Source organism: Sphaeramia orbicularis, chromosome 8, assembly GCF_902148855.1.
Source record: "Sphaeramia orbicularis chromosome 8, fSphaOr1.1, whole genome shotgun sequence".
NCBI lineage: Eukaryota > Metazoa > Chordata > Actinopteri > Kurtiformes > Apogonidae > Sphaeramia > Sphaeramia orbicularis.
The window spans coordinates 40,360,802-40,487,703 of NC_043964.1; the positions used below are offsets into that span (position 1 = coordinate 40,360,802).

Sequence of the window (126,902 nt, forward strand, 5' to 3'; positions counted from 1 at the left end):
CTGCACCAGGCTGGGAAGAGTGAATCTACAACAGGCAAGCAGGTTGGTGTGAGGAAATCAACTGTGGGAGCAATTGTAAGAAAATGGAAGACATACAAGACCATTGATAATCTCCCTCGTTCTGGGGCCCCATGCAAGATCTCATCCCGTGGGATCAAAATGATCATGAGAACGGTGAGCAAAAATCCCAGAACTACACAGAGGGACCTGATGAATGACCTGCAGAGAGCTGGGACCAAAGTAACAAAGGCTACCATCAGTAACACACTACACCGAGAGGGACTCAAATCCTGCAGCGCCAGGCGTGTCCCCCTGCTTAAGCCAGTACATGTCCAGGCCCGTCTGAAGTTTGCCAGAGAGCATATGGATGATCCAGAAGAGGATTGGGAGAATAACAAGTGGTCAGATGAAACCAAAATAGAACTTTTTGGTAAAAACTCAACTCGTCGTGTTTGGAGGAAGAAGAATGCTGAGTTGCATCCCCAGAACACCATACCTACTGTGAAGCATGGGGGTAGAAACCTTATGCTTTGGGGCTGTTTTTCTGCAAAGGGGACAGGACGACGGATCTGTGTTAAGGGAAGAATGAACGGGGCCATGTATCGTGAGATTTTCAGCCAAAACCTCCTTCCATCAGTGAGAGCATTGAAGATGGAACGTGGCTGGGTCTTCCAGCATGACAATGATCCCAAACACACCGGTCGGGCAACGAAGGAGTGGCTCTGTAAAAAGCATTTCAAGGTCCTGGAGTGGCCTAGCCAGTCTCCAGACCTCAACCCCATATAAAATTTGTGGAGGGAGTTGAAAGTCTGTGTTGTCCAGTGACAGCCACAAAACATCACTGCTCTAGAGGAGATCTACATGGAGGAATGGGCCAAAATACCAGCTCCAGTGTGTGCAAACCTGCTGAAGACTTACAGGAAACGGTTGACCTCTGTCATTGCCAACAAAGGTTATGTTACAAAGTACTGAGCTGAACTTTTGTTATTGACCAAATACTTATTTTCCACCATAATTTACACATAAATTCTTTAAAAATCCTACAATATGATTTCCTGGATTTTTTTTCTCATTTTGTCTCTCATAGTTGAAGTGTACCTCTGATGAAAATTACAGACCTCTCTCATCTTTCTAAGTAGGAGAACTTGCAAAATCAGTGGCTGACTAAATACTTTTTTGCCCCACTGTATAATGTTATGTTAAAATGTTAATGTTGAAAAATTTGGGATGCACTAGTCTACCTGTTTCAGCCGCATTGAAAATGAACACATTTTAGTCCAATGCAAATGTATTAAAGAACCATATATATGTACTACTGAGCATGAACATGTGTTTCTTTGAGCGGAAGATATGATGACTAGTTGGATATAAGTATTAGAATTGTGGCACTATGTGAGTAAAACATGCATTAAAATAGTTGCTCCCCATTTAATTTGTTAGGATGTAAGTAAAGCTACTGTTCTTGACTGTTTTGTTAGTGAAATGTGTGTTGTTAAATGTATACGGCCTGATCACAATCAAGGGTACTAGAAAGGGTGCACATATAGATAAAAAATAATAATGCTCTATCAAAAAATCAGACAGGCCATTTTATTTGTCTGATATTTCTCTTTTAAAGTCCAAAGTATTATGGTGTCTACTAAAAATTTCGCAGGCTTGTACCCCTGTCAAATCAGAAATTATTGGGTGTACGGACACTCCAGCCTAATAACCTCCATATTTAATGCCTACAAAGATATACAAATGTTTCAGCACTCAGGATAATCATGCATTTTTTATTGCATAGATGTCGTGTCCAAAGCATGTGTGCTGAAAAATTCCATATATTGACAGAAACAATAAATTAGACACACATATTTTGAATATGGTGTACGGACACTACTTGGTGTACGGACTCTACAAGATTGGAATGGAAATCTGGCTTACCACATGGTCGCATCTGTGTTGGATCTGTAACTAAGTCTTCCTGGTACAGGAGGAAAGAAACATTTGTGAACAAGTTATAACAATATATCTATAAGGCACATATGCGATATTATTGATGGAAGTATATTGGTGTACGGACACTACATGAATTTTGGCGAACAACACACCATTGAAAACATGCGGTTCAACGTAAACATCCGTTTGCCACATTGTTACCAAATTTTCTACAGCCAGGGAGCATACCAAAATCTGTCTAGTTGTGCATATTTAGTCATAATAATACTTAAATAACAGGTTCCCATTCTATTATTACAGTTAAAGGGCTGTAAAAGAAGGGTTTTCATAACAAAATGGTTGATTGTCTTATGACTGAAAATAAGAATTGATAATCAAACAGCTGTTCAACAAAAATGATCAATAAATGAAAAGCAATGTGATGTGTGTATTTTGTAATAAAAAAGACACAGGAGTTGAGAAGTAATTATTTATTGTGTTACAAAACATTATGTACAATAATTTTGCTCTCTTATAACAATAAAATTGTGCACGTTTTCATGCTCATTGCGTCGCCATTTTATCAGTTTTTATCCGATTTTCTTCAAATTTGGAGGATTGCAAGATCTAGTAATAAGATGGCCAAAGAAACATTTTGGGAATGGTTTTGGGGGATCTTTTTGCAATATTGATTAATAACTCAAGGGTTTTTCTGAACCGGGGAACAGGGGCGCTGTGCCCTCATACTTTCGGCTAGCGCCCCCTTACCGAAATTTACAACATTATTACACTTCTAACAGAAGAATAAGTTACTCTTTGATTGGTTGTAGGGGTGAAACGGTTCCTCAAGTAATTTGAGTTCCTCGATTACAAAAAATGATCGAGGAATATTCTCTGCCTCAAGCAATCGCTTATTTAATTGTAAGGCTCAAAGCACGGCATTTTGCACGGACTATTTAATGTGTCACAATGCTCTTACGTTACTCACGCAAAGGAAGATGACAGAGGATGCGGAAGTGTTTTGGTGAAGCAGCGGGAAGATGAAGAGGCGAGCATAGACAGGAGAGTGAATACAGCAATGATGACGAAAGACAAAAAACACAATAAAAAAAGACAGAAAATGTCATTAGTGTGGAAGCATTTCAGACTGAACAGCAAGGTGAACACCGTGTCATGTATCCGTTGTAACACAGCCTTTCCATAAAACAACATCACATCTCAGATGTAGCATCTTCTCATAAAACACTCAGAATGGAGCAGAGGACCCGAGATAAAATAGAATTAACGTAGCGCAAATCAATGAGATTAACGTCTATATACCTTACTAACATAACGTTAGCCCTGTGGAGGGCTAGGTTTCTGTTAATTATGGAACTGTCGAATGTGTGACTAGTTTATTATGATTTTCACAAGCATAGATTTATGCAGCGAGCCGTGATTTGCACAGTTAATTTCCCAAAAGCACGGCCAAAATGGTGCACAGCTTGCTGAAAGCTTTCTCTTACCTTGTCACGGCCAAATTTTGGCAAAATCCAACTACTTTTTGCTAAAATGAAGCAAATCATCCATTAACTGGACGCACACGCGTGTGTGTGTGGGGGGTTATAGGTTATGAGACAGACAGATAAGGTGGGGGGGCCATTGCCTTGATTCTCCTGAATATAGCAGAAATGTATAAAACTGTTCATGCATGGACTCGTTCACAGTTCCCATTCAAATGTTCTTGCCTTTTATATGCCACAACACAGTCCTGTTTTGTCTAAATTGTAAATTCTGAAACTTACAGCTGCCAAAGTTAAGTTGTACATCAAAAAGGCAATGTTTATGCCTTTAAAAAAAAAAAAAAAAAAAAAATTAATGCCCTATATGTATGATACTTACAAGAAATACTAAGTTGAAAGTAATTAAATTTTATTTATTTTTATTTTTATTTGTAATTGCCTCTCTGAAAATGTTTCTAGTCAAGAAAATACATTTTGTTGCGTATGCACAATATGAATGTAACAAATAAAACTGTTAATTATCAAAAAAGATAAAAATAAAAAGGAAACCAATTGGTCCTTCATTATCAAGTGAAATACCTTATTTCCTCTTGTGTGTTTATAATTGCTCTTTAACCAAGCAAAAATAAGTTTTATCCGATTACTCGATTAACTGAAGGCATTTTCAGTAGAATACTCAAATACTCAAATATTCAATAGCTGCAGCCTTAATTGGTTGCTTTAAAAAATTGCAGGAGGGTCACTAGAGTTACAATATCCCTCTCAGATAGCCTCAGAATATTCCATTTGTACCTCAGTTTTTCAACAGGAGAACACCCCCCCTTCCACACCATCCCTTCGCTCCCTCGCCTACCTGTGCTCCTCTTACTACTGTCTTGTAGAAAAACCTCTGATAACTGATGCAAATATACATGTACACTTTGATTGTGATCAGGGTGATATTTAGTTTGACCAGCAGAGGGCGCTTGGAGTCTCGTGCATCAGTAGCTGACTATAGTACATGGTTACAGTCAGTGCATGACGACCTGTGAACGTGACACCAAATCTGCTCCGGTTAATAACGGCATTTTGTGTTTTGCAGGTAAGCTGGTTGAATTTAACACACATATAACTGTAGTCATTCTTCTTAAGTACCGGGTACCTTTTGAGGATAACAGTCGTTAAGCTGAAGTAGAGTTTTATTAGCGTGTGAGCTAATATGGCGGACGTAGGTTAATGGCGCGGCCCACACATTAAAAACTAGCATGCTATGTGTGTCAGATAGAAACTAAAACGGACTAAAATATGTGTCACAAATGTACAAGAGTTATATGAAACAGAGATTGTGAAGAAGACATGTAAAATGGTCTTGGATGGTAATAGTTAAGTGTGATGAATGTTAATAGCTAAGTGCTACTACATGTGTGCACCTACACCCGTGCTAATTTAGTTGCTAAGCTAATGTGATAGTTCGTGTCCTTTGCATGTGGTATGTTGGTTAAAACTGTTTGAAGGAGCTGTGTTACTAGAGGGTAACTATCAGATCACAGTGTAAATAATGTGTCATCAATACATTAAAACACATTGGTATAATGTAACAGTTCATAGGGTTTAGTAGAGATTAAAAATGGTAATTAAAACAGGTAAAAGACTGGTTAACAGCAATAGTAAGTGATTTGTTAAGTTCATTAAGCATTTGTGTCAGAGTAAACTGCAGAGAAAGTGAATTTTGTCTATTTGCAAATCTTATGTTTTGTGTAGAAACTGCACTTCACCCTGTTGTAAGTGTCTGTTCACAAGGTATGTTTTATGTGTATTTGCCAGTACTAATAGTGTGTTGTGATGATAGTATATGGATATACAGAGCAAGTTCAGTCAGTATGTGATGAGCTGTGAACGTATCGCCAAGTCCGCTCCGGTTAATAAGGGTATTTTGTGTTTTGCAGCCTTTGCAAACAAAATAAATATGTTGCACGCAGAATGAGTTGGCCCATCATTCCTGTACGTGTTACAGAATGGTGCAAAAAGTCAAACTTTAGAGGGATGTTACCAATAACCTTTATTGGAATTAGGGATGCAAATTATCAATTAATTCATTAATCGTTAGTTGGTTGCCCTTATCAATCGATTAATGATTAATTGATAACAGCGATTTTCCTGAGAACCTAAATTTCTTTTTCAATATGGTTTATAAGAATCAAAGCTATACAATGTTTATACATATTGTTTATACACTTCATGAAAAAAGCATGTCATATTCCTTATTGATTGATTGATTTGAACCATTGGATACAGTCAGTGTTTCCTGTGGAATTCATCTGTTGGTGTGGTGGTATTTAATGGGGGGGGGGGGGGGGGGGTGCACGCGCGTGTGTTTCGTGTGTGTGTGTGTGTGTGTGTGTGTGGGTACTCGCATGTGCGCAGTACGGCCGGGGGATGCGTGTGTGTTGGTTGGTAACCGCGCGCGTGCTTGCGTCACTTTCTGTCCTACTTCTAATACTATGGGGGTATGGGGCAGTCCGTGCCCCCGCAGACGTGAAAATTAAACTTTTCACTCATTTACCTTTTCCCCACCTCCTGAAGCTTCTCAAATGCATTACATATGTGGCCCAAATCAGGAGCCTGGAGGATATTTTCAACTTCTGTCTCACTGACCGTGGACTAGACCAACCTCCAGGGAAAACGCTCCGATACCGAGCCCACATTTGTGCGTGTATTTAGTTGGGGTTGTACCGCTCTCACAAACAGACGGGCCGGTCTGTGTTTGGCTCCACCATATGTCCATAAAGACATTCTAACTCATCAACACCATGATGCGGTTTGATGACAGGATAAATCAGCTGCAGAGTTGCAGCACGGACAAACCAGCAGCCTTTGGACAGGTGTCCAAAGTGTCCAAAGGGCAATTAACCAACAATTAATAATTTAATCGAGCAAATTCTTATCAAAGATCATTAGTCGATTAATTGTTTATATTCCTAATTGGAATGTAAATGTACATCCAAGCTGAGCTGCCAGAATCTGTGAGGGCAACGGATGGAAGATAACAACTTAACATGCGCGCACTTGAAAACCCTCGGCCTGACTTATTATGTGCACTATCGCCACCCAGTGGCCTGACTTATCAGTACATGCCAAAGTTCTCGAACAGACGACTGGACAGACGACCAACTGATGACAATACTTTGTGGCCAGTGTGGCCAAAGGTAAAAACTGGACAAGAAAATTGGTGTACCCAGGGCAGGCTGAGTAATAATGACCTTAGTATGGTTGTCTATATACAGTGGAGTGACTGGGGCATTTGACTCCAGTTCTCTTGAGGCTCTACCATGAACATCTTCGTACTCATCTGCCTATGTCTACTCTGTCCTTACTGGAGTGTGACGTGATTTGTGTCATGTGTAGGTGCAATGGCTCATGTAAAAACCAATAGGATGGTGCATGTTTATACATGTTTATACTTCCACAACCAACCACAATCAAATTCACTCAGATGGTGTGATTTATCTGGATAGTTTTTTTTTTTTTTATTGGAACTAGGGATGCACTGATACCGATACCAGTATCGGTCCAATACTGAGTGTGTATACTAATACTCATAAAACTTGTAAAAGTGCTCTGATACAACCACATTGATACCACTTGACGGCAGCATGACATTCACCTCATAGTGCAGCAGGTATGTGGCCAAGGAGTAATGTCAGCAGTGTGGAGATTTTTCAAAATGAACAACAGTGACAAAAATAACGCTGACTGAAAGTTATGTTAAAGACACAGACGGATAAGGATGGAGCGTTCTGTCCATCTTCTGTGTACATTTCGTATGTACTTCTGTCCGTTTTCCAGGAGCTAGTGGATGCGTACCCTGAGCTATATAAAGATCATCATATTATCTTATAAGGCTCTGTGCGTACCCAGACGGAGAAGCAGTACCACCGGGAACCATGGAGGTTGCGGAACTTTTCGGAGAGCAACTGTGTGAGTTAGTGAAAAACTACTGACATATTTATGACAACTCATCAACAACATCAATATCAACATTAGCATCCACATTAGTATTACCTCCTCTGTTGTCGCCATGTTTGTTATTACTGACTCTCTGCTTCTTCTTCTCAAAAAAACTTGACTCTTCTTATTGGTATTTAGCCTGTATGGTTAATTAGAGCTCTGGTGGATTGATTGAGAAATGCTCATTCCAACGCATTAAATGTCAATAGCAGCACTTTGTTCCAGTCAGACTAATGACAATGACAATAAAGCACATTTTCAAAAGGAACTAAGTACTGTAATGGTATTATTAAGTACTCATATTGGTACTCGGTATCGGCAAGTAATCAAATGTAAGTACTTGTACTTGTACCCGGTCTGGAAAAAAGTGGTATCGGTGCATCCTTAATTTGAATGATGACAAGCTGGAATGAAATAGGTGTAACAAGGCTATTTTTTTTAAATGTAAGGAATAGAAAGTACAGATAATTGCATGAAAATGTAAGGAGTAAAAGTAAAAAGTCGGCTAAAAAATAATTACTTCAGTAAAGTATGGATAACCAAAAATTCTACTTAAGTAATGTAACAAAGTATTTGTACTTCGTTACCTAACACCTCTATTTCTTACTAACTAAAAGCCAATGATTCTCCAACATTTTCATTTTAAGACCCGAAGAGAATGAAAAATTTGGTGTCTTTTTGGGACCTAAACTTGGAAAATGTGTCATCAGTTACCACAGATATGTTTTTATTATTTTTTGTACTGACAAATCATTGTCTCTGAAAGCCTGTTCAACATCCAGTGTCTATCCTGTTACATCATTTTGTAGTCTTTTATCTTCCACCTTCAGTGTCCATCTTAAGTCTTTTACATCATGTCCATTCTTTTATATCTTGCCCATATTAATATGTCTTTCTAATGTTATATCCACCTTAGGTCTCTTATATCAAATCCATCTTAGTACGTCTTTTACATCATGTCCATTTTGTTACATCTTTATGTCATGTCCATGTTTTCTCATACATCTTATCCCTCTTGTTAGTCTTTTGTGTTGTGTCCATCTTGTGTCTTGTGCATCATGTCCATCTTGTTACACTTTTTTGTCGTGTCCATCTTCTGTTGCCATTTTGTTGGGTCTTTTACATAGTTTTTGTTTTATGTCTTTCACCTTCAGTGTCCATCTTCTGTCTTTTACATCATGTCCATCTTTTTCATATGTCCACCATATGTTTCTTATGTCAAGGATGTCAAACATGTGGCCTGTGGGCCAAAAACAGCCCACCAAAGGTTCCAATCCGGCCTGTGGGATGAATCTGCAAAGTGCAAAAATTACACAGAAGATGAACTGAACTCATTTTAGTTCAGACCAATAGTGATCTCAAGTAAAATATTGACATAATAACAAATAAATAATGACTCCAAATTTTTTTCTTGGTTTAATATGAAAAGTTAATATTATGTCTATAAATAATGACAACTCCAAATTTTTGTCTTTGTTTTAGTAGATAAAAATAACATTAAATCATGGAAATATTTATGTAAGGGTAGAGACTGCGATCTGGTAGGATCGGCGATTCTACCAGTAGAGACTCCGATTGTAGTCTCTACCATTAGAAACTCCGATCAGAGTCTCTACTGGTAGAAACTCCGATCCTGCCAGTAGAAGGGTTAGGGTTAGGGTTAGGGGTTAGGGGTTAGGGTTAGGGGTTAGGGTTAGGGTTAGGGTTAGGGTTAGGGTTAGGGTTCGGATCGGAGTTTCTACCAGTAGAGACTCTGATCGGAGTTTCTACTGGTAGAGACTACGATCGGAGTCTCTACTGGTAGTAGGGCTGCACGATTAATCGATTTTAAATCGAAATCGGATTTTTTAATTTGTACGATTTTTAAAAAAGGGAAATCGTAAAATCGATTTCATCTCTCTCCTACCTGCGGGCCGCGCGCTTGCGGACTCCCGTAGGCTCCTCCTCCTATCAGTGACAGCGGTCTGTCACAGAAGTCCGTGTAATGACTGGACTTTAAATGTGTTATTGAGCCCGCAGTACTTATAGCAATGTAAGCCGTGGCTTCACGCACGGATCCCGCAACTGAAATAGAACTGCATGCGGATCACTCATCTTCCGTTGTCCCGGATCCGTACCGTACTGTCTTCTTCCGAACCGGGTCCGAGTCTCGGGGTCATCAGCCTCAGCGGAGGAGCCCAGACAGCCCTGTGCCCACACACATCCACCAGCTCCACAGATAGAATCCCTCCAGCGTGTCCTGGGTCGGTCTGTTCCACGCACGGATCCCCCAGTTATCCCCCAGTTTAAATAGAACCGCATGTGGATCACTCATATTAACGTGGTCAACGCACGCACGCACGACTGATGCCTGTCACTGACTTACATTGGTATCACTTCTGTGGGCCCAGATACCCAGGAAAAAAAAAACAAAAACAAAAAAAACAAACAAACAAACAAACAAACAAAACAAAAAAAAAAAAATATATATATATATATATATATATATATATATATTTATAATTTAGTCCTCTTACTTGCTAAATTTTTCATTCACAAATGTAAGTTCTGTTACACAAAACCAAATATTATTTATTTTTTGAAAGATGTTGAACTTTATTTAAAGCTGTTAGATAAATGTGGAAACAAAAAGGCTATAAAAAACATAAGTATTTGTTCTGATTTGGACATTGTATTATATAGTGTATTCCCCCTGGCAAACTTATGTTATTTTCTTGTTGTATACATTGTTTGTATACTCTACTTCATTCAATAAAGATTTAATTAAGAATAAAACTTCTGTGGGTTCATCACGTGATCCCATCACAGATTTGAGGTCAGAGCAGTGCCTTGCATTGTTGGCTGCTCACGAAAATGGCATGCTGACTTCTGTTGTCTTTTGTAGTTTTACCCAAAAATCGAAATCAAAATCGAAAATCGAGTTTTTAGAGGAAAAAATCGGGATTTTTTTTTTGCCAAAATCGTGCAGCCCTAACTGGTAGAATCGCCGATCCTACCAGATCGCAGTCTCTACCCTGACATTTACATTAACAAACTATCCTTTAATAATAGAATGTGAATAACTGGAATAAATATGAGCAACTTCAAATGTAATTGTAATTTTTAACAATATTCTCCCTGTTGTTAAATGTTTTGTGCCTTTGTAGACCTGATCTGTTATGCATATGTGTAAATGATAAGTTGACACATAATATTGTTAAAATTGCACTTAATTTTTATTAAGAAAACTTGTTTCAGGTTATTCACTTTTTTATATGGATAGTTTGTAAAGAAGTAATTTTTCTGGCACTAAAATTAAGAGAAAATTTTGAAGTTGTCATTATTTATAAGATATTATGCTATTATTTTACTGGTCCAACCCACTTAAAATCCATTTGAACTGGATGTGGTCCCTGACCTAAAATGAGTTGCACACCCTGGTCTTACATCAAGTCCATCCTGGTACGTTTTTTTTCCTGTCATGTTGGTCCTCTTTAGGCATTTTGTTGCATCTTTTCCTTCATTTTTGTCTTATGTCTTTCATAATTGATTTTCTTCTTCTGCATTTCACAAAGAGAGCATTTTTTATTTTATGACAATCATTTCATGTATCATATTACTACCTCGCCCCTCGAAGGGAAGGCAAGGGGTATTGTTTTTTGGTTTGGTTTGTCTGTTTCTTTGTTAACATTCTAACAGCAAAACTATTGGCTGAATTTATACCAAACTGGGTTTATAGATTGGCAGTGACCCAGGAAAAACCTGATTACATTTTGGGAAAAGTAGGTCAAAGTTCAAATATTTTATGAACTTTTAAAATCAACCCCCCCCCCCCCCCCACATTCACTTATAAGAGGTGAAATTTCAAATGTCTGTAGCAGCAAAACTGTTGATTGAATTCATACCAAATTGGGATTATAGATTGCCCGTGACCCAGAATAGATGTGGTTTCATTCTGGGAAAAGTAGGTCAAAGTTAACATTTTTGATGAATTTTTTAAGTCTTTTTTCTCTAGTTACTTATAATGGCCAAAATTTCAAATGTCTATAAAAACATCAATTTTGTTTCAATTTACTTCAAACTTGGCACATATATAGAGGCAATTGATATGCTGACATCAGCACACACATAGACATGATGACATTGTGTCCTTGGGCAAGACACTTCACCCACCTTGCCTCCATTGTCACTCACACTGGTGTATGAATGCATACGACTGTTTGGTGGTGGGTGGGGGGGCGTTTGGCACAAATTAACAGCCAAGCTTCCATCAGCCTGCCCCAGGGCAGCTGTGGCTACAAATGTAGTTTACCACCACCAGAGTGTGAATGTGAGAGTGAATGAATAATGGATCAATAATGTAAAGCACTTTGGGTGCCTTGAAAAGTGCTATAGAAATTTAATTTATTATTATTAGTTATTATTATTATTATCAGCTGGATCGATGCCAAAATACACTACAACACATGCAAGGGGCGGGGTTTGTTGCACCTGGCACCACTTGTTGGCATATATTTTCCTCTGTTGATTGGCGACACAAGACAAACAGCTGTATGACTCATTTTGTGTCCCTGCCCTAACTTTTAGAAATACAAACTTTGTGTAAATTGCGAGTGAAATGGACTATAAAGTACTTAGACCAGAGTCCAACTGTGTCTAAGTGCCATAAAACCACTGCTGGTCAAACAGTGCAGAGCCCAGAGTGCACACTGACTCTGTTTTGCCTTTGCAGGCTGCCGTTGCTCCCTCTCTGTTTCCATCAACTTGGATGAAATAAATTACCCGTGGGCTAAAGTAGACAGGTCACTGTGGAATAATTTCCCCCTAAAATGAGAATGTAGTTATTAACTATCGATCAACATGTCAGTCAAACTGAAGCCTGCATGAAAACTGTTGACAGACTTAAGTTAGGTCATCTCAGTTTTCCGGCAAACTATTAAAAATAATGGGACCCAATTTGTCACAGACCCAAAAGAAGCAATAAATGTCCAAGTCTGTGGAAGGTGAGGAATTATCCATGTGTTTACCGTCTATAAAATTACATATGGGTCCCAGATATGAAGTGTTCTGATGAATGGTCCTGCAGGGGGATACAACTGGAATCTACAGTTTTGCTTAAGTTGCTGTTTCGCTTCTATTTCACCTACATGTGCTGAAAGGTGCAGATGACAGAGGTGAGATGAAACTGTATAAAGAGGAATTGTTGTGTTTGGCCTTTGAACATCAGCATTTTCTCAAATTAGACCAAGAAGCTGTTTTCATTTAAAGTCAACTCTTCCTCTGACCTTATATTCTATTTTTTCCTTCTCGGAACTCCTTCCTCCCCTCCCCCCCTACAGTTTTCCAAATTTCCTCAGCCAATATCTTTTCTTCACTTCACATTACTCCCCCCCGACCCCTCCTATGATATTACATCTCCCCTTCCTCTTAACCTCTGTACTCTTTCCCACTGGTTTAAATAGCAGGACCAGCTGGCCACACAGCTATATCCAGAAGCTCTTTATCAGTGCACAGTGGGGCTAAGGTTGCTCACAAATAGGTTCCCCTTACACACACACACACACACACACACACACGACACACAGCACTACAGTTATTCAGAGCTGATTAATGGGATTTTAAGGGTCTAAACCTGAGCATGAGTCCATCAGGTGTTCTCCTCTTCACTGACTGTCACACCAGATAGTTACACATGTGCCTCTTTTTTAACAGAAAAACTGGTTGTAGTACTTGTTTTGGCCACAAGATGGGAGACAAGTACCACCATTTCTGCTCTTACTGCAGAAGAAATAGCATACTGATATTGTAACTCTGAAACACATGCACCAACCATATGATTCCTCTGAATCATCTGTACACAGAAGAGAAGTGAGGAAATGAGGAAGATTTCTTGTGGATAAAACTTGATCCCCGCAGTGGAAAATGGTTTAGACTTAAGGCACCATGTCCTCAGTCCTTCTACTATGATTCATCTGCATCACACTGTGAAAATTTATCTAATATTTATCATATTAATATTTATTTCGGCTCCATATTTGACTATAATTGATAAAATGCTCTGCAAATATCACATCATAGATCTAAAGTTGGATCTATTGCAAATCAGCTTTTTCCATAATGGGTTGTCAACAAAACATTATTGATGGAAATCAAACTAATTACAAAGGTAAAATGCAGAACATTATTGACTTTAGGTATATGTGCTGTGTATTTTGTTCTAAATATTTCTTTGTACTGTAGTTTATTCATTCAATTTCCCCATGGGAATCAATAAAGTTCATCAGTATTTCTTTAGTGTACTGTGTTAATGAATGAGAGCTGTTTATTTTGATCATGCAACTATGTGTATATGGAGAATAAGTGATAATTAGCAAGCTACAAACCCTCAATAACTACATAATCACCACAATGTAATTGTTGAATCTATAACTGTCTCTATTCACCTGTATATAAGCTTGATGAAACACAAATGTCATATGTGATCAGAATTTTCAGTATCAATAATGGACTCATTCTTAAATAAGTATATATTGTATAAGTTTAAATATAAGTTTAAGTATGTATTGGTATTCAGTGCCAATAAATGGCTCCTCTTGTATTGTCAGGTTTACTCTATATTGATTTTACTACATACAGTCACGGAAATAATTATTAGACCATTAAAAGTCATCAAAACACTGGTTATGCAATCAAGAACTAACTCCTGTGTGTATTATGTAACTAAAACGGACAGAAAAGAAAACATGGAATGCCTAAAAGCTCTGTTTTTGGCAGTACAGTGCCATAGCTATTGATGTAAGAACTGAAGTGACTTTGGTTATTATCAAGAAAACATGGAAAATGAATAGATATCAGCTCTGAAATTAAACTCTTATGAGCTATTTTTGTTATCATTATATTTGTCCAAACAAATGTACCTTTAGTTGTACCAGGCATTAAAATGAACAAGAAATTGAAGAAAACAAGGGTGGTCTAATAATTTTTTCCGTGACTATTTCATTAGCTGCCGTCACCAGTTCATCACAGGGTTCACATAGAGACAAACAACAATTCACTCTTACATCCACACCTGTAGAAAAAGGCCAAATTACCTGGAGAAAACCCACACAGACACAGAGTGGACATGCAAACTCTCTGTCCCTAATAAATAAACTCAAACTCATTAAATGTTCCGATGAAAAAAGAGAAAAAGAACTAAAAACAATCATCATCAGTATCGCATTCTGTTTAAGTCAAATGGCATTTAGTTGGATGATGATGAAGTAAAACCTGACAGTGCAGGTGTAAAGGAATAGAGAGACAGTAACACAAACACAGCCACAGTCTGACTAAACATGAACATATGTACTGAATATATAAAATCAGACAAACACACAGAACAATTCAAGTAAAAATAGTCACAGAAACTAGACCAGATGTGCAACAATTGGTCTGGTACTTTTTAAAGTTCCAAAACTGCAACTAGAATTGTGAAATATTCACCAGTCACCTATTGAGAAAGACTTTATTCATGCATCCTCTGAACCACTTAGTCCTGGTGACACCGTGGACACACTACAAAAATCAAAATCTTACCAACTGTATTTTTCTCATTTCTTGTCAAAATATCGTCACACTTAAAATAAGACATAATCACCTAAAGAGTAACTTGCTTAATTCAAGCAAAAAAATCTGCCAATGGAACAAGTGAAAATTATCTTGGTAAGATTTCTTGAATTAAGATTTTCAAGATCTATTGTCTAAAAATAAGTTCTTATATATCACTGAAAAGTTACTCCTTAGGTGATTGTGTCTTATTTTAAGTGTGATGAGATATTTTGACAAGAAATGAGAAAAATACACTTGGTAAGTTTTTGATTTTTGCAGTGCATGTCACAAGTTCATCACAGGACTGACAGATACAGTCAAACAACCATAAATACATACATACATACATACATACAGTGATTTACAGTGACCAATGAATCTACAGAGGTGCAGGTCTTTGGATGGTGGGAGAAGACCAGACCACCTGGATTGAACCCACTCAGACCCACAGAAAGGTACTGGCCAGAGCGGAACCCAGGTCCTTCTTCTTACTGTGTGTCAACAGTACTAAACACTGCTCACAACGCAGGCCGAGAAAGTCTTTGTAAATCAGCACCATCACAGAGAACTGTGGTGTACAGGACATGATGTGCACTTTGAAAAGTTTCCACCAACAAGTGTTTGTGTGTCAAATTCACACACACACTTTAGTTGTGTTTAACTTTTTGTTTCATTTCACTGGTCTATGGTGAGTTTATAATATCTTCTTTGAGGGTGTGTGTATAATTAAACTCATGCCATAAGTTACAAAGTGCTTTCTGTGTACAATGAGTTACTTTGAAGGATGGAGCTAGTATGTCCTAAATGTAAACTCTGCAGCTCGCAGCTCCACAGACACTGGAAAAAAGCCTGACCCACAAACAATCTGTCGCCTTCTTGGATCATTTGCTTGACAAATCTTCACACAGTCAGTCAGTAGCGAGACAAAAAGCCCTTTACTTTTGCACGTAAAAGTTGCCACTTACCATTCTTCCTCTCTGTGATTGGCAGTGGGTTGTGGGAAGGCTGCAGAGTCAGCTCTTGCAGATCATTGGCCACAGCTTCGCTTTGAGGGCTGAGGATGAAGGCATCTGCATTTTGGCTTGCTCCATACTTGGTCTCCATGGTTACCAGTGAGTCAAGGTAAGATCTGAGAACAGATCATCCATAAAAAGTGAAAAAAAACCAAAACAAAACACATAAATGAACTCTTGAACTTAACTTTTTTGGGCTGCTACCTACAACTGTGCTGGAGTAATCTTAACATATTAGCTCCCCTCGCTCTCTTCCACTATCTCTGTCAAATCCACCGCTTCATACACGCCACCATAAATCTCTCCCTCTATCTCCCTTTCTGTCTTAATGACTCATTCCCAGCTACATGAGCCTGTAATTAATAGTGAAGACATAAGAGGTAATGTACACCCCGGTGTCTCTGACACTGACAATGACTCTGCCACGCTGTTGTTATGGCAACTCGCTGTAAACAAGCAGAGCTGCAGGAACGGTTTGACCAATGAGCTGCTGCATAAAAACAAAACACGCTGTGGGATGGGTTTCATTACATAATCTACACACTGGATACTCAGAAAAACAAATGGAACTCCTGATGTCCACATACATGAACACACAAGTATATGTGAAGTATTTATTTATTCAAATGACAGTGAAGTTGCACTGAGATTTTAGATTAAAAAACACCAATATTACAACAATAATAATACAAATACCATATAATAACTATGAACTCATATCTTTCTTCTTTTGTTAAATTTGTAAGTTTTATTTGTTTTCTTTTGCTTTATAGAAGAGGGTTATTCTGAATAATTTGAAGTGGGATTATATGAGGTATTTAGCCATAGTCTGTATTAATAGAATAGAATAGAATAGAATAGAATAGATGTTTTATTGTTATTGTCTAGTAAAAAATAATGATATACAGTTTAGCAGCAATAAAAACGAGCACAGAACACACACTCCACTTCTGTATTTATATATAATAAATATAAAACTATAAAAGGTCTATAGAAAAACAAAAATTTAGAAAAAGAGCACAAATAGAATTCAAACTAAAGTGTCAGTGGTGTATTATCTGCAGTAGCTGTTTGTGGGCCTGACCCTGGTTGAGCTAAACAATGCACTGTCGCCTGACAACTGCCTTAAACTATGCAATGTACTTATATTAATCAGTTAACTAATATTTTCACGGCTTTACGTTGTTATCAAACAGTTCTGTCCAATGGGGATGTGAAGCCCTGAAGGACTCGACAAAAACAACAATTTTATCTCACAGAAAAGTTGCAAGCTTCTGGCTGCTTGGAATGGTTAAGTTTGGATCTGAAATAAGATGTTATAATACCAAATTTGCACAACAACCCAAACAAGCAAATTGATCATGGATCTCCTGTGCTCTGTGAGGTAAAATTGGTATTTTTGTCAAAAGAGTCTGGTGGATGTGAAAAGAGCAAAACAGTGGATTCAGTCTCAGAACAGAACAGGCAACTCTAGCAGCAAAACTATTGGTTGAATTCATATCAAATTGGTTTATAGATTGCTAGTGACCTAAAATAGATCTGATTACATTTTGGGAACAGTAGGTCAAAGTTAAATTTTTTTATGAATTAAAAAAAAAAAAAAAAAATTCCCCATTTACTTATAATGGGTGAAATTTCACATGTCTGTAGCAGCAAAACTAGTGGTTGAATTCATACCAAAATGGGTTTATAGATTGCCAGTGACCCAGAATAGATATCATTACATTTTTGGAAAAGTTGGTCAAAGTTCAAATTTTTTTATGATTTTTTAATTTTTTTTTTCTCTCATTTACTTATAATAACAAAATTTCAAATGTCTATAAAAACATAAATTTTGTTCCAGTTTACTTCAAACTTGGTACATATATAGAGGCAAGTGATATGCTGACATCAGCACATGCATAGACATGAGGACAACAGCTAGACCAGGGGTCGGCAACCTTTAACACTCAAAGAGCCATTTTGACCCGGTTTCCACGGAAAAGACAACACTGGGAGCCGCAAACACTTTTTGACATCTGAAATGAAGATGTTAGTCTATATATACCGTAAATTCTGGACTATAAGCTGCTACTTTTTTCCCCACACTTTAAACACTGCGGCTTATACGCCGATGCGGCTTATACAACGATTTTGCCGGTACCACAGCTTGGTGCCGCCGCCGTGGCACCACCGCGGCGCACCTCGGTGCCAACGCTAGGTGCCGGTGCACCGCCATACCATGGCTCGGTGCCAGGTGCCGTGGCACCGCGGTGGTGCCTCGGCTCGAGGTGCCGGTGGTTCCGCGGCACCAGTAGCACCCAGTTGTGGCACTGCGGTGCCATGGCACCTGACACCGAGCAGTGGCACTGTGGTGCAACGGCATCCGGCACCGAGCCCTGGTACCGCGGTGCCACGGCACCTGGCACTGAGCCGTAGTACTGCAGTGCCACGGCACCTAGCGTTGGCCCCGAGGTGCCGCGGCACCTTGGTCGTGCCATGGCACCTGGCATCATTAAATGTTCTATTTTCTTCAGATATTTTTCTTTTCTTAGATTTCTCCATACTTGGCCTACCTGGGGTTGAAAGTCTCGATAAATGTACGGCGTTTTGGCGGGCTGTCAGAGAGTGTGACGCATATTTTGAGCGACGAAAAATAATACTATCTATCTATCTATCTATCTCTCTCTCTCTCTATATATATATATATATATATATATATATAAATTTATTTTAATATTTCGAGATCACAATAATTTTAACATTTACAACTACAATTAAATAAACGAACAAACACAAATAAAATACTTTGTTCAGATATTGTGCAGTTTTGGTGTCGCAGGGCATTCCGAGCATGCCGGCTGCCGGCTGACACGTCAAGTGCTGTCAAACGTCTCTGAAGAAGGTGAATGCTGATCATCGAAATTGCACAAGGTCTGAAGAAAGAAGTTCAAAACTTTGACTTAATAAGAAGACATGATACACGTTTTTGAGACAAATAACATACACTTCAATCGGACACTTATAATTTATTTTCCCAAGCCACACAGAGCTGCAACATAAGGATGAAAGAGCTGCATGCGGTGGAGCCGCGGGTTGCCGACCCCTAAGCTAGACTGATGCCAAAATAAGCTACAATATGTGCAAGGGGCAGGGTTTGTTGTGCCTGGTACCCAGGGGTGTAGAATTGCATAGGGACACTAGGGACATGCCCCTACCAATACCCAGCCACTATTGTGTTGTCCCTACCAATACAACTGCTGTCCATAGTGTTTAGTCAATGATTATGGCACACAAAAGGTTAATAGTAGGTCTATGCTTGAAGTCCCGCCTCTAAGCTAATTATCACTCTGTGATTGGCTCCGATCGGTTTTGCTATCGTGCATGTGATTGGCCGTCCCTGCTGTTACTTCATCTACTTGTAAAAGCTACAGTTACCCGCTAGTTGGACAGGACAGGAAACAAAAAAAAGTTGGACCGGACAGGAGGCAGTTCGTATCTCCAGCCGCTTAGCGTAAGTTGTCAACATGTATGCTTTTGTTCTGCCTGGGTCACGTCAGCTAGACAGATTTGATCAGAGGTGATGAGATATCAGAGGTGTCATTTACATTTACATTTGTACAGGTGTCTGTTTGCCTGCATACATGCGTGTGTATGCGTGTCCGTGCAGGGCCTGTTTGTGGCGTAGGTTGATAACTGATAACATGATAATTTTCATTAATTGTCTTAAAAATAAAGAAATGACAGAAAAAAACAAAACAAAAACCCCCCTGTAATTTGTCAGGTGAGCTCTCCCAGACCGGTGTTCACTGTGTGTGTGAGTGACAGAGACAGAGTGGAGCTGAATGACCGTGTCAGACAGGTGTAGAACTAAACATCCAGGTAAAGGCTGGAGAACGTATCACCATGAAAAGGCCTTCCAAAGCCTTAGCTGCACACTTCAGAAGAGGAGAGAAGAGGAGGCAGAAACATAATCCAGTTATAGAGGTATGTAACCTTTTATACTATTAAAAAATGTTTGATATTACTAGCAACAGCTAGCTGAATTGAAATGAATCAAAGTTGGTTAATAATGGAACTGTAGATGATTAGGATATGAGATATCTGCTAAGGTGTGTGGGTTACTGCTGCTGAACTGGGTTAAATATGTTTATATCTGGTTTACTGCTGCTGACTTGGTTTATATGTTATGTTTCTATCTGGTTTACTGCTGGTTGGCTGGTTTACATATGTTTCTTTTTGGTTTCTAGATGTTTCTATATGGTTTATATATGTTTCTATATGGTTTACTGCTGGTTGGCTGGTTTATAAACGTCTTTATGTGGTTTATATATGTTTCTATGTGGTTTTTAGATATTTCTGTGTGGCTTACATATGTTTCTATATGGTTAACTGCTGGTTGGCTGGTTTGTAAATGTCTTTATATGGTTTATGTATGTTTCTATGTTTTTTATAAATGTTTCTATGTGGTTTATATATGTTTCTATATGGTTAACTGCTGGTTGGCTGGTTTATATATTTTTCTACGTGGTTTCTCTGTGTTTCTGTGTGGTTTATATATGCTTCTATGTGGTTTATAAATGTTTATATGTGGTTTATATGTGTTTCTATATGGTTAACTGCTAGTTGGCTGTTTTATAAACGATTCTATGTGGTTTATAAACAGGGCTCTCGACTAACTTTTTGACTTAGGAGCACTGGTGCTCCCAACTCCAAAAAGTTGGGCACACCAGCAAAAATCTAGGAGCACCACTATAAAGTTGGGGCCAAAGCAAAACTCTTGTGGATATATCAAGTAATACCCTTACTAATCAATGTTAACAACCGGGAATAAGGTGTTTGAATAGATTGCAAAAGGAAAAACATAATTCTGCTGCATTAAAGTCCTATATTGATTGGTAGAAAAGGTCAGTGGTGATCTGATCCAGACTGGTCAGGGGTTCACTCCTGGTCAGTGACAGACAAATCCCAACAGTGTCATATGGTCCAGTTCCTCTGGAGGTCAGTCACTGGATTTACTGTTGAATGTCCTTCAGTTCATAAAACCTCCTCTCCTTTGGTTTTTACACATATCATGTGTCTTTGTACAGTTGAAGCTCACTCATTTGGGCTCATTTGAACTGACATGAGTTGGTCCTGAGTATCTGTATTCAGATGGTTTCAGTGTTGGGTGAGGATCTGAACCAGTGGGGGCTGGGGAGGGGTTAACACTAGACCGGGTCTGTCCGCTCGCTCGCTAGAATGGACTGAATCTGTGCGCGTGCTTGTTTGGACCGTCCTGCAGTCGGACGGACCGGGTCCGTGCGCCCATGCTGCGATGGACCTGCAGTTGGACGGACCGGGTCCGTGTGCGCACTCTGATGGACTGGGTCCGTGCGGGAGCCCCTGTCCCCGAATCTTTGGAGCTCTGTCCGTGCAGGTGCCTTCCACCATGTTTTCAGAGGGCAAACATTACAAACTGCGCACACACGCCTGGAGTGCCGCTGCTTCTTCAGGAAATGAACAATACCGTGAGTTTTCTAGGTGCGGTAATCGAACACGGTTATCATAATAATTAGAATGTAAATGGTAATACTGACTGTCGGACATTTTACTGCGGTTTATCATTATGCTGATTATCATTACATCCCTGGTCGCACCAGTGTGACCGTGATTTCATATTAAGTCGCACGTCCGAAATTATTGGCGCATATGCGCCCATTTCGGTCGCATTCAAGAACCCTGATAAATGTTTCTATGTAGTTTATATATGTTTCTATGTGGTTTGTAAATGTTTCTATGTGGTTTGTAAATGTTTCTATGTGGTTTATGTATGTTTCTATATGGTTTACTGCTGGTTGGCTGGTTTCTATATGTTTCTATGTGGTTTATATATGTTTCTATGTGGTTTGTAAATGTTGCTATGTGGTTTATATATGTTTCTATATGGTTTACTGTTAGTTGGCTGGTTTATATATGTTTCTATCTGATTTATTTATGTTTCTATATGGTTTACTGCCAGTTGGCTGTATGATATATGTTTCTATGTGGTTTACTGCTGGCTGCTTTGTGCATCTCCTCTCATGCTTCATGTATCTCCTCTTTGTGCCCCCCCCCCCCCCCCACACCACCACCATATGTATGTGTGTTGTTTGTGTGCATGTGTGTTTTCTAAGGGGGGGGGGGGACCAAATTCATATCTTGGCTAGGGTGCCAAAATGGCTAGAACCAACTGACTATGGTTGTTTGCTTGTTTGATCAGCTCTACATGACGTGAAATTATGATCGCAAATGCAAAAAAACATCAACTCTCAGGAATGCTGCCCTGGAGCACTTTTGTGTCCCCACCAATGTCAGAATCAAACCTACTCCCTTGCTGGTACCACTTGTTTACCCATTTGTCTGAGGATTCAGTCACCTTTTACTGCATATATTTCAAGAAAGGATCATGTGTGTTTTGTCTTTTGTTGCAACATTTATAAAGTCTGTTCTATAGGGACTGACCTATTTACAATGTTGTGCTAACAGCAAAACAAAACTCTTAAGTGATTGGTACAGCTTAAAAGTGGCATTGAGCTATATTTAGGCTGCCTATACTTTTGAAATATTATTAAAAAGAGACTGAACTTTGTTTTCCTGAAGAAGCCGTGAACAGGTTTGGATACTATCTGCTCTGGGTAAACAAAGGTGTCCTCATCCTCCTTTTTCTCTTTCCACAAAGTCACTGCTGCTGTGAAGACGTGCCAGATTTCTGCAAACTTCTCAAAGGTTCACAGTGTCAGGGTGAAGGAAAAACTCCCATAGCTGTTGTGGAGCCCAAACTGTGCTAATATCATTTCAACATAACCTTTGACTATATATTATCATTGCCTGTGAAAAATACAGTTTACTGGAGTCGAGAGTGAGACAGTTAGCTGGAGATGTGAGATAAACCTGTTATTGTGCAGGTCTGTTTTCAGGTTCTTCTCCATAGTAACAAAACACAGCCACAACATGACCACATGTGTCTAATAATAAAAACACACACTGGCATAAACAAGGATTTGTCACAAAGAACTAATAAACCCTCTGAGCTTTGGTATATGAGACATAGGAGGCACTGGCTTCATTTGGTTACATGTTTGTTTGACCATATTAACAATGTATTAAATGCCAGTTGTGTCAGTTCAAAGAGGAAAACCGTCCCTCTCAAAGCAAATGCAAGAGCAGCTTCCTCACATATAACTGCATCAGTGAATCCCTTGTCAATCTTGAAAAGAAAAAAAACTTGACTATAAAATATAATAAATGTTGATAGTTGTCAGCTGGTATGTCCTATAAACTAATTTTCCATTCGAATCCAATATTGTTATTATTATTTTTTTTTTTTTTTGTCAATTAGAATAGCAGAATTTCCGCATGCTCCGTTCAAATACAGGGAGGAGATGCGCCGTGAGACAGCGCTGTGCTGTGCCTCCAGGAGAACTGTCTCCTCCCCTCATGAACTCTGCTGGTACCCGATGAAAATATTGTGTTGCTGTCCCTCTGTATATCGCAGTTAAAATGCTTTCAAACACTCTGATTATATGCTCTATTCTTCTATAATCTGCATAACGTATGGAATGTATTTCTGTAATGTGTTTAAGCTCGCAGATTACTCATAAAACCCCAGTGAAAAAGTCACTAGGGGAGGCAAACAGTACCCCTGCCTCATGATAGATAGCGCCTGTGAGTCCACAGATTCATGCGCTTATAATCTTCTTCGTTCTTTTTCATACACTTTAATTCACCAGGATCGGCGCATGGATTTCATGTACAAATAAAGGTAAGACCATAAACTTTTTTTTTTTAGTTTGAAATGGCTCTTTTTGAAGGTTTCCTGTTGAGTTCCTGCCAGTCTACCTATGCTGACTTGATGCAGAGCCCATATACCCAGGCCAATCCTTTTGCTCACTCTCTCTATTCCAGTTTCTCAGGCCACCATATATTTGTAGATTTGGCTCTGAAAGAGTCAGTGCCTCCCCAGCCATGAACCCCACTGCAAGTCACTGGTTTCTAGTAAAAAATGTGCAGATGCCTTTGAAAGGTAAATTGGTTTAAACATTTGTACATCATACCCTGTGAAAAAAATGATACTGTATGCATGTTAAGTTTATATTATTTTGTTTATTTCAATTTTCTTTTATATACAACTGTGGAATACACTGTTATACTTACCCATTGGCCTCTGAGCCTTCCTTGCTTTTGTTGCTCCATAATTATCTATAGCACCACTCTCTCCTGTTAGCCGACTCCAGTCTCTGAAGTACTGGTCCAAGTAATTCTTTGATATAAAGTGTCCGCGTTAGATTAAAGCTCAGTGTGGTTACACTTTACTGAAAAAACAAAACCGGGGTGAACGATTCTCCTAGTGCAGCCACAGCTGAGACACAGAAAAAAAGCATCAATAATAACCTCATTAACTTCACTGAAAAAAAAATTGGAGTGTTATTTACTTAAGAAAACTTAGGAAAGTTTTTGCACTTACATATTGTAAGTAAATTCTACAGGGGCGATCGTCAATTAAACTTTACTTGCGGGTATCAGTTTATTTTACTCGCAAACCTCAGGTAGTTTACTGTTGATTATTAATATGGTCATTGAATTTTACTCTCTCCTTCTTTGTAAGTTTTACTTAGACTGACTGCTTCAAACTGAAAAATCTCACCTAAAATCAATGGCTTTTTAACGTAATTTCAAATACTTTTGTAAACTTTACTTATGGACTATAAATAAGTAACATTTACACAACATTTTACATAGTTTTTTCTGCAGTTTTAATTGTCTAAATTTGTTCATAATATTTTGTTTACTGAAACAATGACTTTCAAAAAAATGAGGCAACTGTTTTAATTTAACACTTTAATTTTTCTTGAGTGAAAAAATATTTTTTTCAATAAAATATTGTCCAACAGGGTTTGCATTGAAAAACAACAAGGTATATTTCACCCTGAAAAAAAAATAACACATTTGGCATGCTTCAAGAATCTTCAGTGCATCTTAAAAGACATGCTGTAGAAGACATGCATAGCCGTTCAAATGTAGCAGAAGAACTTTCCCAGTGGAGGCTGTAAAATACAAAGAAATCTAATCATTAAAGCATTGTACTCAAAGTTACTTTAAGGCCAGGGATAATGGAGAAGCCACATTTCTTGGGCTATATTCATATCACTAGAATAACATAGGATTGTCCTTTCAACTTTGGATACATTAAATTTTATGCATCACAATACATAGCTTCAAAATTCTAAATACACTCTGCTTCATTTCAATTTGGAATGGTACCTCTACATTCTGTGATGAGGGTAAACCTCCTATAACTTCTGAAGTGCAAAAAACTAAACAATTCTTTTTACCTGAGTAGCCAGATCGCTTTGCTTGTGACACTGCTTGCTGTAATTGCTGCTTGAGAGGGCACTGTGTCAGCTGAAGAAAGTTGTTGCTTTGGGGAGGATAAAAAACAAAGACAAAATAATAAGTTAAAACTACAGAATCGTGTAACAAAAATAAACTGCACCACTGTCAAACCACCAAATTTTGAACATTTGCAATCTAAATGAATTCATCTGGTGCACTTTGACCGTATCAATCACTTATCCCATCAAGAAGTTGGAATGCCAACTTGACAATTTCAAGGTTTTTAAAAATCAATGAGGGTTTTTTTTTTAATGATTTGCTCCATAACTGAAACACCGAGAGGACTGAGAAGAGGCTTTGTCTCATCTGATCTTGCATTTCCAACAGCACCCTTACTTTGAAGGCGGGGTAAATGCCACCGCAGCAGCTACGTAGCCTCGTGACGTCATGGCGGCGCGATATGGTACAGCCAGCCAGTGCACAACATAAACAAGCAAGTCCTAAACCTCCTGTTAAATCTTCGGACAGGGACCGTGAAACCACACAAAAAAAAAACACACACAGCCTCCAACACGACGGCGGTTAATTTGATGACAAGGGAATACAGAGCCGAGGTGGATTTCTTGCCGAGTTTGACTGCGGACAACTCAACTGAGTCAGGAGAGAGGAGAGAGAGAGTGCTCACAGAGCTAACTAACATTAGCGTCGATGGTGCTAACTAATGCTAGCGACGCAGCTACATTTAGCTGCAGTTAGCTCTAAGTTTAGTAATGAAGCTGCAGCAGTCAGTCCACCAGGAATCACCTCGGAATTGTAATGATCTCTGTCATCGTTTGTGAAGGCTGTGTGTTGCTCCGGTCCGGAGGTATTCATTGTAAACGTGCTGGTTGTAAGCATGTCTGACTGTTAATGGCTAATTTAGCAAGATGTTTGCACAAGCATACTCCAAAATACTATTAAAATTCAAATTTACGTGAAGTGCGATAATGGCAAATATTACAGTTTATATTATTATATTATTACATTAACGCCGTTAGGTTACATATGCAGAAAAATCCCAAATGTCTTACCTTAAACCTGACTGTTGTCTTCTTGTATTTTGGTGGACAAATATGCGCATGCGTCCTGTATGTGCGTCACAAGGCGTATGTGCGGGCTCATACGCAGCACAATTAAAACCTACTTGGTATTTCTAAGTTCATTGTAATGACTATGAAACCTTTGAATATTACGTGAAAATACATCATAAGACTTACACTTCCCACAAAGTTTCCTTATTACATGGATGGCATATAAATGATTTACTTAAATAATTCCAGTTCTCACAGATACTTTCAAATAGAAAGTTAAAATTGTGACAGTTAACCTAGTAAATTTTACTACACCACAGAGTCATTTTTTTCAGTGTTGCAATATTATTTAGGAAAATAGCAACATTTTACTCACCCAGAATTGTGATTAGTAGTCCACCAAATCCATCCTCCTTTCTTTCCTCTAAAAGAGTTCAGCTGCTCTGTTGCACAGATTATCCCTGCGGGCACCGGGGGTACTGAGTGGAGTGAAGGTGGCGGACAAATCCTTTTCCTGGTTGTGGCCGGCTTGCTAGCTTCGGAATTGTCCGACCTTTCTTAACGACCTCCAGCTTTTCTTGAAAAGTCCGTCTTGGAAATGGCTTTGACGATAAATCTGCAACCAAATCCATTTCTTCTCCTCCTACAGCTATTGTGAGTAGACAACAAAGCTCTTAAACCAACACAACTATAACATGTCTGGAAGCAGCACAACCAGGGAAAAAGCTATGAAAGGAAGCGGACAGACCATTTGGAATTATTGAAGTATTCATGGACTAACTATAATTAACATCCCTCTGTGATTGAGATATTTTTGGAAGCAAGGAGAGAAGGCCTTGCAGGCCCTGCCGGCCCACCACTGCTGTAATGTTGCAAACCTCTGTGTTTTGTGAAGCCAGTGTGTCGGACCTTAAAGTCTTTGAGATACTTTCAGAACCTCTTCCGCTCACACACGGCGTTAGTGAATCTCTAAAACGGGAGAGAGGAGCAGAGCCCCTCGCTTACGGCCATACCACCCTGAACAAGCCCGATCTTGTCTGATCTCGGAAGCAAAATAGGGTTGGGCCTGATCAGTACTTGGATGGGAGACTGCCTGGGAATACCAGGTGCTGTAAGCTTTTACACTTTTCTGGGTGACCAGCAGAGGCTGCTGCTTCACCAGCCGACACTTTATCAACAAGAGAAAAGTACAAATCAGTTCATTCCTGAAAAAAAAAAAAAGCTATGATGGCGGCAGACGCCAAAACCTCGGAGTCTTTGTGAAGAGGAGGGAAATAGAACTTTTCAGCTTTATTGGTGTTTGTTTCTTTATGGGAGCAGTTTTTTAGTTGGCACTGTCTAAACCTCTCCTTTTTTTGGGTTCATTCAGTGTGGACAAAGGAAACGTATTGGCATTTTGAGAGGGCTTAAGAGAAACAGTTAAGACTTGTGCGGGCGTGGAGTGGGGGTTTTTCTGGGCTGTTTTTTGGCTGGAAAGGGGGCAAACGGCGGAAACGACAACAGCACCACCACCCTCTCCTTCTCGTGTCTCTCCTCTCCACGACTTTTGGTCCCTTTCTCCACGGCCCTCTCTGACTTTTGGAGTGAATCAATGTATCTTTTTCTCCCGTCCATGGGTGACGATGCAGCGCCCTGTGCTGGGCACATAGAAAAAAGGGTAAAAGCTTACGGCACCTGGTATTCCCAAGGGGGTCTTCCACCCGAGTACTGACCAGGCCCGACCCTGTTTTGCTTCCGAGATCAGACGAGACCGGGCGTGTTCAGGGTGGTATGGCCGTAAGCGAGGGCGGCTGTCATATTCACCCTCTTTATAGATTTCAGCACACCGAAGAGCAGGTTCTCCGCCATGTTTTCCGAAATGTCCTGTCTACATCACTCAGTATTAAAGTGGCAAAGGACAAACAAAGTGATCTGAAAAATCTCTAAAAGAGTCAAAATGAACATATGGGCCTGGAATGAATTCACCAAAAGCGTGGAACCAAGCTGGAAATAGCAGTTTGCGCGTATATTCAGTGTCTGAAGGAGGGGGAAAATGGCGGTTGGACGCTTACGGCCACGGTGAAAGCAAAGTTTCGTGAGGTAACCCTCAGATGTGTTGTGACACCATCATTTTGTTATCCTCCTGTAATGACTTCTGTGTCTGTAATGCAGTGGCGGACCGTGCATTTCACTCCTAGGCCTTCGGTAGTGCTCTTTCTGAATCAGTCCACCACGCAGTAACTATTTTACGGTGATAAAAAAACATCTCATTATGCAGAAATGCAGTATAGAGAGCCGTGTCATCACAGATAGATAACTCCTGCAGCCACAATAAAGGCCTTTACGGAATTAAAAAAAAACCCCGGGCTGCACGAGTCTGCTACTGCAGCAACAGCTGCGACACACAGAAAAAAAGCATCAATAATAACTTCATTAACTTGCAGTATTATTAAGGAAAATAGCAACATTTTACTCACCCAAAATTGGGATGAGTGGTCCGCCAAATCCATCCTCCTTTCTTTCCTCTAAAAGAGTTCAACTGCTCTGTTGCACAGATTATCCCTGCGGGCGCCGGGGGTAGTGAGTGGAGTGAAGGTGACGGACAAATCCTTTTCCTGGTTGTGGCCGGCTTTCTAGCTTCGGAATTGTCCGACCTTTCTTAACGGCCTCCAGCTTTTCTTGAAAAGTCCGCCTTGGAAATGGCTCTGACAATCAGTCTGCAACCAAATCCATTTCTTCTCCTCCCTCAGCCATTGTGGGTGGACAACACAGCTGTTAAACCAACACAACTATAATTCTGTTCATGCAGCTGGCTACAGATGCAGTTTGCTAGCTTTGGCTAGTACGCTCTCGGACCATCCAGTCAAAGGGCGTGAATACGCTGACGTTACCGTACGCCTGCTAGAGGGCCTTGGTGTGGCCAAGTCAAAATCTGATTGGTTGAAGCAACAGTTTCATCCACACTTATGTTTTGCTGGAGGGCCCGCAGAACTGATTGTGAAGGCCTCCAGGCCGCTTTCTTTGACTTTGAGCCTGCCTGGCTCCAAATGATGGCTGAAATGGGATAGGTGACGTGCTTTAGTATAAAAATACATGTCTGGAAGCAGCATAACCAGGGAAAAAGCTATGAAAGGAAGCGGACAGACCATTTGGAATTATTGAAGTATTCATGGACAAAATATAGTTAACATCCGTCTGTGATTGAGATATTTTTGGAAGCAAGGAGAGAAGGCCTTGCAGGCCCTGCCGGCCCACCACTGCTGTAATGTTGCAAACCTCTGTGTTTTGTGCAGCCAGTGTGTCGGACCTTAAAATCTTTGAGATACTTTCGGAACCTCTTCCGCTCACACGCGGCGTTAGTGAATCTCTAAAACGGGAGAGAGGGGCAGATCCCCTCGCTTACGGCCATACCACCCTGAACACGCCCGATCTCGTCTGATCTCGGAAGCAAAACAGGGTTGGGCCTGGTCAGTACTTGGATGGGAGACCGCCTGGGAATACCAGGTGCTGTAAGCTTTTACACTTTTCTGGGTGACCAGCAGAGGCTGCTGCTTCACCAGCCGACACTTTATCAACAAGAGAAAAGTACAAATCAGTTCATTCCTGAAAAAAAAAAAAAGCTATGATGGCGGCGGACGCCAAAACCTCGGAGTCTTTCTGAAGAGGAGGGAAATAGAACTTTTCAGCTTTATTGGTGTTTGTTTCTTTATGGGAGCAGTTTTTTAGTTGGCACTGTCTAAACCTCTCCTTTTTTTGGGTTCATTCAGTGTGGACAAAGGAAACGTATTGGCATTTTGAGAGGGCTTAAGAGAAACAGTAAGACTTGTGCGGGCGTGGAGTGGGGGTTTTGTCTGGGCTGTTTTTTGGCTGGAAAGGGGGCAAACGGCGGAAACGACAGCAGCACCACCCTCTCCTTCTCGTGTCTCTCCTCTCCACGACTTTTGGTCCCTTTCTCCATGGCCCTCTCTGACTTTTGGAGTGAATCAATGTATCTTTTTCTCCCGTCCATGGGTGACGATGCAGCGCCCGTTGCTGGGCACATAGAAAAAAGGGTAAAAGCTTACGGCACCTGGTATTCCCAAGGGGGTCTTCCACCCGAGTACTGACCAGGCCCGACCCTGTTTTGCTTCCGAGATCAGACGAGACCGGGCGTGTTCAGGGTGGTATGGCCGTAAGCGAGGGCGGCTGTCATATTCACCCTCTTTATAGATTTCCGCACACCGAAGAGCAGGTTCTCCGCCATGTTTTCCGAAATGTCCTGTCTACATCACTCAGTATTAAAGTGGCAAAGGACAAACAAAGTGATCTGAAGAATCTCTAAAAGAGTCAAAATGAACATATGGGCCTGGAATGAATTCACCAAAAGCGTGGAACCAAGCTGGAAATAGCAGTTTGCGCGTATATTCAGTGTCTGAAGGAGGGGGAAAATGGCGGTTGGACGCTTACGGCCACGGTGAAAGCAAAGTTTCGTGAGGTAACCCTCAGATGTGTTGTGACACCATCATTTTGTTATCCTCCTGTAGTTACTTCTGTGTCTGTAATGCAGTGGCGGACCGTGCATTTCACTCCTAGGCCTTCGGTAGTGCTCTTTCTGAATCAGTCCACCACGCAGTAACTATTTTACGGTGATAAAAAAACATCTCATTATGCAGAAATGCAGTATAGAGAGCCGTGTCATCACAGATAGATAACTCCTGCAGCCACAATAAAGGCCTTTACGGAATAAAAAAAAACCCCGGGCTGCACGAGTCTGCTACTGCAGCAACAGCTGCGACACACAGAAAAAAAGCATCAATAATAACCTCATTAACTTGCAGTATTATTAAGGAAAATAGCAACATTTTACTCACCCAAAATTGGGATGAGTGGTCCGCCAAATCCATCCTCCTTTCTTTCCTCTAAAAGAGTTCAACTGCTCTGTTGCACAGATTATCCCTGCGGGCGCCGGGGGTAGTGAGTAGAGTGAAGGTGACGGACAAATCCTTTTCCTGGTTGTGGCCGGCTTGCTAGCTTCGGAATTGTCCGACCTTTCTTAACGGCCTCCAGCTTTTCTTGAAAAGTCCGCCTTGGAAATGGCTCTGACAATCAGTCTGCAACCAAATCCATTTCTTCTCCTCCCTCAGCCATTGTGGGTGGACAACACAGCTGTTAAACCAACACAACTATAATTCTGTTCATGCAGCTGGCTACAGATGCAGTTTGCTAGCTTTGGCTAGTACGCTCTCGGACCATCCAGTCAAAGGGCGTGAATACGCTGACGTTACCGTACGCCTGCTAGAGGGCCTTGGTGTGGCCAAGTCAAAATCTGATTGGTTGAAGCAACAGTTTCATCCACACTTATGTTTTGCTGGAGGGCCCGCAGAACTGATTGTGAAGGCCTCCAGGCCGCTTTCTTTGACTTTGAGCCTGCCTGGCTCCAAATGATGGCTGAAATGGGATAGGTGACGTGCTTTAGTATAAAAATACATGTCTGGAAGCAGCATAACCAGGGAAAAAGCTATGAAAGGAAGCGGACAGACCATTTGGAATTATTGAAGTATTCATGGACAAAATATAGTTAACATCCGTCTGTGATTGAGATATTTTTGGAAGCAAGGAGAGAAGGCCTTGCAGGCCCTGCCGGCCCACCACTGCTGTAATGTTGCAAACCTCTGTGTTTTGTGCAGCCAGTGTGTCGGACCTTAAAGTCTTTGAGATACTTTCGGGACCTCTTCCGCTCACACGCGGCGTTAGTGAATCTCTAAAACGGGAGAGAGGGGCAGATCCCCTCGCTTACGGCCATACCACCCTGAACACGCCTGATCTCGTCTGATCTCGGAAGCAAAACAGGGTTGCGCCTGGTCAGTACTTGGATGGGAGACCGCCTGGGAATACCAGGTGCTGTAAGCTTTTACACTTTTCTGGGTGACCAGCAGAGGCTGCTGCTTCACCAGCCGACACTTTATCAACAAGAGAAAAGTACAAATCAGTTCATTCCTGAAAAAAAAAAAAAAAGCTATGATGGCGGCAGACGCCAAAACCTCGGAGTCTTTCTGAAGAGGAGGGAAATAGAACTTTTCAGCTTTATTGGTGTTTGTTTCTTTATGGGAGCAGTTTTTTAGTTGGCACTGTCTAAACCTCTCCTTTTTTTGGGTTCATTCAGTGTGGACAAAGGAAACGTATTGGCATTTTGAGAGGGCTTAAGAGAAACAGTAAAGACTTGTGAGGGCGTGGAGTGGGGGTTTTGTCTGGGCTGTTTTTTGGCTGGAAAGGGGGCAAACGGCGGAAGCGACAGCAGCACCACCCTCTCCTTCTCGTGTCTCTCCTCTCCACGACTTTTGGTCCCTTTCTCCATGGCCCTCTCTGACTTTTGGAGTGAATCAATGTATCTTTTTCTCCCGTCCATGGGTGACGATGCAGCGCCCGTTGCTGGGCACATAGAAAAAAGGGTAAAAGCTTACGGCACCTGGTATTCCCAAGGGGGTCTTCCACCCGAGTACTGACCAGGCCCGACCCTGTTTTGCTTCCGAGATCAGACGAGACCGGGCGTGTTCAGGGTGGTATGGCCGTAAGCGAGGGCGGCTGTCATATTCACCCTCTTTATAGATTTCCGCACACCGAAGAGCAGGTTCTCCGCCATGTTTTCCGAAATGTCCTGTCTACATCACTCAGTATTAAAGTGGCAAAGGACAAACAAAGTGATCTGAAAAATCTCTAAAAGAGTCAAAATGAACATATGGGCCTGGAATGAATTCACCAAAAGCGTGGAACCAAGCTGGAAATAGCAGTTTGCGCGTATATTCAGTGTCTGAAGGAGGGGGAAAATGGCGGTTGGACGCTTACGGCCACGGTGAAAGCAAAGTTTCGTGAGGTAACCCTCAGATGTGTTGTGACACCATCATTTTGTTATCCTCCTGTAAGTTACTTCTGTGTCTGTAATGCAGTGGCGGACCGTGCATTTCACTCCTAGGCCTTCGGTAGTGCTCTTTCTGAATCAGTCCACCACGCAGTAACTATTTTACGGTGATAAAAAAACATCTCATTATGCAGAAATGCAGTAAGAGAGCCGTGTCATCACAGATAGATAACTCCTGCAGCCACAATAAAGGCCTTTACGGAATAAAAAAAAAACCCCGGGCTGCACGAGTCTGCTACTGCAGCAACAGCTGCGACACACAGAAAAAAAGCATCAATAATAACTTCATTAACTTGCAGTATTATTAAGGAAAATAGCAACATTTTACTCACCCAAAATTGGGATGAGTGGTCCGCCAAATCCATCCTCCTTTCTTTCCTCTAAAAGAGTTCAACTGCTCTGTTGCACAGATTATCCCTGCGGGCGCCGGGGGTAGTGAGTAGAGTGAAGGTGACGGACAAATCCTTTTCCTGGTTGTGGCCGGCTTTCTAGCTTCGGAATTGTCCGACCTTTCTTAACGGCCTCCAGCTTTTCTTGAAAAGTCCGCCTTGGAAATGGCTCTGACAATCAGTCTGCAACCAAATCCATTTCTTCTCCTCCCTCAGCCATTGTGGGTGGACAACACAGCTGTTAAACCAACACAACTATAATTCTGTTCATGCAGCTGGCTACAGATGCAGTTTGCTAGCTTTGGCTAGTACGCTCTCGGACCATCCAGTCAAAGGGCGTGAATACGCTGACGTTACCGTACGCCTGCTAGAGGGCCTTGGTGTGGCCAAGTCAAAATCTGATTGGTTGAAGCAACAGTTTCATCCACACTTATGTTTTGCTGGAGGGCCCGCAGAACTGATTGTGAAGGCCTCCAGGCCGCTTTCTTTGACTTTGAGCCTGCCTGGCTCCAAATGATGGCTGAAATGGGATAGGTGACGTGCTTTAGTATAAAAATACATGTCTGGAAGCAGCATAACCAGGGAAAAAGCTATGAAAGGAAGCGGACAGACCATTTGGAATTATTGAAGTATTCATGGACAAAATATAGTTAACATCCGTCTGTGATTGAGATATTTTTGGAAGCAAGGAGAGAAGGCCTTGCAGGCCCTGCCGGCCCACCACTGCTGTAATGTTGCAAACCTCTGTGTTTTGTGCAGCCAGTGTGTCGGACCTTAAAGTCTTTGAGATACTTTCGGGACCTCTTCCGCTCACACGCGGCGTTAGTGAATCTCTAAAACGGGAGAGAGGGGCAGATCCCCTCGCTTACGGCCATACCACCCTGAACACGCCCGATCTCGTCTGATCTCGGAAGCAAAACAGGGTTGGGCCTGGTCAGTACTTGGATGGGAGACCGCCTGGGAATACCAGGTGCTGTAAGCTTTTACACTTTTCTGGGTGACCAGCAGAGGCTGCTGCTTCACCAGCCGACACTTTATCAACAAGAGAAAAGTACAAATCAGTTCATTCCTGAAAAAAAAAAAAAAGCTATGATGGCGGCAGACGCCAAAACCTCGGAGTCTTTCTGAAGAGGAGGGAAATAGAACTTTTCAGCTTTATTGGTGTTTGTTTCTTTATGGGAGCAGTTTTTTAGTTGGCACTGTCTAAACCTCTCCTTTTTTTGGGTTCATTCAGTGTGGACAAAGGAAACGTATTGGCATTTTGAGAGGGCTTAAGAGAAACAGTTAAGACTTGTGCGGGCGTGGAGTGGGGGTTTTTCTGGGCTGTTTTTTGGCTGGAAAGGGGGCAAACGGCGGAAACGACAACAGCACCACCCTCTCCTTCTCGTGTCTCTCCTCTCCACGACTTTTGGTCCCTTTCTCCACGGCCCTCTCTGACTTTTGGAGTGAATCAATGTATCTTTTTCTCCCGTCCATGGGTGACGATGCAGCGCCCTGTGCTGGGCACATAGAAAAAAGGGTAAAAGCTTACGGCACCTGGTATTCCCAAGGGGGTCTTCCACCCGAGTACTGACCAGGACCGACCCTGTTTTGCTTCCGAGATCAGACGAGACCGGGCGTGTTCAGGGTGGTATGGCCGTAAGCGAGGGCGGCTGTCATATTCACCCTCTTTATAGATTTCCGCACACCGAAGAGCAGGTTCTCCGCCATGTTTTCCGAAATGTCCTGTCTACATCACTCAGTATTAAAGTGGCAAAGGACAAACAAAGTGATCTGAAAAATCTCTAAAAGAGTCAAAATGAACATATGGGCCTGGAATGAATTCACCAAAAGCGTGGAACCAAGCTGGAAATAGCAGTTTGCGCGTATATTCAGTGTCTGAAGGAGGGGGAAAATGGCGGTTGGACGCTTACGGCCACGGTGAAAGCAAAGTTTCGTGAGGTAACCCTCAGATGTGTTGTGACACCATCATTTTGTTATCCTCCTGTAGTTACTTCTGTGTCTGTAATGCAGTGGCGGACCGTGCATTTCACTCCTAGGCCTTCGGTAGTGCTCTTTCTGAATCAGTCCACCACGCAGTAACTATTTTACGGTGATAAAAAAACATCTCATTATGCAGAAATGCAGTATAGAGAGCCGTGTCATCACAGATAGATAACTCCTGCAGCCACAATAAAGGCCTTTACGGAATAAAAAAAAACCCCGGGCTGCACGAGTCTGCTACTGCAGCAACAGCTGCGACACACAGAAAAAAAGCATCAATAATAACCTCATTAACTTGCAGTATTATTAAGGAAAATAGCAACATTTTACTCACCCAAAATTGGGATGAGTGGTCCGCCAAATCCATCCTCCTTTCTTTCCTCTAAAAGAGTTCAACTGCTCTGTTGCACAGATTATCCCTGCGGGCGCCGGGGGTAGTGAGTAGAGTGAAGGTGACGGACAAATCCTTTTCCTGGTTGTGGCCGGCTTGCTAGCTTCGGAATTGTCCGACCTTTCTTAACGGCCTCCAGCTTTTCTTGAAAAGTCCGCCTTGGAAATGGCTCTGACAATCAGTCTGCAACCAAATCCATTTCTTCTCCTCCCTCAGCCATTGTGGGTGGACAACACAGCTGTTAAACCAACACAACTATAATTCTGTTCATGCAGCTGGCTACAGATGCAGTTTGCTAGCTTTGGCTAGTACGCTCTCGGACCATCCAGTCAAAGGGCGTGAATACGCTGACGTTACCGTACGCCTGCTAGAGGGCCTTGGTGTGGCCAAGTCAAAATCTGATTGGTTGAAGCAACAGTTTCATCCACACTTATGTTTTGCTGGAGGGCCCGCAGAACTGATTGTGAAGGCCTCCAGGCCGCTTTCTTTGACTTTGAGCCTGCCTGGCTCCAAATGATGGCTGAAATGGGATAGGTGACGTGCTTTAGTATAAAAATACATGTCTGGAAGCAGCACAACCAGGGAAAAAGCTATGAAAGGAAGCGGACAGACCATTTGGAATTATTGAAGTATTCATGGACAAAATATAGTTAACATCCGTCTGTGATTGAGATATTTTTGGAAGCAAGGAGAGAAGGCCTTGCAGGCCCTGCCGGCCCACCACTGCTGTAATGTTGCAAACCTCTGTGTTTTGTGCAGCCAGTGTGTCGGACCTTAAAGTCTTTGAGATACTTTCGGGACCTCTTCCGCTCACACGCGGCGTTAGTGAATCTCTAAAACGGGAGAGAGGGGCAGATCCCCTCGCTTACTGGCCATACCACCCTGAACACGCCCGATCTCGTCTGATCTCGGAAGCAAAACAGGGTTGGGCCTGGTCAGTACTTGGATGGGAGACCGCCTGGGAATACCAGGTGCTGTAAGCTTTTACACTTTTCTGGGTGACCAGCAGAGGCTGCTGCTTCACCAGCCGACACTTTATCAACAAGAGAAAAGTACAAATCAGTTCATTCCTGAAAAAAAAAAAAAAAGCTATGATGGCGGCAGACGCCAAAACCTCGGAGTCTTTGTGAAGAGGAGGGAAATAGAACTTTTCAGCTTTATTGGTGTTTGTTTCTTTATGGGAGCAGTTTTTTAGTTGGCACTGTCTAAACCTCTCCTTTTTTTGGGTTCATTCAGTGTGGACAAAGGAAACGTATTGGCATTTTGAGAGGGCTTAAGAGAAACAGTTAAGACTTGTGCGGGCGTGGAGTGGGGGTTTTTCTGGGCTGTTTTTTGGCTGGAAAGGGGGCAAACGGCGGAAACGACAACAGCACCACCACCCTCTCCTTCTCGTGTCTCTCCTCTCCACGACTTTTGGTCCCTTTCTCCACGGCCCTCTCTGACTTTTGGAGTGAATCAATGTATCTTTTTCTCCCGTCCATGGGTGACGATGCAGCGCCCTGTGCTGGGCACATAGAAAAAAGGGTAAAAGCTTACGGCACCTGGTATTCCCAAGAGGGTCTTCCACCCGAGTACTGACCAGGCCCGACCCTGTTTTGCTTCCGAGATCAGACGAGACCGGGCGTGTTCAGGGTGGTATGGCCGTAAGCGAGGGCGGCTGTCATATTCACCCTCTTTATAGATTTCAGCACACCGAAGAGCAGGTTCTCCGCCATGTTTTCCGAAATGTCCTGTCTACATCACTCAGTATTAAAGTGGCAAAGGACAAACAAAGTGATCTGAAAAATCTCTAAAAGAGTCAAAATGAACATATGGGCCTGGAATGAATTCACCAAAAGCGTGGAACCAAGCTGGAAATAGCAGTTTGCGCGTATATTCAGTGTCTGAAGGAGGGGGAAAATGGCGGTTGGACGCTTACGGCCACGGTGAAAGCAAAGTTTCGTGAGGTAACCCTCAGATGTGTTGTGACACCATCATTTTGTTATCCTCCTGTAGTTACTTCTGTGTCTGTAATGCAGTGGCGGACCGTGCATTTCACTCCTAGGCCTTCGGTAGTGCTCTTTCTGAATCAGTCCACCACGCAGTAACTATTTACGGTGATAAAAAAACATCTCATTATGCAGAAATGCAGTATAGAGAGCCGTGTCATCACAGATAGATAACTCCTGCAGCCACAATAAAGGCCTTTACGGAATTAAAAAAAACCCCGGGCTGCACGAGTCTGCTACTGCAGCAACAGCTGCGACACACAGAAAAAAAGCATCAATAATAACCTCATTAACTTGCAGTATTATTAAGGAAAATAGCAACATTTTACTCACCCAAAATTGGGATGAGTGGTCCGCCAAATCCATCCTCCTTTCTTTCCTCTAAAAGAGTTCAACTGCTCTGTTGCACAGATTATCCCTGCGGGCGCCGGGGGTAGTGAGTAGAGTGAAGGTGACGGACAAATCCTTTTCCTGGTTGTGGCCGGCTTGCTAGCTTCGGAATTGTCCGACCTTTCTTAACGGCCTCCAGCTTTTCTTGAAAAGTCCGCCTTGGAAATGGCTCTGACAATCAGTCTGCAACCAAATCCATTTCTTCTCCTCCCTCAGCCATTGTGGGTGGACAACACAGCTGTTAAACCAACACAACTATAATTCTGTTCATGCAGCTGGCTACAGATGCAGTTTGCTAGCTTTGGCTAGTACGCTCTCGGACCATCCAGTCAAAGGGCGTGAATACGCTGACGTTACCGTACGCCTGCTAGAGGGCCTTGGTGTGGCCAAGTCAAAATCTGATTGGTTGAAGCAACAGTTTCATCCACACTTATGTTTTGCTGGAGGGCCCGCAGAACTGATTGTGAAGGCCTCCAGGCCGCTTTCTTTGACTTTGAGCCTGCCTGGCTCCAAATGATGGCTGAAATGGGATAGGTGACGTGCTTTAGTATAAAAATACATGTCTGGAAGCAGCATAACCAGGGAAAAAGCTATGAAAGGAAGCGGACAGACCATTTGGAATTATTGAAGTATTCATGGACAAAATATAGTTAACATCCGTCTGTGATTGAGATATTTTTGGAAGCAAGGAGAGAAGGCCTTGCAGGCCCTGCCGGCCCACCACTGCTGTAATGTTGCAAACCTCTGTGTTTTGTGCAGCCAGTGTGTCGGACCTTAAAGTCTTTGAGATACTTTCGGAACCTCTTCCGCTCACACGCGGCGTTAGTGAATCTCTAAAACGGGAGAGAGGGGCAGATCCCCTCGCTTACGGCCATACCACCCTGAACACGCCCGATCTCGTCTGATCTTGGAAGCAAAACAGGGTTGGGCCTGGTCAGTACTTGGATGGGAGACCGCCTGGGAATACCAGGTGCTGTAAGCTTTTACACTTTTCTGGGTGACCAGCAGAGGCTGCTGCTTCACCAGCCGACACTTTATCAACAAGAGAAAAGTACAAATCAGTTCATTCCTGAAAAAAAAAAAAAAGCTATGATGGCGGCAGACGCCAAAACCTCGGAGTCTTTGTGAAGAGGAGGGAAATAGAACTTTTCAGCTTTATTGGTGTTTGTTTCTTTATGGGAGCAGTTTTTTAGTTGGCACTGTCTAAACCTCTCCTTTTTTTGGGTTCATTCAGTGTGGACAAAGGAAACGTATTGGCATTTTGAGAGGGCTTAAGAGAAACAGTAAAGACTTGTGCGGGCGTGGAGTGGGGGTTTTGTCTGGGCTGTTTTTTGGCTGGAAAGGGGGCAAACGGCGGAAACGACAACAGCACCACCCTCTCCTTCTCGTGTCTCTCCTCTCCACGACTTTTGGTCCCTTTCTCCACGGCCCTCTCTGACTTTTGGAGTGAATCAATGTATCTTTTTCTCCCGTCCATGGGTGACGATGCAGCGCCCTGTGCTGGGCACATAGAAAAAAGGGTAAAAGCTTACGGCACCTGGTATTCCCAAGGGGGTCTTCCACCCGAGTACTGACCAGGCCCGACCCTGTTTTGCTTCCGAGATCAGACGAGACCGGGCGTGTTCAGGGTGGTATGGCCGTAAGCGAGGGCGGCTGTCATATTCACCCTCTTTATAGATTTCCGCACACCGAAGAGCAGGTTCTCCGCCATGTTTTCCGAAATGTCCTGTCTACATCACTCAGTATTAAAGTGGCAAAGGACAAACAAAGTGATCTGAAAAATCTCTAAAAGAGTCAAAATGAACATATGGGCCTGGAATGAATTCACCAAAAGCGTGGAACCAAGCTGGAAATAGCAGTTTGCGCGTATATTCAGTGTCTGAAGGAGGGGGAAAATGGCGGTTGGACGCTTACGGCCACGGTGAAAGCAAAGTTTCGTGAGGTAACCCTCAGATGTGTTGTGACACCATCATTTTGTTATCCTCCTGTAGTTACTTCTGTGTCTGTAATGCAGTGGCGGACCGTGCATTTCACTCCTAGGCCTTCGGTAGTGCTCTTTCTGAATCAGTCCACCACGCAGTAACTATTTTACGGTGATAAAAAAACATCTCATTATGCAGAAATGCAGTATAGAGAGCCGTGTCATCACAGATAGATAACTCCTGCAGCCACAATAAAGGCCTTTACGGAATTAAAAAAAACCCCGGGCTGCACGAGTCTGCTACTGCAGCAACAGCTGCGACACACAGAAAAAAAGCATCAATAATAACCTCATTAACTTGCAGTATTATTAAGGAAAATAGCAACATTTTACTCACCCAAAATTGGGATGAGTGGTCCGCCAAATCCATCCTCCTTTCTTTCCTCTAAAAGAGTTCAACTGCTCTGTTGCACAGATTATCCCTGCGGGCGCCGGGGGTAGTGAGTAGAGTGAAGGTGACGGACAAATCCTTTTCCTGGTTGTGGCCGGCTTGCTAGCTTCGGAATTGTCCGACCTTTCTTAACGGCCTCCAGCTTTTCTTGAAAAGTCCGCCTTGGAAATGGCTCTGACAATCAGTCTGCAACCAAATCCATTTCTTCTCCTCCCTCAGCCATTGTGGGTGGACAACACAGCTGTTAAACCAACACAACTATAATTCTGTTCATGCAGCTGGCTACAGATGCAGTTTGCTAGCTTTGGCTAGTACGCTCTCGGACCATCCAGTCAAAGGGCGTGAATACGCTGACGTTACCGTACGCCTGCTAGAGGGCCTTGGTGTGGCCAAGTCAAAATCTGATTGGTTGAAGCAACAGTTTCATCCACACTTATGTTTTGCTGGAGGGCCCGCAGAACTGATTGTGAAGGCCTCCAGGCCGCTTTCTTTGACTTTGAGCCTGCCTGGCTCCAAATGATGGCTGAAATGGGATAGGTGACGTGCTTTAGTATAAAAATACATGTCTGGAAGCAGCATAACCAGGGAAAAAGCTATGAAAGGAAGCGGACAGACCATTTGGAATTATTGAAGTATTCATGGACAAAATATAGTTAACATCCGTCTGTGATTGAGATATTTTTGGAAGCAAGGAGAGAAGGCCTTGCAGGCCCTGCCGGCCCACCACTGCTGTAATGTTGCAAACCTCTGTGTTTTGTGCAGCCAGTGTGTCGGACCTTAAAGTCTTTGAGATACTTTCGGTACCTCTTCCGCTCACACGCGGCGTTAGTGAATCTCTAAAACGGGAGAGAGGGGCAGATCCCCTCGCTTACGGCCATACCACCCTGAACACGCCCGATCTCGTCTGATCTCGGAAGCAAAACAGGGTTGGGCCTGGTCAGTACTTGGATGGGAGACCGCCTGGGAATACCAGGTGCTGTAAGCTTTTACACTTTTCTGGGTGACCAGCAGAGGCTGCTGCTTCACCAGCCGACACTTTATCAACAAGAGAAAAGTACAAATCAGTTCATTCCTGAAAAAAAAAAAAAAGCTATGATGGCGGCAGACGCCAAAACCTCGGAGTCTTTGTGAAGAGGAGGGAAATAGAACTTTTCAGCTTTATTGGTGTTTGTTTCTTTATGGGAGCAGTTTTTTAGTTGGCACTGTCTAAACCTCTCCTTTTTTTGGGTTCATTCAGTGTGGACAAAGGAAACGTATTGGCATTTTGAGAGGGCTTAAGAGAAACAGTAAAGACTTGTGCGGGCGTGGAGTGGGGGTTTTGTCTGGGCTGTTTTTTGGCTGGAAAGGGGGCAAACGGCGGAAACGACAACAGCACCACCCTCTCCTTCTCGTGTCTCTCCTCTCCACGACTTTTGGTCCCTTTCTCCACGGCCCTCTCTGACTTTTGGAGTGAATCAATGTATCTTTTTCTCCCGTCCATGGGTGACGATGCAGCGCCCTGTGCTGGGCACATAGAAAAAAGGGTAAAAGCTTACGGCACCTGGTATTCCCAAGGGGGTCTTCCACCCGAGTACTGACCAGGCCCGACCCTGTTTTGCTTCCGAGATCAGACGAGACCGGGCGTGTTCAGGGTGGTATGGCCGTAAGCGAGGGCGGCTGTCATATTCACCCTCTTTATAGATTTCCGCACACCGAAGAGCAGGTTCTCCGCCATGTTTTCCGAAATGTCCTGTCTACATCACTCAGTATTAAAGTGGCAAAGGACAAACAAAGTGATCTGAAAAATCTCTAAAAGAGTCAAAATGAACATATGGGCCTGGAATGAATTCACCAAAAGCGTGGAACCAAGCTGGAAATAGCAGTTTGCGCGTATATTCAGTGTCTGAAGGAGGGGGAAAATGGCGGTTGGACGCTTACGGCCACGGTGAAAGCAAAGTTTCGTGAGGTAACCCTCAGATGTGTTGTGACACCATCATTTTGTTATCCTCCTGTAGTTACTTCTGTGTCTGTAATGCAGTGGCGGACCGTGCATTTCACTCCTAGGCCTTCGGTAGTGCTCTTTCTGAATCAGTCCACCACGCAGTAACTATTTTACGGTGATAAAAAAACATCTCATTATGCAGAAATGCAGTATAGAGAGCCGTGTCATCACAGATAGATAACTCCTGCAGCCACAATAAAGGCCTTTACGGAATAAAAAAAAACCCCGGGCTGCACGAGTCTGCTACTGCAGCAACAGCTGCGACACACAGAAAAAAAGCATCAATAATAACCTCATTAACTTGCAGTATTATTAAGGAAAATAGCAACATTTTACTCACCCAAAATTGGGATGAGTGGTCCGCCAAATCCATCCTCCTTTCTTTCCTCTAAAAGAGTTCAACTGCTCTGTTGCACAGATTATCCCTGCGGGCGCCGGGGGTAGTGAGTAGAGTGAAGGTGACGGACAAATCCTTTTCCTGGTTGTGGCCGGCTTGCTAGCTTCGGAATTGTCCGACCTTTCTTAACGGCCTCCAGCTTTTCTTGAAAAGTCCGCCTTGGAAATGGCTCTGACAATCAGTCTGCAACCAAATCCATTTCTTCTCCTCCCTCAGCCATTGTGGGTGGACAACACAGCTGTTAAACCAACACAACTATAATTCTGTTCATGCAGCTGGCTACAGATGCAGTTTGCTAGCTTTGGCTAGTACGCTCTCGGACCATCCAGTCAAAGGGCGTGAATACGCTGACGTTACCGTACGCCTGCTAGAGGGCCTTGGTGTGGCCAAGTCAAAATCTGATTGGTTGAAGCAACAGTTTCATCCACACTTATGTTTTGCTGGAGGGCCCGCAGAACTGATTGTGAAGGCCTCCAGGCCGCTTTCTTTGACTTTGAGCCTGCCTGGCTCCAAATGATGGCTGAAATGGGATAGGTGACGTGCTTTAGTATAAAAATACATGTCTGGAAGCAGCATAACCAGGGAAAAAGCTATGAAAGGAAGCGGACAGACCATTTGGAATTATTGAAGTATTCATGGACAAAATATAGTTAACATCCGTCTGTGATTGAGATATTTTTGGAAGCAAGGAGAGAAGGCCTTGCAGGCCCTGCCGGCCCACCACTGCTGTAATGTTGCAAACCTCTGTGTTTTGTGCAGCCAGTGTGTCGGACCTTAAATCTTTGAGATACTTTCGGTACCTCTTCCGCTCACACGCGGCGTTAGTGAATCTCTAAAACGGGAGAGAGGGGCAGATCCCCTCGCTTACGGCCATACCACCCTGAACACGCCCGATCTCGTCTGATCTCGGAAGCAAAACAGGGTTGGGCCTGGTCAGTACTTGGATGGGAGACCGCCTGGGAATACCAGGTGCTGTAAGCTTTTACACTTTTCTGGGTGACCAGCAGAGGCTGCTGCTTCACCAGCCGACACTTTATCAACAAGAGAAAAGTACAAATCAGTTCATTCCTGAAAAAAAAAAAAAAGCTATGATGGCGGCAGACGCCAAAACCTCGGAGTCTTTGTGAAGAGGAGGGAAATAGAACTTTTCAGCTTTATTGGTGTTTGTTTCTTTATGGGAGCAGTTTTTTAGTTGGCACTGTCTAAACCTCTCCTTTTTTGGGTTCATTCAGTGTGGACAAAGGAAACGTATTGGCATTTTGAGAGGGCTTAAGAGAAACAGTAAAGACTTGTGCGGGCGTGGAGTGGGGGTTTTGTCTGGGCTGTTTTTTGGCTGGAAAGGGGGCAAACGGCGGAAACGACAACAGCACCACCCTCTCCTTCTCGTGTCTCTCCTCTCCACGACTTTTGGTCCCTTTCTCCACGGCCCTCTCTGACTTTTGGAGTGAATCAATGTATCTTTTTCTCCCGTCCATGGGTGACGATGCAGCGCCCTGTGCTGGGCACATAGAAAAAAGGGTAAAAGCTTACGGCACCTGGTATTCCCAAGGGGGTCTTCCACCCGAGTACTGACCAGGCCCGACCCTGTTTTGCTTCCGAGATCAGACGAGACCGGGCGTGTTCAGGGTGGTATGGCCGTAAGCGAGGGCGGCTGTCATATTCACCCTCTTTATAGATTTCAGCACACCGAAGAGCAGGTTCTCCGCCATGTTTTCCGAAATGTCCTGTCTACATCACTCAGTATTAAAGTGGCAAAGGACAAACAAAGTGATCTGAAAAATCTCTAAAAGAGTCAAAATGAACATATGGGCCTGGAATGAATTCACCAAAAGCGTGGAACCAAGCTGGAAATAGCAGTTTGCGCGTATATTCAGTGTCTGAAGGAGGGGGAAAATGGCGGTTGGACGCTTACGGCCACGGTGAAAGCAAAGTTTCGTGAGGTAACCCTCAGATGTGTTGTGACACCATCATTTTGTTATCCTCCTGTAACGACTTCTGTGTCTGTAATGCAGTGGCGGACCGTGCATTTCACTCCTAGGCCTTCGGTAGTGCTCTTTCTGAATCAGTCCACCACGCAGTAACTATTTTACGGTGATAAAATACATCTCATTATGCAGAAATGCAGTATAGAGAGCCGTGTCATCACAGATAGATAACTCCTGCAGCCACAATAAAGGCCTTTACGGAATAAAAAAAACCCCGGGCTGCACGAGTCTGCTACTGCAGCAACAGCTGCGACACACAGAAAAAAAGCATCAATAATAACCTCATTAACTTGCAGTATTATTAAGGAAAATAGCAACATTTTACTCACCCAAAATTGGGATGAGTGGTCCGCCAAATCCATCCTCCTTTCTTTCCTCTAAAAGAGTTCAACTGCTCTGTTGCACAGATTATCCCTGCGGGCGCCGGGGGTAGTGAGTAGAGTGAAGGTGACGGACAAATCCTTTTCCTGGTTGTGGCCGGCTTGCTAGCTTCGGAATTGTCCGACCTTTCTTAACGGCCTCCAGCTTTTCTTGAAAAGTCCGCCTTGGAAATGGCTCTGACAATCAGTCTGCAACCAAATCCATTTCTTCTCCTCCCTCAGCCATTGTGGGTGGACAACACAGCTGTTAAACCAACACAACTATAATTCTGTTCATGCAGCTGGCTACAGATGCAGTTTGCTAGCTTTGGCTAGTACGCTCTCGGACCATCCAGTCAAAGGGCGTGAATACGCTGACGTTACCGTACGCCTGCTAGAGGGCCTTGGTGTGGCCAAGTCAAAATCTGATTGGTTGAAGCAACAGTTTCATCCACACTTATGTTTTGCTGGAGGGCCCGCAGAACTGATTGTGAAGGCCTCCAGGCCGCTTTCTTTGACTTTGAGCCTGCCTGGCTCCAAATGATGGCTGAAATGGGATAGGTGACGTGCTTTAGTATAAAAATACATGTCTGGAAGCAGCATAACCAGGGAAAAAGCTATGAAAGGAAGCGGACAGACCATTTGGAATTATTGAAGTATTCATGGACAAAATATAGTTAACATCCGTCTGTGATTGAGATATTTTTGGAAGCAAGGAGAGAAGGCCTTGCAGGCCCTGCCGGCCCACCACTGCTGTAATGTTGCAAACCTCTGTGTTTTGTGCAGCCAGTGTGTCGGACCTTAAAATTTTTGAGATACTTTCGGGACCTCTTCCGCTCACACGCGGCGTTAGTGAATCTCTAAAACGGGAGAGAGGGGCAGATCCCCTCGCTTACGGCCATACCACCCTGAACACGCCCGATCTCGTCTGATCTCGGAAGCAAAACAGGGTTGGGCCTGGTCAGTACTTGGATGGGAGACCGCCTGGGAATACCAGGTGCTGTAAGCTTTTACACTTTTCTGGGTGACCAGCAGAGGCTGCTGCTTCACCAGCCGACACTTTATCAACAAGAGAAAAGTACAAATCAGTTCATTCCTGAAAAAAAAAAAAAAGCTATGATGGCGGCAGACGCCAAAACCTCGGAGTCTTTGTGAAGAGGAGGGAAATAGAACTTTTCAGCTTTATTGGTGTTTGTTTCTTTATGGGAGCAGTTTTTTAGTTGGCACTGTCTAAACCTCTCCTTTTTTGGGTTCATTCAGTGTGGACAAAGGAAACGTATTGGCATTTTGAGAGGGCTTAAGAGAAACAGTAAAGACTTGTGCGGGCGTGGAGTGGGGGTTTTGTCTGGGCTGTTTTTTGGCTGGAAAGGGGGCAAACGGCGGAAACGACAGCAGCACCACCCTCTCCTTCTCGTGTCTCTCCTCTCCACGACTTTTGGTCCCTTTCTCCACGGCCCTCTCTGACTTTTGGAGTGAATCAATGTATCTTTTTCTCCCGTCCATGGGTGACGATGCAGCGCCCTGTGCTGGGCACATAGAAAAAAGGGTAAAAGCTTACGGCACCTGGTATTCCCAAGGGGGTCTTCCACCCGAGTACTGACCAGGCCCGACCCTGTTTTGCTTCCGAGATCAGACGAGACCGGGCGTGTTCAGGGTGGTATGGCCGTAAGCGAGGGCGGCTGTCATATTCACCCTCTTTATAGATTTCCGCACACCGAAGAGCAGGTTCTCCGCCATGTTTTCCGAAATGTCCTGTCTACATCACTCAGTATTAAAGTGGCAAAGGACAAACAAAGTGATCTGAAAAATCTCTAAAAGAGTCAAAATGAACATATGGGCCTGGAATGAATTCACCAAAAGCGTGGAACCAAGCTGGAAATAGCAGTTTGCGCGTATATTCAGTGTCTGAAGGAGGGGGAAAATGGCGGTTGGACGCTTACGGCCACGGTGAAAGCAAAGTTTCGTGAGGTAACCCTCAGATGTGTTGTGACACCATCATTTTGTTATCCTCCTGTAGTTACTTCTGTGTCTGTAATGCAGTGGCGGACCGTGCATTTCACTCCTAGGCCTTCGGTAGTGCTCTTTCTGAATCAGTCCACCACGCAGTAACTATTTTACGGTGATAAAAAAACATCTCATTATGCAGAAATGCAGTATAGAGAGCCGTGTCATCACAGATAGATAACTCCTGCAGCCACAATAAAGGCCTTTACGGAATTAAAAAAAACCCCGGGCTGCACGAGTCTGCTACTGCAGCAACAGCTGCGACACACAGAAAAAAAGCATCAATAATAACCTCATTAACTTGCAGTATTATTAAGGAAAATAGCAACATTTTACTCACCCAAAATTGGGATGAGTGGTCCGCCAAATCCATCCTCCTTTCTTTCCTCTAAAAGAGTTCAACTGCTCTGTTGCACAGATTATCCCTGCGGGCGCCGGGGGTAGTGAGTAGAGTGAAGGTGACGGACAAATCCTTTTCCTGGTTGTGGCCGGCTTGCTAGCTTCGGAATTGTCCGACCTTTCTTAACGGCCTCCAGCTTTTCTTGAAAAGTCCGCCTTGGAAATGGCTCTGACAATCAGTCTGCAACCAAATCCATTTCTTCTCCTCCCTCAGCCATTGTGGGTGGACAACACAGCTGTTAAACCAACACAACTATAATTCTGTTCATGCAGCTGGCTACAGATGCAGTTTGCTAGCTTTGGCTAGTACGCTCTCGGACCATCCAGTCAAAGGGCGTGAATACGCTGACGTTACCGTACGCCTGCTAGAGGGCCTTGGTGTGGCCAAGTCAAAATCTGATTGGTTGAAGCAACAGTTTCATCCACACTTATGTTTTGCTGGAGGGCCCGCAGAACTGATTGTGAAGGCCTCCAGGCCGCTTTCTTTGACTTTGAGCCTGCCTGGCTCCAAATGATGGCTGAAATGGGATAGGTGACGTGCTTTAGTATAAAAATACATGTCTGGAAGCAGCATAACCAGGGAAAAAGCTATGAAAGGAAGCGGACAGACCATTTGGAATTATTGAAGTATTCATGGACAAAATATAGTTAACATCCGTCTGTGATTGAGATATTTTTGGAAGCAAGGAGAGAAGGCCTTGCAGGCCCTGCCGGCCCACCACTGCTGTAATGTTGCAAACCTCTGTGTTTTGTGCAGCCAGTGTGTCGGACCTTAAAATCTTTGAGATACTTTCGGTACCTCTTCCGCTCACACGCGGCGTTAGTGAATCTCTAAAACGGGAGAGAGGGGCAGATCCCCTCGCTTACGGCCATACCACCCTGAACACGCCCGATCTCGTCTGATCTCGGAAGCAAAACAGGGTTGGGCCTGGTCAGTACTTGGATGGGAGACCGCCTGGGAATACCAGGTGCTGTAAGCTTTTACACTTTTCTGGGTGACCAGCAGAGGCTGCTGCTTCACCAGCCGACACTTTATCAACAAGAGAAAAGTACAAATCAGTTCATTCCTGAAAAAAAAAAAAAAGCTATGATGGCGGCAGACGCCAAAACCTCGGAGTCTTTGTGAAGAGGAGGGAAATAGAACTTTTCAGCTTTATTGGTGTTTGTTTCTTTATGGGAGCAGTTTTTTAGTTGGCACTGTCTAAACCTCTCCTTTTTTTGGGTTCATTCAGTGTGGACAAAGGAAACGTATTGGCATTTTGAGAGGGCTTAAGAGAAACAGTAAAGACTTGTGCGGGCGTGGAGTGGGGGTTTTGTCTGGGCTGTTTTTTGGCTGGAAAGGGGGCAAACGGCGGAAACGACAACAGCACCACCCTCTCCTTCTCGTGTCTCTCCTCTCCACGACTTTTGGTCCCTTTCTCCACGGCCCTCTCTGACTTTTGGAGTGAATCAATGTATCTTTTTCTCCCGTCCATGGGTGACGATGCAGCGCCCTGTGCTGGGCACATAGAAAAAAGGGTAAAAGCTTACGGCACCTGGTATTCCCAAGGGGGTCTTCCACCCGAGTACTGACCAGGCCCGACCCTGTTTTGCTTCCGAGATCAGACGAGACCGGGCGTGTTCAGGGTGGTATGGCCGTAAGCGAGGGCGGCTGTCATATTCACCCTCTTTATAGATTTCCGCACACCGAAGAGCAGGTTCTCCGCCATGTTTTCCGAAATGTCCTGTCTACATCACTCAGTATTAAAGTGGCAAAGGACAAACAAAGTGATCTGAAAAATCTCTAAAAGAGTCAAAATGAACATATGGGCCTGGAATGAATTCACCAAAAGCGTGGAACCAAGCTGGAAATAGCAGTTTGCGCGTATATTCAGTGTCTGAAGGAGGGGGAAAATGGCGGTTGGACGCTTACGGCCACGGTGAAAGCAAAGTTTCGTGAGGTAACCCTCAGATGTGTTGTGACACCATCATTTTGTTATCCTCCTGTAGTTACTTCTGTGTCTGTAATGCAGTGGCGGACCGTGCATTTCACTCCTAGGCCTTCGGTAGTGCTCTTTCTGAATCAGTCCACCACGCAGTAACTATTTTACGGTGATAAAAAACATCTCATTATGCAGAAATGCAGTATAGAGAGCCGTGTCATCACAGATAGATAACTCCTGCAGCCACAATAAAGGCCTTTACGGAATAAAAAAAAACCCCGGGCTGCACGAGTCTGCTACTGCAGCAACAGCTGCGACACACAGAAAAAAGCATCAATAATAACCTCATTAACTTGCAGTATTATTAAGGAAAATAGCAACATTTTACTCACCCAAAATTGGGATGAGTGGTCCGCCAAATCCATCCTCCTTTCTTTCCTCTAAAAGAGTTCAACTGCTCTGTTGCACAGATTATCCCTGCGGGCGCCGGGGGTAGTGAGTAGAGTGAAGGTGACGGACAAATCCTTTTCCTGGTTGTGGCCGGCTTGCTAGCTTCGGAATTGTCCGACCTTTCTTAACGGCCTCCAGCTTTTCTTGAAAAGTCCGCCTTGGAAATGGCTCTGACAATCAGTCTGCAACCAAATCCATTTCTTCTCCTCCCTCAGCCATTGTGGGTGGACAACACAGCTGTTAAACCAACACAACTATAATTCTGTTCATGCAGCTGGCTACAGATGCAGTTTGCTAGCTTTGGCTAGTACGCTCTCGGACCATCCAGTCAAAGGGCGTGAATACGCTGACGTTACCGTACGCCTGCTAGAGGGCCTTGGTGTGGCCAAGTCAAAATCTGATTGGTTGAAGCAACAGTTTCATCCACACTTATGTTTTGCTGGAGGGCCCGCAGAACTGATTGTGAAGGCCTCCAGGCCGCTTTCTTTGACTTTGAGCCTGCCTGGCTCCAAATGATGGCTGAAATGGGATAGGTGACGTGCTTTAGTATAAAAATACATGTCTGGAAGCAGCATAACCAGGGAAAAAGCTATGAAAGGAAGCGGACAGACCATTTGGAATTATTGAAGTATTCATGGACAAAATATAGTTAACATCCGTCTGTGATTGAGATATTTTTGGAAGCAAGGAGAGAAGGCCTTGCAGGCCCTGCCGGCCCACCACTGCTGTAATGTTGCAAACCTCTGTGTTTTGTGCAGCCAGTGTGTCGGACCTTAAAATCTTTGAGATACTTTCGGTACCTCTTCCGCTCACACGCGGCGTTAGTGAATCTCTAAAACGGGAGAGAGGGGCAGATCCCCTCGCTTACGGCCATACCACCCTGAACACGCCCGATCTCGTCTGATCTCGGAAGCAAAACAGGGTTGGGCCTGGTCAGTACTTGGATGGGAGACCGCCTGGGAATACCAGGTGCTGTAAGCTTTTACACTTTTCTGGGTGACCAGCAGAGGCTGCTGCTTCACCAGCCGACACTTTATCAACAAGAGAAAAGTACAAATCAGTTCATTCCTGAAAAAAAAAAAAAAGCTATGATGGCGGCAGACGCCAAAACCTCGGAGTCTTTCTGAAGAGGAGGGAAATAGAACTTTTCAGCTTTATTGGTGTTTGTTTCTTTATGGGAGCAGTTTTTTAGTTGGCACTGTCTAAACCTCTCCTTTTTTTGGGTTCATTCAGTGTGGACAAAGGAAACGTATTGGCATTTTGAGAGGGCTTAAGAGAAACAGTAAAGACTTGTGCGGGCGTGGAGTGGGGGTTTTGTCTGGGCTGTTTTTTGGCTGGAAAGGGGGCAAACGGCGGAAACGACAACAGCACCACCCTCTCCTTCTCGTGTCTCTCCTCTCCACGACTTTTGGTCCCTTTCTCCACGGCCCTCTCTGACTTTTGGAGTGAATCAATGTATCTTTTTCTCCCGTCCATGGGTGACGATGCAGCGCCCTGTGCTGGGCACATAGAAAAAAGGGTAAAAGCTTACGGCACCTGGTATTCCCAAGGGGGTCTTCCACCCGAGTACTGACCAGGACCGACCCTGTTTTGCTTCCGAGATCAGACGAGACCGGGCGTGTTCAGGGTGGTATGGCCGTAAGCGAGGGCGGCTGTCATATTCACCCTCTTTATAGATTTCAGCACACCGAAGAGCAGGTTCTCCGCCATGTTTTCCGAAATGTCCTGTCTACATCACTCAGTATTAAAGTGGCAAAGGACAAACAAAGTGATCTGAAAAATCTCTAAAAGAGTCAAAATGAACATATGGGCCTGGAATGAATTCACCAAAAGCGTGGAACCAAGCTGGAAATAGCAGTTTGCGCGTATATTCAGTGTCTGAAGGAGGGGGGAAAATGGCGGTTGGACGCTTACGGCCACGGTGAAAGCAAAGTTTCGTGAGGTAACCCTCAGATGTGTTGTGACACCATCATTTTGTTATCCTCCTGTAACGACTTCTGTGTCTGTAATGCAGTGGCGGACCGTGCATTTCACTCCTAGGCCTTCGGTAGTGCTCTTTCTGAATCAGTCCACCACGCAGTAACTATTTTACGGTGATAAAATAACATCTCATTATGCAGAAATGCAGTATAGAGAGCCGTGTCATCACAGATAGATAACTCCTGCAGCCACAATAAAGGCCTTTACGGAATAAAAAAAAACCCCGGGCTGCACGAGTCTGCTACTGCAGCAACAGCTGCGACACACAGAAAAAAAGCATCAATAATAACTTCATTAACTTGCAGTATTATTAAGGAAAATAGCAACATTTTACTCACCCAAAATTGGGATGAGTGGTCCGCCAAATCCATCCTCCTTTCTTTCCTCTAAAAGAGTTCAACTGCTCTGTTGCACAGATTATCCCTGCGGGCGCCGGGGGTAGTGAGTAGAGTGAAGGTGACGGACAAATCCTTTTCCTGGTTGTGGCCGGCTTGCTAGCTTCGGAATTGTCCGACCTTTCTTAACGGCCTCCAGCTTTTCTTGAAAAGTCCGCCTTGGAAATGGCTCTGACAATCAGTCTGCAACCAAATCCATTTCTTCTCCTCCCTCAGCCATTGTGGGTGGACAACACAGCTGTTAAACCAACACAACTATAATTCTGTTCATGCAGCTGGCTACAGATGCAGTTTGCTAGCTTTGGCTAGTACGCTCTCGGACCATCCAGTCAAAGGGCGTGAATACGCTGACGTTACCGTACGCCTGCTAGAGGGCCTTGGTGTGGCCAAGTCAAAATCTGATTGGTTGAAGCAACAGTTTCATCCACACTTATGTTTTGCTGGAGGGCCCGCAGAACTGATTGTGAAGGCCTCCAGGCCGCTTTCTTTGACTTTGAGCCTGCCTGGCTCCAAATGATGGCTGAAATGGGATAGGTGACGTGCTTTAGTATAAAAATACATGTCTGGAAGCAGCATAACCAGGGAAAAAGCTATGAAAGGAAGCGGACAGACCATTTGGAATTATTGAAGTATTCATGGACAAAATATAGTTAACATCCGTCTGTGATTGAGATATTTTTGGAAGCAAGGAGAGAAGGCCTTGCAGGCCCTGCCGGCCCACCACTGCTGTAATGTTGCAAACCTCTGTGTTTTGTGCAGCCAGTGTGTCGGACCTTAAAGTCTTTGAGATACTTTCGGGACCTCTTCCGCTCACACGCGGCGTTAGTGAATCTCTAAAACGGGAGAGAGGGGCAGATCCCCTCGCTTACGGCCATACCACCCTGAACACGCCCGATCTCGTCTGATCTCGGAAGCAAAACAGGGTTGGGCCTGGTCAGTACTTGGATGGGAGACCGCCTGGGAATACCAGGTGCTGTAAGCTTTTACACTTTTCTGGGTGACCAGCAGAGGCTGCTGCTTCACCAGCCGACACTTTATCAACAAGAGAAAAGTACAAATCAGTTCATTCCTGAAAAAAAAAAAAAAGCTATGATGGCGGCAGACGCCAAAACCTCGGAGTCTTTCTGAAGAGGAGGGAAATAGAACTTTTCAGCTTTATTGGTGTTTGTTTCTTTATGGGAGCAGTTTTTTAGTTGGCACTGTCTAAACCTCTCCTTTTTTTGGGTTCATTCAGTGTGGACAAAGGAAACGTATTGGCATTTTGAGAGGGCTTAAGAGAAACAGTTAAGACTTGTGCGGGCGTGGAGTGGGGGTTTTTCTGGGCTGTTTTTTGGCTGGAAAGGGGGCAAACGGCGGAAACGACAACAGCACCACCCTCTCCTTCTCGTGTCTCTCCTCTCCACGACTTTTGGTCCCTTTCTCCACGGCCCTCTCTGACTTTTGGAGTGAATCAATGTATCTTTTTCTCCCGTCCATGGGTGACGATGCAGCGCCCTGTGCTGGGCACATAGAAAAAAGGGTAAAAGCTTACGGCACCTGGTATTCCCAAGGGGGTCTTCCACCCGAGTACTGACCAGGCCCGACCCTGTTTTGCTTCCGAGATCAGACGAGACCGGGCGTGTTCAGGGTGGTATGGCCGTAAGCGAGGGCGGCTGTCATATTCACCCTCTTTATAGATTTCCGCACACCGAAGAGCAGGTTCTCCGCCATGTTTTCCGAAATGTCCTGTCTACATCACTCAGTATTAAAGTGGCAAAGGACAAACAAAGTGATCTGAAAAATCTCTAAAAGAGTCAAAATGAACATATGGGCCTGGAATGAATTCACCAAAAGCGTGGAACCAAGCTGGAAATAGCAGTTTGCGCGTATATTCAGTGTCTGAAGGAGGGGGAAAATGGCGGTTGGACGCTTACGGCCACGGTGAAAGCAAAGTTTCGTGAGGTAACCCTCAGATGTGTTGTGACACCATCATTTTGTTATCCTCCTGTAGTTACTTCTGTGTCTGTAATGCAGTGGCGGACCGTGCATTTCACTCCTAGGCCTTCGGTAGTGCTCTTTCTGAATCAGTCCACCACGCAGTAACTATTTTACGGTGATAAAAAAACATCTCATTATGCAGAAATGCAGTATAGAGAGCCGTGTCATCACAGATAGATAACTCCTGCAGCCACAATAAAGGCCTTTACGGAATTAAAAAAAAACCCCGGGCTGCACGAGTCTGCTACTGCAGCAACAGCTGCGACACACAGAAAAAAAGCATCAATAATAACCTCATTAACTTGCAGTATTATTAAGGAAAATAGCAACATTTTACTCACCCAAAATTGGGATGAGTGGTCCGCCAAATCCATCCTCCTTTCTTTCCTCTAAAAGAGTTCAACTGCTCTGTTGCACAGATTATCCCTGCGGGCGCCGGGGGTAGTGAGTAGAGTGAAGGTGACGGACAAATCCTTTTCCTGGTTGTGGCCGGCTTGCTAGCTTCGGAATTGTCCGACCTTTCTTAACGGCCTCCAGCTTTTCTTGAAAAGTCCGCCTTGGAAATGGCTCTGACAATCAGTCTGCAACCAAATCCATTTCTTCTCCTCCCTCAGCCATTGTGGGTGGACAACACAGCTGTTAAACCAACACAACTATAATTCTGTTCATGCAGCTGGCTACAGATGCAGTTTGCTAGCTTTGGCTAGTACGCTCTCGGACCATCCAGTCAAAGGGCGTGAATACGCTGACGTTACCGTACGCCTGCTAGAGGGCCTTGGTGTGGCCAAGTCAAAATCTGATTGGTTGAAGCAACAGTTTCATCCACACTTATGTTTTGCTGGAGGGCCCGCAGAACTGATTGTGAAGGCCTCCAGGCCGCTTTCTTTGACTTTGAGCCTGCCTGGCTCCAAATGATGGCTGAAATGGGATAGGTGACGTGCTTTAGTATAAAAATACATGTCTGGAAGCAGCACAACCAGGGAAAAAGCTATGAAAGGAAGCGGACAGACCATTTGGAATTATTGAAGTATTCATGGACAAAATATAGTTAACATCCGTCTGTGATTGAGATATTTTTGGAAGCAAGGAGAGAAGGCCTTGCAGGCCCTGCCGGCCCACCACTGCTGTAATGTTGCAAACCTCTGTGTTTTGTGCAGCCAGTGTGTCGGACCTTAAAATCTTTGAGATACTTTCGGTAACCTCTTCCGCTCACACGCGGCGTTAGTGAATCTCTAAAACGGGAGAGAGGGGCAGATCCCCTCGCTTACGGCCATACCACCCTGAACACGCCCGATCTCGTCTGATCTTGGAAGCAAAACAGGGTTGGGCCTGGTCAGTACTTGGATGGGAGACCGCCTGGGAATACCAGGTGCTGTAAGCTTTTACACTTTTCTGGGTGACCAGCAGAGGCTGCTGCTTCACCAGCCGACACTTTATCAACAAGAGAAAAGTACAAATCAGTTCATTCCTGAAAAAAAAAAAAAAGCTATGATGGCGGCAGACGCCAAAACCTCGGAGTCTTTGTGAAGAGGAGGGAAATAGAACTTTTCAGCTTTATTGGTGTTTGTTTCTTTATGGGAGCAGTTTTTTAGTTGGCACTGTCTAAACCTCTCCTTTTTTTGGGTTCATTCAGTGTGGACAAAGGAAACGTATTGGCATTTTGAGAGGGCTTAAGAGAAACAGTAAAGACTTGTGCGGGCGTGGAGTGGGGGTTTTGTCTGGGCTGTTTTTTGGCTGGAAAGGGGGCAAACGGCGGAAACGACAAGCAGCACCACCCTCTCCTTCTCGTGTCTCTCCTCTCCACGACTTTTGGTCCCTTTCTCCACGGCCCTCTCTGACTTTTGGAGTGAATCAATGTATCTTTTTCTCCCGTCCATGGGTGACGATGCAGCGCCCTGTGCTGGGCACATAGAAAAAAGGGTAAAAGCTTACGGCACCTGGTATTCCCAAGGGGGTCTTCCACCCGAGAACTGACCAGGACCGACCCTGTTTTGCTTCCGAGATCAGACGAGACCGGGCGTGTTCAGGGTGGTATGGCCGTAAGCGAGGGCGGCTGTCATATTCACCCTCTTTATAGATTTCCGCACACCGAAGAGCAGGTTCTCCGCCATGTTTTCCGAAATGTCCTGTCTACATCACTCAGTATTAAAGTGGCAAAGGACAAACAAAGTGATCTGAAAAATCTCTAAAAGAGTCAAAATGAACATATGGGCCTGGAATGAATTCACCAAAAGCGTGGAACCAAGCTGGAAATAGCAGTTTGCGCGTATATTCAGTGTCTGAAGGAGGGGGAAAATGGCGGTTGGACGCTTACGGCCACGGTGAAAGCAAAGTTTCGTGAGGTAACCCTCAGATGTGTTGTGACACCATCATTTTGTTATCCTCCTGTAGTTACTTCTGTGTCTGTAATGCAGTGGCGGACCGTGCATTTCACTCCTAGGCCTTCGGTAGTGCTCTTTCTGAATCAGTCCACCACGCAGTAACTATTTTACGGTGATAAAAAAACATCTCATTATGCAGAAATGCAGTATAGAGAGCCGTGTCATCACAGATAGATAACTCCTGCAGCCACAATAAAGGCCTTTACGGAATTAAAAAAAAACCCCGGGCTGCACGAGTCTGCTACTGCAGCAACAGCTGCGACACACAGAAAAAAAGCATCAATAATAACCTCATTAACTTGCAGTATTATTAAGGAAAATAGCAACATTTTACTCACCCAAAATTGGGATGAGTGGTCCGCCAAATCCATCCTCCTTTCTTTCCTCTAAAAGAGTTCAACTGCTCTGTTGCACAGATTATCCCTGCGGGCGCCGGGGGTAGTGAGTAGAGTGAAGGTGACGGACAAATCCTTTTCCTGGTTGTGGCCGGCTTGCTAGCTTCGGAATTGTCCGACCTTTCTTAACGGCCTCCAGCTTTTCTTGAAAAGTCCGCCTTGGAAATGGCTCTGACAATCAGTCTGCAACCAAATCCATTTCTTCTCCTCCCTCAGCCATTGTGGGTGGACAACACAGCTGTTAAACCAACACAACTATAATTCTGTTCATGCAGCTGGCTACAGATGCAGTTTGCTAGCTTTGGCTAGTACGCTCTCGGACCATCCAGTCAAAGGGCGTGAATACGCTGACGTTACCGTACGCCTGCTAGAGGGCCTTGGTGTGGCCAAGTCAAAATCTGATTGGTTGAAGCAACAGTTTCATCCACACTTATGTTTTGCTGGCAGGGCCCGCAGAACTGATTGTGAAGGCCTCCAGGCCGCTTTCTTTGACTTTGAGCCTGCCTGGCTCCAAATGATGGCTGAAATGGGATAGGTGACGTGCTTTAGTATAAAAATACATGTCTGGAAGCAGCATAACCAGGGAAAAAGCTATGAAAGGAAGCGGACAGACCATTTGGAATTATTGAAGTATTCATGGACAAAATATAGTTAACATCCGTCTGTGATTGAGATATTTTTGGAAGCAAGGAGAGAAGGCCTTGCAGGCCCTGCCGGCCCACCACTGCTGTAATGTTGCAAACCTCTGTGTTTTGTGCAGCCAGTGTGTCGGACCTTAAAATCTTTGAGATACTTTCGGAACCTCTTCCGCTCACACGCGGCGTTAGTGAATCTCTAAAACGGGAGAGAGGGGCAGATCCCCTCGCTTACGGCCATACCACCCTGAACACGCCCGATCTCGTCTGATCTCGGAAGCAAAACAGGGTTGGGCCTGGTCAGTACTTGGATGGGAGACCGCCTGGGAATACCAGGTGCTGTAAGCTTTTACACTTTTCTGGGTGACCAGCAGAGGCTGCTGCTTCACCAGCCGACACTTTATCAACAAGAGAAAAGTACAAATCAGTTCATTCCTGAAAAAAAAAAAAAGCTATGATGGCGGCAGACGCCAAAACCTCGGAGTCTTTCTGAAGAGGAGGGAAATAGAACTTTTCAGCTTTATTGGTGTTTGTTTCTTTATGGGAGCAGTTTTTTAGTTGGCACTGTCTAAACCTCTCCTTTTTTTGGGTTCATTCAGTGTGGACAAAGGAAACGTATTGGCATTTTGAGAGGGCTTAAGAGAAACAGTAAAGACTTGTGCGGGCGTGGAGTGGGGGTTTTGTCTGGGCTGTTTTTTGGCTGGAAAGGGGGCAAACGGCGGAAGCGACAGCAGCACCACCCTCTCCTTCTCGTGTCTCTCCTCTCCACGACTTTTGGTCCCTTTCTCCATGGCCCTCTCTGACTTTTGGAGTGAATCAATGTATCTTTTTCTCCCGTCCATGGGTGACGATGCAGCGCCCGTTGCTGGGCACATAGAAAAAAGGGTAAAAGCTTACGGCACCTGGTATTCCCAAGGGGGTCTTCCACCCGAGTACTGACCAGGCCCGACCCTGTTTTGCTTCCGAGATCAGACGAGATTGGGCGTGTTCAGGGTGGTATGGCCGTAAGCGAGGGCGGCTGTCATATTCACCCTCTTTATAGATTTCCGCACACCGAAGAGCAGGTTTTCCGCCATGTTTTCCGAAATGTCCTGTCTACATCACTCAGTATTAAAGTGGCAAAGGACAAACAAAGTGATCTGAAGAATCTCTAAAAGAGTCAAAATGAACATATGGGCCTGGAATGAATTCACCAAAAGCGTGGAACCAAGCTGGAAATAGCAGTTTGCGCGTATATTCAGTGTCTGAAGGAGGGGGAAAATGGCGGTTGGACGCTTACGGCCACGGTGAAAGCAAAGTTTCGTGAGGTAACCCTCAGATGTGTTGTGACACCATCATTTTGTTATCCTCCTGTAATGACTTCTGTGTCTGTAATGCAGTGGCGGACCGTGCATTTCACTCCTTGGCCTTCGGTAGTGCTCTTTCTGAATCAGTCCACCACGCAGTAACTATTTTACGGTGATAAAAAAACATCTCATTATGCAGAAATGCAGTAAAGAGAGCCGTGTCATCACAGATAGATAACTCCTGCAGCCACAATAAAGGCCTTTACGGAATAAAAAAAAACCCCGGGCTGCACGAGTCTGCTACTGCAGCAACAGCTGCGACACACAGAAAAAAAGCATCAATAATAACTTCATTAACTTGCAGTATTATTAAGGAAAATAGCAACATTTTACTCACCCAAAATTGGGATTTGTGGTCCGCCAAATCCATCCTCCTTTCTTTCCTCTAAAAGAGTTCAACTGCTCTGTTGCACAGATTATCCCTGCGGGCGCCGGGGGTAGTGAGTAGAGTGAAGGTGACGGACAAATCCTTTTCCTGGTTGTGGCCGGCTTGCTAGCTTCGGAATTGTCCGACCTTTCTTAACGGCCTCCAGCTTTTCTTGAAAAGTCCGCCTTGGAAATGGCTCTGACAATCAGTCTGCAACCAAATCCATTTCTTCTCCTCCCTCAGCCATTGTGGGTGGACAACACAGCTGTTAAACCAACACAACTATAATTCTGTTCATGCAGCTGGCTACAGATGCAGTTTGCTAGCTTTGGCTAGTACGCTCTCGGACCATCCAGTCAAAGGGCGTGAATACGCTGACGTTACCGTACGCCTGCTAGAGGGCCTTGGTGTGGCCAAGTCAAAATCTGATTGGTTGAAGCAACAGTTTCATCCACACTTATGTTTTGCTGGAGGGCCCGCAGAACTGATTGTGAAGGCCTCCAGGCCGCTTTCTTTGACTTTGAGCCTGCCTGGCTCCAAATGATGGCTGAAATGGGATAGGTGACGTGCTTTAGTATAAAAATACATGTCTGGAAGCAGCACAACAAGGGAAAAAGCTATGAAAGGAAGCGGACAGACCATTTGGAATTATTGAAGTATTCATGGACAAAATATAGTTAACATCCGTCTGTGATTGAGATATTTTTGGAAGCAAGGAGAGAAGGCCTTGCAGGCCCTGCCGGCCCACCACTGCTGTAATGTTGCAAACCTCTGTGTTTTGTGCAGCCAGTGTGTCGGACCTTAAAGTCTTTGAGATACTTTCGGGACCTCTTCTGCTCACACGCGGCGTTAGTTAATCTCTAAAATGGGAGAGAGGGGCAGATCCCCTCGCTTACGGCCATACCACCCTGAACACGCCCCATCTCGTCTGATCTCGGAAGCAAAACAGGGTTGGGCCTGGTCAGTACTTGGATGGGAGACCGCCTGGGAATACCAGGTGCTGTAAGCTTTTACACTTTTCTGGGTGACCAGCAGAGGCTGCTGCTTCACCAGCCGACACTTTATCAACAAGAGAAAAATACAAATCAGTTCATTCCTGAAAAAAAAAAAGCTATGATGGCGGCAGACGCCAAAACCTCGGAGTCTTTGTGAAGAGGAGGGAAATAGAACTTTTCAGCTTTATTGGTGTTTGTTTCTTTATGGGAGCAGTTTTTTAGTTGGCACTGTCTAAACCTCTCCTTTTTTTGGGTTCATTCAGTGTGGACAAAGGAAACGTATTGGTAAACCAACACAACTATAATTCTGTTCATGCAGCTGGCTACAGATGCAGTTTGCTAGCTTTGGCTAGTACGCTCTCGGACCATACAGTCAAAGGGTGTGAATAGCTACGAAAAGCTATGAAAGGAAGCGGACAGACCATTTGGATTTTTTAAATTAAGTATTCATGGACAAAGTATAATTAACATCAGTCTTTGATTCAGATATTTTTTTAGGCAAGCAGAGAAGGCCTTGCAGGCCCTGCCGGCCCACCACTTTTAGATTATTGCCTTTACCCCCATTATTAGATCCTTAGAGATTCTTAACCTTTCCCTTCTTTTATAGATCCTTATTTTAAGGTTTTCAGATCCATCAGGCTCCACTGGTTTGCTTTTTCTCTTCCCCCAGTATTGTTTAAGGCATTATCAGCCAGACCACCTGTCCTTGAAGCAGCCATTTTGAAACATCATGAGTCATCGTGGCCTTGTTCATTCTGGTGTGGGAATCCCTATTAAGTGTTTGGTTTGATCATTCTCTAACAGATCTAGATTACATTGGTGCTTTAAACCTTGGTTTAGGGTTAAAATTAAGGTTAGATTCGAGCTTAATATTCCCATAAACCTGAGGTTTAGGGTTAGGGCAAGGATAAGGTAAGGGCTAGACTAAATGATTCCTCCCTCTGGTCTGGAGCGGTATTGCAGATGGGATTCCTACCTGAACCCATTAGGTTGTATTGACGTAAAGCAATTGTGTAGTTTAAAGGATTTTGCATGTCATGTTAAAACTACATAATTTTTAACCAATAAACACGAATTAATATAATATAGAAGCTACATCTTTTATTTTTGTTGTTAAAACAGACACCCATATTGTTTTTTTTTTTCAGTGTAGTGGCAGCAAATACCTGAATCAATACAAAGACAACGCAATTTCTCTTTTCCGGTGTTGCGCTTGTCTAATGGCTGACACGTTGGAACAAAAAGCCTTGGCTGTATCTTTTGCAATTTTTGAATACTTTGTTTCCACAACCTGCCAAAATGGTGAGCTCCTCAACTTCTCATTCATCACTTCCTGCGAGCAACAAGATAAGTGTAGACAAATATAAACATTCATGAACTGAACATGAAAGGACTTAAGATATGGAGAAGCCTACCCCGTTCTGCAGGTGATTACTTCGATTTTTGTCCTCTGTCAGCTCACGTAGGGAAAAAAATTGTGTCAATAATGGCAGAGCCCAGCAAGCAGTACCCAGTGTACCCAGTGTGATTTTTATTTATTTTTTATTTTTTAATAATTAGATACATGCAATACATAGTTAATCCACTAGGGGGGAGGAATCTATTTCACCAGAGGCCTTTAAAATGACACTACAAGATTGTCATTAGTGAGGAAGGAGGCAGAACTTTGCCAATTTTGAAAAGGAATTACCGATTTGTTAGACATTTTTGTGATACATTATGTTTTTGTTTGTTGACAAATAATATTTGAGCATTGAGACCACATGTATCACATATGATACAAAATTGTAACTCATAAATGGAAATTGATATTTGAAAAAACATTTTTTGGTTGTTCAGAAGGACCGATAAAGGCTCCAGTTTCAAAGAAGTGGAATTTTCTGTCAATGATTTAATGGTTCAGGCTTTACAGGGTTAAATCTATTCATTCATTTTCTGAACCTGCTTTACCCTCACTAGGGTCATGGGGGTCACTTGGACCCTATCCCAGCTGCATAATTTAAATAGTTTTTTCCATCTAGACTAGATTACTGTAACTCCCTACTCGCAGCGTGTCCTAAAAGTTCTCTAAAAAGTTTTCAGCTGGTTCAAAATGCTGCGGCAAGACTATTAACAGGAACTAATAGAAGAGTCCACATCAGCCCTGTGCCCCAAGCCCTTTAGTGGTTTCCAGTCCAGTTTAGAATTCAGTTTAAAATCCTTCTTACATACAGTATAAGACCATTAATGGTATGGGCCCTTCTTATCTCACAGATGCTCTAGTACAGGGGTGTCAAACTCATTTTCTTCTGGGGGCCACATTCAACCCGATTTGACCTGAAGTGGGCCGGACCAGTAAAATAATAGCATGATAGCCAATAAATAATGACAACTTCAAACTGTTTTAGTGCAAAAAATAATATTCAGTTATGCCAATACTGACATTTACTAACTATCCAAACAAAAAGGATGTGAACAACCTGAAAAAAAGTGGAATTTGTTAAGAAATATAAGTACAATTTTATCAATATTATGCCTCGACTTATCATTTATACATGTGTATTACAGTTCTACAAAGGCACAAAACATTTAGTAACAGGCAAAATATTGTTAAAATTGCACTGAATTTTCTTTAGACATTTCAGGTTGTTCATATTTTTTCAGGTTATTCACATTTTATTGTTAAAGGATAGATTGTTAATGTAAACATTTTCATAATTTAATGTTTTTTGCACTAAATCAAAGAGAAAAAAATTGATGTTGTCATTATTTATAGGTTATTATGATATTATTTTTGGGTTTGATGCCCTTACTTGCACTTTGCAATTCATCCCGTAGGCCGGATTGGAACCTTTGGCAGGCTGGTTTTGGCCCCAGGGCCACGTGTTTGACACCCCTGCTCTAGTACGTACCATCCTAACAGAACACTTTGCTCTCAGAATGCAGGTCTGCTGGTGGTTCCCAGGGTCTGTAAAAGTACAGTAGGAGCTAGAGCCTTTAGCTACCAAGCTCCTGTCTTATGGAATCAGCTTCCAGCTAATGTTAAAGCGACAGAGACATTTAAGATCAGACTGAAAATATTCCTCTTTGAAAAGGCTTATGGTCAGGCTAGTTACAAACAGACTGAACCCACAGTTCAGTCTAAGCTGCCCTAGGAGCAATGATGCTGGGGGAAGTACAGAGCTCTGAGTCCTATCACCTGTTTCACTACTAATAATCTACAATATTTAGTTTTTTTAGTCTGTTCACCTCTATTCACCCTTTGTCCCTTTTCCCCACTCCCATCTGGGGGAGTGGCTACTGTTTCAGATGTGGCCCAATGACGACGGGACCTGAGATGACCCATCTGTACCCTGTCCTGACCTGTGACCCGGGACCTCCTCCCTTCCCTTCACCAGTCTGGATGGACCTCCTCACCCCCACCAGATGTACCCCCACCCTACTGCATCCCTACAGACTGGAATTACATCATCAAGTGGGTGTCCGTCAGTCCTGGACTCATCTACAGTCTGTCCGTCCATGGGAGTGGATCTGTCCTTCACTGTGGTTCTCCACGAGGTTTCTCTTTTTCCCACTGGCTTTTTTGGAGTTTTCCTTTCCATTTGCTTCACCGACTGAGTACTTGGCTGGTTGTTCCCTTTTTTTTATTTTTTTTTATTTTATCAATTCAACAATTTCTGTAAAGCCCTGTAAGATGACTTTGTTGTGATATTGGGCTCTATAAATAAAACTGAATTGAACTGAATTCAATTTTGACTGATTGAGCACTATTTTGTTCAGTTATAATCAATAATTAGATTGATTATTGGAAAGTACACTATAAAAATCTTACACACTGTACCTTTAATGACTTTGACAATGAATCGATTAATGGAAAACCTCAGTCATAGCCTAAGTATCATGAATCTGTAAGTCTTTCTGTGATTACTCACCTGAATCTCTTGCATTACTGTGAATAATTTCAAAGTGCCATCCACCATAAATAAATCATATGCTTAAATTCAGAGCCAGGAGGTCACTCGGGCATCTTCAGAATTTTGTCGTGACGTGCATTATGGGAAATGGAGGTTCGCGCAGCCACCTGACAGCGGCAGCGCAACCATATGATATTATATGGATGAAACAAACACAACGCGGAAACGGCAGGAGCTCCCTTCCCTCTATGCCTATTCCTCCAACTGTTTCCGCGTCGTGTTTGTTTCATCCATATGATATCATATGGTCGCACTGCTGCAGCAGCACGAACCTCCCTTTCCCACAATGCACGTCGCGACAAAATTCCGAAGATGCCCAACTTACCTCCTGGCTCTGTTTGTAAACACACATTTTGTTTATGGTGGATGGCACTTCAAAACTGTTCACCGTAATGCAAGAGATTCAGGTGAGTAATCACAGAAAGACTTACAGATTTGTTATACTTAGGCTATGACTGAGGTTTTACAGATTTGATGAAAAACTGGTCACGAAAGTCTCTCGCACCTTTAACTCATGACCAAAGAAAACATCTGCAGAAGATAAAGGTCTGAAAGGGTCAGTGAAGTCCAGACCTGATGATGGATTCAGACTTCAGTAATACTTAAGCTGACTCCTGAGGTTTATGAGAATATCAGAAGAAAACTTAATAGGTTGAACTTGTGGTAGAGGAAGAAGGCTCTAAGGAAAAAAATCCTCCGTGGAGGAAAGAAATCATGAATGTGGAACAGATTCCCACTAGAGTCTTGCTTTCCTCCCGCCTCTAAAGACATGACCCTCAGGCTGACTAAACTGCACTGAAAATAAAGTCTCCAGCTCTCTCCAAAACGACAAGTTCTGTGTGTACTGTTGCACTTTGTGATATCAGTAAGTTATAAAGTGTTAATTCATCTTCTGCTCAGCATTTGGGCCCACACTATGGGAACGGGAGACTTGACTCACATGTCTTAAGTCAGACTCAAAGGTGCGGGAGATTTTTTTGATGAATTTTTCATCAAATCTGTAAAACCTCAGTCATAGCCTAAGTATCAAGAATCTGTAAGTCTTTCTGTGATTACTCACTTGAATCTCTTGCATTATGATGAACAATTTCAAAGTGCCATCCACCATAAACAAACCCCGCGTGTTTACATTCAGAGCCAGGAGGTAACTGGAGCATCTTCGGAATTTTTTTGTCCCGACATGCATTGTGGGAAACGGAGGCTCGCGCTGCTGCTGCAGGCAGATTCGTGATACTTAGGCTATAACAGAGGTTTCACAGATTTGATGAAAAATTCATCACAAAAGTCTCCCGCACCTTTAAGTTGCAATTTGGACTTAAAAAAAAAAAAAAAAAAAAAGACAGTAAAATGACTGTGAAGCTACAAGAACAGCAGATGGTGACATGCTCAACTAAAAAGTGGAGTTGATAAAATCCCCCTTGTGCAAAACACATCCTGTCTTTTATAAATTGCCTATATGTATTATAAAACTTGTTCTCTGATTCTATATACAGTGTGCTGAAATAAACTGTGCAGCTGACCTCAGACATGTGCGGTCATTCAATTAAACCCAGTTAAAGTCAGAATGAATGCAAAATTAGAATAGAATAGAATAGAATAGAATAGAATAGAATAGAATAGCTTTGTTGTCATTGTAACAAGTACAACGAAATTAAGAGGTAAAATGTATGATAAATTAATAGATGATAAAGTATTAAACATACATCTTATTCTGCTCTATAAAAATAAAAGTCTTACCTTTTTACACTAGTATTGTCTGAGAGTAAAGTTACACAGTTACCACAATTAGGCCAAAATATGACTTAGGCAATGATGCTATGGGGCTAACGTTTTGCATTGTGTAAAATGTGTTGATGATCTAAACTCACCACCAGGGAGCGACAAAACCAAACGCAAGGAGGATTTTTAATAGGAGCGGAACCAATGTTCAGTCCCAGAGAAGGGGGGACCGATTGGAGCGAAGGACCAATATGGCGACAAAACAAAACGCTTAACATCCGAAAGTTAAAAATGTGGCTTACATAAATTATTGACTTTCTATATGAGTTTATGATGTGTTTAAAGCAATTTAGCTAACGCATACTGGGTGGTGTATTTTTTACAGAAGAAGACCAGAAGACACTGTTTTATTCAGAACCGTTTCATCAGCTGAACTAGTATACATTTGAATCAAAATAATGTGGGGTGAGATTGAAACTCCGGCTAAAACGCAACCGCTGTCGTTTGAGAGTGAAGACAAGAGAGAATTGACAGAAAAAACGGAGACACAGTCCGTACAGACCGTGTTACACAACAGGACAAACAGTCAGCAGCCTCCGCAGCAGGTAAGACCTCCAGTTAGTGATGGGACTTTTGGCTCTTTGAAGGGAGCCGTTCAACAGACTGGCTCTTTTATGGTTTTTGCATTCTTTTGAAACACCAATGTTTAATGACTAAGTAGGCTGCATGTGATGATTGACATTACATTTTAAAGGTGTTTAACCCTCCGGTATCCTGTCCAGCAAGGCCCTTACTGAGCACCAAGTGTGCCTTTTTGGCACACTTATGGAATAATGTCCAAAAAAAATTCATACAGTTTGTTTTTAATTCTTTTACACTTTTTATATTTTATCAACTTGAGCCATAAATAAAAATACCAAATAATCAATAATTGTCACATTTTTAACCCTTTAAATGCCGTGTTTGTAATATAAACAAACCTTTTTTTTTTTTGGATGCAAAAAACACAAAAAATATTTTTTTTTTCAATATACTACATAAAAAGTGGATCACGTATTATTTGATTTTTGCAGCCTGGCATATGTCAATGATTAATTCCAACATTGGTTAATTTGCATTATTATTTTTGGCGCTAGGTCAAATGTTCAAAAATACTAGCATCTGTCACCAAGTGTGTATAAAATGCACACCTATAAATCAAACTATTAAATATTATATATTGATTTATTTTTCTGCTCTAATTAGATTTTATTTTTGTAAATCCAGGTCAGCCCTAATCATACATTTCAAATGGAAGAAATAGTGTGTTTTAGGCACACTTGGGAGACAGATGCTAGTCTGGTAGTTTTCTTTTGTTTACAATGTGCACATTTTAGTTAATGGCCAGAATCTTAAAGATCATGCCAAAATGGACAACTTTTGAATTCTAACCTTATTTAAATTGTGAAAAATAATATGAAGTTTTTTAACATGAAGTGCAAAGTGTGCCTAAAAGGCGCACCTGGATACCGGAGGGTGAATTGGCATGGCAGTAAATATTGTCTTACCATAAAAAAGAATAGTTAGTTAAAATGTGTGGGCTAAATACATGACGTGAGAGGTGACATTAGGCAAATGCTGGAATTGGACAAGAAACATCACGGTACATTATGTGGACTAGTCTGTAGCCTAAAAATGAAGAAGAAAATAAAACATTTTTTAATGAAATAACATTTTATTCTCCTCAAAACAAGAGCAATAATGTGTGTAAACATACGGAAAAAATTGCACAAAACACAACAGTGATTAATCACTGCAATTACTTAAATACCTGAACTATAGTGCAGTTCTCAAGTTGCATGCCCATCTTTTCTTTCTGAAAAGTGCATCCAAATACTACTCCTTTTTCTTTGGCTCATTACTCACAGGTGGTCACTTACTCACTCTCAAACTTTTCTATGCTCACCTCATGCTTCAACCTGTTATTTTTTTTTTGCTAACTTCTTGCCATGAGACATGCGCAGTGCACTCTTTTTTTTTTTCTGCTCGAACATTCTCCCCCTGCCCAATGCCTCCCCAGTGACGCTAAATTGACAGGCTATTTTACATTTCCTCCTTAAAAAAAAAAAATGAATGGCTCTTTACAAAGACTCGATTCCCATCGTTCATTTCAAAGAGCCGTTCAAAAGATTCGATTCATTTGTGAACGTCACATCACTACCAACAGTACAGTAGAACACATAAACACAGGGGACATTCTGTGGTATGGATTATGTTCCTGTGTGTTGTCCGTGACACAGGGTGTATCTGGTTGTGCTAATGCCGTGGTTGAGGCCGTAGCTTTGAGTGGAAACCTTGTGAAGAGCCAGCAGATCGGAGAGGCTGAGCTGACCCTGGAGGAGCGAAGACAGGAGCTGCTGCATCAGTTCCAGAGCAGACCACTGGTGTTCCTGGAGAGGTACCATGTATGTGTGCACATCTGCTTTAATCTGCACCTGAATTGAGACTACATAGGGTTATCAGAATTTACAGTGGCTTCAGTCCAAGCTCAGATGGGTATTAACGGTAATGGTACACACCGATCAGCCATAACATTCTGACCACTGACAGGAAAAGTGGTGTTTAGATGTGTACTGAGTGGGAATCTGAGGAATTTGGATACAGGAGTAATCATGATGGTCAAATCACCAGGTCAGAGCATCTCCAGATCTTGTTGAACATTCCCTGTGTACAATTGTTAGTACCTACCAAAAACAAACAATTTATATCTTAACTAGGGATGTAACGATTACCGATATAATGATAAACCGTGGTAAAATTGCAGATGATTAGTATTACTGTTTAAATTCTAATTATCATGATAATCGTGTTTGATTACCGCACTTTTCCCTAGAAAAACACCTAAGTAAAGATCTGCTTTTATGTCGATTATTTGAGTATAGTTTTAATTTATTACAATTTTAATTGTATATACCTAAAGTCTTTGAAAAGGTTTGTTAAGCATCTTTGTGTTATTTATGCAATAAAGTACATACATTTTTCAAATCAGATTTTATATTTTTTTTGTGTATGTGTTTTCTGCCCTTTTGTATTTTTATAGTAGGTTAAAGTGAAAAAATAATTGGCAGATGATATAAATGAAGTTGTGCTGGGGGAAAAAATTACCAAACATGGGTATAGTAAACATTTGTTTATATAGTATGTAAAGGCAAAATCAAAAGTATTGAAAAACGGCCAAAATAGGCTCAGACCACTAAGGATTAATATTTGAATGTTTCTGCAACAGAAGGTACATTGTGACAGTTATTTTATTTTATTTTTTATTTTTTATTTTATTTTTTTCCAAAATACAACTTGGTTAAATTATTTCAGTGTGTGTATAAGTACTTTTTGAACATTTTGAGCACAATTTCAACAATACTGTGATAATAATGGTAACCGTGATAATTTTGGTCACAATAACTGTGATATGAAATTTTCATATCGTTACATCTCTAATCTCAACCAATCAAGCATCTATGGGAGCAGAACATCATTAGCACCTGTTTAATGTTGTGTAGGTTCCCGTTTTCCACATAAACAGCTCTGACCCAAGGCCTAGACTCCACCAGACCTCTGAAGGTGCATTGTGGTATCTGGACCAAGATGTTAGCAGCAAATCTCTGAAGTCCTTGAAGTAGAGAGGAGGACCTCCATGGATCAGGTTTATTTATCCAACATCTCCCACAGATCAATGGTCCTGAGTTTGGGATGTCCCTCCTTAGTCCATTTTTGGTCGGCACTAACCACTGCAGAACAGGAACACCCAATAAGACCTGCAGTTGTGGAGATGCTCTGACCCAGTCATCACCGTTACAATATGGACCTGGTCAAAGTCACTCAGTTCCTTCTGCTGCTCATTTTGTTGCTTCAAACACATTAGTGTCAAAGACCAAATATTCACTTGCTGCCAAATATATCCAACCCAGTGAAAGGTACCACTGAAATGAAAAAATCATCAATATTATAACCATTTATGGTCAGAATGTCATGGTTTAGGGGTTCCCAAAGTAGGGTACGCATACTCCCAGAGGTACTTGGAAGAAGCCCAGGGGGTACTTGAATTTTTTTGGAAAATACATTAAATAAGTGATCATGTACTGAATACAACATTAATAATGAGAATTAATGCTGAAATTTAAAACACAATAAATGCATTCATATAATAGTTTTATTGTCAGTCATCTTGTTTAAGCTTTGGTAACATTTTGAGAACATTTCTATTTTATATTAATCACAATAAGTTTGAGTAGCTAAATAATTATTTTTTGTTGATGAAAGGTTCATTTATTAATGGCCATGTTATTATTTTTTCTTATCAATGAAAGAGGGCACTTTTCAGTTTATATTTTGCACACAAAATTTGCTTTAAAAGGAATTGTTTTTATATATACAGATATATATATATATATATATATATATATATATATATATATATATACAGTTAAATATATGTTTGTTTACAAAGTTTTGAAAATATAAACAGACACCTTTTGCACAGGAACACATTTTGCCTAATTTTTTTTTCAGTCAAAAATGCTGAAGTTGGGGGTACTTGGCTAAAAAGGTATTTTTCAGGGGGTACTCCACTGTAAAAAGTTTGAGAACCACTGTCATTATTGATCAGTGTACAATAGCTACCTGTAACAGCACTGGCTTCCTGATTTTGAGCAGTACACATTATCACAACATCCTATGGCCAAAGGATTAGGCACAAAAATAATAAACTAATAAAGTGACAATTTATTGCATTAAAACATTTTCTTCTCTTTTTCCAGTCCTGCCTGAAGCCCCAGCACCTGTCAGCGTTTTCTCATGTTAGCCTGGATCCACGAGCCCAACATTACAGCAAAGTCATACAGAGACGAGCGGCTGGATGTCCTAACAAGACCAGAGTCAGAAACCATCGATATGCTGCCCTGAGGGCCCTGCAGAAGGGTAGGGGAACTGTCCTCTAATGGAAACAGGGATTTTTGCATCATTTGTAACCATCTTGTGGACAAGATTCATTATTGTCCAAATTTACATGGATATTTTGCAGAACATTTTCCTTGTCACTTGGGCCTCTCATCCACACCTAAACTCCAATTTGCACATGTAGGAGACAAATACACATATTGTTGTAGTGAAATCTATACAATATAAAAAAATACACAGTGAAAACCTGAACCAACACTTTAAGTAAGTTTTCATGTAATGTTACTCGTTATTATTGCTCAGCTTCATGACAGACAGAAGCCTCTTCATCTGCTGTGTCCAGTATTATCTGAAGGTTGGCAATGTCCACAGCGGACAAGATTTTGTCTGAGCGTTTGTGGTCAGTAATAGTTTTTTGTGTTCTAGTGTGTCTAAATCAAAACTCATGTGGACTAGAGCTGCACAATATATCGTTTGAGCATCATCATCACAATGTAGTTGTGTGCAATAGTCACATTGCAGGTTCTGCAATGTAGGAGGCAAATGAACTCAACATGTTCTCATCTAATTTCACCCTGGGTACCTGACACACTACGCACAGTGATCCACCAATCACAAGCGTTCTTAATCAGTTTGCAGAAGCAGACCACGCCCCTGCACATGGAGTGAGTCGCTGGTAACAACATTGAAAAATGAGCAACTAACAAGAGAAAATCACTGAAAATGAAGACTTGGTGCCAAAAAGAAAAGCGACGTCAGTTATCTGGAATTATTTCAGCGACAAGAAGGATGATACTGAAACACGTGTTCTGTGTCAACAGTGCCTTCCACCTGTTGGCACAATGAGAGGAAACAACTAATTTGTTCGACCATTTATGTCGGCACCACACAACTATTACATCACCCTGAGTATTTTTTCATATCGCAATACGTATTGCAGGGTTTAAAAAAATCACAATGTCAGTTTTTTCCAGTATCGCGTAGCCCTAATGTGGACAGACTTTTTTTTTTTTTAAACTAGGAGGAGGGGGGGAAATTATCTGTGAGGACAGGGCATTAATGTAACTCACTTGACTTTGTAGGACAGAACAGTTAATTGGAATACTATGTAAATGTTAAAATGGCTGAGTGCCGTATCGAGATGGGTGCTGCTCTGTTTTGATAATAGAGCTTTATAAATAAAGCATCGTGTGTGATGATGATTCCCTAACTTACAACAGTTTGTTTACAGTTTGTAAAGCTAAACACTGCTTGTTCTCTCCTGGTTTTTCTTCCCTTTCCTGTCTCGTCTCTCAGAGGGCCAGTATTTCAGTGAGGAGCAGATGCGGATGAGGGAGCCGCTGCTGTATGAGCAGTACATCGGCCAGTACCTGACAGATGAGGAGGTGAGTCTTAGAAGGTTTAGACATTTTTCCAGAAATTCAGTAAGTGGTGTTTAGCCTTCTTTATTCCCTACAGTAACTTTGAACAATTGTTTTTAGATACTGGAGCGGTCACAGGAGGCGATGCTCGATGATGCACAGGGGGGATCAGGGGCACCAGGTGGAGGCACAGGAGGCCTCGCCCACCTCCTCCTCGACTCATACCAGGAGCGCCTCATCCAGAACCGCCTTCAGGAGGAGCAGGAGAGAGAAGAATGTGCACAGGAAGAGGACGAGGATGAAGATGAGGAAGGTGAAGGTGAGAGAGGGCTACAGTTTTAACTAAACTTCCAGTAGCAGGTTTGATGGGTGGAGTTGCAGCAAGAAAGTCATTGCTGAAACTTCAGAATAAGAAAAAGAGGCTTACCTGGGCCATGAAACACCGCCAGTGGACTACTGAAGACTGGAAGAAGGTGTTATGGACTGATCAAACCTGCAACTGGAAGTCTTCTCTTCACAGCTGAAACTGAGACTTGCTTACTACGACCACTACTGAGCTGTGCTTGAAGCTGTTGTCCTGTGACTCTCCTATCACACAAGCTTTCAGAAACTTGTCTTCTGATTCTGTTGTGTCTTTGGGTCTGCCAGACCTCTTCCTGTCAGCATTTCCCCCAGTTTCTGAGTGCCTTTTGATGGTGAAGGAAACTGGACTTACTGACACCTTGACTTTCTTGGCAATTTCTCTGTAGGACAGACCTACATTTTTCAGTGTTATGATGGTCTGTCTCTCTTCTATCATTAATTGCCTTTTCCTCTTTTCCATTTTTATAGTAACACACTACTTTCTGCAGTACAGTACTGTTCAAATAATGCTCACAACAGTATGGTACCAAAGTGTGTTCCAACACTACTTATGCAGACAGAGGGGGTTGGAAGGAATTCACAAACGTTGGGACACCTGTAGGAATTGGTAGCAACAACTTTCGAGGCTTGATCAACCTCCATTGCTGCAGAACTGCTTTAAGTTGTTAACCCATTTCTTGGTCGCCTTTTTGTATAATTCTAAAATGTACATTATTTTTCAGTTTTGTTTAACCTTACCTTTTTTTTTTTTTAACCTCTGGCAGTTCACCACTTACCTTTGTACCATTTCAAGCTGTTCATTGGACTCGAACTGCTTGAATTTCAATACAAAACTGGAAAAATTGGGGTGTTCTAAAACTTTTGATTGGTGGCGTACCTTTTGAGTAAAACCCATTCTCTCGTTAATTCTCGAATTTCACATTTTAACCCAAGAGTGTATCTTGGAAACTTCAGCCAACCAGCATTTATGACTTAATTTTTCTTTATCAGTGACTCACACATGGTAAAATGTCACTACTTTTATTCTGGAAGCATTTTACTTGTAAACCAGTGTAATCAGAATGTCATTCCTTTATCTCTACTCTACTGTAGATAATAGGGTGAAGGAGAAGGAGTGGGCACCCACACCAGAGGAAAAGGCTCTGCTTAAGGAGGAATTCATCAGTCAGATGCACCAGCACTTCTTAGACGGAAAAGATAAAGACTTCAACTACAGGTTGGTGCATCAAAAAACTGAATCATGTAAAAGATCTACATCAGGGCTGTCAAACTCATTTTAGTTTAAGTTCCACATTCAACCTAATATGATCTAAAATAGGCCGGACTGGTAAAATAATACCAGTGAAAAAAGTAAAATTACATTATGAGAATGTTTACATCTACAAACCATCCTTTAAACAGTGTGAATAACATGAACAACCTGGAATGTCTCAAGAAAAATAAGTGGGATTTTAAGAAAAGTATTTCTCAGTTTATCATTTACACATGTGCATTACAACTTACAGATGACAGTGGATCTACAAATACACATGTAGTAACAGGCAGAATATTGTTAAAATTACACTGACTTCTCTTAAGACATTTCAGGTTGTTCATACAGTGGTATGCAAAAATGTTAGATCGCTTGTCAAGTCTTTAGAAACTGGTGGTTATTTTTTTCCCAGAGCCTGAACTTCACTTTTTTGCCATTGCAAAAGGTAAAGGCAAAGGTACTGAGAATATTTCACTTACAAACTTATCAGTCCAGCCTTTTTTTTTTTTTACATTTTACTCTAATATTTAGTGTGGCCCCCCCTTGGCAACAATCACAGCAGCGCATCTTTCTGGCATTGTGTCGATGTATTTTCTGAGAGTTTCATCCCCAATGTTATTCCACGCTCTCAGAAGCTCATTCCAGAGAGTTTCCGCAGTTTCCTTAGGTTGTTGCCAAGGGGGGCCACACTACATATTTGAGTAAAATGTAAAAAAAAGGACTGGACTGATAAATTCGTGGGTGAAATATTCTCAGTACCTTTGCCTTTACCTTTTGTAATGGCAAAAAAGTGAAATTCAGGCTCTGGCAAATAAAATGAACCACCAGTTTCTTAAGATTTGACAAGTGTTCTATTATTTTTGCACACCACTGTATTTGCTCAAGTTATTCACATTTAACTGTGAAAAGATAGTTTGTAACTGTAAGCATTTTCATGTAATTCAACTGTTTTACACTAAAACAAAGAGAAAACTTTGCGGTTGCCGTTTATAGATTATTATGGTAGTATTTTACTGGTGTAATACACTTGAGGTTAAATTGGTTTGTATTTGGTTTGGTTTGGAACCTGAACTAAAATGATTTTGACACTAATGATTGTTAATATCTTCAGTAATTTTTGCATGTCACAAATTCATCCCACGCGCCGGACCGATTGTGGGCATATGTTTGACACCTGTGATCTACATAAACAGTTCAGTTCCTATACAAAGTTAATGCAGCAGACATGATTGAGTTAATCTGGTAAACATATGCACTACATTCTAGATATTTGAAACAGCAAGTATGTAAGATTATAACCACATTTATGAATTTCCCTTTTTTTAATCACTAAATATGAGAGCAGAACCAGTAGGGGATGTTTTAAAGGGGTGATATTTTGCTTTTTTAAATACAATTATGCATTTTAAAACATTTCCCTGTGGTCTACATAAACTGTAAATGCTATGCTTGGGTCTGAATGAATCATTAATTCAACTCCACAGGTCCATCTTTTTTTTATTTCATTTATTTCATTCATGGTTGTGTATTTCATCAGCAGACATTCAATAATCATCAGGTGAACAAACATATACGTACACACCCATGCTCAAAAAGGAACAGGATGAAGAAAATCTTATATTTCTTGCCCCCTTCTGAATAATAATAGCCTTACTGGTTAGCTATACACAACTAGCTATAAAATCATACTGTATAAATTCAGAAAAACCAAACAAAATACATCTAAAGATAATACAAAATAAATACAAAACCAAGTGTAAAACTACATATCCAGGAAGTACAAAACAAACAACATAGGTAAATGTATATCTGATGAAATGATGCAGAACAATTACGATACCAGACCAGGATAAGTAAATAAATATGTCACAAGATGCAAAACAAATACGAAGCAAAATGTAAAAACTTAGAACTGTTCATATAATCTCGTAGTTCTGTCTTTATATACTTTTTTCAGTTGGAATATGTTTCTACAGTCCTTCAGCTCATTACAAAGAGAATTCCAGAGTTTAACACCAACCACTGATACACACATCTGCTTCAAAGTCGTCCATGCACACTGGTGCTTGAAATGACCTTTCCTTCTATCTTCAACCCTATTTCTGAGTAATGACACCAGAAAGGTTGTTTTGAGCGCTGGCCCTTTAAATGCACGTAACCCCACCCCCCTCCAGGTTGTTGGCTGTGCTGCTCTGTCCCGTTCAGCCACTTGTGTTTGTTAATACAACCAACAACTGAACATGTTAAGTAATCGGCTCGAAGTTTGGACATATTTTCAGTATGGACTACAACTGCTGCTGCTGATAAACAACTATGGCGTACTCGGAGAAATGTTCATCGGAAGTCTTGACCTTACATGTGCAAATGTCGTGACGTAACAAATTAAGCAGGAATTAAAACGGGTTGTAGAAATCCACTCAATTCTTGGGTTCAAATTCAAACTTTTTGAACTATTAGGGTCCCTAAATACACAAATAAATGTACCAAAGACCAATAATAGTGGGTTTAGCAAAATATGACCCCCTTAAAGGATCTATCCTCGAGTATAGATCATTTTCTTGCAGATAGCCATGGCTATTAAGTTTTTTTTCCTGGCTCAAAATAAAGCAAACATATTACCATCCTAATCATGTCAACTGTGTTTTCAACTGGTTTAAGAAAATAATGGGTTCTGTGCACAGCCCCACTACTTCCTGAACTTAAAGCAGCTCCTTTATTTCCTGTCTTTCATTATTGGACACACTGATTAATCCAGGCGTGTCTGCTACTTCTTGTTGTGACTACTGTGGTCAGGCACACCTGGTTTAATCAGTGTGTCCAATAATGAAAGACAAGAAAGAAAGGAGCTGCTTTAAGTTCAGGAAGTAGTGGGACTGTGCATTACAACCAGCATATTCCAGGAGTTCCAACAATTATCAGGTTTTAAAAGCATGGAAATACTGCAAACACTTCATGAAAGTCAGTAAAATTGGACAGTAAGTTGCTATGGTGACAGATCCGTTACTGTTTGTCATCTTGTCTGTAGTTTAGACAGAAACCATCAGCAATAGGTTGACAGACAGATGATTACTGTTCTGTGAAACTGAGCAAATTTGAAATTACTCTTAAAATGTTCACGTGTTTGTTGCAGCGAAGTGGACGAGAACCCAGACTACGACAACTTGGACATTGTCACCCGAGATGCAGAGGACAAATATTTTGATGAAGATGATGAGGAGGAAGAGGAGGAGGAGGAAGAAGAAGAGATGGAAAGTGACAAAGAGGAAGAAAATATGAAAAAATAAGCTCGCTGACTGCTCATGACTGTAAATACAAATATATAGAACTCTGTTGGTAATAAATACTGTTCTTGTTCTCTTTGCAGTTTGTCTTAATGTGGTCAGTCACCAGTAACTTTACTGAAAAATGTATTAGGCAAGGCAGATTTATTTGTATAGTACAATTCATACAATTCACAGTGCTTTACAAAAATGGAAAAGAGACAGGTTAAAAACACACAATTAACACATAATCAACTAGAAAAGCACTGGGAGAGCGCAGACCTCCGCCAAGGCAGATCAGTCGTCCCCCCCCCCCCCCCCCCAATCACCACCAAAATTTAATAATTTGTTCCTTGTGCCAATATCAACATTACCTGAAATTTTCATCCAAATCAGTCCATAACTTTTTGAGTTATCTTGCACACAGACAGACAAACCAACGCCGGCAAAAACAGAACCTCCTTGGCGGAGGGAATAAAACATAAATGATAAAGTAAAAGGTCAGAATGCAGATAGAACCCTTTCAGTTGTTCTTTACACAGGTGAACAGAGCTGTTTTCAGTCTGGACTTAAACATTGTCAGAGTAGAGGTCTGTCTCACATCATCAGGAAGACTGTATGGAACTGAAACACAGCTTCACCGTGTTTAGTCCTGACCCTGGACACCAGCAGAAGACCAGTCCCTGAGGTTCTCAGGGTCCGAGATGGCCAACATGTCAGAGACATGTCATAGATGTACTTTGTGCTAGACCATGGACAGACTTCTAGACCAGCAGAGCTGTTTTAAAGCCTATTCTCTGAGCCACAGGAAGCCAGTGCAGAGACCTGAGCACAGGACTAATATGGTGGTACTTCCTGGTTCTAGTCTGGACCTGAGCAGCAGCATTCTGGATGGACTGCAGCTGTCTCACATCTCAGAGAGTCCAGTGAGAACCTGCTACAGATAAATGCATGGGTAAGTCTGAGTCTGTTTTTTGACAGTAAACCTTTGATTCTGGCAGTGTTTTTGAGATGGTAAAAGGCAGATGATGTAATTGATCTAATGTGGCTGTTAGAGTTTAAATCTGAGTCCATTATTAGCCCTAGATTTCTAACCTGATTATTAGCTTTTAAAGTAAGAGATTCCAGATGACTGCTGACACATTCTCTTGGTTTTTGTGGGCCAAAGACAATGACTTCAGTCTTGTCTGAGTTTAGTTGAAAGTTGTTTTGCATCCACAGTGGTCTGTTGGAGGCAGTGACAGTGAGTCCACAGGCCCATCCTCACCTGCTGTCCGCCAGGTGTCTGCATAGTTGTGGTAGGACACATTACTGCGTATTACCTAGCATGTAAAGACTGAACAAAAGGGGTCTCAGGTTGGACCCCTGGTAAAGTAAATGTGGATCTCAGTCCCATCGTGATCACAATTAACCTGAGGTCTGGTGAACAAGTGGGAATGCCAAATATGTTTCACAGTTCGTGAAAGGAATATTGTGACCCTATTTTGTAAGTTGTTTAACATCTGGATCCATTTATCTTTTTTAAAGTTTACACATATACATATATATTTTCTACACTTTCACTATATGGTCCAGTTCAATTCTGCACCACTAATCTGTAGAATGAACTGACAGACTCTGAGTGCAAAGAAATCCATGAATCCTAACACCATTCTGTTATGAAAGGACATTACTGTCTTACAACATAATGTCCAGTTTTACTTCAGAAACAAAAACTGATTATTTTTGAACATTCTTGAGCTATGGAGCTTAATACTTTAACTCAACATTTACATCTGTTGTCTTATTTCTATTATTTTGGGGGAGAAAATTGACTCCATTCAATATTTAGCATCTCTAAATTAATGATTAACACTAAATACTATTTTATTCATATTTAATGATTGTCCCTAACTTATGAGAGACCACGGTGAGTAAAGTTTTACATGTTTAGTTTCACTGTTTCTAGATCCATTGACAATAGGGATTCATTTTCTTTACTGGAGGATGTAAATTTCTAATTTTATGAATGCTGGTACTTTACATCTTACACAGGGACAACAGTTGAAAAATAGCTTTTTGCTAATACTGGCACATTTACAGAAATGTTCATTAATGTGTACTGACCCTGCTAAATAAACAAAAAATATACAGGGTGGGGAAGCAAAATTTACAATATTTTGAGGCAGGGATTGAAAGACAGTGTATGACCAATTAGTTTATTGAAAGTCATGAGAATTTATTTGCCACAAGAAAATTGACATAATAGAAAATGTTTTTATTCTATGTGTCCTCCTTCTTTCTCAATAACTGCCTTCACACGCTTCCTGAAACTTGCGCAAGTGTTCCTCAAATATTCGGGTGACAACTTCTCCCATTCTTCTTTGATAGTATCTTCCAGACTTTCTCCTAATAGTTTTGCTCATAGTCATTCTCTTCTTTCCATTATAAACAGTCTTTATGGACACTCCAACTATTTTTGAAATCTCCTTTGGTGTGACGAGTGCATTCAGCAAATCACACACTCTTTGACGTTTGCTTTCCTGATTACTCATATGGGCCAAAGTTTGTGAAAAGGTATGGATAATAGTGTTAGGTATGATTATGACATCAATATATGTTTGGTTTCAAAACAATTGACGTAGTGCCTGCTGAGAAAAAACAACTAAATGTTCATTGTAAATTTTGCTTCCCCACCCTGTATATAAATAAATAAAATACATAAATAAATAATAAAATGCATTTCAACCCTCTGAGGATAGAACAAAAATTGTAGAAGTTCCACTAAAGTTTCCAGTATTTAAATTTCTGCGTATTTTGAGTCCTTTTAGAAAATGTATCCAATTTCAGCCAAGAAAAGGGTATTTGGCTGTAAAATGTCAAACAGGATCATATTTGACCCAACCAGTGTTAACTAGAAAAGCACTCGGAGAGCGCAGACCTCCGCCAAGGCAGATCAATGCCCCCCCCCCCCGATGTTTGTTTGTGTGCAAGATAACTCAAAAAGTTATGGATGGATTTGGATGAAAATTTCAGGAAATGTTGATACTGGCACAAGGAACAAATGATTAAATGATTTGGTGGTGATCGGGGGTGGTGGGGGGGGGGGTGCCACAGGGGCCCGCTGATCTGCCTTGGCGGAGGTCTGCGCTCTCTTTTCTAGAAAAGCACTCAGAGAGCGCAGACCTCCGCCAAGGCAGATCAATGGGCCCCCGTAGCCCCCCCACCCCTGATCACCACCAAAATTTAATCATGTCTTCCTTGTGCCAGTATCAACATTTCCTGAAATTTGCATCCAAATCCGTCCATAACTTTTTGAGTTATCTTGCACAGACAGACAGACAGACAAACCAACGCCGGCAAAAACATAACCTCCTTGGCGGAGGTAAGAAAAGGTAAAATTGTTTTAATAATTGTTTGATAATATAAGTAGAACCTGCCTCTATAGTAGAAACCTTATGTGAAATAAAATACTGTACAGATATGATAAATCAGGCAGCAGTGACAGTATTTCATTGTTTCAGTTTCTTTATTTGCAGCATGTAATATTCCTCTTGTAACTTCAAGACTTTTAGTTGCATTTTTATTTTCTCTCTCTTCAGTTGATCGAGGTCCATAGAGTCTAAATCCACACCTGAAAACTGAGAGCTGCCTGAGGCTTTGATTCCTTCAGGGGCCCTGCAAAAAAATTTAAAAAAAGTAAAGTTATGGCCTTTCATTTTCATCATCTCGTCCCTTGAGAATCAGCTGGTTCTATGTCCACTTTTTGCAGAAATGGAGTTAAGCATATCAGGACATTCTAAAACCATTAAAGTTTCTGTCCCAAAGTTCTTAGCTCCAAGCTAAACATCTACACACACTCACACCTAGAAACATTTAGTTCTATGTCCTGAGTGGTGCTCATTTCAAATCAGGTAGTTCTATGTCAAAGAGGACCCAATCAGGGGCCATACCTGGATCATCTGACATTCGCTCAAAAAAGATGCATGCTCAGAAAATACATGGAGGGGGTCTCAAATTGACTGAGACATGTTTACTTTATGCCGTTGATGCCTAAGTAAGGCATTTTGATACTGGTAAAAGTTTGAAATGATTGGTCTGAACAGGGCTATCATGTAAATAGTTTTGTTTAATGTTTGTTCAAAGTAGTCCAGTGTTCAAATTTGGCATTTTTAAATGGGCAAGGCTGTCCCGGAGTCAGGTCTGAGAAGGTGGCTCATTGATAAACTTGTGTATTTGATAGTCATTTTATATTTGAGTGTATGAGGCATTCTGACGCAAAATTTGGAATTTCTGGATAAGTTTTATTTTTCATACTTTTATTCTTTCGTACTAGATTTTGGTCAAGTGGCCAATATTGTCCCGGCCTCAGGTTCAAATGAGAATTTGGCTCATTTACAGACTTGTCATTGATTTGATATAATCGTTTTATCTGTGAATGTATATTTAATTTTGATGCAATTTTTGCATTATATACACTTCTTTTCTAATTTTTATTTTTTGTTATGGATTCTGGTCAAATGGGCAGTGTTGTTCGGTGTCAGGTTCAAATAAGAATGTGGCTCATTCATCGACTTTTATCTATGAGTGTACGAAGAATTTTCAATACTCATCAATCCTCGGACTTAAAAAGGTCGTTCATGGTGTTACACATCATTTGGCTACATTCCACAACTAATTCTCCTGCCTTTGAGGATTGAAGTATGGCTGGAAAATGGTTGTTTGCCATGAAAACTGAGTTAACACAATTTATGCAGGTACTCCAGGTGTCCTAACATGTTTATTCACCATTCTACATTTAATGAAAAAGGATAGATGTGCTCATTTTAGTTGTCAACCTTAAATAAATGTGTATTGGAAAACACTAGCAAAGAATGTTTTTTTATGTTGCATTTTGTGACATCAGTATAAAATACATGTAATCACTGACTAAAACGTTCTTAGTTTGTTCATAACTTTTTTAAAAACAACTCTGGTGGACATAGAACTTCCTGATTTCGATCATAAGTGAAACCTGTTGACCAGGGGCAACTTACATACCTTGGAATCAGAAAGTTCTATGTCCATTTTTAACTTCTTATATCTCTAAGCCTATGGAGATTTAGAACATGTTAACAATATGTTTAGGGTACCTTCCACAGTCAACACTATTCCACACAAAAAGATGATTGATAACTCTCCAAATATCAGAGATCAGACAGGTGAAATTTTCAAACTCCGTTTTCTCAAAATGACGAAAAGTGGACATAGAACCAGCTGATTCTAAAGGGACGATCTGTCTGTGTCTAACCCTAAACCGTACATTAGATCAAACCCTTACCATGTCTGCAGCTCCATGGCGTGTAACTGTGCGGTATCGTGGTCGGGGGTGGTCACATCCAGTCCTGGGTTTTCAAATTTATACCCAACCAAGACAGTGTGAGGTACAGTCGGAGAGTCTGCACCTGCACGTTTAATGGGAACCATGTGAATTAACACCAAATACACTATATTTGTACAAAGGAAAACTGGTACTAAATACTCAGTTACATGAATCTAAGACGTTTCAGTTGTAATGAACTTACTCATCATCATGTCTGTGCTTTCTTCTTTAATTCCTCCCTGTGTGGTCGCAGTGTTTTGAGGCGACGTGTTTGGATTTGCTTGACCCCCGCCATCTGAGTTGTCTTTACAGAAAGAAAACAACAGTTATATAAACTGGAAAAATACAGTTTGGACAGTGACTCAAACTTTGACACCACCACAGTGGATTTATGTGGATATTCAGCTATAAATCAAAGGGTTTAACAAAAAATATTACATTAACCAATTTAGTAATTACAACCATTTTAAACATAGTCCCTTCATTTTCAGAGGCTCAAAAGGAATTGGACACTGACTGACCAGCAGCTTCATGTCCAGATGTGTCCTGTTCCCTGGTTATTCTATGACAAATGAAGCACATAAAAGGTCTGGAGTTAATTCCAGATGTTGAATTTGCATTTGGTAGTTCGGTGGTGTCACTCTCAAAATACTTACAGACCTGACTGTAAGTGCGAAAACAATAAATCCAATGATTTCCTGGTTTTGTCATAAAGTTAACACTGCAAGTCACTGGCATTGGCAAAGATGGTTGTTAAAGAAATGAATATTACATTGGTCTATGTGTAAAATGTCTCCAGAATTAAAGTAGTGTTTGAGTTAATAACGGAAAAAAAATGAAGTCAAAAATGCAGGTTGGCTGCAGTTTCAGAGAATTAATGTGAGAACGGGTTTTAATCAAAAGGAATATTTGTCTCAGATCTACCAGATCTACTTAAAAATACAGTCTGCACATTACAGTAGATTCACTTCACACGTTCTTTCTAGTGGAAGACCTGTTAAATCTATTGTATAAATGTACTTAAGCCAATATATGTGTAACAACATTTTATCATTTACATTGAAACCATCAGCTAACCAGCACTTTTATCCTTTGTTTGTTAATTCATCCTATTAATGTAAGATTTTGTATATTCAGCCCATAAAGACCCAAACACCCACCGCCAACCAAAAGCATCTACTGATCTAAAATGATTAATAACTGTTGATCTACTAGTCCTATCAATACATGTAAAAAAAAAAAAAAAAAAAAACAGTAAAATGCAGTTTCTCTTTTTGAGAACGGTGTACTTTGTTCCAATGATGTCCTGTGTAATATGTAATGAGATATGTAAACCGGAGATCTTGGCGCACACTGACACACAATCAAATGGCATTGAATAACATGCGAAATGGTGAAAATGCATACGCCAAATGCAATAAGAACTGGCATGATATACAACGCGATTTCATAAGATCAGTCTGCCATAGTGAACGTAGAAACGTCACCTTCTGCAACTTTTGCTAGTTTGACATAGTGATGGGACTTTTGGCTCTTTGAAGGGAGTGGTTCAATCAGGAGCCGTTCACTGAAAAAAGCCGTTCAAAAGACTGGCTCTTTTATGTTTTTTGCATTCTTTTCAAACACCAATGTTTTAATGACTAAATAGGCTACATGTGATGACTGACATTACATTTTAAAGGTGTTTCATTGGCACGGCAGTAAATATTATCTTGCTGTAAAAAAGAATAGTTAGTTCAAATGTGTGGACTAAATACATGACATGAGAGGTGACAGTAGGCAAATGCTGGAATTTGACCAAAAACATCATGGTACATTATGTGGACTAGTCTGTAGCCTAAAAATGAAGACAAAAATAAAACATTTTTTTTTGCTAACTTCTTGTCATGAGACATGCGCAGTGTGCAAGCACTCTTTTTTTCTGCTCGAACATTCTCCTCCTGCCCAGTGCCTCCCCGGTGATGCTAAATTGACAGGACACTCCCTCCTTAAAGAAAAAAAATGTTAAAAAATGAACGGCTCTTTACAAAGACTCAGTTCCCATTGTTCATTTCAAAGAGCCATTCAAAAGATGATTCGTTTGTGAATGTCACATCACTAGTTTGACAAACGACAGTGGTTGTAGACACTTGTGTTTATGTTCAGTTAATGATATATTTTGTTGAAAAAGTCACTTTTTCCTCATTTTTTCAGATTTGATCTAATAACCTTTGAGCTGAATTTATGAATGTTTACATGGTCAGTAAATTAAATATAGGAAAATTCCTGATTTTTGCTGAAAAATGCGAAATGCAGAGGAAAATATTATAACTGGTGATAAATCACTTGGAGTAGACAAAAAGTCATTTGTGACAAAAACAGTTGGGTGTTTAAGGGTTCATCTTTGAGGCAGATAATGTCTAAAAATAAAGTAGACTGCCTTTACTTATTTATTCCTTCATTTTATTTTACTTGATTTTGTTTTAACATCATAAATCAAGTATATCAACCTCAAGTAGCATAAAAAATACTGTGGAACCACACAGTATGAGTTTAATTTGGGCTCATTTTGTGATTCACTCCTTTTACAAATCAATTTTCCCCACTGAAATGATTTGAAATATAGTTAATCCGCTCAAGGCCCCAAAAACCACCCGAAACAGGGGTGTCAAACATGCGGCCCGGGGGCCAAATCCAGCACGCCAAAAGGTCCAATCCAGCCCACAGGATGAATTAGGGAAATACAAAAATTACACTAAAGATATTAACAATCAAGGATGTCAAAATAAATTTAGTTCAGTTCCATCTAAAGTGGGTCAGACCAGTAAAATACTATCATAATAAACTATAAGCAACGAAAACCACATATTTTTCTACTTGTTTTAGTGTAAAAAAAGTAAAATTACACAAAAGTGTTAACATTTACAGACTAGCCTTTTACAAAAAATGTGAAAAACCTGAACGAATCTGAGCGACTTGAGATGTCTTAATAGATTTAAGAGTAATCGTACCAATATTCTGTCTGTTGTTAAATGTTTTGTGTATTTGTAGATCCACTGTGATCTGTACGTTGTAATGAGCATGTAAAAATGAGAAGCTGAGGCCAAATAATGGCATACATTGTTAAAATTGCCCTTTCTTTCTTAATAAATTTTATTTTGGTCATGGTTTGCTCATGTTTTTCCACAATTTTGTAGATGTAAAAATTTTGATGATATAATCTTACTTTTTTCACTCTAAAATGTAGAAATTAGACATAGAAATTTTGGAATTGATATTATTTATGTATTATTATGTGATTATTTTCATAATCCGGCCCACTGCAGGTCATATCGGGCTTTATGTGGCCCCTGAACTAACATGAGTTTGACACCCCTGACCTAAAATATCTTTTTAAAGGAGAAAACAGAAGATGCAGTCAGAAAGAAAATTACAATTACACGCCGCGTAACCAGTTCTCTTCTTAAAATTATCCAACCAGCCTCGACTGGCCTTAAACTCTTCAGCTGGGGTCTCGTCCGCGGAAGGTCCAGGGTTCTGCTTCAAGAGCTCCACGTACAACATTCGCGCTTTCTCACAGATGATGGTCTCCGTCAGTGCACCCCCTGCCTGTTGCTTCTCCTTGATCCACTGCAGAAGCCTCTTTTCCATCTCTTCGTGGGCATATGTTCTTTGCTTGCAGATCCTGGAGACCCCCTTAGCTGTTGTAAGAGCCTTGATCTCATCCTTCTTTTTCAGGATGGTGCAGATCGTCGACGTGTTTCGGTTGTACTGCCGTGCTAAGTCCACTACACGCACTCCTCTCTCGTGTGTTTGGATGATTTCCTTCTTCAACTCTATGGTGATAGGCTTCTTCTTCTTATCGGCTCTATCCTTTGTTCTAACTTTCTTCGGCTTCATGGCTTAAGACATGTAATTCGCGCAAATACACACAAAACAAAGAAAAATCACTAGAGTAAGACGAACTAGATGATCAGGTGAAGTAGCCCTGCAGAGGCTCCTCCTGCTGACAGAAACACATGCTCGTACTGCGGGTTTCCACTCGTATATCAAGACAAATATTCCCAGAGCCACAGCTCGTAATGGACATTCCTCGTACTGTGGTGTAGTGGTGGGCGGGTCGATCCAAATAATAATATCAACGTTGGTATTAATATAGATCTCTACTTCAGTTTCAGTTTGTCTGCTGCAGCCACGGTTTCATCGCGGAAGCTGCTGTCTGTCTGTGTGTGTGTGTGTGTGTGTGTGTGTGTGTGTGTGTGTGTGTGTGTGTGTGTGTGTGTGTGTGTGTGTGTGTGTGTAAGTGCCGGGTGCAATCAGTGTAGCAGCTCAAGTTACAGCCAGGCACGCGCACTTGGCTCCACCTCCCTCTCGCTGTGATTTGCTCTTGTACTGTCATGTGACTCAGCGACCGCGGCCCCAGGCAAGCAAACAAACAAGCGTGTAGCCAGCAAGGTCTGGTCACGAGCCCACTCCGGTAAGATTTCCACAGACACGCAGACATTACAGAGAAATACAAGTGCCGCTTGGCTAGATTTTAAGATAGAAAATGACACCGGTGCTCCTTGGACTATTAGAAATAATGTTGTATAATACAGCAGCAACACCACGAATCTATACAAACACACAAGGGGCTATAGAAAACAAAACGAGGAGCTTCAGAGATGGAAGAGGACAGACATGCCCCCCCCCCCCCCCGGTCACGACAGACCCACCCAGAAGCAGGAGAGGCTGACAGACATTCATGGGATTATTACATAATATTAAAATATCAACCCCCCCACCCCACAGCTCAACAACTGTTTTGGAGGGGGGATGGACGCGACAAGGAGGATAATGACATGACAATGGAAACCTACGGAGCTCTGTAACACCCCCTCCCCCCATGGCAAATTCCTTTTCCAGGGGGCGTGGGGTCTGTGTGTGTGTGTGTGGGGGGGGGGGGGTTCTGTCCAAAAAAGATTGAGAACCACTGATTTTATCAATTCATCATCACTCACTTATCCATGTAGTTGTGCTAGTGTTTATTCTACAGTTCCATAGATGGTAGAGGTTTCTATTATTTGTACTACCAGTTACAGTAGTAGTACATCCACTGTTAATACAGGGTGGGGAAGCAAAATTTACAATATTTTGAGGCAGGGATTGAAAGACAGTGTATGACCAATTAGTTTATTGAAAGTCAGGAGAATTTATTTGCCACAAGAAAATGGACATAATAGAAAATGATTTTATTCTATGTGTCCTCCTTCTTTCTCAATAACTGCCTTCACACACTTCCTGAAACTTGCACAAGTGTTCCTCAAATATTCGGGTGACAACTTCTCCCATTCTTCTTTAATAGTATCTTCCAGACTTTCTCGTAATAGTTTTGCTCATATTCATTCTCTTCTTTCCATTATAAACAGTCTTTATGGACACTCCAACTATTTTTGAAATCTCCTTTGGTGTGACGAGTGCATTCAGCAAATCACACACTCTTTGACGTTTGCTTTCCTGATTACTCATATGGGCCAAAGTTTGTGAAAAGGTATGGATAATAGTGTTAGGTATGATTATGACATCAATATATGTTTGGTTTCAAAACAATTGACGTAGTGCCTGCTGAGAAAAAACTACTAAATATTCATTGTAAATTTTGCTTCCCCACCCTGTACTTGTACTGGTAGTAGTAGTATTAACAGTTATGGACATTTGTTCTAGCTCTTGGTAATTATACTAACACCAGCTGATCTACTTTTTAACAGTTCTAGTTCAGTTTGCTGTGTGCATCCATGTGTCTCCCCCGACTATCCCCCTTCTCCCCCAATCTCTCTCTCTCTCTCTCTCTCTTTTCTCCTCCTTTTCTCTCTCTCTTTAACCCTAACTGGTCAAGGCAGACGTCCAACCTCCAGCAGTCTGGGTCTGCTCCAGGTTTCTGCTGTTAAATGGAAGTTTTTCCTTCCACTGTCACCACTCACTAGTGTTTACTCCTGGAGGATTCTGTTGGTTTCTGTAAATTGACTTGAGAGTCTGCTTGGCTGGTGTCATGAGATAACTTTTGTTATGATTTGGCACTACATAAATAAAATCTGATTGATTGATTGATTGATTGATTGATTGATTGATTAAATGTATACATTTACTGGAAGTGAAACAAATTCAAAGAAAACTAAACAAAAAGTCTCTTCTCAGTTTTGATTGAATATATTTACTCTTGCACTGACGAGGAAAAACTGTATTTTGTTTTTGTAGTGTGTATTCTTATACACACACTACAAACACCTGTACTTGAAAAAATGTTTTAAATGTTTGTTATAAAAGTTGTGACTGTTCATTGTTGATGTTTTCTTTGTTGTGAAAGTTGTTGCTGCTCTAATGCATCCACAGGTTTTTTCTGTTTTACTGAAAACTTTGTCCAAATTCTTTCTTGGGTTTTAACTAGTTAAACACACTAAAACACTTAAAGGTTATGACAGTTCTTTCAGATTTAGCCATGTCACATTGTATCTGATCCATCCCAGTATCAGTATACTACTGACCCTGTATTTATTTAGTATAGGAATGATAAGTCTAACACTACCGCTCACTATTACAGGACTCCTATTTTTAGGGGCATTTGGCCCGGGGGGGCGGGGTTACGTGCTGCGTCACTGATGTGTCTGATGTGTGTTCTTGTGTCGGTGCGGTGTTATAATCCAGTTATCCCCGAACCCGAACCCTAAACCTAACCCTAACCCAAACCCTAACTCTAACCCTAACATATACGACGTAAACTCGCTTCCGGGCAAAAGACGTACAACGAAATGCCCCAAATGCAGCAGTCCCATTGTGACCGACAGTTGGATTAACTGCGCAGCCTCAGATGAAATTCTCTAAATTAATCACATGAACAAATAGTGCAGAAATGCTGGAGTCCAGGTGGACTAAGTCTTACTCAGTCTGCGTCTGTGGCTCCAGTTCCTCCTGCTGTACACCTCCACCTCATCATCCTCGGAGTCCGGACCGACCCTGACCTCGGTACTGGCCGTGGCCGGTGGGTAGTTTGCGTGGAGCTGGAATTTGGTCCACGCCGCGGAGTGCTTTGCGTTTAAGTGGTACTTGAGGCTGGATGTGCTGCGGTGGTAGGAGAAGGGTTTACGGCAGAAGCCGCACAGCACCACGCGCCTGTCCACGCTGCCGTCCGGACACTTCTTAAACGTAAAGATCCCATTCAACACTGTTTTGTCATCTGGGTCCATCATGTTTACAGAGGTTTTTCACCGTCGCGCTCACTTTTTTTTTTTTTCCTCAATAAACTTTATTTACACGTACAATCATCAGATATGCTAATCCGAGCCTATTCAGTCACGTGGTTGTATTTAGGTCAGTACAAAAATGGACTAAAATCATGTAATCTAGCAAAATTACATAATACAATAACGAAAAGTGACTAGAAAAACTTAAATTATAAATTAAATTCAGTACAAGGCTCCATTTTTTGTGCACTAAGGTTTTAATTTTATATTTATACTTTTTTTATTGTTTCCAGAGGGTATTATGACCTTTTTGTCCGCTTTTGGGGACATGAGTTTCACAAGAAATAAAATAAATAAATAAAATTAATCTAATACATAGACAAGCTGTCCACTGCAATGGACATTCATTAAAAAATGTATCTGAAAAAAAAAATCTGCTGTTTACACTAAAGACAATTTTGTAATGCAAAATAGCAGAAATTTGTACTTTCCTGGGTTTCAGGAGGTTAACCCCCCCCCCCCCCCTTACATTATATATTTTGGCTAAAATTTCCTTAGGGGGTCAAATGAGTGGCCATTTTTGTCAAAAAAAAAAAAAAAAAAAGTTGTAAGAAATTAATAGAACTGTGTTGAAATAATGCTAATACATTTGTGCACAGACTACTGATATTATTTGACAGTGGAAGCTATATTGTCAGAAATATTGGATTTTGAATAGCACGTGTATGTGAAAACTTTTGCTGGTGGACGGACGTGACATTACCCATGATGATCTGGTCAGTACCAGTACTTTATTAGGAATAAACTTATATACTTACTATTGCTAATTCTCCTCTTATTCATAAATGTTAGTATTGTGGATCTAAAACAATAACAGCTGACACAAAAACACAAAATGCGTCAGTGGACGGATGTGACATGGTTGTTACGGATCCCATCATACTGATGCTCGGCAGCCATGTCACCGTTTCCACAAATGATCCCTGTGCAAAAACTAGGATCAGAATTATTTATTGTATAGTTTATCATCGTACTAAAGAGTAAATAACAATATAGAATTGTTATTTCTTTATAAAAATGCTTATTATTAGAAAACTGTTGATTTAAAAAGTGATGTGTGACATTCTTAATGTATGTATTGGCGTAACATAAGCAGGATGGATCAGCACCATACTCCATATTTAACCTGTAAAAATAAAACAAGTGATATGTAGGATAGAATCTTGTAAGAAAAACTGGGGAATCTAAAAGAATAGAATATTTGTTTTTCAGGTAAATTCAGTTCAAATATAACTTGGCCATTTGTGACATGAAAATATAGCTTTAATTGTGATGAAATTGGACATTTTTGAGCTGAAAACATAGTTCATATGACCATCAACATGTTGCAACAGAACTGAAATCCTGTAAATTTGCATAACTTGCATTTACCAACACAAAGTTCCTTTGGGGATTCACTTATATTAATTTCTTATGCACAAAGACATGAATAAGACCTCTAAGCAAATTTTAGCCGATTTATAGAATAGTAATAACAGTTATAGTATTGTTGCTGACCATGTCCATCCCTTTATGACTAGTGTACTCATCTTCTAATGACTACTTCCAGCAGAGTAATATACCATGTCACAAAGTTCATATCATCTCAAACTGGTTTCTTGAACATAGCAATGAGTTCACTGTGCTCAAATGGCCTATAAGTTACCAGATCATAGTATGAAAATATAGTTTGCAAACATGGGCCTATATTTGTGGAATGGATGAGATGAAGATAGTGACATTGGGTTTTTGTTTTGCAAATTTACTGATACATAGATATGGATTTTAGAAGGCATGGAACATTTTTATTTTAGGGATCTGAGTTTTCCTCAGAGAACAATACAGAGCAACACAACAAAACAAAACAAAACAGTAGTCACTCAAAGTACTGCAAAATAAACTATATTTACAAAATGCTTAATGAAAAGAAACTAAGCCTGACACTTTCAGTTATTGTTGACAAGAGTAAGAAATGAGGTCAATCTTGAGTATGTCGTGTACAAAATCTGACAAAAAGTCAACTTTACTACAGTGACAACAGGTCACTGTTTCAGTTTGTTTATTTTCATTGTGTAATATTCCTCTTGTAACATTAAGACTTTAAGTTTCTTTTTTATTTTCTCTCTCTTCAGCTGCTCCAGGTCCATAGAGTCCAGATCCACCCCTGAGAACTGAGCAGCGTCTGATGGTGGGACTGTTCCAGGATTCCTGCAAAAGAAGAGTGGAAACATTATGGCCCTGAATGTACATTAACCTCTTATCTTTGTCTAAAATATGCAATAACCTTACCATGTCTGAACCTTCACTATCTTTAACTGTGGCAGAGGCAGATCTGCAAAACCACCACCTGGATATTTAGTAGAAAACATGTTATATAATTACAGACACAATTAGACACTTGAATTCATATTAAGACTGCATATTTAACTGATATTAGTCACACATTTTCTTCAATTTGTACAGCAGGCTACACCTTCTACCATTGATTCTGATTTTTTAAAAAAATAAATAAATAAAGAGTAATTAAGATAAGATGAAACTGAAGTCTTTACAGCTGCAAAATAAAATGCTGAAAAACATTTGAGTGAAACAATGAGTATAAAAGAGAAGCTGTTATTTAATCTGTTATTACACTGTCTGATCAACTTACTCGTTGTCTATAACATATTCTATTATAGTTTATTCTTTATACCACTTATTTATATATATATATATATATATATATTTTTTTTTTTTTTTTTTTTTTTTTTTTTTTTTACCTATTTTTAATTTATGGTGTTTCACAGAGTGAGAGAGAAACAGTATCTCAATTCTCTGTATGTCCTGTACATACAGAGAATTGACATTAAAAAATCTTTGAATCTCTGTGTGTTCTTAAACTTCTCCTGAATGTCTACAGTGTTTTGAGTTAAAATCCTTTCACCTGGAATGGCTTGAGCACTGGCTTCCCATCCTTTGTGAAGGAGAAAATCTTCAAGAAATAAAAATAACAACACATACTGAGAATATGATCACTACAGCAATTTAAGTGATTCTTAGGTTGCGTTGCTGCATACTAAACCTGGATCAGTGTTACTGATGAACGGAACAATGGAGTTACTGATGCCACTGGGTTCACCACCAGTGGATGTGGTGTTTGCAGTTTCATTCACATGGTTAGAGTTGACATCTGCAAATGAGGGATGTTGTACAGACAGAAGTACTGGGGAACCGACTCCATCAGCTGTGATTTGTCTCTGTTCATCTTCTTTATTTTCATTGCTTTGTGTGGCACAGCTGTCCAGTTCCCGCCTTTTTTCTTTCATCAGATCTCCAGTGGTAGCTGAATCTGATGTGGAAGCAACGTGAGCAACATCTATGATGGATAAGTCACTTTTTTTCTGAAACAGTACTGTGGTGTCCTACTTACTCTCTGCATCCTCAACCAGTGGCCTGTGCAAAATGCCTGTCAAGAAATAGAGGAGGACCTGAAATACAGACTGAAACAATACTATACAACACTATGTCCACATTTTGAAACTGGTCCATGCAATTTTAAATTAAAGACAAACAAGTAGCGAACAAAGAACCAGCAACATGTGATAAAAACATCAATTATGTGTAGGGATGCACCGATACCAATACCAGTATCGGGTATCGGTCCGATACTAAGCATGTGCACTAATACTTGTACTCGTAAAAGAGCTCCGATACAAACACACCGATACCACTTGATGGCAGCTTGACGTTCACCTCATAGTGCAGCAGGTATGTGGTGGAGGAGTAATGTCAGCAGCATGGAGATTTTTCAGAATAAACGACGGTGAGAAAAGTAATGTTAAAGACACAGACGGATACGGACGGAGCATATTGTCCATCCTCTGTGTACATTCCATTCGTAATTCTGCCTATTTTCCAGGAGGTAGTGGATGCGTACCCAGAGCCATATAAAGATCATCATATTATCTTATGTATAAAGCTCTGTGCGTACCCAGGTGGAGAAGTAGTTCCACCGGGAAACATGGAGGTAGTGGATCTTTTCAAAGAGCGACTGTGTGAGTTAGAGAAAAACTACAGACATATTTATGACAACTGCCAGCATCCACATCCACATTAGTATTACCTCTGTCATCGCCATATTTGTTCTGTACTGACTTTCTTCTTCTTCCCAAAAACCTTTACTCTTCTTCGTGGTATTTGTCCAGTATGGTTAATTAAGAGTGGCCCCCTCTAGTGGATTAATTGAGAAACGCTCATTCCATCGCATTAAATGTCAGTAGCAGCACTTTGTTACTTTCAGACTAATGACAATGACAATAAAGCACATTTTCAAAAGTAACTAAGAACTATAATGGTATTAACTTCTCATATCTGTACTCGGTATTGGTAAGTAATCAAATATAAGTACTTGTACTTGTACTCAGTCTGGAGAAAAGTGGTATTGGTGCATCCCTAATAATGTGAAAAAATATTCCAATAACAATTACTAACCTGTATCCCTAAGTACCATGCAGTTGGACTTCAGGTCAGTTTGGCCCTTCAAAAATTACAAAATAAATAGCATTAAACCACAATTTACCCAGGCAATAGTGCTGGCCGACACACCAGATGAGTTTTAATTCCCAGTACTATATGAATGTTATTTTTCATACACCTCTGTAGTCAACCAGTGTAACATGTCCATATGCAGGTGCATACTTGAATAGGTTAGGCTGTATTTAATTTTCCTCACAGTGGAAAATTGTCTTTGGTGCATCACAGAGAAACAAGTTTTTTTTTTCTAGATTAATGTGTGAGTTTATGTCACTTAATTTAATTTCCTACCTACCATTGATTTCATGTTATTCACACTGTCAGAAACTGGTGAGAAACTACATTCCATCTTAGCTTGTGCATTTTTGTAAATATCATTTGAATTGATAATAAAGAAATCTTGACTGTTAACTCTTATTTAAAAAAGACTGAAACATAATGTACACAAAAATCATAACCAACACACGTGAAGTAAATCTTCAGCTGTTAGCTTAACTGTCTGAATGTTTTCTTAAACAATATTGTGTTATATAAAATGCCTTCAGCATGTTCCAGAGTCTTTTATGGTCTTTTATCCTTTTCTCAGCCCAGATGATCCCATATCACTTATACAATATCAATTTTTTTTTCTGATATGTATGACCAGACATATACATTTTTTTCTTTCTGTAATATATGTACAACTGGAATATACAACAAATAAGTAAATAGTATGACAAACACAAATGCATTTCAGAAAAAAATCTGAATAAAAATAAGAAAACATCTGCAGTCGACCCAAGAGAGTTGAACATTTACTGAACCCAAATGGAGGCCACACTAAATACTGACTTTACCCACAGATGCTGTTTAGTTCTGATTTTTTTGTGTGCTTTTCAATACTGTGTACATACCGTATGTCCCAAAAAAAAATTACAATCAGACTTTCCGCATTGATAACTTTCAAAATAATTAAACAATCTAAATGCTCTTTCAGGGTATGAAACTATAACTTGTTACCTACATCTTGCAGAAAACCTCATTTAATTTGGTTCAGTGGTCATGGAGAAATGTGGATCTTTGTAAAGCATGTCATGGGTTCATTTCTTCCAAGTTTTGCACTTGGATGCTCTTGGCATCCATATGTATGAAAATATTTTACTCACAACTGACAGGGTAACTAACAAATGAATTCAAATTCTGTTTATAACATTATATCAATGGTGTGTACTCAGGTGAGGTTTTGTTGTTGAAAGATGTATTGATCTCTCAATTACCATTTTGCATTTGTTCCCTAAGAACAAATGCAAACAAATTAAAGGACACAACAGCACGTGACTGGGAGAGAGTGGGATTCAAACCACCCACCCTTCAGTTATTGGACAACCTGCTCTACCATCTGAGCCATGGCCACCCCTTTGTAATTTTTTTTAGGACATACAGCATTTCCTGCATATTTCTTGTTATAAACAAAGACACTCATCCAGTACAATTCTGCAAAGACAACAAAGTTAAAGGCTAAGATATCTGCATAGTACTGTACATTAACAGTACACTGCAGGTGTGTATGTAGCGTGACCTGCTCAGTATTTCACACAAGTTATTAAACAATATAAAAACCTTAAATTTCTTCCTCTGAATGGCATGTCTTCATTCAATTGTAAAATTGTAAACAATTCATTGACGTCTTTTTTGTTTAGTTTTACAAAGACATACCTCTGGTAGCCTCTCAAGGACGACTTTTGCTTCCATTTTTAAAGCACTTTTCTCACATGCTGACAAATGTGATTTTGTGTGTTTGCCTGTAGGAGACAAATGAATCCACATAGAAATACAAAGCCACACATACAAACCATAAAAGACCTGCACACATATGTACACTGCACTAAACATCACCTTCAACACTGTCGTCCCTGTCTTTGTCAGCAGACCCATCCTGTTCTTCACTCTTGCCTCCATTTTCCCTTTCTTCCTCCTCCTCTGTGTACTGGTACGACTCACAATCATCATCCTCCTCCTCATCATTCGCTGCTGCAGAAAGTGTTTTTAAGAGGTTATCAACACCTGTTAAATGGAACCACTTAAAACAAATGAATGATCCATGCACCATGCTCAAGTTATCTTTCATTTAATTATTTTAAGTTAGAAGAAACAGCAGACAAACCTGTAGAGTGGCTCTTCAGCTTGTTTTTTGATAACTGAAAAAAATGGGAAGAAAGATAAGACATCACTGTCAAAGTGGCATCAATTTGTTTTAACATATTTTATTTTAAGGTTCGGACACCTTTGTAGTTTTGCACTGTGTGCTCCTAAATCCCACTGTAGTTAAGGACCCTTCCTGCTCAAAAGATAATAAAACCGCTTATTCAGTGTTTGTCAAGGAAAAAGAAGCATAAGTGTTGCATAAAACAAACACAGTCCAGAACCTTACCTCAAACAAAACCTTTAGTGGTTTGCCTTCATGGAAAATAGCAAATTTCCAATTTTTCATTGCATCTTTTCCTCCAAATGTCTCAAAGGCAGGGGGAGTAAGCCAGAAACCCTTACAGTAAATGCAAGCCTCCCCTGAGTAGAGCATCCAAGAACAGTAAACAAATTAGACTTAGAAACAGATGTGTGCTGCAAACTCACTATTCATTTTCCCTTACCTCTATTCAGCTTTTTCACATCCAAGGTTCCTTTTTTGCCTCCACAGGTCACAGGTAAGATGCCTATAATTTCACCAAAGCAGTGTTTGTCATACAGCTGACATTACGACCATCAACACTTTAGTACAGTTAATGCATGACGTCATTTTGGGACTCACCATTCTTTAAGGTGTTGTTTGGGGTGTCGCCTGTGGCTTGGTCTGGCTGTGTATTGTCATCTTGTTCAACTGCCTCCATCTCTATGTCATCCAAATCTACATTCTTATAAGTATATTTAACTCTCCGTCTGATCCCTGCGCTAACTCTCCTGTTCAAGTGTTGATTTTTAACATGCCTTTTTCTCTTCATTTCTTTCCAAACACTGTTGAATTCTGAATTTACAGTAAAAGATTCAAGAAAACTACAATGTTTTAATCTCAAATGGATTCATCAATCAAATGGAATCGTTTGTTTTATCTAAATATAATCTCAATTTTATATGAGCCTTTTTTTATTTGGTGTCTGATGTGTTAGATTAATTGCATATCAGTGCACAGATCCAGGATCAGCTGAAGCACCGGGTTCTCCAATGTTGGACCTGAGGAACATGGGTGTCATTACATTAACCCTTTCATGCATGAATGATGAGAATTTTTCCTGAGTGTTTTTATTTCTCTTTAGGCATAAAAAAAAAAAAAAAATGCATTTGAAAAACATGTATGAACCTGTTTTTCATGGAGTTTCAGCTGGACACCATGCGTTTAATATTTCAAGCAATGAAACGTTATTTACTGATATACTGTGTGAAATCTATGAAATAAAAACATTTTTAATGCTGCCAATCTAATGTTTTCTCACATTTGATCACACTCCAATGCTATTCATTACTCACTTCATGAAGATAACATAAAAAAACAACTTTTGTTTGAAAAAAAAAGACATTAATTACAGTCTAATAACAAACATTTGATTTCTAATCAAACATGTTACTGCAGATCAGGTCTATCAAGAAAAGCAAAGTTACAGTAACAGTATGAACATCAGTGTATTATGAGATGGTGCAAGAGCGTCCAGTGTGTTGACTGATGCGGAACTACACTACCAGTCAAAAGTTTGGACTCACATTCTCATTTAAATGACATGAGATGGACCGCAGATGGCCAACAAGTGCTCAGCATCACTGGGAACTCCCTCAAGACTTTTGGAAAACATTTCAGGTGACTACCTCAAGGAAGCGCATCTACAGAATACCAAGAATGTGCAAAGCAGTAATAAAAGCAAAATGTGGCTATTTTAACCCTTTCATGCATAGGTCACTACAGTGGACAGTTATTCTCCAGCTGTTCTCTTGTATATTCATGGGTTTTGATGTTTTAGTTCCATATCAGCCAACACAGTGGACACTTACGCACCATCCCATACACTGACATTCAGACCATTACTGTAACTTTGCTGTTCTTGATAAACCTGATCTGCACTAACATGTTTAAGTGTGAATCAATTGTTATTTGTTAGACAAGAAGGTTTTTTTTGCATATCATCTCCATGAAGTGAGTAATTACTAGCATTAGAATATGTTCAAATGTGAGAAGACATCAGATTAGCAGCATTAAAAATGTTTTTATTTTATTGTTTTCATATTACTTTATTCTGATATTGGGTTTTAAATACGTTTCTCTACTTCAAAAATTAAATGCATGGATATTTTTGTAACTCCATTGAAAAAAAAACTGGATCGCATTATTTTTTTCATGCCTAAGGAGGAATTAAAAACACTGAAGAAAAAAATCTTGACTAAGGTTCTCACAATTCATGCATGAAAGGGTTAAGGAATCTAAAATATAAAACATGCTTTGAGTTATGTCACACTTTTTTTAACTACATAATTCCATGTGTGTTCATTCGTAGTTCTGATGCATTCAGTGAGAATCTACAATGTAAATAGTCATGAAAATAAAGAAAAAACAGGTGAGTCCAAAATTTGACTGGTAGTGTAAAACAACAAAACACATGAATATACAAGAGAACAGCTGGAGGATAACTGTCCACTGGAATGACCAGTATGCATGAAAGGGTTAAGTTACAGGGAAATAAAAGGTGGAACTTAACCACTTAGGCACAACTTTTAACTAAAGGGTTTGTTCTAATTACAAGGTCTTCTGGGTTATTACACCCACATACGACTGTCATATATAAAAAATAATACCCAGTCCAGATGCTTATCCCATCACCTCCGAGTGTTTCTTTCGCTTTTACACCAATAAAACAGTAGCCCCACTTTTCAGACTGGCATTAAATCTTCATTATTTACCGTGCTCGAAAGTCCATCTAAGGTCTCGTCGCTTCCTGGACCCAAAAGCCACAAAACTGCGCTTTTTCATGACTTTAGCATAAAAAAACAAACAAACAAACAAACAAACAAACAAACAAAAAAACTCTTCTTTAAAATGTAGCAGGTAAGTACGAGAAAACACAAAGCATCGCGAGAAGACAGGTAGCGGTGTGGAAATATCGTTCCTGAAATAGAAAGCGATTAAGTACGACGGCGTATTTGGGCCACATAAGGAAAAAAACGCTTGTCATTACGAGAATAAAGTCGTAGTTTAAAAAAAAAACTCATTATTTAACGAGAATAAATTCGTTATTTAATGAGAAAAAACTTATTATTTAATGAGAATAAAGTCGTTCTATAATGAGAAGTTGTACCTGCTCATCGATGCAGAACTGTGAACATTTAGTGCAGTTCTTTCATTTAGGGGTTCGGCACAAAGGCCAAAGACTGAGTCTGTCCTCCATCAGCACATTATCATTAGTCTGAGGACTTTGAGGAGCGTTTGCACACATTTGGGTTTGTTGGAAGAACTGAACTGATTTGTAGCAAATTTCCTCTTTCGCAGAGGAGAAACTGCTGAAGTGTTCAGCTGCAGGACTGTCAGTGGAAACACCAGAAGTAAACACAGAGGGTTTGTGTTTCTGAACAAACTGAGGGATTCTACTGGGAGTTTTAGAGTCCAACACAAGGGAAAGTTACTGCTTCACTTGTTGCCTTCGCTGTAAAACCAGAAACTGTAGAATTTTCAAAATATTACGAATTTAATCTCATAAAAGTACGACTTTATTCTCGTTAAATAATGAGTTGTTTTGGGGTTTTTTTAAACTACGACTTTATTCTCCTTAATTAACGACTTTATTCTCGTTAAATAAAGACTTAAAAAAAAAAAACTACGACTTTATTCTCGTAGTGACAAGCATTTTTTTTTTCTCATGTGGTCCTAATACGCCGTCGTAATTAAGTGATCAACTAGAAAATAAATGAACCAAAATCAGGTAGATCCTGAAAATGTCAATGAACATTTGAATAAATCGTCTCAAAAAACTATTTATTTATTTATTTATTTATTTATTTATTTATTTATTCATTTATTGAGACTTAATTACATATACAGGGTGGGGAAGCAAAATTTACAATGAACATTTAGTTTAGTTGTTTTTTCTCAGCAGGCACTACGTCAGTTGTTTTGAAACCAAACATATATTGATGTCATAATCATACCTAAACACTATTATCCATACCTTTTCAGAAACTTTTGCCCATATGAGTAATCAGGAAAGCAAACGTCAAAGAGTGTGTGATTTGCTGAATGCACTCGTCACACCAAAGGAGATTTCAAAAATAGTTGGAGTGTCCATAAAGACTGTTTATAATGGAAAGAAGAGAATGACTATGAGCAAAACTATTACGAGAAAGTCTGGAAGATACTATTACAGAAGAATGGGAGAAGTTGTCACCCCAATATTTGAGGAACACTTGCGCAAGTTTCAGGACGCATGTGAAGGCAGTTATTGAGAAAGAAGGACACATAGAATAAAAACATTTTCTATTATGTCAATTTTCTTGTGGCAAATAAATTCTCATGACTTTCAATAAACTAATTGGTCATACACTGTCTTTCAATCCCTGCCTCAAAATATTGTAAATTTTGCTTCCCCACCCTGTATAGCCTATCATAATTTAGAAAAACTTAAAAACTACTACCTGTTTGTAAATACCCGCAATAAATACAGATCACAACACAGCATGATCACAGTGTATTAGTTTTTTATTATGTGCATACTGCAAAACTGCACTGAGTACCTAACCCTATAACCATGTAATAAATTCTCATGAACATTAAAAAAAAAAAAAGAAAAATCACAGCATTCTGAAAATCAAAAGTACATTTGCATCCTACGTCTGCCACTCCTGATTTACCATTGACAAACAACAGACACACCTAAAATCTGAAATACTTGAGATTATGGAATAGAATTCATTCATTTTTGAAGATGAATTATCAAGTCAGTCGAAGGTGATATGTTGTGACACCACTGTTAACGTGCTCTCCTAAACCAAAATAATATAAATAATTTTTTTAAAGGGTTCTTAACCACAAGTGTATAATTTCATTCATTTTTCAGATAGAAAATATGCAGCACTCGGAAAGAAACAATAACATCATTTGTTCCACATCTCTGTGAAGTGTAGTGTACATTAAATCATCTCCCCACCACAATAAAAAATTAATAAAAGAGGCTGATAGGTTTGACTAATAATAGATTATTTATAACCATCCTTATTGGGTTAAAAAGTTAGCTTTGAATAAAAATTAACAAGATTGTCTACAGTTTAGAATGTCTATAGTATTTCTTAAGCTATAAAGATGTGTTCATATTTTATTCTGGTTAAAAAAATAAAATAAAAAAAGGAGGATATCCTCCTGAAACCCAGGAAAATACGAGCTTTGGCTTTTTTACATTAAATAATTGCCTTTATTGAAAACAGCGCGATGCAACGGTTTTTTCAGATGCATTTTTTAAAAATTTTATGGAATGTCCTTTGCAGTTAACAGTGGTTTTTTTTTTCCTCAATAAAGCTGTGAAAGTCTTGTCCCCTACAGAGGACAAAAACACATTGCTGGGTGTCAGGAGGATATAAGCCTACCCTGAGATTATATGGAAACTTCATTTGACATGTAGGTCTGTAGTTAGAAGAGGATGACGCAAAAAGCTGTCAGACGATGAAACAATGATAAAATCACAAATAAAACACAAACTGAGCAGCAGCGACACCTATAAATTCACTGTTCATCCCAGTACTAATGATACTACAGTACACTGAGGCTGAGCTGAGACTGAGCACTGACATGTTAGAAATATGAACCATCCTCACTGTGATGGGCTTTTAAAGTAGGTAGATGACAGTCACAGAACCTATTAGTGTTATGTTATGTTATGTTATGTTATGTTATGTTATGTTATGTTATGTTATGTTATGTTATGTTAAAAGAGGTCAGCTTTAAGTGTGACAGGGAAATCCTCTGAAAATCTAAATTTACCTTTTCTTTTTCCTTTCTTTCACCTTTACAGCTAAAAAAGTGCAACTTACAAAATAATTAACTTCTTAAATGTAGACTTTGTAATCATAAAATATAATAAACTTCGTCAGCATATCATGTTCCATCATCAAGAGCAAAGATCAATCATGAGTATGTAAAACCTTTTCACTGGTTATAAACTATGATATAACTGTAAAAAAGTGATTATTCCATGGTGCTCTTTCTGCAATATTTGGGAACATCTTCACAACACAAATCCAGATGACCATTAAAGGCAGCAGGTACATATATGATACCTGCAGAAACCAGCCCATCAGAAAAACTAACGGCAAAATGTACAAAATCAAAACACACAAGATGGTTTTGCTTCTGCTCATCTCCTTCTCTGCATCCCGTCTTGCTTTCTCCTCCTCCTTCCTCCACAGCTCCCTTGTTTTCATCTGCAGCTCTTCATCCTTAAAATGCTCCTTCAGGTTCTTCTCCTTGGCGATGATCTCCTGATCTCTCTCTTTCAGGAGGCTCTCCTGTCTGTCCCTGATCTTCCTCTCTTCAGGAGGGTAAAATTCTGTTTTGTAGTAACCCCCTCCATTCAGAGCCACCAGGGTCTGGATCTTTGGAATCAGACTCTTCACCTGCTCCTGGTCCTCTATGTTTTTGTTGTTGAAGACATGAAACCCACCAGTGCACTTGCGTATGAAGTTGCGGAGGTTGTCCTCGCTCTCACTGATGACCTTATTGATTGTTTTTCCCTCCAGACGGTCACCGTGGGTGAACAGCACCATGGTGTAGTCCCACACTCTGGGACCAAACTTTTCTTGGATGAGTTTAATGGTGTCGTCATCCTCTTTGGTCATCCTTCCCAGAGGGATGACAAATATAAAGGCGTGAGGTCCTGGTTCCTGGAGTTTGACACACTTCAGAACCTCTCGGACAGTTTCCTCCTTGTTGCGGTCTGTCTCAAAAAACCCTGGTGTATCGATGATATCCATGGGTATGTCTTCTACTGTCCCATGCTGCTTTTCACAGTACCTCGTGACTCTGGCCAGCTTCATGTCTGATTTAAACACTTTTCGTCCTAATATTGTGTTCCCAGTCGAGCTCTTGCCTGCCCCACTCTTTCCAATAAGCATGATCCTCAAGGTCTCCACCTCTGTGAAATGAACAGATGGAAAACAATTTACTATAAAAACTACCTACATTATAATACTGCTCTTATCGGGGCCAGTGTTGTTTTCATTTCTTGCTATGCACACACAACTTAAACATATAGTCATTATTTAAAATATGTTTTAAAATATAATACATATATAAATATGACATTAAAGTGATGTAATTTCACTGAGTAAATTTAAAGTATTAAATAAAATGTATTTTAACTTGCTTAATCACATTTACTTAAAGCATTCTAAGCTGATAAAAACATTTTAATTCTCACAAAAGTTAATCTAGTATTTAGATTTACAGAGTCTACTGCTTCGTTAAATTGAAACAGGCTTGAATCACAGTGATATATATGTAAACATTTCCTGTGAAACAGACCTCCTGGCGGAGGTAACAATGTGCTGGACATTTACTAAAACTACATTCTACTTAATATTTACTTATCAGATATTATTTCAAAAAAGCTGAAATCAGTGAAGTTAGTGAGTTTTAAGTTAAAGCTGATTTTACTTTAAAAACAAACGTCATTTTTTCTTAAACTTTGTTACTTCCTGTCTAATAACACAGTCATAGTATTTAACCCGTTCATGCATGAATTATGATAGCCTTAATGAAGTTTTTTTTTTTTTTTTCCTGACTGTTTTTATTCCTCTAGGCATTAAAATAACAATGTGATTGACATTTTTTTAAACCTATTTTTCATGGAGTTGCAAAAAAATGTCCATTCAGCTGGACACCATGCATTTAATTTTTGAAGCGAAGAAACGTCTTTACTGATATGCTGTGTGAAAACTATGAAATAAAAACATTTTTAATGCAGCTAATCTGATGTTTTCTCACATTTTAACATACTCTAATACTAGTCATTACTCACGCTGTGGAGATAATATGCAAAAAAAGAAAGCTTTTTGTTTAACCCATAAAAACCCAGTGCTACTTTTGTCATCATTTTGTTTAAAAAAAAAAAAAAAAACCTGTTAATTACAGTCTAACAACAACAACAAGCAACTGATTTATATTCAAACATGTTAGTGCAGGTCAAGTTTATGAAGAACAGCAAAGTTACAGTAATTATATAAACTTCAGTGTATGGGATGATGCATGAGCGTCCACTGTGTTGGCAGATCTGGAACTAAAATAACAAAATGCATGAAGAGCAGCTGTAAAATAGCTGTCCACTGTAGTGACCACTGTGCATGAAAGGGTTAAAAAAGACCGTTTTTTAAATATTCCACATCTGAAATTTGCATGACAATCGAATGAAGTCCACGTGTTACTTCGGTAAACTTTATAACACGTGGTTTCACTTTCGTTTCACAACAAAATGCCTTCTGTTTAACGTTAGAATTTAAGAATATTTTTCCTCAACAGTAGTTTTGGTTCAAATCAGCGGACAGAGAGTTTAACTTTGAGTTCAGGTGTGTTTCCAGAGTTTCTTTTCTTCACTTACGCTCTTCTTCATACTGCTGCGCTGCGCCGTTTGTGTCTTCAGAGTCCATGGCTGAGGACACAGCTGGAAAAATGCAGTGTTAGTGTTTCAGACGCACCAGGAGTGGTCAACATCCAGGTGATCACACACACTGACGAATAAAACTGACCCTGTACTGTTTATGAGGTCAAAGATGAACTGAAGAGACAATCCTAGAGTTCCTGTTCAGAGCAGTCCTTCCTCCCTCTCCCTCTCTCTCTCTCTCTCTCTCTTCCTGGAACTATGTTGTTTTGTGAATACGGTGGTTGTGTAACAATGGTTTAACCCTATTCATAACCTTTTTTTTTTTTTTTACCTTTCTGCATCCTAACAGCAGAATGGTAGTCTGGTTCCTTTTGGTGCTGAAAAAATGTGCTTTGCCAAGGGAAACTTCATAAAGTATATGAAGCTCCCCTTGATATTCTACTGTCTTATTTATGAGTTTTGTTGAACCACATTTCGATGCCGGACCTGACGGGGGGGAGAACAAGAAAGAAGAAGGTGGCAAAGACCCTCACAAGAAAATATCAACAATACAAACAATAACAACCATGGTGATAATTCTAATGGTAACAATAACTACAACCAGAACTGAGTAAACTGGGCCAAAACCTATCCATAACCTCAGCAATGACATGAGTGACACACTAGTGCACTGGTTCCCAACCTTTTTTGGCTCATGACCCCATTTTAACATCACAAATTTCTGAGACATTCGTGGACATTCAAAACAGAGACTTTTTTGTTGTTGTTTTTTTTTGCTAAAATTACTTTGTTTTTGATCATGTAATAGTTTGCTATACTATGTTGCAAATAAACATTAATTTTAGATGACATTTAGTCTATATAATGTATAATATTATTGGTTTGAGGCAGAAAAGCCAGGTGTAGATTACTGCACAAAGGGAGAATTTGATTTTCCTTGGTCAGGATATGTAGAGTCAGTCCAGCTTGGATTTACAAGGCTGACAATTAATACTGAACAAACAAGAACTCACACTGGAAGCACTTGTAGAGTGCAGACCTCCGCCAAGGCAGAACAGTCCCCCCCCCCCCCCCCCAATCACCACCAAAATGTAATCATTTGTTCCTTGTGCCAGTAGCAACATTTCCTGAAATTTTCATCCAAATCCATCCATAACTTTTTGAGTTATCTTGCACACAGACAGACAAACCAACCCCAACAAAAACCAACCTCCTTGGTGGAGGTAAAAAAAACACCATCAAATGACTAGTTGTTCTGTTTTTTTATAAAGTGTGCTCAAACACATGCTATATAGATGCTTATAAAGTGCTTTTGCATGAAGTGCTTTCTTTCAACAATTTCAACAGGAGACAATCCATGAATTTGTTTGAAGTGCCTGAACAAAAGTAAAACAAAACAAACAGCTCAACATTGTTGCTGTTTTAGCCAGTTACTGTCACAACTGAGTGAAAGACTGAACTCATACGCACGGTGCTGAAGGGAGAAAATGAGTTTATTAACATAAAACAATACATGAGAACCAGACAAAATCTGGGTTTGAAAACATCAGAGTCCACGGGAAGACAGGATCAGGACGGTGAGAGTCCGGGTTATGGCTCTGAAGTGAAATGGGATGGACGTCTATGGAGGTCTGAAGCAGCGACAGCAGCAGCAGCAATGATCTGGCACCGGACCAGAGCAGAGGAGGTGCTTCTATGGGCTCCTCATGCAGATGTGCTCCAGGTGTGACAGGTGCCAGCAGGTGAAGGTGATAATGAGTCTGAGGGAGGGGTCTGTGGCAACGCAGGAGTGCACCATGACATGCACTATTTGTTCAATAGCTTTGCTCTCTACTCTTGTATGAGTTGTATGAAATAACTAAGACTACAATGCAAGAAGCCGGCGAGCTAACATTTGCATGTTCGACGTTCTAAGTTTGCAGCAAGTGCTAATTTTAGCAGCTGGTTAGCAAGTTGGTCCAAACAGAAACATACACATGATGATACTGACAGAGCTGACAGAAAAGTTCCTTCCAGCCTAATAAATAGCCTTGTTCCAGAAGTAAAATGGTACTTATATGACGCCTCATATGACGTCCATGAGCACACTGGTCTGCTCTGTGGCTCTGTCCAGAAATCAACATCCATTATGGTGTTCAATCATGCTCCTCAACACATGGTGAATGTACCCTGAAAAATGACATCATCAAAGATACAAGCTGGAGTTCAACTTACAGAATGAACTCCAGAAATTTAACTCCAGATTATTTTACTCCACAAATTTGCTGTGTGGGCTTTTAAAGTAGGTAGATGACAGTCACAGAACCTGTTAAAAGAGGTCAACTGTAAGTGTTACAGTGAAATCCTCTGAAAATCTAAATTTACCTTTTCTTTTTCCTTTCTTTCACCTTTACAGCTAAAAAAGTGCAACTTACAAAATAATTAACTTCTTAAATGTAGACTTTGTAATCATAAAAAATAACAAATTTCATCAGCAAATCATGTTCCATCATCAAGAGAAAAGCTCAATCATGAGTATGTAAAACCGTTTCACTGGTTCTAAACTGTGATATAACTGTAAAAAAGTGATTATTCCATGGTGCTCTTTCTGCAATATTTGGGAACATCTTCACAACACAAATCCAGATGACTATTAAAGGCAGCAGGTACATATATGATACCTGCAGAAACCAGCCCATCAGAAAAACTAACGGCAAAATGTACAAAACACACAAGATGGTTTTGCTTCTGCTCATCTCCTTCTCTGCATCCCGTCTTGCTTTCTCCTCCTCCTTCCTCCACAGCTCCCTTGTTTTCATCTGCAGCTCTTCATCCTTAAAATGCTCCTTCAGGTTCTTCTCCTTGGTGATGATCTCCTGATCTCTCTCTTTCAGGAGGGTCTCCTGACTGTCCCTGATCTTCCTCTCTTTAGGAGGGTAAAATTCTGTTTTGTAGTAACCCCCTCCATTCAGAGCCACCAGGGTCTGGATCTTTGGAATCAGACTCTTCACCTGCTCCTGGCCCTCTATGTTTTTGTTGTTGAAGACATGAAACCCACCAGTGCACTTGCGTATGAAGTTGCGAAGGTTGTCCTCGCTCTCCTTGATGACATCATTGATTGTTTTTCCCTCCAGACGGTCACCGTGGGTGAACAGCACCATGGTGTAGTCCCACACTCTGGGACCAAACTTTTCTTGGATGAGTTTAATGGTGTCGTCATCCTCTTTGGTCATCCTTCCCAGAGGGATGACAAATATAAAGGCGTGAGGTCCTGGTTCCTGGAGTTTGACACACTTCAGAACCTCTCGGACAGTTTCCTCCTTGTTGCGGTCTGTCTCAAAAAACCCTGGTGTATCGATGATATCCACGGGTATGTCTTCTACTGTCCCATGCTGCTTTTCACAGTACCTCGTGACTCTGGCCAGCTTCATGTCTGATTTAAACACTTTTCGTCCTAATATTGTGTTCCCAGTCGAGCTCTTGCCTGCCCCACTCTTTCCAATAAGCATGATCCTCAAGGTCTCCACCTCTGTGAAATGAAAAGATAGAAAACAATTTACTATAAAAACTACCTACATTATAATACTGTTCGTATCGGGGCCAGTGTTGTTTTCATTTCTTGCTATGCACACACAACTTAAACATATAGTCATTATTTAAAATATGTTTTAAAATATATTACATATATAAATATGACATTAAAGTGACGTAATTTCACTGAGTAAATTTAAAGTATTTAATAAAATGTATTTTAACTTGCTTAATCACATTTACTTAAAGCATTCTAAGCTGATAAAAACATTTTAATTCTCACAAAAGTTAATCTAGTATTTAGAGATTTAGATTTACAGAGTCTAGTGCTTCGTTAAATTGAAACAGACTTGAATCACAGTGATATATATGTAAACATTTCCTGTGAAACAGACCTCCTGGCGGAGGTAACAATGTGCTGGACATTTACTAAAACTACATTCTACTTAATATTTACTTATCAGATATTATTTCAAAAAAGCTGAAATCAGTGAAGTTAGTGAGTTTTAAGTTAAAGCTGATTTTACTTTAAAAACAAACGTCATTTCTTTCTTAAACTTTGTTACTTCCTGTCTAATAACACAGTCATAATATTAAAAAAGCCAGTTTTTTAAATATTCCACATCTGAAATTTGCATGACAATCGAATGAAGTCCACGTGTTACTTCGGTAAACTTTATAACACGTGGTTTCACTTTCGTTTCACAACAAAATGCCTTCTGTTTAACGTTAGAATTTAAGAATATTTTTCCTCAACAGTAGTTTTGGTTCAAATCAGCGGACAGAGAGTTTAACTTTGAGTTCAGGTGTGTTTCCAGAGTTTCTTTTCTTCACTTACGCTCTTCTTCATACTGCTGCGCTGCGCCGTTTGTGTCTTCAGAGTCCATGGCTGAGGACACAGCTGGAAAAATGCAGTGTTAGTGTTTCAGACGCACCAGGAGTGGTCAACATCCAGGTGATCACACACACTGACGAATAAAACTGACCCTGTACTGTTTATGAGGTCAAAGATGAACTGAAGAGACAATCCTAGAGTTCCTGTTCAGAGCAGTCCTTCCTTCCTCCCTCTCTCTCTCTCTCTCTCTCTCTCTCTCTCTCTCTCTCTCTTCCTGAAACTATGTTGTGCTGTGAATAAGATGGTTGTGTTACAGTGGATTAACCCTATCAATAACCTTTTTTTTTTTTTTTATCTTGTCTTGTCCAGCATCCTAACAGCAGAATGGTAGTCTGGTTCCTTTTGGTGCTGAAAAAATGTGCTTTGCCAAGAGAAACTTCATAAAGTATATGAAGCTCCCCTTGATATTCTAATGTCTTATTTATGAGTTTTGTTGAACCACATTTCGATGCCGGACCTGACGGGGGGGAGAACAAGAAAGAAGAAGGTGGCAAAGACCCTCACAAGAAAATATCAACAATACAAACAATAACAACCATGGTGATAATTCTAATGGTAACAATAACTACAACCAGAACTGAGTAAACTGGGCCAAAACCTATCCATAACCTCAGGAATGACATGAGTGACACACTAGTGCACTGGTTCCCAACCTTTTTTGGCTCATGACCCCATTTTAACATCACAAATTTCTGAGACATTCCTGGACATTCAAAACAGAGACTTTTGTTTGTTTGTTTTTTGCTAAAATTAATTTGTTTTTTTATCATAAAAAAGTTTGCTATACTATGTTGCAAATAAACATTAATTTTAGATGACATTTAGTCTATATAATGTATATTATTATGGACGGAGGCAGAAAAGCCAGGTGTAGATTACTGCACAAAGGGAGACTTTGATTTTCCTTGGTCAGGATATGTAGAGTCAGTCCAGCTTGGATTTACAAGGCTGACAATTAATACTGAACAAACAAGAACTGAAACTATGAATTATGAAAGAGCTGCAGCATCTGAAACTGACCACAATGAACATTTGAAAGATAAACACTTTCAGAGTTTGTCATGTCTTTTATGGATTGGGATTGTCTCTGTCAACTCACCATACTTTTTTTAAAATTTTTTTTATTAATTACTACAAATTTCAGGTGACCCTATTTGAATTCTGTGGGGTCGTGGGGTCTCGACCCCAAGGTTGAAAAACACTGCACTAGTGTAATGGCGCTAAATGTTAATAATACACTTAATTCAGTCATCTAAAACATGCTACACAACATTTATATAAGGAATGATAATCGGATGTGATTTTGATACTTTCATGGATACATATTACACTGAATTGGCATATTCTGTTGGATATGTTATTATCTTATGAAATGCAATGCAAAGATTATATAAATTAATTCAGGTAAATTAATTCTGTTTTTTTTTTTTTTATGTCATTTTTGTTCACTTTCTTGTCCTGAAGAATAATGAAAACTAGTGTTGACCTGTGGGGAACAATGGATTCTAAATGTGGTAGATTTTGGGCCGGAGAAAGCTGACTTGTGGGAAAAGGTCTTCCACCTCCCGGACTTCATCAATACTGAGGGTGGGATGCAAAAAGTGGGGGTGTTTTTAAAGTCCACATCCTGACCCTGAGGGGCTACATCCCGGTCCCCCAGCCCATATTTGTTGTGTATTCACACATGCTGTACCACATTTGTCCAGCAGTCACAGACAAAGCATAATGTTACCCTATTGTTCTAAATGTAGGTAAAGTGAGTCTGGGCATAGCAACGTATTCCAGAATTACTAATATCTCCCAAAATTTTGGTCCTATCAACTTGCCATTTTTGCTAGTCTCTTCCTTGACCAAAAATACATAAGAATGCCAAACTGCAGCAGTCAGCTCTTCTCTTTTATAATAGAAGATGTCCCTATTGAGTTAGTGTATGTAAAGCCTTTGGAGACTCAGCAGGGGGCGCAGTTTAGTTCACTTCAACTTCACTGTCAGACTCCTGCAGAAAAACACACAAACAAGGTGTAACACTAAATAAAAGTCGCAGCATTTTTTCCACAGTGGTGGTAGGAATCGGTCAACACTAAAACTAGGATTTGACAGCAGCATTAAAAAATGATCTGAGAATCACTGACTTGACAAAGACAAATGAGCAGCTCTAATTAGAGCCTGCACACTCTGCTGCTACATACAAGTGTTGCAGTATATGACCTAAGCATTAAGTAATATCTGCAAACTGTAATTAAAGCAGTGGTTTCCAACCTTTTTTGACTCGTGACCCCATTTTAACATCACAAATTTGTAGCGACCCCAGACATTCAAAACTGACATTTTTTTGCTAATTATTATTTTTTTTTATCATGTAATAGTTTGCTATGTTGCAAATAAACATTAATTTTAGATGACTTTTAGTCTATATAATGTATATCATTATGGATGGAGGCAGAAAAGCCAGGTGTAGATTACTGCACAACAATTAGAATTTTATTTTCCTTGGTCAGGATGTGTACAGTCAGTCCAGCTTGGATTTACAAGGCTGACAATTAATACTGAACAAACAAGAACTGAAACTATGAATTATGAAAGAGCTGCAGCATCTGAAACTGACCACAATGAACATTAGAAAGGTAAACACTACCACAGTGCCTCAGTTTCAGAGTTTGTCATGTCTTTTACATATTCTGATTGAAGTTTTGTTTTGTTTTTTTATTTTTATCAGTTACTAGAAATTTCAGGCGACCCCATTTGAATTCCAGGCGACCCCACGTGGTGACCTGACCCCAAGGCTGAAAAACACTGCATTAAAGACAACATGGAGGCTGAGTATGCTTGGCTTTAGAGAGTAGTGCAACTACTAACAGGGCTCTCACCTTGAAACACATGTACTGTAAAGCCTTGCGTTAAATCCACCAACAAGCCTTTGCCATCCTTTGTCTGTCTCCACTATTCCTATCAAATGAAGCAGAAAATGCCAAAAAAACGAAACACAATATCTTTAATGATCATCATGAAACATACAACAAAAGTTTAGTTTGACAAACTGTGGCAGTTTGGGGAAAAAAGAAAAAGTTTGATTATGTTTTTATTGGATGCTTTTTGCAGCAGCACATGTAAAAAAATTATGCAGCTTACATATTTTAATTTATGCCAGGGAGAGTAAAACCCCAACCTCAAAACTAACTAAAACTAAAAATAACACTTAGTAGCCACTATGGGGTGAGTGTTCATTTGTGGGATCAGAGAGCTTTAGGGGCTCCAGCTTGACAGTCCGCATCACTTCCGATCAGCGAGTCTCTGCAGAAGGGCGATGACAGTGTCCTGTTTGGAGGAGAGCAGCTCCAGGGCCGTGGCCACCCTGCCCAGGGACTCCGCCATCCGAACCTCTCTCCTTTCGCGTCTCTTTTCTCTTGCTTCGACCCTTCGGCGGGCGACTCGGTCCAGGTAAGCCTGCTCCTCTTGTCGCTTCAGAATCTCCCGGAACAAAGCGGTGCTGGTTTGATCCTCGTTGCCTTTCTGGCTCTGTCCCTCAGTTCTCGACAGAGCCGTTGCAGATAATGAGGTGGTGACGGGAGAAGTGAGACAAGAGGAAGTAGGGGAGAAAGAAGATGAAAGGGAGAGGAGATTCTGACTGTTGCTAAGTTGTGTGCTGTTAAGGCGGAAGGGCAGGACCCCTGATGAGTAGGATGGAGCTTTACGGCTCATGAAGCGTGATGTGTTCAGGTCTATGTTACTGGTGGAAGTGGAGGCTGTTTCTGTTAAACTGGGTGAAGATATAAAAGGTGGAGACGGGACAATGGTGGCTGGATGAACGCTGGTTGTAACAAGATCACCATTGACAACAATCAGAGGCTTGATCTCAGGAGTGCTGGTTGGACTAATAGTTGCTGTGGTCAGTGAGGTTATAGTAGACGTGGTACTGATGATGTTCATTTGATTGCTTGCAACAGTCTGAGTCCTGTTTTCCACGCCACCTGTTGCAGTAAAGTCACCATTAGGGCGGATAATGGGGGTGGGCTGTGGAACTTGTGGTTTTGCTGCGATCTTTGCCAAAGCACCAGGCAGCGTGGAAGCTGTGGTGACACCTTTGTTTCTTTTATTGCTGATGATCTGAGAACCAACAGTGTCGCACAGTGTGGCATCCATCAACTGGAGAGAGCAAACAAAGATACAAGAGATGAAAAGAGCATAAACAAGCAAAGTTAAGTGATCAGCTAATCATCAGGTGAGATTTCTCTGCAGGGACATCACAGCGTAGACAACAAAAGCCATATTTCTAACGCAGGACTTTTCTCTGGGACTCCTCAAGAGTCTGAGGAGGAACTTATCAATTAAAAAGAATAAATTTGCAACCAGAAAAGAGATTTGAGAGCAAAAGACAGTAAGTGGCAATCAAAAAAAAAAGATCATTTTGCTTAAAAATCAGTCCTCATTGATTGTGTTAAAAACTTTTGCTTGAAACTTCAAAAGTTAGAGGTTAAATTTGCAAGCAAAACTTTTGAAGTTGCAAAAAAAGAGGAGCGATTTTCAATCAAAACTTTTGAAGTCTCAAGCAAAAGTTTTTAACTCACAAGCAATGAGGACTGATTTATAGGCAAAATGATCTTTTTTTTTGATTGCCACTTACTGTCTTTTGCTCCCAAATCTCTTTTTTGGTTGCAAATCTATTCTTTTTAATTGCAAATCCATTCTTTTTGATTGCAAATCCATTCTTTTTGATTGATGAATAAAGAAACAAATTTCTCTCCATAAGGATGTAGTTCTATTGACTTTGTCCCTTAAAATAATAGCTAGAAAGCAGTATTAGTATTTTCTTATAGTGGTAGAGATTGCAGTGATGAGTTAGGAATTTTATTTAAACCATAACTGTTTCGAACAGTGGTTAGAAGAAAGTATGTCACAGATGAATCTGTGACAAAGTCCAGCCATTATTGAACACTTTTCTGAGGATGAAATTCAGTAAGGTTTGGAATTGTTACTGTCACACAAATACAGACTAATTTGCCTAATCTTTGCAGGTCTCTAGACCAGTGACCCAAAAGTGGGTTACAAACCCATTTTCAGTGGGCCTTTGACTGGGCCAAAAATAATGTTACAAAACCAATTCTGTGCTCTTTTTTTAATGCCGTCTATTCACACTCCCCAACAGTAGGTGGCAGTAATGCACGGTAATACTAATTAACACCAGAAATTTCACAACACAAAAGAAGACCTAAAAGTTTCCATTCATATGTCGAAACTCAGGTATGACAACAACTACATCAGATATGGTTTTAGCTACATTAAGGAAAAACCTCAGTGTGTTTAATTCTTAAATAAGTGGCTGAATGCACTTTTAATTTTTTAACTGAGTGCACATTTTTAGTTTTGGTTAAAATGTACTCATGACCTGCTGGTCCTTTTGGTTTATCATTAAATTTGTCTTCTGTGTTTTCATACTGTAATATTCTGTATCATCTCAGTATCAAAACACAATTCTTTTTATTAAATACATTTGAGAAGTTTAACTGTTACAAATTTGGGTCATGACTTGTCACTGAGGGGTGATAGTGGGTCCTGAAGCCAGACCAGTTGAGAACCACTGTCCTAGACCACAGTTGAACCACAGACAACCAAGATCACAGACCAAAAGTACTTGGGATGTAAATATGACTAGAGTCACTGACCTGCACCTAGTCTTTCTGTACTGTCCAGTACATCTGTCTACTGTATCCACCACTGATTTCCATACTGCTTCACTTACATCAAAAAACTCCCAGGATGTTTTAGCGTGTCCTGTCTCTCGGCTGCGGTCTTTCACCCTCTTGTAGGTGACAATGAGGTTGTTCCACTTGCGGCGGATCTTTTCGACAGGAAGCATGTGCCCTTTGGAAGCCATTTCCTCTTGGACGCTCTGGAAGAGTTGCGAACGTTCCCGTGTCTCATAGAGACCCCATCGGCGCCCGACAGCCTCAATCAGACACAAGACGGCTTTGGAGGAGAAGTCGGAACCAGTGGGAAGTGTTTTCTCTGATGGAGCAGGTGACATGCCTGAAGCTGAAAAAGGACATTGGTCATCTCAGGATTTTTTTAACGTTACATAACATGGTACATTGTTGTGTAATCAAAACAAGAGTCACAAGCTGGAAAAGGTTGGGAAGCAGCCTTTTTAAGAACAAGACCTTGGTCTTGACAGAATTTTATTGATATATCTTCTTTCAAAGTCAACGGCAAATGTGTACAAGGTAAAACTTTTGTGCAGAAGAATTAGATGTTCCACATTAAAGTTAAACTTCATATTTCAATGTCCGTACATACTCAGCAAGAACAGAGAAATGTGTTCTCTCTCTCTGGGCTGTAAGAAAAGAATGATGTCATTCTTTTCTCACAGCAGTGGGTTGGGAATTCTCCCACTCCCACTCAACACATCAATTGGCCAGAATTTTTTTTTTCGTGTACTATTGTGTGACTGATGAGAAATTTGAAGTTGGTTAATGCCCATTGTCACTGTGCTGTCACTGTAGGGTTGTTTCTGTCAGATTCCCACAATGCTTAGCACACGTGATGTCTGCTGCAGTGGGAGGGCCATCTGAGGACTTCCTGGGACTTCTGCACTTGAGTTTCTCATGAAGTATGAAATGTCTGGGCCAGAACTACCTTTGTTCTTGTTCTTGCCACTTCAACAAAACAAATTTGTCAGTTCTTGCAGAGTATGAACAGACCTTCAACCTGAGCATCTCTGAGAAGGACATGGACAATGGTGGGGTTTGAATCCAAATATGAAGGCGGGACTAACAGGTGCCGAGTAAACCAATCACAGATAAGACAGACATGAAGCTTTTGTCAGAGAAATTGAAGAATACAGGGTGTAATCTGTAATTCCATCCTTATTTTTGAATCAAGTAAACAACCAACTTTGAGGACTTGGAACTGACTTTGTCTCATGACTTTGTCTCATGACAAAAAGAAGTATGACGCATTGCGAAACACTCGCCCCCAAGACTTGTGTCCAGTATAAAATAGATCACGTGTAATTCACAGCGAATGGATCAGTTCCAGATGGTTTTCTCAGTACTACATACACTGAGAAAACCACATGGCTGTCCAGGCTATGGGCAAGGGGCTGAAGGGGGGCATGTCTGTGTGAGGCAGGAGTCACTGAGGGACATAACCAGGACGTACAATGGTAATACACATATTCAGAACTATATCTGAAAAGGATACGTTTGGATTTTTGTATGACTTTGCAACATAAACAAGACTCACCTCCAAAAGTATACACTATATTTACTATATTTTTACTGCGTCACCTTGGAGTCATAGACCCAATTAAAGCAATACAATGACTTCAGTTCCATGCGTTAGTAAATGAATAGTGGTTTTACAGACTCTCACTGTGTTGTGGGCTCAACACTTCTGATTAGAGGACATTAACACAGATCTTTACATTTTCTGACTCTCTAGATGAAAGTGTGTTCATCAGTCAGTTTTCATTATATTTCAATTTATTCTTCTACTTTAAGTCAGATGCATTTGAAAGTAGGTAAGTTGTTAGAATTGAAATGGCACTAATAGAAGGATACTAGATCTGTTACTAAATATAGACTTTTAAACATAGAAGTTGGTGATGTAGACAAGACTTAAGTGGCTGACTTTACATCTGCATTGGTATGGAAAAACTGAGGAAGATTTTAAAAGGGGAAGTCGTGTCTTGAACCATTTGCACGTTATTATTTTCTTCTCAAATAAATATTAACACAAGCTCTGTTATGCTTCATCCCAGTGGAGTCATACTATATCATTTGGTTTGCAGTTGCATATACAGCTGCAGTGCACATTATTTTCTTCATCATGTTCACATACGGGTGCTTCTATGAAACTGGTCCCTAAAAACAGGACACGGGGGCTAAACATTCAAACAGATGTAGACTAATGTTATGAAGCAAGTTTGGAAACACTTTGGATCTATTTTAAAAATACTTATTGAGATAAAAGAGAAACTATTTTACATTATATTTAATACAAAAATCTGTATGTAACATGGTCAAAAGGACACAAAAATTACACGCTACTATTTTTTTGAATATCTATTTATTCTCTCACAGGTACAGTTTGGGAGTTGAACTAATTATGTAAGGCAGTGTTTCACAAAAATGGCCACTGTTGCAAAATCATTCGCAATTTATATGGGTGTAACTGGACAGGTTCTGCATGTAACTTACGTGGACACGATGGGTTACACATAAAACCTGGAATGAGACAGAGATTTATGAAAAACCCACATGTCTGGGTTAGGAAAACCACTAGGATCATCACATTTAACACAGTGTCTTTATTTATAATGCTATATAAGACCATTTCAAGTGATGCTTTCAAAATAAAATGCACTGAAAGGTAGTTTTTCCTGTCCCAATTTTGGTCCTATTTTTGGCCTTAATATTTTATTAAAAATGTATTAATTTTGGGATGGTTCAGAGCAAGAGTATAATTTTTTTTTTTTTTTTTTTGCATTTATCTGAGGTCATCATTAGGTACATCCTGGGGGGAAATATGTCTAAATTTCTCTTTCATTATTAGGTCTACAAAAGCTGGTAAAGTGCCAGGTACCAAAATTAACCCAGTTTCATAGAAGCACCCATAAGTAAACTGCTGCTTTGGTCATTTTAATTTAACCCTTTCATGCATAGTGGTCACTACAGTGGACAGTTATTCTCCAGCTGTTCTCTTGTATATTCATGGATTTTATTGTTTCAGTTCCACATCAGCCAACACAGTGGACGCTTATGCATCATCTCATACACTGCAATTCATACCATTACTGTAACTTTGCTGTTCTTGATAAATCTGATCTACACTAACATGTGTGAGTGTAAATCAATTGCTTGTTATTGTTAATAGACTGTAATTAACAATTTTTCTTAAACAAAAAGGTTTTTTTCATATTATCGCCATAAAGTGAGTGATAACTAATATTAGAGTATGTTAAAATGTGACAAAACATCAAATTAGTAGCATTAAAAAAATTATTTCATAGTTTTCACAGTGTATCAGTAAATACATGTTTCTTTGCTTCAAAAATTAAATGTACGGTGTCCAGCTGAGTGGATATTTTTGTAACTCCATGAAAAATAGGTTCATGAAAAAATTTTCAATCGCATAGTTTTTTTCATGCCTAAAGAGGAATAAAAACACAAAAAATGGTATTCAAAATCTCTCTGATGGGACATTTTAGAGACAATTTGGCCCACATTTTTACTTTTATATTCATTTTTGCTTTAGTTGGAACATAAAGGATCATCCAAAAGAAGGAGCTATTTTATATTGAAATAAACGTTGGAATGGTAATCAGTTAAAGTTCACTCTCTGACGGGACATCACTGTGTTTTGACCCATTAAGGTTCCCATAATTCATGCATGAAAGGGTTAAAATGTGTGATCCTGTCATTACCTGGAGCTATCTTCAGGTATGTCTTTCCATCTCCTGACGTAGTGAAGAACCGATCTGTGTTCACAGGGTCTGATAAAAAAACAAGACACATAAGCCAAAAACAACTTTAACCCTCCGGTATCCCGTCCAGCAAGGCCCTTACTAAGCACCAAGTGTGCCTTTTTGGCACACTTGTGGAATAATGTCAAAAAAAACTTTCATACAGTTTGTTTTTAATTCTTTAACACTTTTTTTTTCTATTTCATCAACTTGAGCCATAAATAAAAATACCAAATACTCAATAATTTGTCAAATTTTTTAACCCTTTAAATGCCGTGTTTGTAATGTAAATAAACCAGTTTTTTGGATGCAAAAAACACAAAAAATATTTTTTTCAATATACTACATAAAAAGTGGATCACATATTATTAGATTTTTTCAGCCTGGCATATGTCAATGATTAACAGCAACATTGGTTAATTTGCATTATTATTTTTGGCGCTAGGTCGAATATTCAAAAATACTAACTTCTGTCACCAAGTGTGCCAAAAAGGCACACCTATAAATCAAACTATCAAATATTATATATTGATTTATTTTTCTGCTCTAATTTGATTTTGTTTTTTGTAAATCAAGGTCAGTCCTGATCATACATATTAAATGGAAGAAATAGTGCGTTTTAGCCACACTTGGGAGACAGATGCTAGTCTGGTAATTTTCTTTTGTTTACAATGTGCACATTTTAGTTGGTGGATAGAATTTTAAAGATCATGCAAAAATGAACAACTTTTGAATTCTAACCTTATTTAACCCTTTCATGCATAGTGGTTACTCCAGTGGACAGTTCTTCTCCAGCTGTTCTCTTGTATATTAATGGATTTTGTTGTTTTAGTTCCATATCAGCCAAAACAGTGGAGACTTATGCACCATCCCATACACTGTAATTCATACCATTACTGTAACTTTGCTGCTCTTGATAAACCTGATCTGCAGTAACATGTTTTAGAGTAAATCAATTGCTAATTGTTAATAGACTATAATTAACAGTTTTCTGTAACAAAGTTTTTTGGTTGTTTTTTTTTTTTTTTTTTTTGCATATTCTCCTGAAACCCAGCAAATGCATTTTGTCCTCTGTAGGGGACAAAAGTTTGACAGTTTTACTTTAAAAATGCTATGCATTGCAAAGGATATTCCATTAAAAAAATCAATCACTAAATAAAAATAATTCTAAAAATGTATCTGAAAAAACTGTTGCATTATGCAGTTTCCAATCAAGACAATTTTTTAATGTAAAAAAGCTAAAACTGTCAATTTCCTGGGTCTCAGAGGATTTTATCTCCATGAAGTGAGTAATAACTAATATTAGAGTATGATAAAATGTGAGAAAACATTAGCTATTTAGCAATTAGCGACATTAAAAATGTTTTTATTTCATAGTTTTCACACATTATATCATTTTCTGATGATGAGTTTTAAATACATGTTTCTTTGCTTCAAAAATTAAATGCATATTGCCCAGTTGAGTGGATGTTTTTGTAACTGCATGAAAAATAGGTTTATAAAAAAAAAATTCAATTGCATTGTTTTTTCCATGCCTAAAGACGAACAAAAACACTCAAGAAAAAAACATTGACTAAGGTTCTCATAATTAATGCATGAATGGGTTAAATTGTGAAAAATAATATGAAGTTTTTTAACACGAAGTGCAAAGTGTGCCCAAAAGGCGCACCCGGATACCGGAGGGTTAATCACAGGACACAGAACAATCTGATGATGTTCTGTTTACAATAATGGCCTTTAGTTTCTTTGGCAGATCTGACACTGACCACTGTTTGTATTATATAGTAGGTCATATTTTGCAGTCGGAGCTATGGGAACTCACACAGAAGCACAGGGGTGTTGGTTGTGGCAGCCTGCAGCTCCTCTGCAGTCTGATCCCCCACTCCCACTCCTCCTCCTCCTCCTCCTCCTCCTCCGCATGCGGTAAGGCCGCAGGGCGCAGGCGGCTCCCGGCTGCCCAGCACCAGCGCAGATGGGTTTTCATCGAGCGCTTCAGTTTTCACATGCATCATTGCTAGGTCGCTGCTGCTTCCTTGTAGCTCTGCCTCCATGGCTGACACACACACACACACACACACACACACACACACACACACACACACACACACACACACACACACACACACACACACAGGATCCTCTTCTGGCTGCGCAGCCGTTGGATCAGGAGAAAGTTTGCATCCTGCGGATCTCAGTCGGTGATGCGGTGTTCTACTCGGTTATTTCCCCTCGAAGGCATTATTCCAGTGCGTCCTGTTACGTATGTGCGTGATCGATAACCCCTACCTCTGGTATGTTTTTCATAAGGGGCAGAGAAATGGCTGTCCAGTTGAGTCGACGGATGCGCAGGGCGGCTGCGCAGCTCTCAGCACAGATTTGCTGCTGGCAACTGTGATGGTGACGTCAGCAGAGCGCGCATAGAGCACACACAGACACACTGAGCACAATAAAATAAATCTAACATCCCAAAATGTAATTACTTATTTTAAACATGATAATAACAATCTAGAATTTATTGTAAATTTGTTCATATTATTTGGAAAATTTCATATACATAAAAAAATACATTAAAACACACCCAGATTTTAAAATCTTCCTATTAGAATTTGAAAACTATATTAAATCTTTAGAATTCATTTATAATAATAATTAAAAAAAAAAAAAGCACTAGCACCTTGGCTATTTATAAACAATTCTTTAATACTGACTGAACTCTCTGTTGCATTTATTTATTTATATTTGTCAGATTTATTATTTTTTATTTATTTACTTATTTCCTTTTTTTTAAATTTATTTATTTATTTTTTTTACTATCATTTGTATATTATGCTTTGTATTTTTAAATCTATGCATTATTTTCTTAAACCTATATGTTCAAATGCTTTTTCCCTTTTGACATCTTGTTGTTTAAAATTTTGTACTGTATACTCAAATGTTGTTAATAAAGTTGAAAAAAAAAAAACAACTTATACACACTGAGCAAACACACATGTCCCCCTCTGAAAAAAAAACAAAAAACAAAAAACAAAAAAAACACACATCTCCAAAATGACAGGGAAGGACTCCCATCACTGCTGTTTAACAGGACAATTTAAGACCATATTTGTGATTTTTCTCCCTAATTTCAAAACATATTAACCCTTTCATGCATAGTGGTCACTCCAGTGGACAGCTATTCTCCATCTGTTCTCTTGTATATTCATAGATTTTGTTGTTTTAGTTCCGTATCAGCCAACACAGTGGACACTTATGCATCATCCCTTACACTGACATTCAGACCACACTCTAAAACAGGGGTGTCAAACTCATTTTGGTTCAGGGGCCACATTCAGTCCGATTTGATCTCTCGCAGGCCAGACCAGTAAAATAATGACTTAATAACCTATAAATAATGACAAATCCAAGTTTTTCTTTTTGTTTTAGTACAAAAAAAATCCTAATTAAACTATAAAAATATTTACATTTTACAAAAAAGATGTGAATAACCTGAAAAAACAGAAATTTCATTTGAAAAATTAGTGCAAATTTAACAATATTATGCCTCAACTTATTATTTATACATGCACATTACACACAATGTTACATAAACATTTGGTGACAGGCAGAATATTGTTAAAATTTTGGAGTGTGGAACTAAAATTTGAACAATTTCTACAATCTTACATCTAGTATTATTAACACAACTACAGATCACAGTGGATCCATAAATGTACAAAACATCTAGTAACAGGTAGAATATTGTTCAAATTGCACATTTCAGGTTGTTCATCTTTGTTTTTATTTATGTATTTATTTGCATTTTATTGTGAAAGAATAGTTTTTAAATGTAAATATTTTCACTGTGTAATGTTATTTTTTTCATTTAAATTTTTTCCACATGATTTTTCACAAAGAAAATTTGTAGTTGTCATTATTTATGGGTTATTGTGTTGTTATTTTTACTTGAGATCACATTGGTCTGTATGTGGAACCTGAACCAAAATGATTTGGACAACCTTGAGTGTTCAGGTTCATTTCTGCACTTTCATCCCAAAAAACAAAGGGAAAAATTGGGGTTGTCTTTACAGGTTATTATGATAACATTTTATCAGTCTGACCCACTTAAAATCTAATTGGACTGTATGTGTCTGTACGTTGAACCTGAAATAAAAATGATTTTGATACCATTGATTGTTAATATCTTCAGTGTAATTTTTGCATTTCACAAATTCATCCCACAAGCCAGATTGGAACCTTTGGTGGGCCAGATTTGGCCCCCAGGCCGCATGTTTGACACCACTGCTCTAAAAAATGATTCATGGGGTTAGTAAGTTAAGCTTAAAATCAAGAGCTTTCTCTGCTTAAAAAAATAAGTTTGTTACATGTACACATTTTAATCAGTGGATAAGTTATTTTATTAAGTTGGTCTAAATGAAAAACAAGGAAAACAGTCTTAAAGTCCTAAATTATTTATCCAATGTGGGTTTATCTGGAAGGAAACCATGCAGTTAGTATCAGGAAAGGTTGAATTTAATGTAGGTCAAGTTTCATTGCTGTGGAATAACTTCTTCTTAGTCAGGCTATGAACTTTTCTAAACACCCCCCCCCCCCCCCCCCCCCCCCGTGCATCATTGTCATTTTACTTCCATGCATCCATTTATTTGTACATCTTATTCATGTCTTTATGCTTATTTGTATATACTTGTACTAAACCTGTGTTTGTGGAGACCTGGTATCGCCACAGCAAATCAGCTGATTCCATGTGACTTTGTCTCCTGCATCTTCTTGCACATTAACACCTGCACCACATCCATAAATCTGGTCTTTGCCTTCTCCCTGATAGCTCCATTTTCACTATATTCTCTTCTCCCTCCTCTGCACATGTCTGAAACTAATTCCATCTGGCCTCTCTCAAAACATCCAACCTGAGCTGTCCCTCTGATGTGCTCGTTCCTAATCCTGTCCATCCTTGTCAGTCCCAAAGAAGATATCAACGTCTTCAGCTCTGCCTTCTGTCTTTTCATCAGTGCAGTCGTCTCTGAACTGTACAAACATCACTGCTGCAAAACATTTTTGCCTTTTAAAAAACCTTATGAATGAAATCTGCCAATTAAAACACTTTATTTTAAGACACTTTTCCACAATCAATACAGGGTGGGGAAGCAAAATTTACAATGAACATTTAGTTGTTTTTTCTCAGCAGGCACTACGTCAATTGTTTTGAAACCAAACATATATTGATGTCATAATCATACCTAACACTATTATCCATACCTTTTCAGAAACTTTTGCCCATATGAGTAATCAGGAAAGCAAACGTCAAAGAGTGTGTGATTTGCTGAATGCACTCGTCACACCAAAGGAGATTTCAAAAATAGTTGGAGTGTCCATAAAGACTGTTTATAATGGAAAGAAGAGAATGACTATTAGCAAAACTATTACGAGAAAGTCTGGAAGATACTATTAAAGAAGAATGGGAGAAGTTGTCACCCAAATATTTGAGGAACACTTGCGCAAGTTTCAGGAAGCGTGTGAAGGCAGTTATTGAGAAAGAAGGAGGACACATAGAATAAAAACATTTTCTATTATGTAAATTTTCTTGTGGCAAATAAATTCTCATGACTTTTAATAAACTAATTGGTCATACACTGTCTTTCAATCCCTGCCTCAAAATATTGTAAATTTTGCTTCCCCACCCTGTACAGTTACGACTCCTTTGTTGGTGTGTGAAAAGGAGACGTTAACCCAACAATCAAAATGAAGATGAGTCAGTGTGGGTGTGAAACAAGTGGCAAAGGTTTATTGAACAAAAAACCTAACAAAGGATCACTAATGTGGAGGAGGAAGGGACAAGGCGGTTGTGCCAACCAAAATACGATAAATACAATAAAACTGTGCCTAATCTGGTCCTACCCTTAAAACAGAACTCAAACAAAAACCTGACTCCTATCTAAAAAAAAAATAAAAAAAATAACCAAAAGATAAATACAGAAGTGGAACCAACCCTATAACCTGATGTGTCTAGACAATAGTGATGAAGGAAAGAATATACAGGGTACCCCAACTTACCTATGCCCACAACCTCACTCCACAAATGACTGACATTAACTCAGAGTGTGACAAGTTGAACACAACGACCAGCAGCTCCGACAGACAGAAACAGAAACCCATCACTGCAAGCATGGTCCTTTTATAGGAGGGCCCTAGGATGTGATTGGCCACCACCACTTTCCACAGGTACAGGCCAATCAGTCTGATGTTACCTGGAGAGCAGACAGATTAGAGGAGAGAAAGGACCAGGAGGGAAAAACACCCACAAACACCCCTGCACTGCATTACTGCCTGGCATGTAACAAATACATAAGAGGAAAGTGAGATAATAACAGTGAGCAGAAGTAACTGTGACATGCCAAAAATAGTGCGACCATTTTTGTATAGTATTTAATTTAGGCAGCTGGAAAATAATTTCCTTTGTTTACAGGGTTTAATAATGCTCTGAAAAATTAGTTGACAGCCATGTCATTTTATATTTCATGTATATTATGAAAAAAAAAAACATGTTTAATGTAAGCAGCATCCAGGTGGAACCTTTGTCACGGGAGCGGTTGCACTCCAGGTAGTTTCAGGTGGGAACTTCCGCCCACGTATCAGACGCAATCTGGATGAAGAACTGGATGCTCCGTGTCTTGATTGCTGCTCAACTATATCTCTATTTCACAGGTTAGTAGTCGGTAAAAATAGCCAGTCGCGGTTGTTTAGAGCCTTACTGCATGTGGACAGAAGTTATGAAAGTGTTTCAGTGTTGATTTAAGTACTTTTGTGAACTTTAAAAACTTCAAAGTAGCGCCGCTCTCTTAGTGGCGGGAACACGCCGCATCGCGGGTGTGTGGGTTGTTTTTCCTTCCGTTAGGTCTCGCAGGCATGTCACTAATGTTTATGTACTCCGTACTGATTATTATTTCGGCTCTCACACATGTAATACATCTTACAGCAGAACTTGTAATGGGTTAAGTGTGTTATAGATAATAAAATGGTAAGTTTAGCTCATTTTTGAGGAGTGTTAGTGTGAAATATGAAGTCAAAAGGGGTAAATGTGTTTTCTTTAAGATTTAGGTATAGTAAATGGATCTATATTAAAAGGGGTTTGTATTTCTCTGTCAGTGAACAATTTATGTTAAGTGTGTATGTCCAGAATCATCGCAGATAAGATGTTGCTGCTCTAAATACAGTCGAGTACTGCTGTGATTTGCACTATATCATTATAGTAGCTCCGATTCATTTATATAAAATGTAATACCATGCATAGTATAGTGAAAATGTGATGTTATTAATGTGAATGTGTTCTGTGAAAAGAAAATGGACTGAAAGGACTTATGGACATTTATTGCACTTATTTTACAGTTATTAAGAACTGAGACAGAGATACTAAAAGTCATATTTTGTATTGCATATTTTATTGTGATGTTTGAATACAGACGCAATCTGGATGAAGAACTGAGTGCTCCGTGTCTTGATTGCTGCTCAACTATATCTCTATTTCACAGATTTGTATTTTGTTATTGTGGTACCGTACCTGGGACCCGTAACATAACTCTTACTATGAACACTGTACTAATTCATAAGACCTGCTGAATATTACGAACAATGTAAATGCTCATACGTAACCTTCACATTCTGCTGCTCAAATGAGTTTCCATAGGACACGACCATCACAAAATGACACATCCAGTTCATTAATAATAGTACCAATATAAAAAAAAAAAAGCAAATAATGTTAGAAGTGTGA

At 40.4% G+C, this 126,902-nt stretch overlaps 4 protein-coding genes, 2 long non-coding RNA genes, 24 other non-coding genes and 5 pseudogenes across 35 annotated transcripts; 17 read left to right on the forward strand and 18 right to left on the reverse strand.

Moving 5' to 3' along the window:
* Nucleotides 1-27,390: 27,390 nt before the first annotated feature.
* LOC115425033 (uncharacterized) lies at nt 27,391-27,509 on the forward strand (annotated as a pseudogene).
* Nucleotides 27,510-28,053: 544 nt separating this feature from the next.
* LOC115425023 (5S ribosomal RNA) lies at nt 28,054-28,173 on the reverse strand. Its single transcript, XR_003936163.1, has one exon. It is a non-coding gene; the product is annotated as a 5S ribosomal RNA (ribosomal RNA).
* A 1,594-nt stretch (nt 28,174-29,767) lies between these two features.
* LOC115425011 (5S ribosomal RNA) lies at nt 29,768-29,886 on the forward strand. Its single transcript, XR_003936151.1, has one exon. It is a non-coding gene; the product is annotated as a 5S ribosomal RNA (ribosomal RNA).
* Nucleotides 29,887-30,427: 541 nt separating this feature from the next.
* On the reverse strand, nt 30,428-30,547 carry LOC115425024 (5S ribosomal RNA). The gene has a single exon (XR_003936164.1). It is a non-coding gene; the product is annotated as a 5S ribosomal RNA (ribosomal RNA).
* Nucleotides 30,548-32,140: 1,593 nt separating this feature from the next.
* Nucleotides 32,141-32,259, forward strand: LOC115425020 (5S ribosomal RNA). Its single transcript, XR_003936160.1, has one exon. It is a non-coding gene; the product is annotated as a 5S ribosomal RNA (ribosomal RNA).
* A 544-nt stretch (nt 32,260-32,803) lies between these two features.
* Nucleotides 32,804-32,923, reverse strand: LOC115425025 (5S ribosomal RNA). The gene has a single exon (XR_003936165.1). It is a non-coding gene; the product is annotated as a 5S ribosomal RNA (ribosomal RNA).
* Nucleotides 32,924-34,517: 1,594 nt separating this feature from the next.
* Nucleotides 34,518-34,636, forward strand: LOC115425022 (5S ribosomal RNA). The gene has a single exon (XR_003936162.1). It is a non-coding gene; the product is annotated as a 5S ribosomal RNA (ribosomal RNA).
* Nucleotides 34,637-35,178: 542 nt separating this feature from the next.
* Nucleotides 35,179-35,298, reverse strand: LOC115425037 (uncharacterized; annotated as a pseudogene).
* Nucleotides 35,299-36,891: 1,593 nt separating this feature from the next.
* On the forward strand, nt 36,892-37,011 carry LOC115425018 (5S ribosomal RNA). Its single transcript, XR_003936158.1, has one exon. It is a non-coding gene; the product is annotated as a 5S ribosomal RNA (ribosomal RNA).
* Nucleotides 37,012-37,557: 546 nt separating this feature from the next.
* On the reverse strand, nt 37,558-37,677 carry LOC115425021 (5S ribosomal RNA). The gene has a single exon (XR_003936161.1). It is a non-coding gene; the product is annotated as a 5S ribosomal RNA (ribosomal RNA).
* Nucleotides 37,678-39,269: 1,592 nt separating this feature from the next.
* LOC115425016 (5S ribosomal RNA) lies at nt 39,270-39,388 on the forward strand. Its single transcript, XR_003936156.1, has one exon. It is a non-coding gene; the product is annotated as a 5S ribosomal RNA (ribosomal RNA).
* Nucleotides 39,389-39,931: 543 nt separating this feature from the next.
* Nucleotides 39,932-40,051, reverse strand: LOC115425026 (5S ribosomal RNA). The gene has a single exon (XR_003936166.1). It is a non-coding gene; the product is annotated as a 5S ribosomal RNA (ribosomal RNA).
* Nucleotides 40,052-41,644: 1,593 nt separating this feature from the next.
* Nucleotides 41,645-41,763, forward strand: LOC115425034 (5S ribosomal RNA). Its single transcript, XR_003936172.1, has one exon. It is a non-coding gene; the product is annotated as a 5S ribosomal RNA (ribosomal RNA).
* Nucleotides 41,764-42,306: 543 nt separating this feature from the next.
* LOC115425027 (5S ribosomal RNA) lies at nt 42,307-42,426 on the reverse strand. Its single transcript, XR_003936167.1, has one exon. It is a non-coding gene; the product is annotated as a 5S ribosomal RNA (ribosomal RNA).
* A 1,592-nt stretch (nt 42,427-44,018) lies between these two features.
* Nucleotides 44,019-44,137, forward strand: LOC115425045 (5S ribosomal RNA). Its single transcript, XR_003936177.1, has one exon. It is a non-coding gene; the product is annotated as a 5S ribosomal RNA (ribosomal RNA).
* A 542-nt stretch (nt 44,138-44,679) lies between these two features.
* Nucleotides 44,680-44,799, reverse strand: LOC115425028 (5S ribosomal RNA). The gene has a single exon (XR_003936168.1). It is a non-coding gene; the product is annotated as a 5S ribosomal RNA (ribosomal RNA).
* Nucleotides 44,800-46,390: 1,591 nt separating this feature from the next.
* On the forward strand, nt 46,391-46,509 carry LOC115425057 (5S ribosomal RNA). Its single transcript, XR_003936188.1, has one exon. It is a non-coding gene; the product is annotated as a 5S ribosomal RNA (ribosomal RNA).
* Nucleotides 46,510-47,051: 542 nt separating this feature from the next.
* On the reverse strand, nt 47,052-47,171 carry LOC115425029 (5S ribosomal RNA). Its single transcript, XR_003936169.1, has one exon. It is a non-coding gene; the product is annotated as a 5S ribosomal RNA (ribosomal RNA).
* A 1,593-nt stretch (nt 47,172-48,764) lies between these two features.
* Nucleotides 48,765-48,883, forward strand: LOC115425012 (5S ribosomal RNA). Its single transcript, XR_003936152.1, has one exon. It is a non-coding gene; the product is annotated as a 5S ribosomal RNA (ribosomal RNA).
* Nucleotides 48,884-49,426: 543 nt separating this feature from the next.
* On the reverse strand, nt 49,427-49,546 carry LOC115425031 (5S ribosomal RNA). The gene has a single exon (XR_003936170.1). It is a non-coding gene; the product is annotated as a 5S ribosomal RNA (ribosomal RNA).
* A 1,591-nt stretch (nt 49,547-51,137) lies between these two features.
* On the forward strand, nt 51,138-51,256 carry LOC115425013 (5S ribosomal RNA). Its single transcript, XR_003936153.1, has one exon. It is a non-coding gene; the product is annotated as a 5S ribosomal RNA (ribosomal RNA).
* A 543-nt stretch (nt 51,257-51,799) lies between these two features.
* LOC115425038 (uncharacterized) lies at nt 51,800-51,919 on the reverse strand (annotated as a pseudogene).
* Nucleotides 51,920-53,513: 1,594 nt separating this feature from the next.
* LOC115425014 (5S ribosomal RNA) lies at nt 53,514-53,632 on the forward strand. Its single transcript, XR_003936154.1, has one exon. It is a non-coding gene; the product is annotated as a 5S ribosomal RNA (ribosomal RNA).
* Nucleotides 53,633-54,174: 542 nt separating this feature from the next.
* Nucleotides 54,175-54,294, reverse strand: LOC115425032 (5S ribosomal RNA). Its single transcript, XR_003936171.1, has one exon. It is a non-coding gene; the product is annotated as a 5S ribosomal RNA (ribosomal RNA).
* Nucleotides 54,295-55,889: 1,595 nt separating this feature from the next.
* LOC115425017 (5S ribosomal RNA) lies at nt 55,890-56,008 on the forward strand. The gene has a single exon (XR_003936157.1). It is a non-coding gene; the product is annotated as a 5S ribosomal RNA (ribosomal RNA).
* A 544-nt stretch (nt 56,009-56,552) lies between these two features.
* Nucleotides 56,553-56,672, reverse strand: LOC115425039 (uncharacterized; annotated as a pseudogene).
* Nucleotides 56,673-58,267: 1,595 nt separating this feature from the next.
* LOC115425015 (5S ribosomal RNA) lies at nt 58,268-58,386 on the forward strand. Its single transcript, XR_003936155.1, has one exon. It is a non-coding gene; the product is annotated as a 5S ribosomal RNA (ribosomal RNA).
* Nucleotides 58,387-58,928: 542 nt separating this feature from the next.
* LOC115425035 (uncharacterized) lies at nt 58,929-59,048 on the reverse strand (annotated as a pseudogene).
* Nucleotides 59,049-60,641: 1,593 nt separating this feature from the next.
* Nucleotides 60,642-60,760, forward strand: LOC115425019 (5S ribosomal RNA). Its single transcript, XR_003936159.1, has one exon. It is a non-coding gene; the product is annotated as a 5S ribosomal RNA (ribosomal RNA).
* Nucleotides 60,761-66,653: 5,893 nt separating this feature from the next.
* ccdc97 (coiled-coil domain containing 97) lies at nt 66,654-77,692 on the forward strand. Of its 4 annotated transcripts, none has more exons than XM_030141976.1 (7): nt 66,654-67,023; nt 68,683-68,862; nt 71,215-71,374; nt 72,650-72,738; nt 72,835-73,033; nt 74,170-74,293; nt 77,460-77,692. In XM_030141976.1, the coding sequence occupies exons 1-7, from the start codon at nt 66,877-66,879 to the stop codon at nt 77,611-77,613; spliced, it is 1,053 nt and encodes a 350-aa protein (XP_029997836.1). In that variant the 5' UTR covers nt 66,654-66,876; the 3' UTR covers nt 77,614-77,692. The 4 variants fall into 4 exon arrangements, with proteins under 4 accessions (XP_029997836.1, XP_029997837.1, XP_029997838.1 ...); XM_030141977.1 differs by having other exon boundaries at nt 72,835-73,027; XM_030141978.1 differs by having other exon boundaries at nt 68,695-68,862.
* A 3,386-nt stretch (nt 77,693-81,078) lies between these two features.
* On the reverse strand, nt 81,079-90,186 carry LOC115424613 (uncharacterized). 2 transcript variants are annotated; one of them, XM_030141981.1, is made up of 4 exons: nt 89,826-90,186; nt 83,133-83,234; nt 82,889-83,012; nt 81,079-81,246 (listed from the first exon to the last, which is right to left on the reverse strand). In XM_030141981.1, the coding sequence occupies exons 1-4, from the start codon at nt 90,130-90,132 to the stop codon at nt 81,081-81,083; spliced, it is 699 nt and encodes a 232-aa protein (XP_029997841.1). In that variant the 5' UTR covers nt 90,133-90,186; the 3' UTR covers nt 81,079-81,080. The 2 variants fall into 2 exon arrangements, with proteins under 2 accessions (XP_029997841.1, XP_029997840.1); XM_030141980.1 differs by lacking the exon at nt 89,826-90,186 and adding an exon at nt 86,344-87,135.
* Nucleotides 89,970-93,644, forward strand: LOC115424614 (uncharacterized). The gene is made up of 3 exons (XR_003936108.1): nt 89,970-90,088; nt 92,298-92,409; nt 93,195-93,644. It is a non-coding gene; the product is annotated as an uncharacterized LOC115424614 (long non-coding RNA).
* LOC115424615 (uncharacterized) lies at nt 92,055-92,485 on the reverse strand. Its single transcript, XR_003936109.1, has 2 exons — nt 92,455-92,485; nt 92,055-92,373 (listed from the first exon to the last, which is right to left on the reverse strand). It is a non-coding gene; the product is annotated as an uncharacterized LOC115424615 (long non-coding RNA).
* An 8,487-nt stretch (nt 93,645-102,131) lies between the features above and the next one.
* On the reverse strand, nt 102,132-109,840 carry LOC115424844 (uncharacterized). The gene is made up of 4 exons (XM_030142244.1): nt 109,621-109,840; nt 107,779-108,780; nt 105,270-105,332; nt 102,132-103,808 (listed from the first exon to the last, which is right to left on the reverse strand). Exons 1-4 carry the CDS (start codon nt 109,667-109,669, stop codon nt 102,838-102,840), a joined length of 2,085 nt encoding a protein of 694 aa, XP_029998104.1. The 5' UTR covers nt 109,670-109,840; the 3' UTR covers nt 102,132-102,837.
* A 2,699-nt stretch (nt 109,841-112,539) lies between these two features.
* Nucleotides 112,540-121,483, reverse strand: LOC115424955 (uncharacterized). 2 transcript variants are annotated; one of them, XM_030142378.1, is made up of 5 exons: nt 121,270-121,483; nt 120,960-121,220; nt 119,099-119,167; nt 115,415-115,707; nt 112,540-113,820 (listed from the first exon to the last, which is right to left on the reverse strand). In XM_030142378.1, exons 2-5 carry the CDS (start codon nt 121,186-121,188, stop codon nt 112,948-112,950), a joined length of 1,464 nt encoding a protein of 487 aa, XP_029998238.1. In that variant the 5' UTR covers nt 121,189-121,220; nt 121,270-121,483; the 3' UTR covers nt 112,540-112,947. The 2 variants fall into 2 exon arrangements, with proteins under 2 accessions (XP_029998238.1, XP_029998237.1); XM_030142377.1 differs by having other exon boundaries at nt 120,960-121,214; nt 121,266-121,483.
* Nucleotides 121,484-126,902: the final 5,419 nt, after the last annotated feature.

Bases quoted from the DNA above. Each gene is read 5' to 3' on its own strand.
- ccdc97 (XM_030141976.1), top strand. From the start codon at position 66,877: ATGTGGGGTGAGATTGAAACTCCGGCTAAAACGCAACCGCTGTCGTTT. The intron at 68,863-71,214 runs GTATGTGTGCAC...CTCTTTTTCCAG, and splicing joins TGTTCCTGGAGAGGTACCAT to TCCTGCCTGAAGCCCCAGCA. The intron at 72,739-72,834 runs GTGAGTCTTAGA...AATTGTTTTTAG, and splicing joins AGTACCTGACAGATGAGGAG to ATACTGGAGCGGTCACAGGA.
- LOC115424613 (XM_030141980.1), bottom strand. From the start codon at position 86,809: ATGAAGCCGAAGAAAGTTAGAACAAAGGATAGAGCCGATAAGAAGAAG. The intron at 83,013-83,132 runs GTAAGTTCATTA...TTAAACGTGCAG, and splicing joins AAGCACAGACATGATGATGA to GTGCAGACTCTCCGACTGTA. The intron at 81,247-82,888 runs GTAAGGGTTTGA...ATTTTTTTGCAG, and splicing joins GCCATGGAGCTGCAGACATG to GGCCCCTGAAGGAATCAAAG.
- LOC115424844 (XM_030142244.1), bottom strand. From the start codon at position 109,669: ATGGACTCTGAAGACACAAACGGCGCAGCGCAGCAGTATGAAGAAGAG. The intron at 105,333-107,778 runs GAGCTTTTCTCT...GCATTTTTCCAG, and splicing joins GGTTTTACATACTCATGATT to CTGTGTCCTCAGCCATGGAC. The intron at 103,809-105,269 runs GTAAGTGAAGAA...TTCATTTCACAG, and splicing joins GCAGCAGTATGAAGAAGAGC to AGGTGGAGACCTTGAGGATC.
- LOC115424955 (XM_030142378.1), bottom strand. From the start codon at position 121,188: ATGGAGGCAGAGCTACAAGGAAGCAGCAGCGACCTAGCAATGATGCAT. The intron at 119,168-120,959 runs GTGAGTTCCCAT...TTTTTTTATCAG, and splicing joins CAACACCCCTGTGCTTCTGT to ACCCTGTGAACACAGATCGG. The intron at 115,708-119,098 runs GTAATGACAGGA...GTCCTTTTTCAG, and splicing joins ATACCTGAAGATAGCTCCAG to CTTCAGGCATGTCACCTGCT.